Consider the following 144,179-nt stretch of genomic DNA (forward strand, 5'->3'; position numbering starts at 1 on the left):
GTCAGGGAAGCGTATGAAGGTTTTTTTCCCTGGGCAGGCTGCTCATGGTTTACACAGACTTTTTGTTCTGGACTGTCCATATGGGCATCTATCAAATTGCAGAGGATGTAAGGTTACAGTCTTTTTGAAAATGCCAATAGGAACCTGAATCTGTGGCATGCTTTGCTTTTCACTGCACTGCAAGCAGGTCTAAAAAGACAAATGTCATGTTTTACAGAGTCTGGAACAAAACCAGAGTTTGTGTGTATACTGTGTAAGATCCTGATTGGATTCACTGTGATTTGTGGCTTTAATCTCTCCTTCCTGCCGCCCTTTTGAAAGCAAAATGACATAAGACAAATAGAGAGAGGTATGGTTTTGTACTGAAACTGTGCACCTGCAGGAAAACACTCATCTAGGTCAGCTGCCATGTAAGATACAGAATACTGAATAATCCAGAAGTAACCTCTTCATCAATGCAAAGAAAACAGACACAAAGACAAATCTGAACTCTTCTTGTGTTCAAGCGTCTTTGACTCCTTGAAAAGCACTATGTAAGTCCCATGTATTAGTATTATTATTATTATTGTGTTCACTTGCTTGTGAGGCCAGTGGCGATGACGAACCTGTTCCTCCCCAACATAAGGACTCTGAGAGAACGTAGAGCTTCAATGCCGGTCATTTCAGAGATGTGATTGTCATAGAGGTCGAGGAAGACCAGGTGCCGCAGGTGGGACAGATGCTGGATCCTTGTGATTAAATTGTGCTGGAGGTTGAGAAGCTGCAGTTTATCCATACGTTTGCCCAGCTGGGGGCATTCCTCCAGACAGCACCTGTAAGATTAAAGACATTTTCACCATTTAGGGAAAATAACGACATATTTATTACAGTGAGTCTATGGAATTGAATGACAATTGCATTCTGCATTCAAGACATTAGTCAATTCATATACTAAATTATTGATTTAGTACTTAAATTGATCGATTTATTATTACTATAGAAATGGTAATGTGGTTCCGTTATCAACACACGCTGATCTTTTGAGACTATTTTATGGGGCTGTGCTGCTCCCTGGTGGCAATTTGTAGCACTTGACAGTTTAGTAGCATGCCCTTTTAAATTTGATTATATTATATAAACTGCATCACATGGGGGGGGGGGGGGGGGGGGCACAAGAACAGTGAAGTAAACATAACATACAAGTGGCATAATAATAATACGTCATATCGATCATAATGGCCAGTCTACAGTGTGAGCCATTAAAGGAGCCAGCTAAAACCACGTGTTCTGTACTACAGATAAAACTCTAGATATAACTGGTCTAGGATCGTTATGTGAACAGAAAGCAAGCAATACCTGTCCAGGTCCATTCGTTCACAGCTGGATTCAGGATCGTCACAAGAAAACAATGTGGTGGCCAATCCAGAAACTGGGCTGTCACTGACTCCTCCTCCTGACTCACCTGGTACAGACGTTACACACTGAACTCAGCATACACAAAATATCAACGTGTCATGTAAAAATCAATTTGCAGAGTACAAATTGGACATGTAAAGATCGTCATTAAAATTATGTGTTTCCAATTCCAAAGCATTATTAGACCATGTTCAGCCTAGGAGGCCAAATCTGATTTGTGAACTTTAGTGACCTATTAATGACTTTATCCAGATTGGTTTTATGAGTCTGGACCAGGGGCGGTTCTAGGCCTTTTTTGGGTGGGCTTTAGCCCACCCAAAAATAGTCTAAGCCCACCCAAAAAAATAAAAGCAATTTTTTTTTTTTTTTTCCCCCCCCCCTCCAAATCCATGGTGGTCATTAGTAGCAGTTTCGGACTACACTCAATGCGCTGTGTGCATGTTCCCCCCCTCCCCTCTATGTTCTTAGGGTGGGCTGAGACAAAAATTTAGGGGGGTTCAGCCCACCCGAAACATTTCTAGAACCGCGGCTGCGCAGGCGCTCCCTCCTCCATCTATCTGCCTAATCCAACATCACTTCACACTCCTCCACAGTCCACACAATCGTTCTCCCCACTCATGATCAATGAAACTGTGAAGTGAGCATTGAGCAGTCAGAGTTGTTAGTAGTTACTTAATTAGCGCATATTGATATGCAAATTAGCGCGTAACGTTGTTTCGTAGGCTAAACAAAAGAACTTGTCGCTGTGCCTGCCAGACAAACAGGTGGACTGGAGGAAGGTAGCTAGGCTACCATGGCACCAGCCAGCCATGTCATGCTAGCTCGCAGTAAAGCGGGTGTAAATGGATGCAATGTTTTTTGAGAAACATATGGGCATAAGTGACAAACATATTTTCAAATGGGTCCCTTGTTATCTGAATGAAATTAAGCCCTTCAGAATCGCAAGTGGCTGCTTTACACAGCCTGTCTGATGTGATGATGACGATAGCTTAAAGGGGGACTAACCCCCTAGATATGTATTAGAACAGTGATTTGAAAATACCTATGGAAAAAACCAAGAAATGACATATGCTCTTGTCTATACTGGACTCTTTGGCTGTGTTGAAGTCCAGATTTTTTTTCGGAAATCGACGCCATTACAGTTTGCCTATTGCCTCAAAAATAATTTATTTGAGAGGGGCCATATCTGTATAAATATCAACAATTAGCCAACGCTGGTGGCCTGTATGGAAAGAGCTTTGCTCAAAATGGTTGAAAGTTATATCAATTTGGTAATTCAGTGGCGAACTAGAAATTTAATTATTTTTCTGCATGTAACTCTATGGAAACTACTCAAACTACGTTACGAGAGCAAAGTGGCATGGGCTCGTTACAGCAGCACACCGCACAATACGACAAACCCCCCGTTCTGGGGTAACACAATGCGAGATTTCTCTACGTCATTCCCTCGTCCAAGTTGCCATATAGTCCCTTTTTCATTTTAGTTTGGGGGCTTTTCGTGATTCTTGTTAAAAGTTGTGCAAAAGTTTTTTCCTCTCAGCGCAGTGCAGGCTGCCTGCGCCTCCTCCCTCCTGCATGCATGGGGCGCTTGTAACCTCACGGAGCAACAAACAAACAGACAGAAATAGCTGGTGTGCGATTTAGAGAATACAGTCTGAGATTGGGTACAGGATTGAGGGAATCCCGCATCTGTTTGCGAAGGTGCGACTGGACAGGACGCTTTTCACAGACGGGCACAGTAGTCGGAGCGAGGCGAGTGTCTCTCAGGGCTACTCAGGGCAGAGCTGCAGATCTCTCCTTCTCCTCCGCGCATTCAGTCTGTCCAAAATCATTACCGATATAATCTCAGTAGGAGGGATGCAGGGAAATGATAGTAGCCGATGTGTTTAGAGAAGCTTTGTCACGTTGTCACGTCGTAGTATAGCGTTATATTTTACATGTGCGCTAAACTGCGACCATATTTGTTTGCGGAAATATCAGACTGCTCTCTCTACTCTCAGAGCACAGAGAGCTCTGCTCTGCTGCGCGCGCCCGCGGAGCTTGGAGCTAGTGCATGAGGTTTACAGTACGACTCTCTCCCGCATGCCTGGGCTGGAGAGAGCTGCTTCCAACTCGGACTGATAATATATACATCATCATTCGAGCTTATTCAGGTAAGATATAAATAAAGTAGTGACACATTCAGCGGGAAACTAACTATAATTAAGACATGTGCCAACTTTGACAACGTTTGGTTCAGTATTTTAAGAGCAAACTTCAATAAGAATAGGCTTGGAGTTCTGAGGAGCCGAAAGGGTACAGAGGGGGTAGGGGAGTAATTATCTTGAAATCCCATAGTCTTTGGGGACAACCTGACGTCAGGTTGTACCAAATCTCCCATTCATTTGAGAAAAGAAAAAAAAGCAGTCTTTGACCCTAAGAGGGCGCTTATGCAAGGTATGCTGCTGAAAAATGATACAAATGGTAAAATGGCAACAGTTTGGTGTCAAATGTGGAAATTCTGACCAGAATTCTTCACACATCACCCCCAAAGTCATATATATTGGTTAAAAGCTGAAAAAAAGTGTTTTGGAGGTTAGTTCTCCTTCAACATGCGTGCATGGCATGCTATTCCCTTTTCTTTATTTCTCCCCTGAAGTGATTTTGGTATTATTTATGCAAGCATAATTCTACCATATAGTAACCTGTATGCAGAATATATATAGTATATATAGGGAAACAATAATTTTTTCATCGCTGTAAAACCACAGAACGGTAAAGAAGATATTGATGTGTGTAGTTCTTCATAGATCTAGTCTCTTCATTTTGATCTCAAAGTGTGCCAGTTTGATCCATTTTGACTTGAAACTGTACAAAGTTTTCTTCCGGGGGGGCATGCCCCCGGACCCCCCTAGGGGTTCAGTGATCCATGACCTTTGGGTGGGCTGAGCCCACCCAAAGCTCTGATGCTAAAACCGCCCCTGGTCTGGACGCTCCAAGTCTGATTTGTGTCACTTGTCCCAAACCACATATGGAGGTAGTTTCCAATCTGCTTTCGACTGATGTGACTTCAGTGCAGACGCGCAAGATCCACCAAATCTGATTTGAACGTCACTCGCAACTCGTCATCAAATGCCTCTGCTCAGGAAAACCACGTCAGCAACGTACGTATTTACTGACGCCCACGTCGTTACCATAGCAACCCATGCAGATAGGCTGTTTAGGTCTGGACACACAGATCCGACTTGAAAATCTGATTTGTGGCAGTGCGGACACACTCCCAAATCAGATTTGGAAACCCAATCAAGATAATGATGATTAATGACTTTATCAGCCAATCAGATTTGCCTGTAATGTGAACATGGCCTTAGAAGGTGATGCTGCTGACACATATTTACCTGTTGGCTTGGCGAGGTTTAAGGTGTTGCGAGAACAAGTGGCCCCAGCGGCACTGTGGGTTGGTCTCCTAGGTTTGTGCCTGGCTTCTTGCTGTGCAACGTCTGAGACTGCAGACGACCCCATAGGGACCCGAGCACCAGCTACAAGTGGTACAAGACTATGTGCAAGAGAATCTCCAGAGTCACTGACAACAAGCCTTCGCCTGTTGTGTGCAGAGGACCTGCTGTCTAGAGAGGAATTAAGAGATGATCAACTGAAAATCCCCTAAAATAATTTGCGGAATTCATCATAAATAATAGACTTTATTTGTACAGTGCTTTGCACAGTGCAATGATATAAATTGGATTGATTGATTGGTTGGTTGGGTGGGTGAGTGAGTGATGGGAGTTTGGGTCAAACAGACAGTAGCCTACCTGACTTTGGAAGATTTGTTGTCAGGCTGCAGGTGTTCATATTTGTGTCTTTTGCAAGGTCTTTAACTGTGAGATCTGTCTGTCAAATGGGAAATGTAGCGTTATGTAATACAGTTAGACATTCAGTGCAAACAGAGAACAGTTACAGGCTAAAACAGAGCTGGTGGTCCTTAAGTTCAATGCATGCGTCATCATGACTCACCGGCCTCTTTAGTTTCTCTGGTACTAGAGAAGTCACTGATGCGCGCAACTTGCAACTGTTGACCTGCGGAGATGAGATGAGTAGCTACTTTAGTTGAGCTGCTAGGTCAGATTGTACACACATGACTTAATAACTGAATGAGTATTACTCTCCGCCTCCTGAACGTTTTGACAGTTAGTTCATTAGACTGTGCAGATGTGAGTGGAGAGTAATTCGCTCTGTACCTGTACCGTGGGGCTGAGAAACGTCCATCCAGTGTTGTGTTTTTGAGAATGCATTTTTTTTTCTTTCTTCAGTACCCTCGCCGACTGAGCAGCTAGCGAGCTAACGTTAAGAGCGACCTCAAACGTCAAGAAATATATATATATATATATATTTCAGTTTTGGCACAAAGTTCAAACGTCTCAATCCTACTTTGAAGAGATCTAGACACGCGAGCTATTCATTTGCTACAAGGAAATTTGGCTTTCTTCTCTTTTGCTTTTAGAAAACCTCATCTTGGCCACAGACCATGAACACTGAGGTTTGTTCAGTCACCACCACACACTTCTCCTCGGAAACGAGTATCGTTGCCATAGCAACAGTGGCACGCATGGTTACGCTTACTTCCCGGTGTCACTAAACAAAACCTCCGACGGGAAACTTGCGATCATTCGACATGTTCCTTTGCTTAAATAGATTCATGATTACATTAGTCTAAATGTAATGATGACTAAAGCACAATATAACAAAAATATACATAAAATAGAAGGGTGGTTGACCGTGTGACATGGCCTTTTTTTTGTCCCAAGCTCAAACACCAATAAATGAAAATTAGTCAAAAATGTATTTTACAGCATTCTGCTTTATGTGAACATACACACATTATGCAAACCTCATGTTTTTTTTTATATGATTTATTGGCCACACCGTCACACCAGATGATATGAAGTGCATTTTCTTACACAGAATATTATTTAATTTGAGCTAACAATTTATTCTTGAATTTTAGGATTTTATAACCAATAGCTAAGTTTAATGTATGTTTTGTCATTTTAACACTTTGTTCTGTATCACATGAAAATGTGTAGGCCTACCTACTCCACTCAGGGAAATTCATACTTACCTACTCCATTTGTCACACTTTGGAAAACCATTTTTTCCCAATTTTATATACAATATCTTTCATGTCACACCATATGAAAGTTTCAGGGACCAACCACCCATAAATAGATAAGGACAGCAATATAATAAGTTGTAGATTAATTCATAGTTCATAGATTTGAGCTTCTGAAATGTTTACATGTAGTTCACAAACGGGCACGTTTTTATAAATTTTGATTTGTGAATAAAGAATTTGCCGAACAGTAACATAACATTATCATTGATCAATGATAAAGTCTTGTCCTCTAAGGTCACACTGAAGACTGCATTGTCTCTGGGGTCAGTAGAAATGTTTTGAATTTCCAGAATCATTGGAGTAAATACATTAGAAAAACAACTGATCTGTTGTCATTACAGAAGAACATGTGATTTTTACGCTCAGTGTTGTTGTTCAGATGTTGCAGTTTACTGTTCACTTTTTGAGGAAGAATGGAACATGACTTAGGGGGAAGTTAGTGTGGCACCTTCTTCCTTGCCTGGTGACCAATGGGGCAAAAGTGTTGGTAAGCAGCTTTGACATGGGTGCAGTCCAGCCTCTCCACCCTTACTAGAAAAAACTACAGTAATCGGCAATACATTTTTAGAAAGATACTCTGGAGGATGATATAAATTCCACGCATAATTAAATCAAAGTGCTCTTAATTTATTACTTGCACCTGCAAACATGCAGATGATGACTACGACATTGATGCAAGTGCTGTAACACAGAAACATTTAGCAATGAAACCTGTAACAACTGTTTTTAACATGTGGAGTGTCAAGCTTATACGAGTTGGTATTAAACGATTGAGCAAATATACTCCTGTAAAATAATGTGTGAATGAAACGATGCCTGTCACTAGACAGAAACAAACTAATGACAGAAATGCATCAAAACGAATGTATTTATTTTTGCTGCCTGTCATAGCGGGCCCTCAGACGCCTCTTAGACCAGTCCACAGCTCGCTGCAGTGGCCCGTTATACAGCTTGTCGGCCATCAGTAGTAGGAAGCCGGGCAAGCCTATGTAGATGTCAGACAGGCAGCAAACTAAGATGAACACTGCCTTTACGAGGAGGAGGCTGTAGTAGAGGACTTGCTCTTTGTTGAACAGGAACCCCTGCCTTGGCTTCTCCTGCCTGACATCAGCCTAGGAAGAGAATAAAGAGAGAGTCAATTGGGATAAATGAGGTTATGTAGCAAAATGGTGATCTTATAATTAATCATAATACAGTATCCAATAGTAGGCCTAGGCCCTAGAGCAGGGGTGGGCAATTATTTTTCATGGGGGGCCACATGAGAAACCCAGATTGTTGCCGGGGGCCGAACAAATATTGTCATGCCGTAAGCCATGGATGGGTAACTTTGATGATAGAGAGGGCCACAAAAAATGTCCTCGCTACCAGGTTTTGCTGAGGGCCGAACGGCGCCAGCGTGAAAAATTTGGTGCATTTGAAGCCATGTTTAGAGGAATAACTCATTTTAAATTAACAGTTGTGATGTCATTATTCAGTCTTAACCACCAATATTTCATCCTTTTCTCACTCACTCCTATGTCACCACCTGCTCTCAGGGTTTGAAATTAACTTTTTTGACCACCTGCCAATATGGCTGCTAGATTTTAAAGTTACCAGCCAATTAGAATTTCCACTAGCCAAAATGTTTTTCTTGAAATAAATCAGAATATGAGCGGGTTAATTTAAGCATAAGTATCAGTAAGTGGCCCGGGATGATCAAAGCCTGTGTTGAGGGTCACACGAACAAAAATGCAGTCTTGAAGCTAAATAAATCCAAAACCAATGAGTTAATTATTTAAATTTCTAATTCAATGTAGCCTTTTAGTCATAAATATTATTGAAAGATATTCCATATTCCAGACTGAAATGCTATAACAGAAGTGGAGTATTGGCCAGAATGACATGAACATTTGGACACTTATTCAGCGGGTATCTTGCATGTTGCGTTCAGGTGCACTGTGTAAAAAAAAAAAAAATTTTTTTTTTTTTTTTTTTTTTGCAATTCCATGGCGGGCCACACAGGTGGCGCCCGCGGGCCGCATCCGGCCCGCGGGCCGTAGTTTGCCCATGTATGCCCTAGAGCTAGGCTATAGGACGAATCAGCGTGACGTCACTTGACACCCAGAAATGCGGAACCCCGCGGCAGTTAATAGTATGAGTTGTGCCAAACAAACATTAAAACCCCATTCAGCAACTTTTCCAAGTTTTGCTATTGGGGAAACTGTGCCCTCTGCGTGCAATAGTATCGATGTCGATATCGCCGTTCAAAGTCAACAAAACACAGCGGCAGAAAGCTCTATGTACATGTTGTGACATCGGGTACTCACCACGTGATGAAATAATAATCCATAGTTACGTGAAACGTCATTTTCGTAGCAAATCCACACCGAGTTACTTCCTTGTTTTCATGAAGACAGCGCTTCCGCTGTACAGCGCATGCGATGCGCGCATCTTGCCTCCGGGACGCTGGCACAAAAGTGCTTAGTCCCAGGAGAGGCCTTTGGAGGGCGGTGTGTGACCAATAGAGGTGACATTCTCCCTGTTACAAGTCACTGTACCATCTTCAATGACTAAAAAGCTGTTATATTAAGGTGAAAAAGTTACTGATTGGGGCTTTAATATCTCAGAAACTATACATCACATCGCTTATATTTTGACATTCTGAGTGAGAGCAGAATTAGCTCAAGAGTTTGATGTATAATACAAGCATGTCGTGTTAAAGTTGTGTGAACTGTCGCAGTTTTTAAAATGTAAACAGAATCAAGCCGGCTAGAGTCAGACACTCAAGCCTCGCGCCACTTGGGCTCCATAGGGTTCCATTGCCGTTGCCACCCCCAGTGACGCGGTTTGTTTGCCAAAATGCTGCTCGGCTGATCCCTCGTATATCTGTCTGTCTCCTCAACTGCACACCCACTGTTTCAGCTCTACCAGCAGTGTGTCCGGTTGCATAAATTACCTTAAGGTTCTTTTGCTTCTTCCTCCGTCCAATAGCCATCTCCATAGTGAGTGGTCAGTGAGCCTGCCCGGAGGAATGTTGTGGATTATTAGACCATGTCAACGGACTTTAAAATATTTGCTAACACTTTACTTGAGGGTGCATATGATGACTAACATGACCCTGTCATAACTATGACATGACACCTGTCATGAACATGAAGAAGGCATTAACTATGTATGAATGTTTATTAAAAATAATAATGAATAAAAACAGCTCGCATACTGCATGGGCTCCGTTTTCAGTGATTTATTTAGCACCAAGAAAGTGACGTTTCAGACAATGTCACTTTCTTTTCTTTTTTTTTAATCAAGGTTTATTTTCAATTTTCAAAGTAAAAGCATGGCATTACAAGAAAGAATGAACTGAAGATTGGGCTCGTAGCTCCAGTATCCCTCCCATTCATCTCCCTCCCTCCCACCCCACAAACCCATAAAAAAAAACAAGAAAGAAAATAAACAACTACAACATATTCCCACCCCACTTGGCAAGAGGCATCTCAAGAACATTTGCATTGAATTACTTTCCCACATACATACTCATTCATACACACACACACACACACACACACACACACACACACACACACACACACACACACACACACACACACACACACACACACACAACAATGGGGAGAGAGAGAGGAAGGGAGAAGAGGGGGGATAAAAGTCAATATAAAAATAAAAATAAATAAACAAACACAAGGAAACAAAATATTAGTCCATTCCGGCTAATAGCTGGGCATCTAAAGCCTCTACAAAATCAAGAAATGGCCTCCATGTTGAATAGAATTTGGAAGCTGATCCTCTCATGGTATATCTGACTTTTTCTAAATGTAATGACTGCATAACCTCCTTAATCCAACGTGCAAAAGTAGGCGGGGAAGCATCTTTCCATTTTGATAATATCAATCTCCTAGCTAGTAAAGTAGTGTAGGCTACTAGATTTAACTGAGCAGCGTTTAAATGTGCACCAGCTGGAACAACCCCGAAAATGGCACTCCAATGAGAAGGTTCTAAATGGTACTGCAAAATAGTGGCCAGGGCCTCAAAAATAAGCTGCCAGAACTGAACTAATTTCGGGCATGACCAGAACATATGACAAAGACTGGCGGTGGCTTGCTTGCATCTATCAATGTCACTTTCTTGGTAGAGTGGGGAATGCATCCGTTGGGGGCGGTTGCAACTTGCAACGAGGGTCAGGTTGGTTGGAAAATAAATTACATCTATTTAATTGAACTTTTTTGCAAGCAGGCCAAAGTGCTCAGCTAGAAAGAGAACAGCTTATTCTCCACTCATTTGGAGTCACTTTGAAATGCTGAAATGCGGAACCCCGCGGCAGTTAATAGTATGAGTTGTGTCAAACAAACGTTAATATCTCAAAAACTATACATCACAACGCTTATATTTTGACATTCTGAGTGAGAGCAGAAGCAGCTCAAGAGTGTGATGTATAATACATGGATGTCGTGTTAAAGTTGTGTGAACTGTCGCAGTTTTTAACAGTCAAGTGGCTAGAGCACACTCACGCCTCGCGCCACTTGGGCTCCATAGGGTTCCATTGCCGTTGCCGCCCAGTGACGCGGTTTGTTTACCAAAATGCTCCTCCTATTGTTTTTAATTTATTTTATGATATAAAGGGGTGATTGACAGCTGAGAAAGCCACTCTCAAACCTCCCTCAGACGGCGGGATAGTCTGGTACTACCGCAGCTAACGAGTGCGTTCAAGTGAGCCGTCGTTGGCGAGCTAACACTAGCTAGCAAGGCTGCCATAGCCCCGTTTCTGGCATAGCTAGAAAACAAACTTTTGAGATATTTATACCACCATCTCTATCTACCTGGTCGAATCTGCGGCTTGATATCTCCGGTGCTGAGTCCATGGATTTGGGAATTTCCTGGATGTGGGACGCAGGAGGCTGCAGGTGGACAGCCAAGCTGCTGAATGGGCGTTTCCAAGTTTGCTGCGTGAGTAACTGAGTCAAACTTTATGGTCAAACTTGATGTCAGATGGCGGCGTGGCGCCATCTAGTGGATGAAATGTATATCTGTTTTTTAATGGAGTTGAGTTGAGAAAATTGACCTGTGGAGAAATTCAAATGGAGATTGTAAAGGAGAAACCATATCACAGACCTGAGTCTCTATTTGTTATTATTTTGTTAAAAAGACATTGTAGACTAGTTTTTGTGTCAAAAGGTCTGTCACGACTTAATATTGTTGCGCATCAATCACAAAAATGAAGATGTCTCTGATTACTATGCTCGGGTCTCCAAGTTTGAACAGTGGTGTGAGTCCAGCTCATTGTTAATTCATGTCTGTCGTTTGAAAAGAAAGAGGTGCAGAAGAAGATCAGCTTATTTTCACGTTCACCGCAGGGTTTATTGTTCTGCAAATTTACTGTAAAACATAGGCATACGACTATTCAGCATGAATTCAATAAAGCTCTTTCCATATATGCCCCACAATATACAGTAGTGACAACAGACGTTTTGACACAAAACTAGTCTACAATGTTTTTTTTTTTTTTAACAAATAATCAATAACAAAATACACTCAGGTAGGCTACTGTGAAATGGTTTCTCCTCTAATGTCTATTTGAATTTCTCTACAGGTCCATTTTCTCTTACACTCTGTGACTGGGGTGACCTGGGAGTGGCTGATATACACTATTGGTTGACCTCAGTCATAGGTGAACATCTCTCTCTTGGTCTTCCTGTGATCTTCTTCACATGTGCTCCTGCACCTCTGTTTGATCCTGTTCAGGCCTTTCCTCCAGCTTCTTCTGACTCACTCTGCACCTCGGCTTTCCTCAGCCAATTCTGTGACAGGAGGGCAGAATTCACTGGCTGTTGGGGCGAAGCTTGGACCGATTCTGAGGAGTGTGCTGTATCAGTCTGTAGCATGGGGATTTTGCTCTGAACGATATGGTAAGTATACGCTTCCTCATCAGAGCTATCGGCATGGTGATGACTGGTGTCGTTTTCAGGTGACGTCTGTCTTGTCCGTCTTTTGTTTTGTTTTCTCTCTTCCCACGGGCAGGTCTTCCTCAAGAGGTAGGTCATTTGCTGGTAGGAGGAGGAGGTTCCTGTGAAGCACACGCAAGGATTTAGTGTTTTTCTCTGACTGCACTTTACACATCGGTCCATCTCCCACTCTCTCCATGATGCACGGCTTGCTGGAAGAACATGAGTCCAAATTCATGAAAGGAAGGAACATCCCACACGCTGCCACCACCCACTATTCATCTATTCACACACCCAGGCTGACACTTATTAAAGGGTGTGTTCGTCAACAGTGTGACAGGCACATAATGACATTCCATTCTTGTCAATTCCAGCTGTGTATTTGACTGCGTATTGCTGTCTATTTACAAGACTCTCCATCTTTCTCTCTCTCCCTTATTCCTTCTATACCTCTCTCTCCCTCGCTCTCTCGCATGTCACTGTCTGCATCAGTGGTTCTCAAAACCTTTTTGGCTTCAGTACCCCCTTTCCCTGATTTCTGAATCCAAGTAGGCTACCCCCTTTACCCTACAACATTTGTGCTTAGAAAACGGCAAGAGAAAACTATAGCATTACATATGATGCCATGAATGAATGATAACCCACCTTTTTGAAGACTAACATTACAAGTAAGAAATGGAGTGAAAGAGTTGCAATCGGTGCCTCCTGAGCAGATTTATTTGAACGTTTCATTTATTTTCGTGATTTATTCTGACTATTTTTTTTCCATTTCCCCCCTTTTCTCTCAAGCACCCACTGTAGTACCTCCGAGTACCCCTAGGGGTACGCGTACCCCAGTTTGGGAACCGCTGTAGTGTAGGGGGTGCTGTATGGCATGTGGTGCAGAGAATGAGTCAGACAGTCCACCAGCTGTGAGCCTGGCTTGCCAACAGGGAGGAGTAAAGCTATTTCATGCATGGATGATGGCAGCAGACAACAACACTGTTGTGGGTGATTTACAGGTTCACTAGAATGCAAGCCAACAAAATAGATAAACAGATCAACTGTCAAGTGAGGGTCCAAGCCTTTATGTCAGCTAGTTTTGAGGGCATAGAAGACTACAGTCAAAAGCCTTGCCAAGTTGCCACTAAAATATTTTGGACTCCTTGCCCTAAACATTACATCAGTCATTGACATATAGCCCATTTATTCCTTTAGCTTATTCCACGCTTCCTTCAGCACAAAAGCCGGGACTGGACCGACTGGACACCTGCCTGCAACTAAACGCCGAAAGCCTATTATCCAATTAGCGGGGTCAAAAGACAGGGCTCGTCCTTGGCACGGCAATTTCCCAATTAGAGGAAACACACGTGCATTTGGAGGTCAACTCCCCTATTTAGATGCATGTGAACGGCGCAGCCATGTCTTAAAAAAGAGAGAGAGAGAGAGGGGGGGGGAGACAACGCTCCATGTGTAACTACAACAAAACCCCCAATAGAGAAGTATGCACGCTTTAGTGAATGCGTTCATGCGCTGTGTCGCCTTTCTCTTGCCTCCCTCCTGGCTGTGTGTCAGCCTGTGCTTGTGGGTTGGGAATGAGTGCGAAGAGACGGTGCCGCGGCCCAATCCCAGAGCTCGTTTCAAAAGCAGAAAGCCTCTTACATATGAGGAAGTAGCACTAGCAGCAGCAGCAGCAGCACAGGGAGGCTCCAGCCCCTCGGTCTCCTCCTCGCCAGCTCCAGGCTGCCTCGGTCCCGCAAGCCCCGCAGCACCTCAGGGCCCTCCGCGGGGTCGGATCTGGGGTGTGTGGCGAGCCGTAGAGCGCGTCCTCGGCGCTCCCTGGGCCCTTGTCCGGCGCGCAAAGAAGCGTCGAGCAGGTTTACGCGCCCCGTATCCTGTCATCGGTGCCTTCGAGTCGAGCGAGATTACAAGCTTCCAGGGAGGCGCCGCCGCTACTGTTATCCCGGAGGAAGAAGGCAAGGGAGCGGGAGAGAGCACCTTGACCGACCCGGGCATCAACATGAGTGCGCCCGCGGGGATCCCCAGTCCCAGCCCGGCGGAGTGCGCGTCAGCGGAGCAGGGCATGGATGAGGTGATCACGGTGGACCAACACATGCAGGAGATGGGGACGGTGACGATAACAGTGGCCATCCAAGCGGCCGAAGACGAGGAACCCGAGGAAGTGTCATCCAATCATATCGATTTCCTCGGAGGCAGCTGTAGTGAAGACGAATTCGGAAGACATGACAAGTCAAGGTTGGGGCTTTTAGCCTACTAATAACCAGTGATGGTGGTAAATACAACGATGTGTAAACTGAACGTAATTTGTGATCAGCACAACGAATAGTAACATAGGGGAACTACTATGCTATATTCCCAGAAAAGCATGTCAATCCGTTTTATTCCCTTTAGCAGAATATCCTCACAATAACTTATGTCAATTTGATTGGTAGCCTACTACTTCCTATGATGCGCATGTTAATTCATGTCATGAATGTATGTCAGCCGGTGTAGGCTAAAGGTGCGTAAACGCACTGTGTACGGTAGTTGGGTTTCCTCTCCGCTCGGTTCCTAATGAATGAAACGTTTTCCTCTCGCTGTCAAGGTTATTGGAAGGCAGATTGTTAGTGTTAGCGGCAGTACCTTTAGTTGGTGGACAGCCAACGCATGATGTCTTTGGGCCAGCTTGGGCACTTGGTTTGTTTTTGTTTTCACTGAAAGAACTAGGCTATAGTAAAAAGGCCACTACTAAGTAGCAGAAATATAATCCTCCCATACAATAATATATAGTGACACCATAGGAGGAGGGGGGGGTAGTACTACAAGCTCGCTATAAACTCACTATTGGGTGCCACAGACACTGTACCGCAGTGATTCTCAACCTTGTTTACCACACAAGGACCCCTAATTTAATCCACATCAACCCCCTCGTCTCTTGGATGCAAATCTGAGAATATTTTTTGTGCGATATGATTTTGTCCAGAAGTCCATGACATGAGAGATAACGGTGAAAATATGATCAAAATAGTTCTTTCTTCTACATTTATCTAATAGTGTTAAATTCTTGTCTAATTAAACAATGGTGAAATTGGAACAATTAAATCAATTTGCAGTTGGGACCCCATGGAATCACCTCACGGAGCCTTGGTAGGTCCTCGGACCGCACATTGGGGAACCACACTGCTATTACGGACCACTTTACCGGTGATATTTCCTTCCAGTGGCTAGACGGGAGTGAAAGTCTGTAACCGAACCACCTGTAGGCAGCACACCAGACACCTGAACCACCTGTAGGCAGCACACCAGACACCTGAGCGATGAAGGATGGCACCCACTCATTACTCTAATCTAATTCCCTTGCGTCATCCCCTGCTATTTTTATCCTCTGGCTGTGGCCTACGAGTTCCCTGCTCTCTGGCTACAGGCCACAAAGCATCAGTCAGTGATGGAGAGGCCACAGATGCTACTAAATCACTCCTTTCTGTGCGTATTGTGTCCAAGAAGTCTTGGCTCTCCATAGTGAGCAAGCATTTGCAAAGAGAGATCATCTCAATAATCGATGCACTTTACAACGGCTTGTAAGTCGCACTTGAATTGGTGCGTATAGTCAATGCATTTCCTGCTCACCTTACAGTACCTGGTAGGATGCCTGTTGAAACTGATGAGACTGCAGACAGTCAGCTATCATTGTTAATTCAAGTGCAACAAAAAATCACCATAATGTTCCTACAGTATTCATATAGGGACTTGAATTGTCCGTCTATTTTTTTTTTTTTTTTTTTTTTTGGTACTCTGTAGTGAGCTTACAGTGAACTTAAAACAACCTACAAACGGTCTTTTATTATCGCGATGCCATGAGACATAACACATTCCTCTTAGTCTTATTGAGATATTTGCATCCAGCTGAAATTGGTTATATCGAATCACTTTGTGTTTTGGTTCAAACATGAATTGGCATCGTCTTCGTCATGCCTTTTGACTTGATCTGAAGTCAGTGGGTGAAGCAGCAGCAGCAGCAGTGGGTTTGTGCGCGCTGAGCGGTCAGCCCTGCTATCGACAGACAGGGTGTGGGAGGAGGGAGGAGGCTGCAGGTGATGACTCATCCAGAGGGTTTCATTCAGAGCCTCACTTCGATCTGCTGAGCGTGCTGTGTGCGTCTTTCACCCCCCCCCCCCCCCCCCCCCCCGCCTGCCCGCCCGCCCGCCCCAGTGCAGCTAGTCAGTGTTTGGACCGGGTTTGTAAATTGTGTACAGTGGGTTTGGGTGAGCAGCAGCAGCAGCCATGTTCTGCGTGGGAGGGAGAGCCTGTGGAGATCTGTGACTCTGCACCCCTCAGATGGAGAGGTCTTGGCAGTTTGGGGAGGGGGCGGTGGTTGGTGGGACACTCTGTGGTGTTGAGGTTCTGGGCACCGAAGCATGGGGACTACAGATGGAGACACAGCATGTCTCTGTCACAAGGTGCCTGGACCAGCTATCTGTCGCTTCACTCAAGCATGTTGTCTCTCTCACAAAGTGCCTGGACCACCTGCTCTGTCTCTTCACTCCAGCATGTTGTCTCTGTCACAAGGTGCCTGGTCCAGCTCGGTCTCTTCACTCCAGCATGTTGTCTCTGTCACAAGGAGCCTGGACCAGCTCTGTCTCTTCACTCAAGCATGCTGTCTCTCTCACCAAGTGCCTGGACCACCTCCTCTGTCTCTTCACTCCAGCATGTTGTCTCTGTCACAAGGTGCCTGGACCAGCTCTGTCTCTTCACATGTTGTCTCTGTCACAAGGTGCCTGGACCAGCTATCTGTCTCTTCACTCCAGCATGTTGTCTCTGTCACAAGGAGCCTGGACCAGCTATCTGTCTCTTCACTCCAGCATGTTGTCTCTGTCACAAGGAGCCTGGACCAGCTCTGTCTCTTCACTCCAGCATGTTGTCTCTGTCACAAGGTGCCTGGACCAGCTCTGTCTCTTCACTCCAGCATGTTGTCTCTGTCACAAGGTGCCTGGACCAGCTCTGTCTCTTAACTCCAGCATGTTGTCTCTGTCACAAGGTGCCTGGACCAGCTCTCTCTTCACTCCAGCATGTTGTCTCTGTCACAAGGTGCCTGGACCAGCTCTGTCTCTTCACTCCAGCATGTTGTCTCTGTCACAAGGTGCCTGGACCAGCTCTGTCTCTTCACTCCAGCATGTTGTCTCTGTCACAAGGTGCCTGGACCAGCTCTGTCTCTTCACTCCAGCATGTTGTCTCTGTCACAAGGAGCCTGGACCAGCTCTGTCTCTTCACTCCAGCATGTTGTCTCTGTCACAAGGAGCCTGGACCAGCTCTGTCTCTTCACTCAAGCATGCTGTCTCTCTCACCAAGTGCCTGGACCACCTCCTCTGTCTCTTCACTCCAGCATGTTGTCTCTGTCACAAGGTGCCTGGACCAGCTCTGTCTCTTCACATGTTGTCTCTGTCACAAGGTGCCTGGACCAGCTATCTGTCTCTTCACTCCAGCATGTTGTCTCTGTCACAAGGTGCCTGGACCAGCTCTGTCTCTTCACTCCAGCATGTTGTCTCTGTCACAAGGTGCCTGGACCAGCTCTGTCTCTTCACTCCAGCATGTTGTCTCTGTCACAAGGTGCCTGGACCAGCTCTGTCTCTTAACTCCAGCATGTTGTCTCTGTCACAAGGTGCCTGGACCAGCTCTGTCTCTTCACTCCAGCATGTTGTCTCTGTCACAAGGAGCCTGGACCAGCTCTGTCTCTTCACTCCAGCATGTTGTCTGTCACAAGGTGCCTGGACCAGCTCTGTCTCTTCACTCCAGCATGTTGTCTCTGTCACAAGGAGCCTGGACCAGCTCTGTCTCTTCACTCAAGCATGCTGTCTCTCTCACCAAGTGCCTGGACCACCTCCTCTGTCTCTTCACTCCAGCATGTTGTCTCTGTCACAAGGAGCCTGGACCAGCTCTGTCTCTTCACTCCAGCATGTTGTCTCTGTCACAAGGAGCCTGGACCAGCTCTGTCTCTTCACTCCAGCATGTTGTCTCTGTCACAAGGAGCCTGGACCAGCTCTGTCTGTAGAGCTGCTACATTATCGTAGTTGATTAATCCATTAGTTGATCAATAGAAAATGTATTGCCAACTATTTTTTAGAATGGATTAATCGTTGGACCAATAAAGAAAAAAATACAAAAATGATCTTGTTCCAGCTTCTTAAATGTGAATATCTTCTGGTTTCTTTAATCTTCTCTGACAGTAAACTGATTACCTGTGGGTTGTTGGACAAAAATAAGACATTTTAGGGTGTCATCTTGGGCTTTGGGGGAAAAGTGATAACATTTCCCCCCCATTATGTGACATTTTATAGACCAAACGACTAATCCATTAGTCACGAAAATAATCGACAAATCAATCAATAATGAAAAATAATTGTTAGCGGTTAGCCCCTACATGTTTGGAGCTGGAATGGTTGCCGATTTTGGAATTTCAAGCTTTTTTGTTTTGTTTTACCGTTTCAATGATGGTGGTGAACTGTTGGTGATTAGAGTCTCAGCTAAAGTGTGTAGTGTAATGCGACTTGTTTTCTCCCCCCACCCCCACCCAGTGGTGCCGGGACGAGTGGAGGGGAGCTGGAGGAGGACAGCTGGCAGCCCCCGGACCCGGACCTCATCCAGAAGCTGGTGGCTCAGATCGAGTACTACCTGTCAGACGACAACCTGGAGCACGACGCCTTCCTGCTCAAACACGTCCGACGCAACAAGCTGGGCTTCGTCAGCGTCAAGCTGCTGACCTCATTCAAAAAGGTGATTTCCTAAGTGTAGATGCGCACACACACACACACACACACACACACAGAGGAAATTAGTGTTTATTCCTCATCTTCACAAAGTTGGGATTTTGCAAACCCAGGACAAGACTGTAAAAATGTAAAGTCCCTACATGACCACACACCTCCCACTGTTGGCTCATATTCCGTTATGTCATTATATGGTGAACAGGCCAAGCTGATAGTCATAGTGTGGGAACGCCCACAAAAACCCCGCCCATATATCTCAATGGGCTGACTCACTCAAAGGAAGGCGCTGTGGCTCTAAACTACAGGTTTGGGGATTCTAGAGCAGAACACAAGACGTCTGTTCAGATGTGCGTTTTCTGCGGTGGTTAAATCCCCGGTCGTGTCTTGTCTGGGCTGGGGCTAGCGGCTAAATTCTAACTTTGCTGAATGGATAGAACGGGGGATTTACCCCACCCTGACCACGCCCGCAGCCAGGCTGAGCCAGCTAACCCGGCGTCTATGACGAGAGACATCGCCTCAACCTATAGTTGGAAGACCGGTCATAGTCCCAGCCACAACTAGCATACATCGTATTGGAACACTGACCAAAATCTACAAAATCCTAATTAAATTAAGGTCTGGGGGAAATGTGCGGTTTTAAAATGGAAAATGTGTAGGAATCCTGGATCAAGCTGCAAGGCCTCCCATTTGGCTGTGAGTTCCACATGCTGTGTAGGATCATGAGCATTGAGTGACTGTTTCTAGTGTCAATATCACTGGGATTTGGGGGGATGCAGTGAGATTCTCACATCGACTCTCAACAGCTGGTGCAAACTGTAGGCTCATGCATAAACATGGCTTGGTTATTTATTTATTTTTTCTGTTGACACCGGCAACTGCTTCCCTCACTCACGGCTTCAAATATGGTGTCGCAAATATAAGCGACGTGGCAACAGTGCACGTTGCAAACATGAGTGAATCATGAGTGATCTATACACTGATAAATCTCGAGTGACGCAATGAGGCCAGGATGTTGGATCAGAGATCATGAATCAGCTGTAACGACATCGGTGCAGTTGCTGATTCAGGAAGTCTGACAAAAGGAAAGGCAGGTTTTAGTGCAGAGGTTCTCAAAATTTTTTGACATCTTCATAAGGATTATAGTTTCAGTTTCTCCAGACATCATGAATGACGAATTCTGTATTTTAGTATCGTTTCTCATCACCTGAAATGTAACTGTGTTGCTCAGGCTGTCTGTAGTCACTTGGCTTGTGTATGTCTGTAGCACAGAGGTTCTCAAATGTTTTTTCAGCCAAGGAGCCCTTACAAGATAGAAAATAGACCGGGGACCCCCTCATTCTGATTTGTGATTTTGGGCTAAGCTTAATTGTTTCCACGGTAACGTGCTTGACTTTGAAATGGATAGGTTTCTTAGATTAGAATGTAATCATGAACCATTTTAGATTTAAAGCATACAATATTGTCGTTGAACTATGAAGCTGTTGCAAAAAAAAAAGTTTATTTTTATTTTCCTGAAAACTTTTTGCGGACACCCTGGCAAAGTGCCACGGACCCCTGGGGGTCCGCGGACCCCCATTTGAGAACCACTGCTCTAGTGAACCATGCAAGTTTCCCTACTGATGTCTTGAATCTTATCCATTTAGCGCAGAGCTCACAGTGGTCACATTTGTGACCTTTCGGTTACAAGACGGTCTCCTTAACCACTCGGCTACCAGTGTTGGGTTTAACGCATTACAAAGTAATGCATTACTGTCTGTAATCACATTACATCTGTCAGTAACACGTAGTGTAAGACATTACGTTTCCTAAATCCAATAATCACATTACAGTGAAATCAAACACTGTCATTACTTGCGTGACATTCAGTTTTTCAATTATCAGCAGGATCGCAATTGAATTTGCAGGATTATGGAAACATCAAACGTTACAGTGCTTTTTCATGCATTCTTGTGCGACATGACAACAGCTGACTGTAAAAGCCGTGAATTGCTAGAATGGATGGGCTGGAGGGGCGGGGAGGAGTGATTGGTTAGGTTTACGAGGAGTGACAATTGGTTGGTTCAGGCCAATCAGAGGCAGTCGTCTCTCTGGCCGATCCATTGTAGCACAACTTTCAAAGGAGTTTGGGGGGGGGGGGGGGGGGCGGGTGCTGGCTATGTTGCAGAGTAACACAAAAGTAATGTAACGAGTAGTCGTGTAACAAATTACTTTATCCAGGGAGTAATTAAGTAAAGTAAGACATGACTTTTTATTAAGTAGTGTAATATATTACTTTTTTGAGTAACGACCCCCTAGGCACCTTGCCTGCGTAACGTAAAATATGATCTCTTTTGCAGGTGAAACACTTGACTCGTGACTGGAGGACGACCGCTCACGCTCTGAGACACTCGACGATACTCGAGCTGAACGACGAGGGGCGCAAGGTGCGGCGCCGCTCCATGGTGCCCGTGTTCGCCAGCGAGTCGAGGCCCAGCCGCATGCTGCTGCTCAGCGACCTGCAGAGCTGGCCGGAGCTGGCCGCCCTGGAGCCGGGCGACGGGGAGAACGGAGGCAGCGAGGGAGGAGGAGGAGGGGCCACCCAGCAGGAGCAGCTGATGAAGCTGCTGCTGAAGGCATTCGGAACGTACGGCACCATCGCCTCGGTGCGCGTCCTGAAGCCCGGGAAGGACCTGCCGCCCGACCTGAAGAGGCTGAGCGGCCGCTACACCCAGCTGGGCACGGAGGAGTGCGCCATCGTGGAGTTCGAGGAGGTCGAGGTGGCGGTCAAGGCCAACGAGGCGGCGGGCAACGAGGAGGGCGGGGCCGGCCCGCTGGGGCTCAAGGTGGTCCTGATCGGCACCAAGCCGCCCAAGAAGAAGGTGCCCAAAGAGCGGCCGCGCGAGGAGGGAGGCAGCGGCGGCGGCGGCGGCATGCGCAAGAGCCGCTCACTCAACAGCCGCGTGCGCGAGCTCCAGTACCACGGCGACGACTCCTCCGCCTGCAGCTCCTCGGACACGGAGAGCAACCCCACGTCGCCCCGGCTGGCCCGCAAGTCCCGCTCCTGCAACAAGCTCAGCCCCACCGCGGCCGTCCAGAACAATCACCTGAGCCCGGCCGTGTCCCCGCGCAACAGCCCCTGGTCCAGTCCGCGCGCCAGCCCCTGTCCCCAGCGCAAGTCCCCCGGGTCGCAGAAGTCTCCCCTGGCCAGCGGCGAGGGCCGGCTGAGCCCCGAGGCCGGCCGCCGCTGGGCGGACTACTCGTCGGACAGCAGCCTGACCCCGTCGGGGAGCCCGTGGGTGCAGCGGCGCCGGCAGGTGGCCTCGCAGGAGAGCAGTCCGGTCGGCAGTCCCATGCTGGGTCGCAAGATGCAGGGCGCCGACGGCTTGCCGCCGGGCGTGACGAGGCTCCCGAGGGGCCCGGACGGCACCCGCGGGTTTCACTGTGTCGCTGTCGGCGAGAGGGCAAAGACTGCTGCTACTCAGACTTGATATGTGGAGAGCGCCCCCTGGTGCGCGTCCCTTATTCCCCCAGACCGCATCACTCAGCCCCCCACCCCGCATTGGAGAGACTGTAGATATTTTTTTGTTGTGTATTCGTTTTTGCCTCTTTGTTATTATATTTTTATATGACGTTTCATTTAACATGGTGACATCCTTTATTGATTTACTAATGGAAATTTTGAGTGAATGTAAATCGATATCGCTTCAAAAGGAAACTTCATAAATAGTTTACTGTTTCTCAGACACCGTGGCAATGGACCTTGTCCCCGCCATTGTGGTTTGAATTTGCTCTACGCGGGGTGGGGTGGAGAAGATTTTCTTTATTTTTTTATTTTATTTTATTGGAAAGTCCTCTGGAAGTATGCGTGTAAAAGCTCACAACATTGTCTGTGGAAATGTGTAAACGGTGTGTAAAGTGGCATAGGCACATGTGCTTGATATGGAGATATCACCATTATGCCTTTTCTGTATTTGTCTACTGTGAGTGTCATTGTTAACATGCTATATTTAAACTGAGGCCATAATCTCTCCCCTGCCATAAAGTCGGGCCAGTTAACTTCCACGAGCTATTTTTTTATTTTGCCTTTTTTATTTCTTTGTTTTCAGTACGCCTTGGCAGTCGATTTAACTTAAGCTTCCAAAAAAATTGGGGAAGGGTCTGCAAAATGTTTGCAGCAGGTAGCTTTTTTTATTTAATTTATTATTTTTGGCTTAAATCTGTTTTCTATCAGACTGATAAGCTGGTAGTGAGTGAGGTTTGAGGGATGTTCAGGTCAGAGTAAACGAATGCTCTTCTGTTCTTGCCTTTGTATCTGAGCTGGGGTATTGTACAGTGCATTTCCTATTGTACAAAATAAATCACTGAAATCGCAGTTGGCTTTGACTGATTTTTTTTTTTTTTTTTTTAGTTGGCATAAGTAATCACGACCCAGATGCTATCTTTATTTAAATATGCATACAAGATTTAGAGAGTTTGTAGCTGTGCCAACGCATGTGCTGAACTCATTCCAGACTTGGAGAGCAGAATTGGCTGTATTACACGTTGATATGCCACCACGTTTGCAATGGACTGCACAGATGGGCGGATAACAAGACGCTACATGTGTAGATTTAAACTATCAACTTTCTGAGTGGAAAGCGGATAGAAACGGTGAGACCAGTCGAATAGGACGCAGACAGGCAATTACTCGGATCGGTGACATCTCTGCATGGAATTTGTGCCCGTGTACATTGAACTTTATTGAACCCCTTAAGATGAATCATCTCATTTTCAAGGGTTTCCTCGCAACACAAATGCATCCGATACAACGGACCGAAAGAAAATGTCAAGTACAAATATGGCTCCCACACACTTATATCACCCAACCAATCCAACATCATCATGAATGGCACCAAGGCAATAACTGAATGACATTCGATGACATTTAGAAGCAAGTACAAGTTACTTTGAGATGAGTAAAAAAAATACTCAAAAGGTGGAGTGAAGAAAGGGATCGGAGGAAGTTACATGTAGGCAGGCTATTCCAATCAGATGGGGCTTTGAATTCAAATGCCCAGTGCCAATTTTGTTTTGAAATTTTGGGAACAATAATCAGGGAATATTGAGCATGTCTAAGCATCTGTATGGAACTGAAGTGGTTTAAAATGTTCCTTGGCAATCATCAAAGTCTTATCAAATACAAAGCAGCGCATGAGATGCTTGATATAGAGGGAATCTAAGTTACATTGGCTATATTTACATAATAAGCTATAAAGAAGATACACAGTTATTAGATATTAATGCACAATTGCACAAATAAAATCTGACAGACAGACACAGGCACACCAACTCCTGGCTCAATTATCTTGATCTAAAGTGGTTTTCCCTCCACTGTCTCATTTGAGATGTCATTATCTGCTATAGGAGTGACCATAATGGGACACTGTTCCATCCGCAGGACCTTGAGAACATGGCCATGGCCATGATGGGGCTTAAGTGGACTTGCCTGAGGATCATCTTTTGTTCTCGTCACTGTTCGCTCGCCATTAGCAATTCAAAGTGGTCATGGCGGCGTGGGTTAGCTCAGCTCACACAGGAAGTGGTGATGATGCTATCTGTGACCGTCATTTTGAGTCAATGGCTTGAGATGGATGTTCATTCTAAAGGTGGGAATAATGACTGTTTAGGTAACATCGACGTCAACATCACCCTTATTCTTGTTACTCTTCTCACAGTGAATTGGCGTATAATTATTACCATTATGGGTGGGTTTTATAGTAACAGCAGACAGGAATATTATAAAGGGAGATATTAGGAAAAACAAACACCATTCTGGTTATTATCTGTAATCGTGCAATGTTCATTATTACATGAATAAGAAGTTATTCAGTCCAGTAGTTTAGTCATTTACTCCCAGTGTCCTCTCTGTGTGATTGTCTATTTTAGAATGAGCTAAGAACTGACCACCTCAAACGAAAGAAACGGACTCTCCTTTTCAACTGGGAGTATTGCCAAACACTGACATCAGTCTGTGGGTGGGAGTGAGTTGCAGTGAGTGGGTGGTGTCAAATTTGAGGAACTCGAAATACAGTAGGGGGGGGGGGGTGAGTAAATTTACTACACTCTCCGCATAGCAGCCAAGGAAGCCAGGAAGGAAGTATTTCCCCCCTATTATATAACATGAACAGGGAGACGTCTCAAATCAACATATGGAGGTAAATAGTGCTGTCTGAATTCAAATATCTATGACAGTGGTTCTCAAAGTGGGGTTCGGGGGGACCCCACCAGGGGTCTTTGAAGAGGTTCCAGGTGGTCCCCAGCTAAAACTAAAATTTTACCCTGGGAAAAATCTTTATCAAATGGGGGTCTGTGGTCTAATTTCGGTTAGTTTATGTGAAAAAGTTTGAAAACCGATGTAGGAAATACTGAGTGAAAGTGTGAAACCACAACCACTTCTACCAACCACTCTCTTCTATTAGTGGATGCTGAGCAGGCCACACTGGAGCTATTGGCTCAAAGTGCCTTGCTCAAAAGCACCTCAGCACAGCAGAAAGACGCACACAGATTTTTCCACAGTCCGGGAATTCAAACTGGCAATATTCTGGTAAAAGCTTCCTTGTGACCTGTATGTAGCACTCGACGTGTGAAAAACACCCACCTGTGAAAATGGTCTCGGCTAAGAATAGAAGTTGTATGAAAAGGTATCAGGGTGGTGTGAAGTCTTAGGAGAGAGTCCTTCAGCCACAGACAGGCTCAAGCCCCAGTGAAAGAAAACATTATCTACTGTAACTGAAGTGTCCTTGAGCAAGACAACCCCACCAGCTCTGGGACTGGGGGGTCCCCTAGTGGTCGATATCTTGCCTTTGTACTGCTTTTACTCTGTTTCCTGTTATTATCCTTTGTGCTCATTGGATTTGACTATTTCTTATCTTCTTACTATGTTATTTTACTACTGCATTTTACTCTGTTTGCATTGTACTACTGCTATGTTACCTACTGAAAGTAAGTAGCACTAGAAGGCCAAGTCAATTCACTGTTGTTTAGAATTTTAGAATTTAAATATCTCCAATCAGCGTGACGTCACTTTCCACGCAGAAATGCGGAACCTCGCGGCAGTTAATAGTATGTGAAGTTGTGCCAAACAAATGTTAATATCTCAAAAAGTATACATCACATCGTTTATATTTTGACATTCTGAGTGAGAGCAGAATTAGCTCAAGAGTTTGATGTATAATATATGCATGCCGTGTTTAAAGTTGTGTGAACTGTCGCAGTTTTTAAAATGTAAACAGAGTCAGCCGGCTAGAGTCAGACACACAAGCCTCGCGCCACTTGGGCTCCATTGCCGTTGCCACCCAGTGACGCGGTTTGTTTACCAAAATGCTGCTCGAGACTTGCATCGAAAATCAGTCGGCAGGCTCCTAGTACGAAATGAAGTGAACGTGACCGGTGTGTTGTCAACACTTTACCATTTTCAGCGTATAGCAAGTTGCTACTTGCTACTAGCAACGAGCTAGAGTTGTTATTCATAGCGACGGACGGATTTGAGAGCGACACGTAGGGAGCGGAAATGCATTAAAGGAAAGAGCCGGTCGGTTGGAGCCAATGGCAGAGCTTGCAGGGAGCGGAAAGGGATTTTCTTCCGCTGCCAACCGCGCCCCTTGAGTTCCTGTTGCACCACATTGAAACGGGGCTGCTGCCCCCCAGAGGATCGCTTTTTGTTTGTTTAACCGATGGGTTCCCAGATTGGTACAAACCCGATAGACCCTTTTCACGGAGGCCCAAAGGCAGGATGAACACAGGTGTACCAAAACAAGCAGGGTTTCCAACTTCCAGTCCATTTTGGTGTTCCAGCGTGCTGGGGCCCTAATTAGTGAGTTGGTTGCACCTGTGTTTATCCTGCCTTTTAGACACCAAATGGCAGCTGTGAAAACGGTCTATTTAGTAAATCACACAGTCATAATTGTGTTTACCTTCTTCACTTGATTGGTCTTTTTTGTTCCTCAAATTCTCCCAAGACAACATTTGCTTTTTGGCAGCCATTGGCGGTGCGGTGATGAGTAAATTGGCAAGCCACCATGGTCGTCATCAGATGGGTTTATATATCTCGACTCACAATTTGTTAGCAGCACTGCGACGAACAATTACGTAATGGTTCTATGACATTTCAGTTTTATTTACAGTACATCCCTTTAAAAAAAAAAGACAAGTCAATTCATTTACAGTGTGTTCCAACAGGAAAAAACGTAAGACTTCAAAAATCATAATACACATTTACAGCAAGTGAGAGGAGAGCAAAACTGTGCTGCACATTCTCAAGCAAAGGCAACCTACAGCAATGTTAGTATTATGGGATTGAGCAGTGTGGAGAGGAATCGACATGAAGAATGATGTGAATTGGGAGAAAACGTTAGCATTTTTCTGTATCTCTCCTGCTCTGGCTAACGGCTTATAAAAAGAGAAAAAATAATTCAGACATAGAGCCAAGCTTTCGCAATTTCAAGTGTCTAAATTTGTATAGTTTACACCAGTGATACTCAACTTGCGGCCCCCGATGGAATTGTAAAAAAAAAAAATGTTTTACAGTGCAACATGCAAGATACCCGCTGTATAAGTGTCCAAATGTCATGTCATTCTGGCCAATCCTCCACTTCTGTTATAGCATTTCAGTCTAGAATATGGAATATCTTTCAATAATCTATGATTTAGCTGCTAAATTGTCAAATACTGCTGTCTGCTTGCTACCCAGGCACTTATGTATGTACTTAACCTAACTAACTTAACTAACTATCCGGTGTGCACAACATTGTCAGACTAAACTCTGGCTGACACCCCAAAAACCTACAATCCGCTACAGAAAAATTTATATTGTTTGTTTATTAAGTGGCCCCTGGCCTTCTATCATTTCACTAAAGTGGCCCCCGTACAAAGCAAGTTGAGTATCCCTGGACTAAATTAACCTTAATTTACCAATATTTGAGTCGGGCTTTTACCAAGGTCAGATTAGCATTTCTCTATCCGTGTGTGGGGGGCAATTTTCTTGTGGCCTGGACTGCTGAATGAATGTAGGAGAAACACTATCTATCAGCCACAGTAATAACAACCATCAGCTATAATTGCTACTGTGTCTATGCATACTACATTTACAACCGTCGAGTCTTTTCACAGGTTTGACTATTTGTTGCCTGCAAAGCACATAAACATATCCCCTCAAGTGTATTCATGCTTTCTTGGAGGACGGAAACGTTACCTTTTGGCCTACCGATCGTGTGTGCAGCGTTTCCATAAACGTTCTGTAGCCATGGTTACCGTTTGACCCCCCTCCCCCACCCGCGCAGCGAGGGAGGAGCACCACAGGGCGCTCCGAGGTGACAGGATGTCTACGCAAGTGCCGTTTCACAGGAAACCAAAGCGTTCTGTGGTTTCAGTAGGACCAAATCTAACCATCAGTCAGCGCAAACCACATTTCCCTGGCTGAATCGTAACAGGCGAATGAATGGGATGGATCTGATGGTCGTGTGTGGGGTACGGTCATCCCGGGTGTGAGGAGGAAAACACTTCTGCCTGTGAGCAGATGGCATGAGGGGGGGGGGGTGTTGCAGATGGAGCCTGGGTGGGCAGACGTGACACTAAAATTCCGTCTTGGATCGTCCCGTCTTTTGAGAGTCGAGCGGGTACGAAAGCGGAAGAGGGCACCGGAACATCCGGCCGTGCCTCCGGGAGCCTTCCGTCTCAAATGTAGAGCGAGCCGTCCGCGGGCCCCACGTAACCGACGCCTATGAGAAGCACGTCGATCAAAGTCCAGATGCCCAGGCCTCCGAAGCTGAACAGTTTGCCCAGACCCTCTCTCCACTGGCCCAGGTAGAAGCGGTCCGCCCCGAAACCACCAAGCGTAATGCTGCGGACGGGGGAAAGGAAATCATTGCGATCAGAGATGCTCTGGGAACAGAACACACGTTAGACTCGAGCGATATCTTCAATCTGATCATCGGGTAAAAGAGGAAGTTACCTGAGGGCCACTGCTGTCGACCATTTGTATCCGCCGGTCCAGTTGCAGAATAAACGTTTCTGAAAATCTCTTTTACCTACAAGGAACAACAGAGATTATGGGGAATGTGGTTCGGACACATTTTCATTGTCAATGTAGCTCCTGGTTGAGTACCACTGGTCTAGCCCTATTTGCTACTTACCAATGATGATGTTTGTTGATTTTTGATTAAATGTACTTTGTGTGACTGTGGATGAAATGTGATTGAGCCTCAGTCAGCTTGGACATACAGGAGCGTCACCCCGTTGACCTTGCATTTGTTTTCCCCCCAACTTTCCACAGCTACTATGAGGAACAGCATGGTGTGCGCTGAGAACGAACTCTACCAATCAACATCATCACTGGTAAAGAGCAAATAGGGCTAGAGAGACAAAAAATGGAACTATCCGTTTAAAGTGGATTGCTATCTACCTCTGTGTTCTATTTCACTGTTGTGCGCATTGTATGTGTATTACCTTGCTAATAGTAAGTCAAATTATTTTTTTGTATCATGTATCTTGATTGTTTAGACACTGGGATTTTCTTTTATTCCTGTATTTGATATGTACTGTGTGCGCACAGGACTCCGTGCGCCCAGGGACTACAGATGCAAATTAGCTTTTAGCTATTTCTGGTGCAATATATTTATTGTGTACTGTCCCTGCGCAAATAAACAATAAAGATAAAGGTATTCATAGTATTCCGATGGTGTCACAAGCCTATTTCCTACCAATATGGCGCTACAATACACACAGCTCATTGGCTGTAAGTGTCACTTGATTGTAATCACCTGTTGTTTTCCTACCAAAATGGCCGTGTGGTGATGTAACAGAATACTATCAATTGAGTACCGATACTTATAGCCCTACCCAGAGCCATGCTGGTTTTGATTTTAGCCAACTGATTTTAATGATGCAACTGAATAATTGAACTTAGTGCAACGTGTCATGGCGACTACCCATAACCATGTTTTCACTCTGGGCTTGCTTATGGAGGACTTTATCTCCGATCATGAATGCATTCTTTTTGATATCACTTTGTCAGAACTTCACCTCGCCTCCACCTCGGCAATCAGTGCAGCTAATTTATTTATGTTGTTGTCACGGAAGTGAGTCAAGACGTGCCTCCGCTTGTTCACGCCGACGACTTCAGAAATAGCTTTAATAATGCTGCTCGTCTATCAGCTGTTCCCCTGAAGACCAGATGACTCACTGCAGTCGAATCATCTCGGGTGCCAAAAATATGCTCTTGTGCTTTTTCTGATTTTCTGTTGTTGATTAGTTAGGTCTAGTTAGGCTCATTCTCTGGAGACATGCATGTGATAAAGGGCTGTATAAATAAACAAACCCGACTTGAAACTCCCTGGATAAAAGATGACATTGCACGAGCTGCATACTTTGCTGAGCTGATTAATATTAATAATAATTCATATTAATAATTCATATGAATTAATATTGGTTCCACACGGTTGATACCTTACTCGCAGCTGTCTCAGCACCCTCTGTTGAGAATTTGCAAACATTTTTTATCTTTCTTTGCCGATACAATCCATATGATTAGATCAAATATGAAATATTCTACCTCCCAGTTCCTACAGAGCTGCCCTATTCCTCCTGTTTTGTTGCATACATTTGCACCCATCTCTCTGCATCTCTGTTGGACAGAGCAGGGTCTTCACTTCAACTTCACCAAGAATGATGATGGTGTCTGACAAGAATCTATCTTTGCAGAGACAATATGTTGGTTAAGGATGGGGAGGGAACATTCCCATCCCCACCTCCTCCCTTCCCTATTCTCTCCTCCCCCCACATTCCATCCCCCCTTTCTCCCTTTCTCTCTGTCTCTCTCTGATTGTTCAATCTTGTTATTACTACTGTCATTGTTACTGTTGTGTCAGCTAGATTTAGTGAGACATTGTTTCTGTGACGCCCTCTGAAACATTCTTGTGAATTATGGCTATACAAATCAACTTGACTTGACTTGAATACATCTTTGCAGAGACAATAGAGAGCCGCAGGAATGAGTCCGGAAAACATCGATGCTAACACTCCCGGTTCTTCACTGTTTTCTGCCTAGGGGATTTTTGAATGGGTTTTTGGCGCGATGCTTCAAATAAGGTCTCTGGGCAACGCAAGCTTAATCAAACGCGAACCAGTGTTCAGCGGGATAATCTTCATACATGAGGACCACTTTTATGAGTTTTTAAGCTTTTACGTGCCGTTAAAAGGGCGGGTAGCTAGCAAACGGCTAAATTACCCTACACTGCTGAGTCGACGGGGATATTATACGTCAATAACGTCATCACTTCAAAGGACGAACACAGAAATTCTTTCCCTCACCTGGTTCAGCCCGGGGTAATCAGTGCACAGCAGCGCACACATCAACAACAGTCCAGGTTGAGTGGTGACGTGACGGGGAAGCCTATGCGACACTGTGTAGTTCTGGATTAGCTTAGCACGAACTTTTTACTTCTAGGGCTCAAATTTACGCTTCAAAACTCATGAAAGTGGTCCTCATGTGTGAAGATTATCCTGCTGAACACTGGTTCGCGATTGATTAAGCTTGCGTTGCCCAGAGACCTTAATTGAAGCATCGCGCCAAAAACCCATTCAAAAAATCCCATAGGCAGAAACAGTGAAGTCCGGGACTTCCGCGTTCCGACTCCAAAAATATGTCATCCCTGCGGCTCTCTATGTTGGTTAATGTTGGTTATTTGTGATTTCAACAAATATTATTCTGCCAAAACGAAAAGGCGCTGCACGAACGGTGCAAATCTGGTCCCGCCACAAACGTGCTGCTGTTTGTAAACACCGGTGCAAGTAAAACACTAATGAGGGTTTCCAACTTCCATGATTTTAAATTGGAAACCCTCATTACCATTTTTCTGGCACCTGTGTTTACCCTGCCTTCTCGCACACAAAATGGCCCCTGTGAAAAGGGTCTATTCAGGAGTCCAGAACCAGGCTAAGATGTTAGAGAAGAGGGCTTGAACCAGAAGCCAGGTTGACGCTTTGACCGTCACACTGGATACGAATATCTGGGCAGGGAACGTGAAAGAGTAAAACCATAGATCTTCTATTATTATGGATGGTTCACCACAGGCTCTGCCAATTCTAACAACTGGTAGCAGCAAGCAAACGGTCACGTGGTCACCTCACCCCAAGTCTCGTTACTCCCCCCCTCTGCCCCCACTTGTTTTCTTCGTCAAGCAGGCTTTAAGCGGGGTTAGTGCTGACCTAGCAAGCTAACTTGAAATAGAGATTGGGAGTTCCCAAACTCCACACAAACCACACATATAAACACAAAGCTGCACGTTGTTAGCTCAATACAGTTGAAACTAAGATATTCCATTCAAAAAAAAAAAAAAATCTAGCCACAGATTTAGCTACTACATCAACGAACTTCACATTTAAGCTTTAGCTAATCGCTCCCTGGCCGCTAACATACGTTCCCTGTTGCCAAATCTCACGAGAGTGTGTTGCTGAGACAGAGACAGGTCTTGGAACAAGTTTAAGGTTTGACCAGAGCATAACGTGTATCATACCTAAGCAATGTACATGGTCTAGCACTTTACAGGTGGCGTTGTAGCGTCTGCGCGGGCAGGACACGGTCATGCAGCTGGTGGAGTTGGAGCAGCGGTACTGGGACGGGTCCAGCTGCCAGCAGAACTGACACGTGACGGAGAGAGAGAAGTTGCCGTGCTGCTGCTGCCCCGACTCGCCCTGCAAAGAGAGCAAATGTGCGCAGTGATTCCTCAACTAAAAAACACAACAGTTGTTTCTGAATCAGAATCACTTTCGTCACCAAGTACAATAAATGTACAGGGATTTGTGTCCGGGTGAAATTTGTGAGGAGACCTAGAGAGACACGTGACACAAGTTTCACAGTACATGGATATACTGTACTGTGTCTCTTCACTTTTGTTTTATCACTGTGCAAGTACGTAAACTAAACTAACTAAAACATACAACAGACTGTGTGCAATATAAATATTGTTCAATGCTATCACTTGACCTAGTCGCCTACTTGGTGTCTATACAGATTAATTGCTCATCAAATATAACTCACTGTACAGTGGACCCCTCTCTTGGGTTTACAGGCGAAGGAGGCTGGCTTCCCATAACTGCAGTTGTGGTGATAGTTGCAGTTGATGCAGTCGGCTGGCAGTCGAGTACACAGACCCCCGCTAGGACATTTCGACGTGTAGCTCTCTTCATCTGCAGGAGACACTGCAAACACAGCAAACGTATAGAGCGACAACGTCACACCCTCTTCCGGGTTAGGAATACGAACCAAGGGATTTTTACGCCATTCATTTTTCCAAAGACGCTTCATAAAATGATGGGTCAAAACCAAGCGATTCAGTTATATTAGAATCACGAGAGAGACCATAGAGACACTGCATGAAATAGGCCACGCCCATCACGCGGGAAATCGCTCCGTTCACTCCCACACACCAGCGTCATTTTCCTTGAATTAAACATAGCTAAAAGCTGTTGTGTGGTGGGGCTACGCAGACAACAAATGTAAACAATTGCCAATTCAAATTTTTTTGTACTCCAAACTCGCAAAACAAGGAAGCCATTGAGCATTCGCGAGAAGAAAATGTGGATTTAGCTGTCAAGGAAGTAAGTTGGGAGTGTTCATCTTCCATATATATGATCTTTGTGTGCAACTACGTGACATAGGAGAACGCCAGCGCGTCTGATGCCATCTGTCTGACGTTACACCAGCGTTATTTTCATTCATTTAAACATGCCTAAAAGCTCATGTCATAGTATTTCACTTCAGGCCACTGTGTGGGATAGTTTATCCAGCGTTGTTTGGGCAATGAAAAGGGACACTGCTCCAGGCCAACTGAGTTCATTTTCTCGATGTACCTTTCCCTCTCCGTTGGAGGAAGTGTACTGAAATAATCTTTTGACATTATCTAAAAGAGGAAACTGTCCAAATCCCTGTAAAACCCCGCAAAACTATTTCTATCCGACGAGAGTTCCTCTGTTCGCCCCGGTTAGCCGCGGTTTGTTTTGCTAGCTGCAGTCGTCAGGCAGTGCTTCCTTGTATTTTCCCCCGTCTTGGGCGTGGCTTCTGAATGATGACGCGTTTTGCAGTGTCTCTATATTTATAACATCTCACCCTTTTTTGATGCAGGGGGAGGATGAGAGAGCAGGATGTGTGAATGGGGGGAGGGGAAGGGAGGGGAACGGGCACTGCACTAGTCTACTGATTCCAGCGCTGTCTGTCTGCGTGTGTCGCTGGGGACACGACGGAGTGCAGTGCCCAATCAACCAATCTTTTCCGCCATTGTAATCAGTTAGAATGGCGGTTACCCTTCAGAATAAAAGTCCACACACTCGCAACCCTTCAGAATAAAAGTCTGACACACTTCAGACAGCCCTTCACAATAAAGGAAAGGCACACTTCACATAAACCCTTCACAATAAAAGGCCAACACACACTTCAAACAGCCCTTCACAATAAAAGTCCAAAACACATTTCACACAGCCCCGAAGCAGCCTGTCTCTCTGAAGCAGCCTGCCAGTGTCTTAACTTGGTGGCTCTTGTTTGGTTGACACTCGGCTCTCCTCTGCTTGTCACATGTTTCTCCGTTATCTCCTCATCTCCTCAGCTTCCTGTGGTTTCTGTCTAATATCTGTCATAACAGGAGGCTGCTAGCAGAAAACAGCGGCTGCCTGTAGCTTCATGGAGTCTTAGCCAGGGGGCAGTGGTTCAACACTTTTCAAGAGGTGTGCAGACTGTGCACCAGACGTAGATATCTATACTACGGCTGCCTACTGCGAGACTAGGGCCTACCTGACCATCAGGTCCCGGGTTCGGGTCGGATATCAGCCCTCTAGTGTGTGTCTGTGTCTGTCTGCCTTCCAGCCTGGGACAGAGCAGCAGAGCTTTAGGAGGCATTAGGGTGTGTGTATTTGACTGCAGGGTTTCTCCTCTATGCTTTTCCCTCTGCTCCGATCCATTCTCTCTCTCTCTCTCTCTCTCTCTCTTTAAAAGGGGCTACGCTGCTCCTATAACATACAGTTCAAGCTCAGTTTTGTTACACTGGCGAAGTTTCTGTGTGAACATTTAATTTGTTAATTCCCCATTGTTTCAATTGATGTGTTTGTCATTGATACATTTAAACACACACAAGCTATATATATATATATATATATATATGGTGCAATTTGGACATGTGACATGTTCAATATTAATAAACTCTGAATGGGGCGGGTGAACAGCGCTCTGTGCAGCGGTGGTGTGAACAGGCACTGCACTAGTCAAGTCATTCCTCAATTTAACAGAACAGACTTGTTGAAGCCGAGTTTATTTTGTATTTGGGGGTTCATAGATTGGGGTGTCAGCAGCCTACAGGTTGACAGAAGGCTTGTGACAGAAGTGGACCAGTTTCAGTCTCTTCTCCAATTGGAAAATTCTGTATGAGGGAAGTGAATGACTAACACTTGCCCCTCAACAAAAAAAAGCCAAAAGCAATCAAGGTATCCTTGAGCAAAGCAATTAACTCCCAATTGCTCCATTAGAACTGCTTAGTGGCCAACAATAGAAAACGGTTGTTGACCTGTTGAACAGTCGTGTTCATAGAGTTCCTTTCCGAATGCTAAATATGGAAAATAATAAATACATACATGACCTGAAGGTCATCGGTCCACAACCTTGTTGTCATTCTGGACTCAACCCTGTCTTTCCAGTCACACATCAAATTCATCACCAAATCCACTTTCTACCACCACCTCAAACACATTTCCAGATTCCGGCCATCACTCTCAGACTCTGTGGCTGAGACCCTCATCCACGCCATAATCACCTCCCGCCTGGATTACTGCAACAGAGTCCTGTCCGGGGTAGCTAATAACAAAGCCCTGGACAGGCTACAGTATGTGCAGAACTCAGCTGCCAGGGTTCCCACCCACACAAAGCCCTGGCAGCACATCACCCCCACAGACTCCCAGTCAAGTCCCGCATCGCCTACAAAATCCTCCTCCTCACCTAGAAATCCTTCCCCGGCAGATTTCCACAACCCGCCATCTTTGGACACTTGTTGACACACCCACCTGTTCACCAAGGCTATGTATGGCCTCTAGTTAACTCTCTTATCGCCATCAACCATTGCTATTATTTTATGTTGTTTTATTTGTTTTGTCTGCCTGTGTAAAGCGTCCTTGTCTTGAAAGGTGCTAGTTGCTAATAGAATAGGATAGGATAATAGATGCTAATCAAAGTTATTGTGAAATAGAAATATTGGCATTTTGCTAAAATACCATTATTTTTCTTTATGTGTGCTACAATGTCACTCCTGTTATGCCAGTGCCAGTGACTGGAGAGTTTACCGGAGGCTGCAGCGGGGACCACTGGGCTGGTGATGACTGGGCCGTGCTGGGCGTCTCTGGTGTAGGGGGGCTCTGGACCAACGTGAGAGCTCAGGTACCCTGACAAACAACCACCGCACAATCAACACAGCATACGAGTCTACCTCACTGCTTCACACTTAGTTATGTTATAGGAGAACTTCATAGGAAAACAAAGCTGATTTATTTTGCACGTGATCTCCCACATACCCGAAAACGATCAACAGTTTTGCAGGCACTCATTTATAGTTTGACAGTATTGAGTTAAGTTGTGGGTATAACGGGTAGCACCGTTCATGACTGTTGAGTGACAACACAGTCGTGAAAGGGGACACAACGTTAACGTTATCAGGGGGTTAAAATAGAAGGAAGGGGCTGCTAAAGAAAGCCCCCAGCCAGAAACTATAGCGTTAGATAAAGACCCAAGCATGCCTGTTGACCTTCTTTGACAGATAACTATTCAATCAATGCGACTCATTGTTTCCACTGCTATCTGCCTAGTGACCGTTTTAGCTAATTAGCTAGCGTTAGCTGTGGGAGCAAACTGTGTGACAAACAGCAAATGGCTAACGTTAGCTAACACGTTAACATGTTAGCGTTCGCCTAGCCAAACTGGGATCACAAAGATCACTGCCCACATACACATACCGTTAACACATTGTGATAATAGGTCCACGAACAAAACTATCATGATTCCGTGGCTTTTCAAGCATCGTCCTCGGTCAGGTCTCCATGTCTCGCAGATAGTTGCCATTGTTGCTACGCACTGACTGCACTGCAGTGCAAGGCAAGCTAAAGCTGGCGCTGCATTGATGGAATATTGGACAATTGAGAGATCTATCTCAATGAGTCTGCAACAAACCAACCATTGCGATATCAACCATAAACAAAACAAAAACAAAACTAGAAAAGAATTGCCCTGCCACGAGATTATTTTGAAGAGTCGCAGTTACATCTGTACATGATCACTTATTTTGATATCCCCCCCCCCCCTTCCATATCGTCCATTCTGTAGGCTACACCTGACTGATTGACTTGGCTAGGTGGTGTCAGCTCAGAATTCAGGATGTCGAGAAATCGGCGTCAATCGCCAAAACCCAAGTTTTCAAGTAGTATGGCCTGAGAACTTGGGCGAACGGTTATTTCAAGAATGTTTTATACTAAAAGCGATCTTTCCCATGGTAACGTCGTTACTTGAACGCAGCACAAGCAACAGCACTTCCTGGTCCTCATTTGACCCACGCCCACCTCCAACACACAACCCAGTTAGCTGTCAATCCATGTCAAAAAATTAAATTTATTTTAACAATGTCTCCCAATGTCTTCCCATCAAACCATTACATTATAGATTTACTGTCCTGTTTGTATTGTACGTCTACTGCATAAAAATACATATTTTGTTTACTAAAATAAAAATTGTGGGAACTACAGTTGACATATTATGGTGTAGTTTTTCTTCTTAGTCTTTTGTCATTTTACGTGATAAGCAACCCAGTGGCATGATAGGCGGGCCAATAATGTTAAAAGGATGAATAACAAAGAGGAAAATGACTCACTGTATGTCTGATGTGATTTGTTGCAGGATGTATAGCTCAATGGGTAGAGCATAGCAACCAACAACACTACATGGCAACTAAAATCATCCAGTCAACACCATGTAGGAACTGACAACTCCAAGAATGGATCTTCCCTACGATACCTGACGATTTGTAGAACAAGTATTGTGAGCCAGGACAAATTCCTGGTAGTCTGTATGCAATTATACAAAATACTTATTATGCAAATGGCCTCAGTAAAAGCACTAATCGTGTTAAGTGTGCATGTGCAAGGACAAAAGGCTCGATTGAGGCAGAATTATTTTATTTATGGATATCACCATGGAGACATACCTTTGTGAAGTCAGTGCCACATTCACATACTGTACTTTCATTAGTAACAATGATTACAACCGTTTCCTCACATTATCCTTCTCAAATCGCCCTCCGTCCGATAAAGACTTAAATCACTTTAACTTTTATTGATACCAACACCACATTCAAAATCAGTGCTTCCAAATCCGCAAAAGTATCTCGTCGTTAGTTCACGAGCTGATCCTGTGGGCGAGTTATATCTGTATCATCTTCAACTTGGTTTGCCACCGTTCCATTTACGTACAGTGTCAATGCATCAGTTTCTCCCTTCTTATTCCGTTTCACATACGACACTTTCCCAGTACCGCTTCTGTGTGCCTTCATTTGTCCCTCTAGCTGTGACTGCGTTTCTATGGCGACGAGAAGACAGAGCCTGAGGTGTTTAAATAAAATAAATAATAATGTCTGAAAATAATGTCTGAAAGTCTGCTGCGCTCTTATTAGCCTGGGTTAAAACTCCTCTTCTGCGTTTCGACAGCGGGCCTGTTTGAGCAGGGTCAGGCGAGCCAGCACCTCGGCCACAGACAGCTCTCCGTGGACCTTGTTGTCCCTCGTGCGCACATTGACGCCGTTGGTCAGCTTCTCCTTCTCGCCGACCACTGCCAAGACACAAGCAGACAACAGTTTGACACGGGCCAAGACACAAGCAGACACAGTTTGACACGGGATGAAATTAGACTGTGCCAACTGAGCGTTTGCCATTATAAAAGGGGATATAGTGTGGTCATTGTCCTTACTAGGGATGTCACGATACTAGAATTTCTACTTCGATACCGATACCCAGGAAAATGTCGATACTCGATACCATTTTCGATACCATGCGGCGGGATGACAACAACACATCAAGAGGCATAAAAAATAAACAAAGACAGATGGACGGACAGATGCACACTTCTCCATAATCTAGGCCTGATAAAACTTAAAAACTTTGACCTTACACAGCAGATTACACCTGCTCTAGTCATCAGCCTATCAGAACACAGCAGATTACACTTGTTCTAGTCATCAGCCTATCAGAATACTTTGAATTCGTTGAAGCAAAAGATACCCACCAATGACAGGGAGGGAGAAATCAGTGGTAAGTTTGATTTTTCATTAAGAGAAAGCACTGCTGAATCTGATATTGATACAGTTGCAAATGAGTATTGTATCCGTTTCAAATTTGTAGTATTGATACTTATCGATACTATCGATACCTGTTGCAAATGAGTATTGTATCCGTTTACAAATTTTAGTATTGACTTTTATCGATACCTTTGACAATCCTAGTCCTTACCCAGGATGAAATTATACTGTGCCAACTGAGCGTTGCGGATTTTCTTGTTTAGAAGGCAGCTAGAGTCCAAATCCGCCTCTGCCATGAAGCCAGCCTCCACAAACTGCTTACAAACCTGACGGGCGGAAACAGCATTCATTAGTATACAGTGCGGAATAGCAGGTAGAGGGCAAAACACAACTACCAAGTACAATTCAACAGAAAGAAATACTTGTAAACCAAGGTCACCTCAGTCTCAAATGACATGTGAACTCAGAACTAATCATATACCCCGTTCAAGACAACTCGGACCGCCGGGAAAAATTGGTTCCGACCTGTAAAAAGTGAATTGAACGGTCGTTCAGGCCGGAAATTACAGCTCGGAAATTCGGGTATCATCCAGAGCTCCGGTTTCTCCGAGTTGACGTCACAGCCACATCAAAATGGCAACTTGCATCATTAATGATAATCACATAATTATTATAAATACGTTTGTTGACGTTTTAACACACAATTTGTGTGAGCGAGAGGTGCAGCATGAACGCAAATCTGTCCGGGCCGGAGGTTCCGTGTTGAAACTTACGGCGGTCCGAGTTGTCTTGAATGCGGTAACAGTTGCAGTATTGATCAAGCACTGGAAAAGGACATTAATTTAAATTTGGGAGACTGGTGCAGAGACAGAGGACTTACAAGACAGTTCACAGACAAATGATAGACATTAGAGACTAAGATAGAGACCATATATATGGAGCTTTACAAATGTACATACCACCTTTTTTATAACTGTGTGCCTTCAAATGACTATAAATAAACCTTTAATAACTGTGTGCCTTCAAATGACTATAAATAAACCTTTAATAACAGTGCATATTCAAATGACTATAAATAAATGTAGTCAAAAGGTGGGGAAGTGGAAGATTACCCTGTTGGCGTATTCCTCGCAGGAGGGGTTGACGGGCACAAACATCACCTGACGTGGAGAGAGCCACAGAGGCCTGGAGGACGGACAATAACGCAACAATCGTCACAAGTGCTTTACTGATGGAAAGATGAATGAATGGATGAATTCAAACCTTGCTGATTTTGAGGTCAAGTTTCAATTAACCACAAAAGCCAGACTTGATTTGGCAGGACGAGGCCCACGAAACGCAAGAGCTACCAGAAAAGCGGCTCACCATTTCCCCGCGTAGTTCTCTGTGAGGATGGCGATCATCCTCTCCACCGAACCCAAGATGGCGCGATGGATGATTACCGGTCGCGCTTTGTCATCCCCATCCTTCCTGCAGGACACAGGGTCAGCAAAACATAAAAAAAAATCTTAACACATTCAGTGCCAGCGACGCCATATGGCGTCATTAGAAATTTACCGTAGAGTGCCAGCGACGCCAAATGGCGTCAGTACCTCCAAATTGTTTTTTTGACGGGGGGGTGTCGATCTAAGCTTCTTACGTCGCCTCTAACAATATTGTAGCTATTGGAGGTCGATAACCTATTTTACAAACCCATTAGGTGGCGACAGCACTCTCCTGATCAGAGAAAAAGGAGCCAAACACACAGAAATAGTCACTGGGGAAAATGAGGAAATCGCATCGCATCCGTCCGTATGCATCGACGTGCCTCCATAAACGAGCACAACGCCAGCTGTGCCCCCAGCAGCAGCATCCGCTGTCACAACTGAGCACCTCCATGTACGCTGCAACAGCACATTCACATAATCAGCCTTATTATTCCGAACTGGAAGCATGCCAGCCCGTGACAAACACACGCGGAACCAAAAAGCTGAATGTCGCGCACCATTCACTGTGTGTGCGCAGCAAACTCAGCAGAGACTGAGAGCCACCAGACACATAAGACACACCCAGGAGGCGTGTGCAGTTGAGGGGGGGGGGGGGGGGGGAGCACGGAGAGCAGCAGAGCAGCATACACTTCACCCAGACAGACCCAGACATCAGAAAATTAGCTTCAGAGTCAGTGATGTGCTTGAAATGTTTAATTTCACAAAAGGCTCATTATCTCAGCTCGTAGAAAAAAAGGGATGTTTTTGCTTCAATCAAGCTATCTTCTCCGGCTCATAACTAAAGAACGGAAAATGGGATCAATAAACTTTTTTTTGCAGGTGATAGAAGAGAGTCTCATCGTTATTTGTGCGTGTTCAGTGTTTACATAGTAATTATTAAAAAAATTATATGACTGTTTTAAAATGCATTGCGGCCTATGTGGCACAGCAAGCAACCTTTTGCCCAAGGGCCGTGGCACTGAAAGTGTTAAGGTCCTTACACATCGGGAGCGTTTTTTTCGGGCGATTAATTTGCACGTCAATAATATTTTCCAAACCTATATCAGTCAATGCAAGTGTGCATACCAACGGCGAAGTTTGGCTGAGCGTATTTTTTCGAACCACGGTCGATTTTTCAGAAATTCGCTTCCGACGTGTACACATCTGTGGCTGTGATTGACAGGTGGGTCAAAACTCGCATTGCAATTGCGTGCCGTATATTCGCATCGCTCTTGATGTGTAAGGACCTTTACCGTGGAATGCAGCAATGTGTAAATCTGTTTCAATGCTGTAAAATCATTGTTTTGAGTTATGCAGTTATTATTTCCCGTTTTGTTTCCTATTATGCTGCCGACAACACGGCAATTGTGTCTGTTGGTATCCGTCTGTCTGCATCTACTTATGTACTGTATCCGATACAGTGTATCGCACCTACCATCCATCCATCACCACTGAGTACACTGAGCACTTCATTTTCTCCACTTTGCATGTGCATTACTGAGCTGACCAAACTGATGCATTAACTGGGAATATCATACACTTCTGAATGTGTTGTGCTTTGCAGAATGTTGTGTATGCTGGGCCCTATGTTTTCTATGCTAGCGTTGCAAAGTGAAGCTCCTTCGGGGTGATTAGATTAGATTAGATTCTTTAATGACCACACAGCCAGGCTAAATAGCATCAATCCTTCATCTACTCAATGAGTTCAAGTTTGCGTTCACAGAGACACTGCGGAGCACGCCATCATTCAGAAACCACGCCCAAAACGGGGGGAAACTAAAACTCCCCCCGCAATCCTGGCGTTCTCCTATGTCGCACACAAAGATCATATATACGGAAGATGAACACTCCAACTTACTTCCTTGACAGCAAGATCCACATTTTTCTCCTCGCCAATTCTCAATGGCTTCCTTGTTTTGCTCGGGAGAATGTGACTCAGTGGAGCGCAGTGTGGGACCAATCTTGTTCTCTATTTATGTGAACAACCTTTGTGAAAATTTGTCAAATGCGATGCATCATTTTTATGCTGATGATACTATCATTTATTGTTGTTCGTCATCAGTTGTACAGGCCTATGAATTACTGCAGACTGCATTTGACGTGGTACAGTCCCGCCTGCAGAAATTAAAGCTGGTGTTAAACACAGACAAAACAAAACTAATGATGTTTTCGAAAGCAGGTGAATTACCACTAAACCTCCCTACTATTTTGACTTCCCAGGGAAAGGAAATTGAATTAGTTCCTATTTATAAGTATTTGGGATTTCACATTGATCGTCAGTTGTCTTTTACGTTTCACATTAATAATCTGGTCTCTAAGCTCAAGCTGAAGTTAGGCTTTTATTTCAGAAACAAAGCCTGTTTCTCCTTTGGGGTTAGGAAAATCTTGTATCGTCAACCTTCCTGCCTCTGTTAGATTATGGTGATTTGTTGTACATGGGTGCTTCTGCCCAATGTTTAAAGTCACTAGACACTGTGTATCATAGTGCCTTGAGATTTGTCACTGGTTGTAAACGGCTTACCCACCATTGTACTTTGTACGAAAAAGTTGAATGGCCATCTCTGTATGTACGCAGGCGTACACACTGGCTGAGTTTTATTTATAAAACTCTCCTTGGGCTTGTCCCGTCTTATTTACGGACATATCTGTCCAGAAGCCACAGCCACTATGGCCTACGTTCACAGGATTATTTCCAGTTGACTGCTCCGCATCCTCGCACCAAGTGGGGAGAAAGAGCTTTTAAATACGCTGCCCCCTTAGCTTGGAATACCCTTCAGAAGGATTTAAAATTGCCAGAATTGGTCTCCCATGCTGAGTTTGGCGGGATCCTGAAGGACATGGAACGTGAGACCATTGGTCAATGTCTTTGCATTTAGAATTGTAGAATCACATTTTATATTATTGTATTGCTGTATTGTGTATGCTTCTATGTACTGTTGACATGTTGTGCTGCCTTCTTGGCCAGGTCACCTTTGTGAAAGAGATCATTGATCTCAATGGGTTTTTAACCTGGTTAAATAAAGGAGAAAAAAAAAAAAAAAAAAGCGTGCAAGCTGAGAGGTCTTATTCAAAGGGAGGGGCGGGGTCAATATGTCATCCTGGGTTCACTAATGGTAGACGGGCTCTGCAGTGAGTCAATGGTTTGATTAGGTGACTCACCCCACAAAGGTCAGGTTGAAGCGGATAGGCAGCTGGAAGTCCAGCTGAATGGTTGCACATTGATGGTAGCGGCCAATCGCATCTTTGATCTTAATGTCAATCTGAAACGGCACAGAAAAAAAGCACGAGTTGTCTCCAGAGTCAGACCTCGCTACATTAAATGGATCTTGTACTCGGCAATACATCTCAGAATACATACAAACCTTGGGGCCATAAAAAGCGCCGTCTCCCGGGTTGAGTTTCCACGGCTCTCCAAACTCATTCAGGCTGTTCTCCAGTTGCTGTCACACAGGAGGCATATATTAACATATTTAAAAATCGACACGGCCAAATGTAAACATTAACATATCATTTAAATCTAAACGACCAAATGTAATTACTGTGATGTAGCAAGAATCAAAAGTGGTATTTTCGCAGAGGCTTGAATTAAGATCGGAACACATAATCAAGTACAGGACCCGAGGATGTACGAGGACCAATGTGGAACAGCATCTCAAATTTGGAATAATTTCTACATTTACATTTTAAGTGTTTAGCTGACAACAATGGGTGCATAATGAAATCCTGCCAACAAAAGAGCAATGTCTTTTATTGACAGAGCGCCACGGAAGGAGAAACCGAAGACACTTTGATACCGGTGACTCACCGCAGTGTCAGGGCAAGGAACCAACGCTTTCATCTACAAGATTCAAGATTCACGTTTATCGAGTGTCCCAGAAGGGCAATTTGGTTTGCAGCGAGCGTTAAAGAACACAGAGACAATAGGCACACGTGATTAAAACAAAACATAAAAGCAAACACAAAGCAGCAGATTAAAAATGCACAACAATTCAAAGTGCAAGTAATGCCTACCCCACACTACAGGATTTTCAAATCCTTGAAGATTATAAAAATCTTGAGAGCCCACACACTACAGGACAGAGAGAGCCGATTTTTTAACATTTCAATCTTGGGACACACACACAATCGCGTCTGTTCAAACGCAACCCCACACACTAGAAGATTATGCCGAAGATTCACCTTGAAAGCAGGGCTCGACGTTAACTTTTAAAATGCCTATTCAGTGTGCGCTCCGGGTGTAGTAGTGTCATTTCGTTTTCTAAACAAATTTTATTTTTTGTTTTTATAATGCATTTGCACTGAAAGGATTTGTTTAACTAATATTTGCGCGGACAGCCGCGTCCATTCGGGGTGTAGGCCTACTGTGCACGGCCAGGCAAAAACCGTCTGCACAGGTGTCTTGTGGAGGGGCGTGTCTGCTGATTTGACTCACTTTTCCGTGCGGACACTTGCCGATGCGGGAAGCTGAGACCTAAGCGCTTGTTGTAGGCTACATGCTTTGCAGTATAGCATTTAGTTTTCCGTCCCGTTCAAAGACGCACGGGTATTTCACCTCGATGACAATTTCCTCGTTCTTTGTTTCTGTGCGGGGCTGCGGGCGGACGCGGACCAGATTATTTTGCGAAAAACTGTAATGGAAACGCAGCTACTACTGGCTCTCTGCTCAAGATGCAATCGCCTGTCGGGTTGTAAATATCTAACATGTTAGATATGCCCGATTCACAATCGGGAAGAGGCAGTCTTCCCGATTGTGAATCTTTGAACCCCACACACTACAGGATCATTTGGGAAGATTATCTGCCCGACGCGCTTCAAATCGGGAGCACCCCCGAGAAAATCGGGAGGGGGGAATCTTGGCCATAATCTTGCAAATTATCCTGTAGTGTGGGGTAGGCATAAGAGTAAACTAAAACGGATACAAAGTGCAACTAAACAGGTATAAATAGTTTAAGGTGCGCATCAGTGCAAGTAGATGCTACAGTGAGGCCAAGACAGTAGCAAGTCAATGTCAACAGGTCAGGTCACTAAACTAAAACATGATCTAAACCCACCGAAACAGTAGTCGGGTTTGCATCCACCTGTTTTTATGCGAAATTTCAATTTGCGCATAAGAAAACGGACTGGAAACGCTGCCTAATTCGCAAAAACCTCCAAATATCGCAAAAAAGTGTTCACGCTTGAGAGAGGCGGAAAAGTCGGGTGTATCGATAAAAAGAAAATGCGAAACGTGCGGTGGAAACAGATGAAGCGATATTCTGTTGTCTCTCCATTCAAAAACCAGGCAGTTTGCCTTGATCACTGCAAAACATGACATGCCGTGTAGCCTCCACACAATAGGGCTACACACGGTACATCATGGTAAATACGCAGCAAAATACCCGCCGTGGTAAACAAAAGAAGACTGGGATATTAACTTTAAGGCGACTCACTAGAATTGAATGAAATTGTATTCACTTACTATCTGCTCCGTGGATTATAACGTTACTGCCGATCGCACCTGGTAATCCAGAAATGGCATTATGGTACCTTTGCCTACTTGTAGATCATCAAGAAACTTTAAATGAATAACGTTAGATGTGTTTAATAGAGCTGTATATCGGGTCTAGCAGCTGATCAGCAGCTCAGACAGCCTCAAACACGAGGTGATTGACAGCTCTATAATTTGCAAAATAGCAGTGGATGGAAACGCGCATTATTTCGCATTTCCTTTTGCCGACTTTCTGAAAATTCGATTAAAAGCTTGGATGGAAACCCAGCTAGTGTGACCTTCAAAGTCAGACCTACAGCATATTTAACCGGCATCCAGACTATTACTAATGCAATTTACCTTCTCAGCCTGGTTCCACACAGCGATGTCGCCCAGGTACTTCTCTGGACGAGTGGAGAGGTGAAGTTGGAAGGAGAAGCCGAACACGTCGTAGACGCAGCGGAGGAAGTCCAGGCAGCCCTTCATCTCCGACTCGATCTGGGGAAAGAATTCAGAAACATATCACAAACATCACAAACATGATCCAGAACTAATGACAGCCTGAAACTAGGCCTTTTGAGAGGAAGGGAGAAATTAACCAGACAAATAGCTGCTGTGATCTATACATAAAACTAGAACGACCGCACCGCGGATATATGCCTCCGCCAACAAGTGAGCAGTCGACATCCATGTCTGTCCAGACTTTGACGTTTGAGCCAAATGTGAAGAAATTCCGTCAAGGTGTTACTGAGATATGGCGTTACCGAGCGTGAAAATGCCATTCGTGGGGTCACAGTGACCTTGACCTTTCACCGCCGAAATGTAATCAGTTCATCCTTGAGCCCAAGTGGACGTTTGAGGCAAATTAGATGAAACTCCGTCAAGGCGTTCCCGAGATATCACGTTAACGAGCATGAAACGAGCGGTGGTGATGTCACGGTAAAGAAAGAGAGAGAAAGAGAGAGAAATTGTTAAATAAATAAATAAATAAAAATAAAATCATTTTCTTGTCTGCAGTGTTGGGCAAGTTACTTTCAAAATGTAATATACTACATATTACTAGTTACGTTCATTTGAAAGTAATAAGTTACTTTACAATATTACTTTCTGTGTAGAGTAAATCGTTACTTATTACACTACTTTTGCATTACTTTTACCAAAACAACCGCAGCAGCAAAATGACATCACCGCCACGGAACCATCCCGAAAAACAATTTCAACCGCCTTGAAGTCAATGTAAACGATCCAAAATTCTAAATGTTATTATTTTCCTTTGTTATTGTCATCTATAGTGCTTATTTGCATAAAAGCACACAGTTTGACTAGGAAATGATTGTATCTTTTCTAAATATGTGCTTTGATTTAATAAAATGTACCGTAACTCAATTTGTAACTTGAGTTACTAGACAAAGTAACTGGTATAATATTACTGAAATCCTATAAGTAATAAGTTAGATTACTGAGTTACTGCTAAAAGTAATATATTACATGTAATATGTTACTTTTGTAATGAGTTACCCCCAACACTGCGTATCTGCACAGCAACCCTGGGAAATGTGGAAAGTTCCTCATGCGGTCGGTCACCTGTTCCATGGTGCAGAAGATGTGAGCGTCGTCCTGCTGGAAGCGCCTGACTCGGGTCAGGCCGCTGAGTGTCCCCGACAGCTCGTTCCTGTGCAGGACCCCGAAGTCTGCCAGCCTGAGGGGGAGCTCCCTCCACGACCTGGGCCTGTGGCCGAACATCAGGCTGTGGGACAGGACGGCCAGAGAGAGGGTTAGGTTACACGTCTGCCAGCCTCAGAGGGAGCTAACAAGCTTGAAAATGGCGTTGGAGAGGTCAGTGACCTTGACCTTTGATCAGCAAAATCTAAATCAGTTCATCCTTGCGTCCAAGTCGACGTTTGAGCCAAATAGGAAGAAATTCCATCGAGCTGTTCTTGAGATATTGCGTTAACGAACTTGGGAATGGCGTTCGTGAGGTCACAGTGAACTTTGACCACCAAAATCTAATCAGTTCATCCTTGAGTCTAAGTCGACCTTTGAGGCAAATTTGATGAAATTCCGTACGGACGGACAGCCCGAATCCATAATGCCTCCGGCCTGGCTATCGCCGGCGGAGGGATAAAAAATGCTATATGAACACACAGCCTAATTCAGTTGTAATTTCTTGCTGATCGCTATTCTGGGTCAAATTTTTCAAGAAAAGGATCTCTCTAATTCGTTTTTTATTAGTATCTGTTATTTGTTGTTCTGTAAAGCACATTGTAAAGCACTAAAAACAAGTTTTTGTTAGGGAATAGAATAGAACTTTAATTAAGGGGTGCATTTAAATACATTGGTCTTGATGTCTTCAATTGGTGTGATCAACTGTATTCCCTCTTAACCCATTGATACCTGATGCAGCATGCATGCGTGTATATCCCTCATTTGTGTGTGTATCCCTTTAAGACCGCGATCCGCGTCACACGGTCTTAAAGGGATACACACACAAATGCTGCATCAGGTATCAATGGGTTAATGAAGAGTGAGTGAGAATGAATGTACCAGTGTCCGGGGCAGTTCATAGGCTTGAGTGCAAAGATGTCGTCTTCCACGGGGAAGGAGAAGATGTTCTCGCTGTAGTGCTGCCAGTGGCCCGACGTCTCCCACAGTTTGCTGTTATAGATGTTGGGGGAGGCTACTTCCTGGAAGCCTCTTCGCCAGTACTCCTCCTACACAAGAAGAAGAAACATCAAATAAATGAACGAGCTAAACTTGCCTGCTGGACTGCGCCGGGGTTCTCCTGAACTGAGCTGAGCCGAGTCATGCGTTCTGGCCGTCAGTAGCTGTAACAACTGTAACTTGTGTATGAATTTAATGTCAAATAAGTTTGCCTAGTTTTTTTAGACAATTTATCGAATTTAGTTTGTGTCAGCATGTAAACTAGGCCTACTTGTGCCCTTTATACATCTGTATTTTAGTCGTCAAACTTTAGCTTAATAAATGGTGTATTTTGATGGTTATTTTAACTTGCTTAGTAAATTGTACCATTTTGATTTGATGTGGAAACTATGTTTGTATTTTTTCTACGTTTTATAGTTTTCACGGTGTCTTACCACACGGCGCCCGATAAGATCCGATAAACCGTGGAGCATCAGTTTGAGACTCTCTGCCTCCTGTTTACACAACCCAAGGGCCCCGTTACAAATATATTATAAAGACTGAACTGAATTATTCAGGTCACTGCCACACTGGGAGCTCCTCTGTGTGCTACTTGGTGACTGCATAGAGTTTGCAAAACAAAACATTCAACGGTCAATGAGCACTCTGCAATCAGCACAAGTACAACAGAGTCGTGAGTGAAAACTCCGTGAGGATGTTCTAAAAAGGTGTTTGGCACGGCGCCGCGACTCTCACCCTGATGAACTCGGTGAGGGTGTTGTAGACGTAGGCTCCACGAGGCAGGAAGAAGCAGCTGCCAGGGCTCAGATCGTGGAAGAAGAACAGTTCCTGATCCTGTGGAGCAGAGCGGGACAGAGAGCACGGGAAGACTTTTTATCCATGACTCCACGTGTCCTTGTTACAACACGACCACTAAAGAAGTTCTTCCATAAACCCAGATACAGTACTATCCAATCATCACACACCAACTCATCTGTGAATGGGTGACAGCCAAAGAAGGTGAAATGGAAATCTAGGTCAAGATAAACAGACGCAGATAGGATGCCCTGGTAGATAGGATTCCCTGGCGGCAAGATGGGGTTCATTCATACGGGTCGCCCCTCCAGTCTTTCTACCCTCTTTTCCTGTCACTCTTGACTGTGTAGTGTGCACCCTTAAAACACTGAAATTCCGATCAGGGTGTCTCTGCAGGTTCCGTCATCTGTAATGTAAAACTTCTACACGGAGTTCCATCACCAGCAGGAACCTTTAATAACAACATTGGCAGAAGTTGCCACCTCCTTTTTGGCTTGATAACAGAGCTTGTTGGCTTTCATAGCTGCAAATGTCTTGGGGATTTGGAGTACTTTTGAAATGCCAATGAGTGAGGAGTTTTGGTTCCAAAATAGAGTTAACGTGGAAGGCATAAATGTCAGCGCCGGAAGAGGTCATCTGTGAGTTATTGGTATTGATCAACAAGCTTGGAGAAATCAAGAAAACACAAGAGACTGAAAAGCAATCACCAACCTCTTCAAGAGACCGAAGAGACAGGCTGCTCACCGAGTGCCACTGATACAACAATTGACTTGTGTTATTGTGCAATAAAAATATATTTTATTTTATGCACATTTAAGTCTTGACTCCATCTTCAGATGTGTTCTCTTGATGCATGTCTTGATGGGTTTTAGTACGTAATAAGTAGAAAAAACATCTTTATGTGCACCTACCTACTATCTACATTAGGGCTGTGAATCTTCACTGGCCTCACGATTCGATATACGATTCATCGGTCAACGATTCGATTCCACGATGCATCTCGATACAACTCAAAAGTATCACAGCTCCACGTATCACATCCTCAATTTTCTATATTATTACTGAACAATGGCTACTTTTTCATCAATTAATACAAGCAGTGAGTCAGATAAATATCAACTCCCTTTTTTACTTAGAACGTGCTTTAAAATCTGAATGTCATGATAAATTTAAACATACGATTCAGCGATTAACTGTCAACGATTCGATTCGATCCACACGTCCGCGCATCGATTAAACTATTAATTTGGACACCCCTAATCTACATATTTACTGTATATTCATCCAGCTATCTCCAAATGAAGGAGGTCATCTTTGGCTCATGCCGCACAGAGCAGCATTTTTAAAAACAACATGGCGGTTTTGTCACCTCTCTCCCACTGGCTTGGTACAGCACAATGCTGACCCATCTCAGGCTTAATGAGCAGCTGTGCTGTAATCAGTGCTGAATGTGCTGCTGCTGCTGTCTGAGTCTCCCAAGGTGGGAGAGCAGCTGGGGCGCTCGGATGACTCACAGATGTGGTAATGGAAAGAAACAGTGCCCTCCACTGGTATAAACCAGCAACACAAGACACTTCAGCAAAAAACAACCATAGGTTCCATAGCCTTAAGCTGTTTGCACAAGCAAAACAAGTCAATATGCCACCCACTCTGCACCCTCTTCATGCAACTTGCTGCAAAAGCTGATCTACAGCTGAAGGAACTGCTTGATGTTGGCGAGGTGAAAGTGATAAAGGATGTTGAGGCAGACGTTGTGACTCAATAAGGAGCTGTCAGTCTCACAGCAGCCTTCTGGGTTCATATTGAATTCTACCTATTGGAGCACAGGAGGGAGACATTTAGACTTTGCTCTGTAAGTAACTTTGACTGTACATTCAAACATACATTGTTGTATTCACCTTATGTAGCGACGCCCATTTGACCCGGTTGTGTGGTCGTGTCACGACTTCCGGCAAAAAAAAAGAAAAAGAAAAAGGCCGGCTGCTCCAATATCATCTAAGTCTGAATTAACTAATCATTTAGCCAATTGTATGTAACATACCAAATAAAAGCAAACGGCAATGTCTAAGAATGCAACGCCATGTAACTGGCTCGTTAATTCTCGCATTCCAGGGAATTACGTTAACGTCTGCGGGTCTTATAGGCGTAAGTGGCTCGAGCACTCGGAGGAGAGAAAACTATCTGAAGCTTTCTTTGTTGGAGTCCAGGTATGTTTTACAAGGAAGTGCTCATCATTGTCGACGATAACGTTATCTGACCTGGCTAACAGTGGATACTCCGCTTGCTTGCTGTGTACCGAGCTCAAAGTAGTAGGCTACGTTCTTTGTTTTACCCCCTGCACTGTCCGCTACAACAGCAATTTTCTTCTTCGGACGTTCTTTTGTATTTCACGCCGTGACTAGTGGAAGTGTTAACACAACCCGGAAGAATTTGGCCCACATAACATGTATGAACATAAGGTGAATATGTCTGCCTGGGTCTATCTGGTTAAAACCCTTGTTGGTATATTTTGTGTAACTTTTTAAATTTTTGTATTATGCTAATGTGGCATCGTTGGCCCGAACGGTATGAAATTATGCCCAGGTGGGGTCTTTTGGGGGTGTTTTACAAAAGTACACTTAATGCCCTGTTAGGGCCATTTCCTGTCACCCTGTAGAAAAAATAGTTCCTAAAATAATTTGATTGTATCTCAAGATTCAAGATTTCTGGTAAAAAAAAAAAAAGTTTTTTGTTTAGCCCTTAACTCATTGAGTGCCAAGGACGTCGATCGACGTCAAAGTAAATAGTGACGTAGAGTGCCAAAGACGTCGATCGACTTCAAATGCGTTTTTTGACGGTGGACGTGGATCAAAGCCTCCTGCATCTCCTGTACAAATATTGTAGCTATTGAAGGTGTATAACCTATTTTACGGACTCATTAGGTGGCGACAGTGCTCTCCAGATTAGAGGAAGGTCAGGAAAACAGCAGGAAAAAGCCCCGTGATGAAAGAGAAACCGCTCATACTGCAGCCAGAGCCATATAGATTGCTCTGGCTGCAGCTGACGTTGGCTGCAAACAGCAGTCAATCCGCTCCCACAACTGAGCCCCTCTGCCTCTGTCTGTCTGTCTGCATAGTTTCTCCACACGATTAGCCGCCAGAAAAGCAGCACCCGACACTGAAAAGCCAAACCATTCTCAGCAGTCCAGTTTGGCTTTTCCGTGTCGCGCTGGGAGCCGGCGCACAAAAACGGAGCACTCCGAAAATAGACCTGGGTGCGTGAGGCTGTGTGTTAGTGTGGGGAGGAGTTTGCAGCTGAGGGGGGGGGGGGAGAGGGGTGGGGCACGCAGGGCACCACACAACTACACCATGTCACTACATCAGAAAATATTAGCTAGAGTCAGTGAATGTGCTTGAAATGCTTCAATTCACAAAAGGCTGAATAACTCAGCTTCTAATTTGAAACGCCTGAAAACGCTGAAAACAACCTATCTTCTCCGGCTCATAACTAAAGAACGGAAAATGGTATCAATAAACTTTTTTTTGCTGATGATACAATAGAGTCTCCTTGTTCTTTGTGCGTGTTCGGTGTTTACATAGTAATATCACACAATATTCTGTGGGCCTCGAGAAATCACTGAAAACGCTCTGAAACTCTGGCACTGGGAGCGTCCGTTCTCCAAAAGTGGCTGGCACTCAATGAGTTAATCACTGTTACAGTCTCAACGGGCTTCATCACAATGCTATCATTTTGTAAAGTGATGCATCACCAGGTTTCAGGTCACAGTTTTTATACCCGAACCAGCTTAGCGGGCTTGAACACACAGCTGGTGGTGAGCGGCAGAGACTCACCTTGCCAATCTTGCGATGGTCTCGGTTCTTGGCCTCCTCCTGGAAACGTTCCCACTCCTTCAGCATCTTGGAGTCGGGGAAGGAGATCCCGTAGATCCTCTGCAGCGTCTCCATGTCGGAGCGCCCCTCCCAGTAGGTGGAGGAGTTCTGACGACGGAGGGGGAGCGAAGAGAGACATGTTTTATATGGTAAATGGCCTGTATTTATATAGCGCTTTTATCCAAAGCGCTTTACAGTCAGTAGGTACATTCACCCATTGATGGCACACCATCAGGAGCAATTTGGGGTTCAGTGTCTTGCCCAAGGACACTTCGACATGCAGATTGGAGGAGCCGGGAATCGAACCACCGACCTCTTTTATCCAAAGCGATTAGTAGACGACCCGCTCTACCTCCTGAGCTACAGCCGCCCCCTTTTTTTTTACTCAAGTTACAGTACCTCAGTTACAATGTGGCTGTAGCTCAGGAGGTAGAGCGGGTCGTCCACTAATCGCTTTGGATAAAAGAGGTCGGTGGTTCGATTCCCGGCTCCTCCAGTCCGCATGTCGAAGTGTCCTTGGGCAAGATACTGAACCCCAAATTGCTCCTGATGGTGTGCCAGCACCCTGCGTGGCAGTGAATGGGTGAATGTACCTACAGACTGTAAAGCGCTTTGGATAAAAGCGCTATATAAATGCAGGCCATTTACCATTTACAATGTTTTTCAGGTCGGAGTAAGAGTACTTTTCTAGAAAGGTATTCAAATCAAAGGTCTCAAACCCTGTTAGTTGACGTCTTCCTGGTAGGCGTCGACTTGTGGTAGTAACGTTTATGCAACCCCTACTACAGACAGAAGTCTGTCTTCTTCACGTACCTTGTAGATCTTCATGGCTTTGATCTTGCCTGTGTGTCTGACATGGGGACCTCTGCACAGGTCGATCAGCGGCCCGCATCTGAACAAGTGAAGACGTACGAATTACACAATGATTAGCGTTAAAAAGGGAATGTGAATAAAGGCTATGGAAAAAGCGAGAATCAAAGAAAAGCAGGAGAATAATGATTGTGCCGTGTTAAAAAATACATTGACCTAAAACACAGACACACGCACTTGAAAGTAGATGATCCAATTCATATTTCTTTACCTATAGACTGTGGTAGTGGGGGTGGTAACTTTCTCGTTGAGAATACGGCACTTGAATTTGTTGTACTGTAAGACACAAATAACTTTGATTAGTTATGATGGTGGGTGGAAGGAGGATTCACTGCACACATGCACGCGCACGGCGATTACTGGGTAAGCCTACAAAATACTTCATTACTCCAAGCGATAGGTTACACGTAGATACGTATATCCTTCTGTCTCACCACTATGTGATAGGTGTCAGAGGCCTTGCTTTTTGGTTTTGCCCTTCACTATCAGGATTCTGGGCTAAAATATTTGACTGGTACTCTAAGGGGACATTCAGACCAAAAGCGTTTTTGGAGCTGCCAGCGTCTTTCTGCAATTCATTCTCTATGTAAGGACGCGCTAGACGTGCTCCTCTTTCAAGGAACGCACCTGGCGTCTCATCTTTTTGGCGGAGCGCTCTAGGCGTTTAAAAGCTGAAAAAGTTGAACATTTGGAGGAAAAGCGCGCTGCTCGTCTTTTTACTCCTCCTACATTTTCTCCTCTTAGAGGGATCCTCAACCTCGCTGCTGCCAGAATTGGCAATAATCTGGCTTTCATGTTGACAGCGAACAACATCAAACAGACAAAACCAGCTGGCTACCGTCCGTGTGGTCGTTGTGTGCTCAACTCTAGTGCGCGCGACTGCAGGGGAAAATAAAACGAAGCGCGAAAAAAACGCTCCGTGCGCTGTGTTTTGTGCACAATGGAAGCGCTCTCAACATGATTTTCATAGCGTTCTGACTGGAAAAAACACTTTTGGTGTGAATGTCCCCTAAGGCCTACAAAATAACCCTCCAACTGGAGGCGGAACTCGCCAACTTCGGCTGCTCGGAATCCTCTTTGCTCCTCCCGACGGCCGTGCAGCAATCTCTGACACAGGGGATGACCGTTGCCAAGAAACTAATTCTGAAGGAATGGAAGTCCTCCTCTCCACCTTCTTTTCAGCTGTGGCTGACAGACATGGTCTCAATTATACGTACGGAGAGACTCAGGTTCCAGAGGACCAATTCATTGAGGACATTTTTTATTACCTCTGACCCGTTCCGGATCTATTTTGATGAGGCTAAAAACGATAATTGACTTTCTTTTGGACCACTTGTAGTGGATCCCTTGCACAGTATTCTTTTTATGTTTTTTGTAAGCACATACGCATTTTACGTGACTGGTAGCACCACTTTGTAGCATTGTAATGTTGAATGTATGTATTATGTATTTTTTTTCTTCTTTTTTCCTGTTCATGTTCTTTTGTTTTATTTTATGTTCTGAAAACGTAAAATAAAATATTGGGGGGAAAAAAGCCTACAAAAATACATCATTCCTACAGTATCCAGACCAGCAGAGGAACCTGGTCTGGGTGAGGAGGGGAGTGGCCGCTCACCTTAAACATCTTCAACAGCGTCTCCTTGCTGATCTCCAGCCTCTCAAAGGGCTGCTTGTCCTTCACCACAGCCTTACACAGAGACTCCAGCTCCCCAAACTCAGTGCTGGACACCCCCCTGGAAGCAGCACACACGTCCACTTCAGCTCAAAACACATGGCACTAGCCCTATTTACACCTCCTGTGACTCACAAACCTAGTCTGACTCATAATGTGAGTCAAAGGTAGGTTTGACCAGGTGAGTCAGACTAGTTTGAGCAGGTAAAACAGCTGGCGTTTTGAACAGGAAGTCGTGATACAATGGGTCAAGTGGGCGGGGCTGCATAAGGTGAATAGAGAATGGAATAAAGTCATCTGGCACCAAAGATCAGCCAATAGCAGACTTAAATTTCTGTAGCGTGCTTTTTACCATCAGATGGCGGGTAGCTTTGATTCATTACATTAAATGCAATGACTGCGACTGAAACAAGCTGTATAGTTAGAGAATTTTAGCAAAATGCTTGGACCATCTGTGAAAAAATTTACTACCAATAGCTTTCTTCACCAATGTGTTCTTATAGGTGTCTAGAATCACCTCTCAATTAGTGCAAACCCAAATCCTCGTGGAAAATCCTGGAGAGCCAATCAAAGTTAAGGTGCCCCGAGGGCTTGGGCGAAAAATATGATAAACATTACAAGTCTAAAATGAACTTGTGGGGTGTCTAACTAGGGGTTTTCAGGGGTGCTGAATCCATTCCAAACATTATTTTTGAGTAAAAATGTCTCCCTGACCATATGATATTGGTATATTGGTTATTGTTATGTAAAGCACAGTGTACTGTATAATCAATCAGGATTTTCCACGAGGATTTGGGTTTGCACTAATTGAGAGGTGATTCTAGACCCCTATAAGAACACATTGGTGAAGAAAGCTATTGGTAGTAAATTTTTTCACAGATGGTCAAAGCATTTTGCTAAAATTCTCTAACTAGTAAGATAGATTTGCGGGGGAAATTGATGAAATTCCACGACTTGTCCCGTCTGGAATACAGGTCTCAGAATTACACTCCAGAATCCCGATGTACAGTAGAAAGCCTGGGGCTGAGCCGAGAAGACACTTGCTCACCTCTGTCCGTCTAGATACATGTCATAGTAGAAACCATTCTCTATCGGTGGTCCGTAACACAGACAACCTCCGTAGAAGTTCTCCATTGCCTCCCCCAGGATGTGAGCGCTGGAGTGCCAGTACACCTGAAACACAGGAGGGAAAATTACCACCACCTCACAAAAGAGTTAAGTTGGTCAAATCAGAGGGAAATACTTGTCCCGGCTAAATGAGAGAGAATAGTTGTCCCAGCAAATGTCTACTCTCGACACTGTGACCTGACCCCTTCCACTACTTGGTATAATTCCCTGGATAATAGCGTGTGCCCAATGCCTAAAATGCCAAACATAATGTAGCTGACCCAGAGGTAAGGCTGGACTATAGACCTTATTCGCTAACCCCGGACAGCGCCATATTGTTAACATACCGTCCTGCAGCTGACAACTATAGTAACGGCCTTATTGTCGTTTCTGTTCCATTACAAAATAGCGATGGTGATGACAGCAATAAAAAACCCAGAGTTGTTGTTTGTATGCTGCCGTTAATGCCTGTAATAATAAACAAAAGAAAAAATGAGGTGAACAGACTTTGCTGTGAGGAGCTGTCAGAAAGTTTCACCTGTCTCTCCCAACTATCCACACACCTCTCCTGTGCTGCTGACGTATGCTCAGTCTCGCTCCCTTCACGTCTGTGGACGGTAGAGATAGAAACAAACCACGGGGACTTTATTGCGGTCATTACTACAGCCATGCCTTACGCAGGTCACCATCCGAACACAATTGGAACGATACAGGTAACGCTAACGGCGGCTAGCTTCCTATAAGCGCTGCTCTCACATAGGTTGTCACTTAAAGAGCTGCAGCGCTATGTCGAGAACATGGCGGCGGTGGGCGTGCCCGTACGTGAGTGACGTCAATCGAATAAGGTCTATACACACTAGAAGCAGGGGGGGGAGGAGTAAAGAGCTTGCTGGATCCAGTTGTACGTGTGGACAAAGAACGGCTTTCATAAGGGGGGGAGATAATGTTTTGTTCAGAATTAATATCATACATTTAGTTAAGATACTCTTGCAATGCTGTTTGAGCTGAACTTTAAGCTGTCCATCACCATGGAAGTGAAGAGATTGCATAACAAGCCAAATGCATAACAGCGGTGTGGAAGCCACGCCCATGCCCTTATTAGACTCTGTGTCTTGTTTTTTTCATTCATTGATTCGTCAAACTCACAGCCTGAGCATCGTCGTTGTCGAAGCGCAGGATCTCCAGGGAGCAGTCCTTCTCCAGCGGTCGGTCCAGGTCCCACAGCTCTCCATTCACCCGAGAAATCACCGCGTTGTCGGCCAGACCCTGACTGGAAATCAAGCACAGACCCCACTTCACGATCTAGAGAGCAAACTGCTGGAACCCTCACCACATATTCAGCACATATTCAAATGTGTTCCTCAACCCAGAGATAGGCAGCTCTCTCTCTCTCGAAACGGTCTGTGTCTGAGATCATTTGGTGTCCTAGGTCTAATAATTTAAATTACACTATAAAGACCTTGATTACTTCACTGTTGGATCAATTTATCATGTTATTCTGGTGTCTTCATGTTATGAAGTATTGTAATTTACTTTCCATCCCTTCAGTTAGTGATTCCCTACATTTCACAGAATGACTTTCAGCAACCCAAAAAAAGGCATAAACTTGTTTCTTTCAATCACACGTGGGTGCCGGGGCAACAAAAAATAAAATAAAATAAAATAAAATAAAATAAAATAAAATAAAATAAAATAAAATAAAATAAATAAATAAATAAATAAATCAGTGGTGAACATTGGGGTGCGTATGAAAATAAAACTTGTCTTGTGGCTGCATTGCATTCTGGTCTATTGAGGCTACTGTCAGTGGAGAAGTGGGGTCTCTCACCTGTTCATATGATGGATTTCTCCCTGTGTGATGGTTGAACGTTGGTGCAAAATGGACTTGAAACAAGGGACTTAATGACTGAGGCTAAAAACGTCTTCGTCGTCTTTTACCGTCAATGTTTTGGATATCTGAAACATTTTCTGCATTTAAACATTGCAGCTGCGCTGGAAATATCTAAACGTGACGGCACGTTGTGTACATCTGACCAGTTATCCATGGGGAAAAAGAAAAATCCAGACAACAAAATGGAGCCAGGAATCTAAGGCACATGACATGTCAGTGTTCCACAGCGTTCTGCTGGTGACTAACCTGATGCCACAGGCCAGCTGGTAGGGGGTGGTGACCCAGGCATTGCCCTCCAGCTTGCGTCCGTCTGGCAGCTCCACGGCGATGGGCTTGCTGCCTGCAGCTCTCCTGGCCAGCAGGGCATCGCTCTCCTTCTTCAGCTGCTCATACAGGCTAAGGCGCTCTGCGATGTATGCAGGCGACGGCTTCGCCTACAGAGGAAGACAAGGCAAAAACATTGTGAGAAATGACATCCATGCTGGTGGGAGAACAGGGAAGCAGGAGGACTTCAGCTTCTGGTATCATCACCTGCTTCACACCTCCATTTCCCTGCGCCTTATCTTGCTTCTTCTCCTTCTTGTTCTTATCAGCTGGCTCGGCATCCGCAGCTGCCACCTGCAAGGAGCAGAAACAGAGGTGTGGGTGGGTGGGTGTGTGTGTGTGTGTGTGTGTGTTTTCTTGTACAGCTATCTGACCAGCTTGAGGACCAATTTGAAGTTTCATACCTTCGGTTATGGATGAGTTTACTCCCCTCCCCGATATGCGAAGCGCTTTGAGTATCTAGAAAGGCGCTATTTATAAATCCAATCAATCATTTCATATTATGAGGTTAGAGTACATGTGTGTATGTGTGTCATGTCATCAACCCTACCTGATGTAATATTGACAATATATACTGTAATCACCATTCCCTTCACAGCCATGTCATGAAGCTATTATTAATATCTTATTGGGAACCGGTCCAGAGTAGACCAGCTCTGTATTCAAACCGTGCACACACACACACACACAATGAGTGGGACAGCTATTTTTGGAAATAGGGGTACAGTGTCATTTTGCACAAGGGTGCAGAGGCCCGCTGCTACTGACGGTTACTGCCCTCTCCCGGCTCATAGTCATAACACCGTTACCGTTAAGTTAACCATATCGGAGCGTTTACTCGTCTCCTACCTTGTTGCCTGGTCGGTGTTCTTCGCTGTTGTTCCTCTCCGGAGCTTTGACGCGGTGGTTGACTGCTTGCTGTCCCTTGCCCTGCGCCTCCCCTGCCCGCAGAGCTCGGCGGAGGTGCACCAGGCGGTATCTGAGCTTGTCGTTCTCGGCCCGCAGGCTCTCCAGCTCCGGGGAGGCAGAGAGCAGAGCACCGCGGGCGGGCAGCTGCGGCGGAGCCCCGTTCAGTCCGTCTCGAAGGCCGGAGATTTCCCTGGTGAGGAGATGAATCTGCTCCTCCTGGGCGGCCAAACGTGCAGCCAAGCACTCCGCCATATTTAAAAGACCAAGCTAGCTTACAACTTCCGGTCAGTGGGGGAAGAGGAAAAAAACCCTGATGGAAACACTAGTCTGGGCACCTTTCACCCCGCTTTTTGTCATGCGGGCGTAAACCACGGAACCAGAATGAACACCGGAAAAAAGTGCACCAAAAAACGTATTTGTTGCCGTTAGCTTGACGTCTCTTTCCTCGATTAATTGTCTGATGCAAAGCTTCTGTATTGGCTTAAAAGATGTGAGATTGTGAATCCGCAATGTTTCTAAAATAACTTCTTCAAAAACTTCGTTCGGTACGTCCATCTTTTGTTTTGTTGTTTGCCGTTCAGATGCTTGTGTCAAATTGTCAAGTTAACGTAAAAGTTGACGAGCTAGAAACGCTGCCCTTCCTGTCTAGGGCGGGCTCTAGGCCGGAACCAGGTAGGGTGACAAAATTAATTGTGATCGGAAGCCAGGCTCTTTCTCGCCGAGAAGAGCCTGGTGACGCGAGGTTATGGAAACACTGAAATGTATAGCTACATATTTTAGGCGTGCTAAGCTATATAAAAAAACGTGCACATTCTTAAATGCTTTGTAACACTTTGTTTTAATTTAGTCCCATTTGTCAACAACACTCCCATCTGATCAATGAAACATATTTTGATGCTGCCATATTATCCTAATGAGTGTTGTAGCCTACTAAACAAAATCCAGTGCCTGATAGCCTGCATGGTTCATAAGTGTTTAGATAAATGAGGTTCTACTGTAATTATTTCCAGTCTTTTTCATCTATTTAACATTTTCAGTCATATCGTTTCTCATGGAAATACAGTGATAAAGCAGGAAGTTAAAAAGTTCAAAGATGCTCGGGAGAGACCATAGAACATTTCACTCGGACCAAAACATAACAAAGACTACATTGATTTTTTTTCTTCTTTAAATCCAGATTTTTTTTAACGTCTTGGTCCGAGCGAAAATGTTATGTGGTCTCTCCTGTTTCTATATATATCTGAACAGTTTGGTTTGAACAAGTACAACTGTTTTTATATGCATTTTACGAAATGTCTATGGGAAAATAAATTACGGAAGAAAATCTCTGGTACAGTGCTGAAGCAGGAAGTGACGTTCACTTTGCCTCTCGTCTGCTACTGGTTGAGTGTCTTTTTACTGCGCGTGCAAACGGTTCTGTGTGACAAACGGTTCGGATCGGTGTCGGTGTGTGTGTGTGTGTGCGTGCGTGTGCGTGTGTGTGTACTCCCAGGTTCAGCAAGGAGAACAAGGGGACTGTTGACCCCTACACACCTACCTGCCTTTCGGGGCAGGGCCCAGGAACTGTATTGGGATGCGATTTGCTCTGGTGATGATGAAACTGGCCTTGGTGGAGATCCTGCAGAGCTTCAGCTTCTCTGTCTGAGGAGACGGAGGTGAGTCCACAAATGTCCATACAAGAGTCATCATTGCTAGTTAGATGACATGTCAGAGGTATCAGGAGTTAATAATGGCCTTTTTGTCAATCCAAAGATCACCTGGTGACACACACGGCACTTTGAAAAACAATACAACTTGATCACAATGAATAGAGTAATATTATATAAAATATTATAAAAATAAATAATACATCTCTAATGGCTATCCACTCTTTTTGATACCGTTGCTACCTGCCAGATTCCCTTTGAGATGGACGTCCAGGACCTGCTGCTATCGCCACAACGTCCAATCAAAGTGAAGCTGGTGCCACGTTCTGAGCGTTCTGAGCCCTCAAGCTAGGAAACCAGCAAGAACAACACTTGCATCAGCTGTGCATGCATGACAGTGCACATGCACACGGTCCTCTAGCCTGGGTAAACCCATCCCCCACGTGACCTGCTCTCAGACCTGTTCTCAGTCACTAGGTTTATCACTCATTTATATTTATTCATATTTTTATTTTATTTTGTATGTGTACTTTGTATTATCACCATCACTGTATTGTTATTAACATGACCTAGTGAACTATCTATCCTTGGGAAGGGGTGGGGCTTCTCCTTTTTATTCTTCTTTGTACTATGACTTATACAGTATATGTAAGACCACATACATACATATACACACACACACACACGCACACACACACACACACACACACACACACACATTTAACTTGTGTGTGTGCCCCATTGTGACTGATGACATCAGTGTGTGCCCCTGACATCACTGACTTGTCACAATGCCTCCTTGAGTGTGTGTGTCTGTGTGCCCTTATGACATCACTTTTGACATTCCCACTTATGACATCACATCATTAGCCAATTAGCCTAATTTAAAAAATCCATCCCATCAGGTGCCCTTTACACACCCTGAAGGTTTCAGCCTGATCGCACCTAAAACAGCATAGCTGTGGCCGGACACAGAACTTGCAACAAACAGACATCATAATACATTTTATATATAGATAGATAATGAGCACACTAAATTGCTGTGTTGTATCAGCTGTGTCACAACAGCTGTCGGACCCCAAACTTCAGCTGGCTTGGTCAATGTCCTGTGTCATCAGATGAACAATATATCCAGCAGCTGGACCAACTCCCGCCAGCCGGAAAATGTTGCTGCCCGCAAGCACAGACATTTGCCATCATCACCCAAAACATTTCCTCTCCGTGTTTTAGAAAGTTGGGTTTCATCCCACCCAGCACAACTCTCCCACATGACACTTCACACATGCACAAGTAACCTCTGTGAACTGTCATAGGTACACTATGGAAATGATTGCTGTCAGAAAATCCTTTGTTGTTGGAGGGTTTGTTTATTTTATTCGTTTAAAATACATCATCCGACCTAAATAACCTACATTAGCATGAACAACAGTATTGATATGGAGAAAATCCTCATGATTATCATGATACTGCTTCAACCACATGGCCCATCTTAATTTCTGGTATTGCCCCCCTGGACAAAAATGCACCAGCCTCCCCTGGAGGTAAAAGTAAAAGTATCTCCAAAGTATTAAACCGTCAGTCAATTGAGCTAGAAAGACTGTCTGCGTTGCAAGTTATGCTAAACAAACAACATTGGTAGAATATGTAAGATCTGTTCAGGCACAATTATTCCCAACAACATAAGTGTCACAGCTTACATGTGGCATATATCCTAGCCCCGTTACTCCTCTTTCCGGGTATGACGTCATCGTCTACCCTACAAGAGTCCCGTCTGCGACCCGTACATAGACTTGCCTGCGACTCTGGCTGCCAAGCTGTCTAAATCAGTGATACGGACGTATTTACAAGTGTCACAGAAACATTTCAAAGCCACATACTTGAGAAGAAGGGTTCATAGCTTCTCGACGTTGGTGGTTAGAAATGTGCTGGTGATATAAAATAATGGTGAAAAAATCATATCACCAGCACAGACTTCAGATGAAAAGAGGCATTTATGAACAGCGTCGAGCTTTCTAAGCCCGACGTCGAGAAGCTATGAACCCTTCTTCTCAAGTATGTGTCTTTGAAATGTTTCTGTGACACTTGTAAATACGTGCGTATCACTGATTTAGACAGCTTGGGCACCAGAGTCGCAGGCAAGTCTATGTAGGTCGCAGACGGGACTCTTGTAGGGTAGACGATGACGTCATACCCGGAAAGAGGAGTTAAGGGGCTACATACGGTATATCCTTAACGCACAGTTCAAGTTAGACAGTCTCTTGTTTTCGTGACAGCAGGAAAAAATTCACTGGCCATCCGTGCAGCCCTACTGCCGATGTACTGGGAGTGTTGCTCATGTGAGTGTCCTTCAGTTGGACAGAGACAAACTTTTCCTCAAAGAAGCTGTTGCAATGGGGGGATAGTGTCCCCACGGTCTCCCACGTGTCCGTCTCGTCACAGTACCGCTCAATGGTGTGAACGGTATTATTGGCATTGCCCAGGGCCAGTACGTAGATCATTCCATCCACCACAGCAGCAGTATAAGCGATGTAATGTTCTTTCATAGGGGCACACATGGTCCACTGATTGGTCTTGGGGTTGTAACACTCCACCTCATTTATTAAGGTGTCCCACCGGCCAGTGCGGCCACCTATAACATAGATCTTTCCTTTGAGTGTACAGGCAGCTGCACCATGGCGAGCGATCTGCATAGGTGCCACCTCAGCCCATACATCGGTTTTAGGGTCATACACCTGGACTAGATCTGTTTCAATGGGTCCCATACTACCACCAGCACGATAGAGCAGTCCATCAAGGGACACCACAGAAGCCTGGCGGACGGCTATCTTGATATCATTTATAAATTGCCAGGAGTTGGTGATGGGGTTGTAGCACTCCACAGACTCCATTCCACCCCACCCGCCCACCGCAAACACGTAGCCGTTCAGCATCACCAGGTCGAACTCCGATCGAGCTACATTCATGGGGGCCAGCTCCAACCATGAGTCCAAGCAGAGGTCGTAGCGCCACATCTTCCTGCTGACTGAAAGATCGGGCAATTGTCCTCCAGCCAAATACAGTGTAGAGCCTGACGCCACCAGACCGTGAGTGGTTACATCGAGGGGCAGGCAGGTCAGGTGCTTCCATTGATTAGTCACAGGATCTAAGCAATCAACGGCGCTACCCTCGGGACCCTCGATCACTGTCAGGAACACAGTGGACCACGCACTGCGGCACGAGAGCTCTCCACGGCGGTCCTTCAGCAGCAGGTAGTCCCGGTACTCCTTCTCCACCTCCAGAGACTGCATCACGTCGTGGAGGTAGGAGGGGCTGATGAGAGGCAGACGGATATGCTCCAAGACCTTTCCAAAGCTCTGTTTGCGGGTAGAGCACTTGTTCAGCCATAACATGGCGGCCTCCAACACCATCTCCTCATTGGGCACGTTGACATCGTCACCAATGATCTCCGTCAGTTGGTCCACAGAGAGAGACAGGAACTCCTCCTGCTGGTAAACAGTGCTGAAGTGCTGGAGGATGTAGTCCATGCTGCGTTTCTCCAGCTCCTTAAAGGAGTGGGCTTTGGCAAAGAAGTGGATCCCCACACAGTTCATTACAGACATCTGATGCTCCATGAACCGACAGCAGGCCTCTCGAACCGCCATAAAGTCCAGCAGGTTAGCCGCTGCTAGCAGGGCCTGCACATTTGCTTTGGAGATGACCACCTGTGATGTGTACGCATAGCTCACCAGCAAGTCAATCATCTGAGGTTCAACTCCACTGATGGGAACACGTTCCTGTCTGGACTCTCTGAAGCCCGCGGAAAACATTCCCTGGAAGTAAGAGCTACATGTGGCCAGTACAGCGCGGTGGCAGGGGAACTCCTGCCCCCCACAGCACAGGGTGACATCACAGAGAGCGTTGTTGAGCCGCAGGCTGTTCAGGCCCTGTAATCACCAAGACAAAGCAGAAAGAAACAGGGGGTGGTTTTTACACGGCGCACTGCACATTTCGACAAGACTTTTCAAACTCACGAAAATTTAAAACTGACTTCACATCGTTCTAGAGGACAACTTGGCAGACAATTTCATGTGTTTACCTAAATGTTTCCTCAAAGTTTAATCGAGTAGCGAAGCGAATGAAGGGAAATTACGCGATTTAAGTCAGTATAACTCAAACCAATCACAAGGAAACATTCACCGTGTACACAGGGGTTGGCTATAATGTAAGTAAAGTGACAGACCAAAGGACAAATCAAAAAATCCAGTTGGGAATCCACTCTTAAATGCGAGTGACGATTTTTTGTGGGGGGTTTTTCAGGCGGGCTGAAACGCTGAATTTACTCCTCTAAATAGAGCTTGATTTAACTTATTATTTCGGTCTTTTTCAAAATTATTTTTTCATTTTGTAGTAGTAATGGTGCATATTTGTCGATACAAGCAGTGTTTTTATTCCAACATGACCCAATAGTATGTTTAATACTAGATTTACATGAGGCCACAATGCAGAAATCTCCCATTGTGATTACATTAGTTCGTCCTGCCTACCTGTAGCACGGCGTCGGCGTGGCTCGCAGTCACACACAGGTAGTCCTCGCTGCCTGGATGCCGAGAAGCTGGAGGAGCAGCGGTGTCGACTGGAATCATTTCAGCCATATCTCTCTCGTGTTTTCAAAGAAGATGCACGTGAGACAAACTGTGAACTATATCATCAACTCTGTGTCTGTAGCTAGGCTATAATAAGTGCTCAACAACAACAACCCGCCTCAGTCTCTTGAGTCTTCTTCTTCAAGGTTAATTGGCGGTTGGCAAACAACGAATCGGTGCATTACCGCCACCAACTGGTATGGAGTGTGGACCAGACTCTATTTCAATCATTAGGGGCGGAGCGTTGAGAGATCCACGGGGATTATCCACGGAGGACTTGTGGGTGCTGATTCGGTCTGCAGATATGGTGCAAAGCGACGCTTCGGAGGACGGCTTCAGGGAAGATGGACTGCCGTGAAGCTAGCTGCTGCTATGATTGGCCAGAGAGAGAGAGAGGTGACGTAGAACCCTTGCTATATATATGAGAATGAACTGACGTCATATCTGACGTCATTGCAGACGTCATACTTGGACTTTGACTGACCACATCATACTAGAACTTGACTGACCTCGCGGGGTGATCAGGTTATGCACGTGTGGCCTTCTGCTTGAAATTGGGTCTGGAGACCTCACTACTCTAGTAGGCCTATAAAAAAAAAAAATTAAAGACAAAACCCCCCAAATATATATACATATAGATACATACCTACATATCTATAGCCTATATATACACACACCTACAATAATATCCTCATATCCTCTCAATCAAATGTGTTGTTCTAAGATACTGAAATATGAGTCGATAACGGTTATCCCCTGAGCTCTTTTGCAAAATATCCACCAATTCAAACTGTACCTAACTTTTGACTGCTTGTATCTACACGGCGGGCAGAAAGCAGCACACCGACCGGATGTTGATTAACCGATACAACAGCAATGGCAGCGACCTTGTGCAGAGCATGGTTTTAGTAACAGGCTAGTTTGTGTCTAAAATGCTCTAATAGCAACTATACTATTATACTGCTGCTCATAACGTTACAACATGATCTCGTTAATCAAATCCGCTGTCGGCGGAGTGAGCGGCATCTGTAGGAGTCGGACCAACGCTCAGCTGACAGGTAACTAAACGAACTAGCGGTTAAGCGTTAGCCAACACACAAGCTTAGCTAGTAGGTTCTATATACACCCTCATTCTCACCATCATCATATATGGGGAAATATTTGGGTTGATGTTGGTGTTGGTACATTAACAACAGTTGGGGTAAATTAAAGCTACGTGCAATTCCAATTCCAACTACAGGAATTTAATAATGATTATGAATTTACCATTCATTCTCAATTCAGTTGATGAATGAAACCCAAACCCAGACATCTCGCCCCATCTTCCGTCGACATGTGCTGTCATACTAAGCACATTAAGTAATGCGTGTACTGCTGTTTGTTGCACAGGTGTTTTGCAGAACCACTTGAAGATCCTGGCTGCTGGAATGAAGACATGAAATCCCTCCAGATTTCAGTGGTAATCATACACATTAAGCAAGGAACCTTTTTCGACATGTGATGTAGTTGTGTGATTTTGACTGGAAAATCTCAGTTGTGTAAAACTTAGATCAATCAAGAACACCTTGATGATCCGACCACCACATCAGAATCAGAATCACTTGCCACAATATGTAAGATTACATGAGGAATTTATCTTAGTGTAAGTATGCAGCATAGTGGTCATATCAATATTCAGAGATTTAAAAAAAGATATATAAAAGACAAATCACAACATTGCAAGTGCAGTCCAATATATATACACGGATAAGAGGAGTGTTACGTAAGCATTATGAATTTCCAGTCCAAGTTCAAGTGAATCTTCAACAGTGTGAAACCGCTCTGTGCCCACCCCAGAGGTCTGATGTTAGTTGGAGGGTACCTGATGTTTATGTACTGTGGCTGATTCAACCTATAGTCCTCCTCACCTCTTTTTTCTTTTCTTTTGTAACCTCTGAAGATGTGGTGCTGCCAGACAGGCCCAAGCTAAAGTTCATGAACAAGGTGCCCAACTTTAAGAAGCCCAAGAAAGAGATGAAGAAACTGCGGGATATCCAGGGCACGGCAAAGGCAGCAAACGCCTTCACCACTGGACAGTATGCCGATGTGGTGAGTGCATTTTTCAGTAAACACTGCTATCCAGTGAGCTGATATTTGACAACTGTTCTGGCCTGGGGGCATTGAATGAAGATGATTTTTTAAAAATCTAGTTAATGCTGTGTTTTTAAGATGCAGCAGTCAGGAATCATATATTACCAGACTAATAATGACTTGTGGAACATTATCCAAAGTCTAGTTGAAGTCTAAAGGATATTTTAAAAATGCAAATATTAGAATAAAAAATGTATGGAACTACACTGCTTTATGCTTATTATTCCAAAGCATAGTTACTGCAAATTTGTAATGGGAGACTACTCGCACTATAAGCATCCTATTTCATGCTATCCCATTTCATATAGCTAAAACATGGCATCCAGTCTTCTGTCAGGAATGGTCGTCCATTTTACAGACACTACAATATTGACTATTTTGAAAGCGTTACGGTACATGCTCACACACACACCTCTTCCTGCCCCCGTGGAAGGAATAGACTTTTAGTGGCCCATCTATGAAAGTGCATCCCGGACGGTTGTTGTCAAAATATATTATACAAATATCAAATCTCCTGATCAAATATATCTTTATTGTGGAGTACACAAGTATTAACACATTCAGTGCCACAGCGCTTCAGTAAAATTGTCTGGAGCCTGTGCCAGATTCACTTCCATTCAGTTGAAAACAGCTATAGAATTTTTTCTATTATGGCTATATTAACAGGGCTGGACTTTAATGAAACATTGAACACTCCTGCTTCTTCCAAAGAAGAAATTTTGTTTCTAGACAGTTCCATTATGAAATTACAGCCTCTCAAAAAAGTGCACTTTCAAGGGTTTTCTGTCGTTTTTTTTTACTTTCCAAGATATGGCCCCTTTTATGAATACCTTTTGCACTCTAATTTCGAGCACATTCACTGACTCTGGCTGGTGTTTTCTGATGTGGTGGCGTGTGGTGTGGTTTCTGTGAAGCCTGTGTGCCACACACCCCTCTCCCCCCCCCCCCCCCCCCCCTCCCCCCTCTCCCCTCTCCACCTCTGAGCTGCGGGCTCCTCCCACACGCACAGAGTTTGTTTTCTCGTTTTTGCCCCGGACAGATCCCAGCGCCCATCAAGAAGGAAATGATGCGCGCTGGCAAACGCGACTGAACGAAAAGGCTTGGCCGTTCGGCTTCGGATGCTGGCTTTCTAGGAAATCGTGTGGAGATAGATAGAAGCATAAGAGCTCAGTTGTGAGCGCGGATGCAGCCGAGCCCACTGTCCGCTGTAGACAGAGCAATATATACGGCTCTCGGGCTCTGGCAGAAAGCATGCATCGGTTTCCACTTTCTCCGCTGTCTCCTGTACAAAGTAAAGGATCTGAGGTGGGTGGAGCAGCTCCTGTGACGATGTTTAAGGTGGCGCCGTGTGATCCCTTGAAGGGATTCATGCTCACTGGCTAGGTACGACCTTAAACAGCAGAATTATGGAATAATATGAATTATGATTTTAGGACGTCCACAGACGTCCTTGGCACTCCTCGTTACTTTTTTTTAGGACGTCCACAGACGTCCTTGGCACTGAATGTGTTATTGCCTCATACAGTGAGTATATTATATATATATATATATATATATATATATATATATTGTGTTTTATACTGCTAAATGAATGTGATAACCTTGAAAGTACAAAGTGGTTTGTGAGAGAATAACATTTCAGAGTGCTTCCCCTGTCTGTCTGCTCCTCAGGCCCTGGGAGGGGGCTACCTGCACTGGGGTCACATAGAGATGATCCGTCTGACGATCAACCGCAAGATGGACCCCAAGACCACATTCGCCCGCTGCCCATTACAAGCCCATCACCCGTAAAGGCCTGGGCCAGCGCATGGGTGGGGGCAAGGGAGCCATTGACCACTATGTGACGCCCATCCGGTACGGGCGCTTTATTGTGGAGGTGGGAGGAAAGGTGGAGCTGGGGGAGGTGCAGCACATCCTGCACGGAAGTGGCAAAGAAGCTGCCGTTCCCTGCCAAGGTGAGGCGACAGATACACTGTATCCTCTCTCCACGGTGGAGGGGGGGGCGGGATTAGAATTGTGTCCCATATCTGTTGCTGATATCTCTGATAATAAAGTGAGCGGTTTAGACAGCATCACTGCCGAGCATCTCAAGTATGCTAGTTTGAGAACAGCTCCTCTCCTTGCCCTGTCTTTTACTGGTTTCATGTTCCATGGCTTGTTGCCAGACTCCATGCTTTCTGTCTGACTTGTCCCAGTGATCAAGGGCAAAGCTGGTAAGGTCAGTAGCCTGGACAACTACAGACCTATAGCTTTAGCCAGTATACTGTCTAAAGACAACTACAGACCTATAGCTTTAGCCAGCATACTGTCTAAAGACAACTACAGACCTATAGCTTTAGCCAGCATACTGTCTAAAGACAACTACAGACCTATAGCTTTAGCCAGCATACTGTCTAAAGTCCTGGAGATAATTCTGCTGGATAGAATAAATAATCAGTTCATTCACTCCACTGATAATCAGTTTGGCTTCAAAGCCAAGCATGGCACTGACCTGTGTATATATGGTTGAAAGGAAATTGTAGGCAAGTATAGAAGACACAACTCTACTGTCTTTATGTGTTTTATTGATGCTTCTAAAGCTTTTGATTGTGTAAATCACAGTAAACTGTTCGCCAAGTTGAGTGAAAGAGGGGTCCCAAGTTACATTGTGAGACTGTTAGCCTACTGGTATGCAAAACAGAAAATGCAAGTAAAATGGGGCAATAGCGTCTCGGCTCCATTTGGATTAAGCAATGGCGTGAAACGGGGGGGATTTTGTCTCCTGTGCTCTCTCCAACTTCCACTTCACACCTAGACCAGTAAGTTGTGTCGGAGAATGTTGACCAAAAGTAATGGGCAACAGATTTTCTCTGTAAAGAATATAGGCCTTCACACTGAGAGAAAAAGTAGATGGGTCCCATGATTCCTGGAATAAATTGAAATTCAAAATCTAGTTTCCAGTTACAGAACACACATTAGAATATGAGCAAAATATATTAAAAAAAAAAACATTTTGAATAATAAGTCACCAGAAATAGTTATTTAAAAAAAATCTCATCTTGTTGGAGCGTAACGCTGGATCTACCACGTAAATGATTTCCCTAATTTGATATCTGGCTAGAAATTGTATTGCAAAGCTTTGAGACTTATAACTTTATAACACTGGAACATTTTTTCCACTGCCGTTTCATGGAAATGCTGAAACTCTTGACATTGATTCTATCCCTGAGAATTTTGATCAAATGTCCTGAACAAATCATGGAAAATGATCTTCTAAAAACGGTGGCAAGCCGCTGCACTTACTGAAAGGCTAAACGTATGCTGTGCCTCTGTCCACAGCCTGCCCCTGAGGTGAAAGTGGTGTCTAACTTGCCTTCTGTTACCATGGAGGAGGTCGCTCCAGTCAGCGCTAGCGATGGTACCCTGCTGGCACCAGAGGAAGTCAAGGTTTGTCTTCTTTCATCATGATGCAAACATTGATTTGATGTGGCTGCATGTGAAGTGTCGTGTCTGATACTGTCCTCCTCTAACCAAAGGAGAAGAACAATGTGCTGGGTGATTCTGAGAAGAAACGTGAGAGACGCAAGAAGAAGATGGTGAAGCGCCTCAAGATCAAGGAGAAAGAGAAGAGAGAGAAACGTCAAGAGGCCAGTAGAGCTGGACAGAACAAAAAGCTATCCAAGGCTGAAGTGGCAGAAAACCTGAAGAAGCTCACGAAAGGAGGCAAAGCTACGATAATCAAGGTCGGTATCGTTTTGCTGTGTTGATCATGTTTCTGGATGATGTTATTATGTGGCACTTTTCCACAGCTGGCTCAGATATGGCTTGTTGGGCCAATTCAAAAATATTCACATCACCAGTGATTTACTATTTGAAATTGTGGCGGTGTTCATAAATCTATGTCCTCAAGTTTTTTTGTTATAATAAAATGAGGGAGGACCACCGCTCAACCCGGCACCGTCTTGGTTAAGGTGCTGGAAAAAACAACTGCAGAATCCACAATGAAAGAAGGGCTTTCCGCACACTTGAATTTGCACTAAAAATCACATTTATTGTAAGCTTCCGGTCAGCAAGACCTCTATAGGTCTTGCTGACCGAAAAGTTACAATAAATGACGATTTTTAGTGCAAATTTAAGTGTGTGGAAAGCCCTTCTTTCATTGTTATAATAAAATAAAATGGAAAAAGAAAAATCATGGACATGTTTTTAGGAGGAAATTGGGGTGTCATAATTAATAACTGTGACTGACTATGCTGTCAACAGCCAAAATGAAACAAATCCCTCAATAGAAACTTTTTATCTCACTACTATAAGGCGAAGGGGAATTTCTTAACTGTGCATGGCGGGGCTAGGAATGAGCATGTGATATTTCTAGTTGGCATAATGAAGATGATATGAAGTAACGTTCCGCTCCTCTGTTTCAGGACGAGGCTCTGCGCTCCTCCCATGCCTTCTTCTCTCAGCTGCAGGACCATGTCAAAAGTCAGATCAAAGGTGCCAAGGACCAGTCTTCCAAGAAGAAAAAGCACAAAGACACTATAGAAGATATAGAATCTATAAAAATATAAACACACACACAGATATATACTTCTACTAATACTATCGGTTTCATTCTGCCCCCCCCCCATTGTTATACATTTAGTGTTTAGAGTTAATCAAAATGGAATTAAGAATTACTAGGCATCTCGCGCGCAAGCTCGGCTGCTGCGTGGCCTCACCTGCCCTATTGGCGTGTGTGTTGCTCACTAAATGTTATTGCATCAGTGATGTCACAATGCCTCCTTGTGTGTGTGTGTGCGCGCCCCATTATATCACTGATGACATCATCAGTGTGTGTGTCTGTGTGCCCCCGACATCACTGATCAGTCTTGTGTTTGTGTGTGTGTGTGTGTGTGTGTGTGTGTGTGTGTGTGTGTGTGTGTGTGTGTGTGTGTGTGTGTGTGTGTGTGTGTGTGTGTGTGTGTGTGTGTGTGTTCCATTATGACATCACTTTTGACATGATCACTAATGACATCACATCATTAGCCAATTAGCCTAATTTTAAAAATCCATCTCATCAGGTCACCCGCACGGGTGCCCTTTACACACCCTGAAGGTTTCAGCCCGATCGCACCTAAAACAGCATAGCTGTGGCCGGACACAGAACTTGCAACAAACAGACATCACCCACATACTCAGTTTTATATACTGTATATAGATAGATAATGAGCACACCAAATTGCTATGTTGTATCAGCTGTGTCACAACAGCTGTCGGACCCCAAACTTCAGCTGGCTTGATCAATGTCCTGTGTCATCAGATGAACAATATATCCAGCAGCTGGACCAACTCCCGCCAGCCGGAAAATGTTGCTGCCCGCAAGCAGACATTTGCCATCATCACCCAAAACATTTCCTCTCCGTGTTTTAGAAAGTTGGGTTTCATCCCACACAGCACAACTCTCCAACATGACACTTCACACACATGCACAAGTAACCTCTGTAAACTGTCATAGGTACACTATGGAAATGATTGCTGTCAGAAAATCCTTTGTTGTTGGAGGGTTTGTTTATTTTATTTGTTTAAAATACATCATCTGACCTAAATAACCTACATTAGCATGAACAACAGTATTGATATGGAGAAAAATCCTCATGATTATCATGATACTGCTTCAACCACATGGCCCATCTTAATTTCTGGTGTTGCCCCCCTGGACAAAAATGCACCAGCCTCCCCTGGAGGTAAAAGTAAAAGTATCTCCAAAGTATTAAACCGTCAAGTCAATTGAGCTAGAAAGACTGTCTGCGTTGCAAGTTATGCTAAACAAACAACATTGGTAGAATATGCAAGATCTGTTCAGGCACAATTATTCCCAACAACATAAGTGTCACAGCTTACATGTAGCATATATCCTAGCCCCGTTACTCCTCTTTCCGGGTATGACGTCATCGTCTACCCTACAAGAGTCCCTGTCTCCGTACATAGATTTGCCTGCGACTCTGACCCCCAAGCTGTCTAAATCAGCGATACGGACGTATTTACAAGTGTCACAGAGACATTTCAAAGCCACATACTTGAGAAGAAGAAGGGTTCATAGCTTCTCGACGTCGGGGTTAGAAATGTGCTGGTGATATAAAAAATCATATCACCAGCACAGACTTCAGATGAAAAGAGGCATTTATGAGCAGCGTCGAGCTTTCTAACCCCGACGTGGAGAAGCTATGAACCCTTCTTCTCAAGTATGTGGCTTTGAAATGTCTCTGTGACACTTGTAAATACGTCCGTATCGCTGATTTAGACAGCTTGGCAGCCAGAGTCTCAGGCAAGTCTATGTACGGAGACAGGGACTCTTGTAGGGTAGACGATGACGTCATACCCGGAAAGAGGAGTAACGGGGCTACATATATCCTTAATGCACAGTTCAAGTTAGACAGTCTCTTGTTTTCGCGACGGCAGGAGAAAATTCACACTGGCCATCCGCGCATCTCCCCCCCCCCCTCCTCTCTCATGCAAATAACCCTTCTCTGCTCATGTGAGTGTCCTTCAGTTGGACAGAGACACACTTTACCAATACCATGTTGCGATCGGGGGATAGTGTCCCCATGGTCTCCCACGTGTCCGTCTCGTCACAGTACCGCTCAATGGTGTCAACGAAAGGCTCTGCCGAGTACATATTGCCCAGTACGTAGATCATTCCATCCACCACAGCAGCAGTATTAGCGAAGTAATGTTCTTTCATAGGGGCACACATGGTCCACTGATTGGTCTTGGGGTTGTAACACTCCACCTCATTTATGAAGGTGTCCCGCTCGCCAGTGCGGCCACCTATAACATAGATCTTTCCTTTGCGTGTACAGGCAGCTGCACCATGGCGAGCGATCTGCATAGGTGCCACCATAGCCCATACATCGGTTTTAGGGTTGTACACCTGGACTAGATCTGTGTCGGGTAGCTTTAGCATATTATCACCACCAGCATGATAGAGCAGTCCATCAAGGGACACCACAGAAGCATAGCAGGAGACTATCGTGATATTATTTATAAATTGCCAGGAGTTGGTGATGGGGTTGTAGCACTCCGTTTCATGCAACCCGCCCACCGCAAACACGTAGCCGTTCAGCATCACCAGGTCGAACTCGAAGCGAGCTTCATTCATGGGGGCCAGCTCCAACCATGAGTCCAAGCAGAGGTCGTAGCGCCACATCTTCCTGCTGACTGAACCATCGGGCAATTGTCCTCCAGCCAAATACAGAGTAGAGCCTGACGCCACCAGACCGTGACTGGTTACATCGAGGGGCAGGCAGGTCAGGTGCTTCCATTGATTAGTCACAGGATCGAAGCTATCCACGCTACGCTGGTGATGCCCGCTCACTGTCAGGATCACAGTGGACCACGCCCTGCGGCACGAGAGCTCTCCACTGCGGTCCTTCAGCAGCAGGTAGTCCCGGTACTCCTTCTCCACCTCCAGAGACTGCATCACGTCATGGAGGTAGGAGGGGCTGATGAGAGGCAGACGGATATGCTCCAAGACCTTTCCAAAGCTCTGTTTGCGGGTAGAGCATGTGTTCAACCATAACATGGCGGCCTCTAACACCATCTCCTCATTGGGCACGTTGACATCTTCACCAATGATCTCCGTCAGTTGGTCCACAGAGAGAGACAGGAACTCCTCCTGCTGGTAAACAGTGCTGAAGTGCTGGAGGATGTAGTCCATGCTGCGTTTCTCCAGCTCCTTACAGGAGTGGGCCTTGGCAAAGAAGTGGACCCCCACACAGTTCATTACAGACATCTGATGCTCCATGAACCGACAGCAGGCCTCTCGAACCGCCAGAAAGTCCAGCAGGTTAGCTGCTGCTAGCAGGGCCTGCACATTTGCTTTGGAGATGACCACCTGTGATGTGTACGCATAGCTCACCAGCAAGTCAATCATCTGAGGTTCAACTCCACTGATGGGAACCCGTTCCTGTCTGGACTCTCTGAAGCCCGCCGAAAACATTGCCTGGAAGTAAGAGCTACATGATGAGGCCAGTACAGCGCGGTGGCAGGGGAACTCCTGCCCCCCACAGCACAGGGTGACATCACAGAGTGCGTTGTTGAGCCGCAGGCTGTTCAGGCCCTGTAATCACCAAGACAAAGCAGAAAGAAACAGGGGGTGGTTTTTACACGGCGCACTGCACATTTCGACAAGACTTTTCAAACTCACGAAAACTTACAGCTGACTTCACATCGTTCTAGAGGACAAGTTGGCGGACAATTTCATGTGTTTACCTAAATGTTTCTTCAAAGTTGAATCGAGTAGCCAAGCGAATGAAGGGAAATTACGCTATTTTCATCAGCATAACTCAAACCAATCAAAAGGAAACATTCACCATGACGTGTACACAGGGGTTGGCTATAATTTAAGTGACAGACCAAAGGACAAATCAAAAAATCCAGTTGGGAATCCACTCTTAAAGGCGAGGAGGAGTGACGATTTTTTGTTGTGCCGTTTTTTTTCAGGCGGGCTGAAACGCTGAATTTGCTCCTCTAAACAGAGCTTGATTTCACTTATTATTTCAGTCTTTTTCAAAATCATTTTTTCATTTTGTAGTAGTAATGGTGCATATTTGTCGATACAAGCAGTGTTTTTATTCCAACATGACCCAATAGTATGTTTAATACTAGATTTACATGAGGCCAGAATGCAGAAATCTCCCATTGTGATTACATTAGTTGGTCCTGCCTACCTGTAGCACGGCGTTGGCGTGGCTCGCATTCACACACAGGTAGTCCTCGCTGCCTGGATGCCGAGAAGCTGGATGAGCAGCGGTGTCGACTGGAATCATTTCAGCCATATCTCTCTCCTATTTTCAAAGAAGATGCACTTGAGACAAACTGTGAACTATATCATCAACTCTATTAGCGTAGCAACTCCGTGTCTGTAGCTAGGCTATAATAAAAGTGCTCAACAACAACCATAGACATATATGACAACAACAACCCGCCTCTTCTTCTTCTTTTATAGATTTAATTGGCGGTTGGCATCCTTAAATGGTGCATTACCGCCACCTACTGGACTTTGATGTCTTCTTCATAGTTAGGTTAAGTTAATAAGTTGTCCTTTATTTATCCCATGGGGAAATTCACCATAGTGCAATCTATTTACAGTGTTCATCATGTATCCTCCTCCCATAATGCTCCCATATGCCCATAACAACCCGCCTCAGTCTCGTGAGTCGTTCCTATTGGCTATATTCCACATGGGTGTGCGCGTCTACAAAGATATGTGCAGAGCCGGATATGTGGAGTGGAAAGGTAACCGCCCACCAAAAAATTCCCCACGACGTCACGAATGATCATCACGGAAGTGAACCGAGAGAAACGCAGGCAGCAACCCAAATAAGTTGGTGTTTACTCGGAGTCTTGGACTGGTAATTACAGGTAACGTTACTGTCACTTGTCGAATGTTCATTAAATGCTAACCGTTTTGAACTTAACTCTCGTCAAATCGCACTTTTGTCAATTTGTTTAGGTACATTAACGTTCGCTAACATCGCCTGAAGAGGATTGCTAACAAAGGCTAACGTTAGCTAGCGTTCATTGGGGTAGCACCACCGCAGGCTCTGAATGTTTTCGCTACGTATCGGTAGAAAGCCATGATCAATCAATAAACTGAAAGAGAATATATATAGATTTGGGGATAGCAACGTTATTGGTATATTCAAGAAAGGGTTCGTTGACGGCTAACAGTTACCAACTGTTTCTGTATGACAGCAAGCTAACTTCTGTGTGTCTGTGTGTGAGAGAGAATGTTTGACTTTGTTTAGTCGGAGTCATTGGTGTGGTCATGCTCACATGATTAACATGACTCACTTGAGCAGAGGTGCGACAGGGAGAGAGAGGTTGCCCAGCCACATATGTAACGTTAATTAATTTGACAACACTGTCATTCGTATGGTTTCTTCTGGACTGTCTATGCTCATCTCTCTCCTGTCCACAGGGGAGCAGTCATCATGTTGGGAGGAGGCTTCAAAGCAGAGAGGCTCAGAGTCAACCTCAGGCTGGTCATCAACCGACTCAAGCTCATGGAGAAAAAGAAAAGTGAGTCCTGCACTAATGGAAAAACTGGTGTACTCTCTCATAATTGATTTCTAGACTCTAATCAAATTGCCCTGCTTACTTGCAACGTGAAGACCAGTGGGTTTCCTTTTTGTCTGTTCTTCCCTGCAATGACAGTTGACTCCCCCCCCCACTCCCACCCCACTTTATTCATATGTAGCCGAGCTTGCCCAGAAAGCAAGGAAGGAGATAGCTGATTACCTGTCATCGGGGAAGGATGAACGGGCGCGGATCCGTGTGGAGCACATCATCAGAGAGGACTACCTGGTGGAGGCCATGGAGATCCTGGAGCTTTACTGCGACCTACTGCTCGCACGCTTTGGCCTCATTCAGTCTATGAAGTGAGTGATTTGGCCATGGCCCAGTCCAAGATGCGCTGATCACAACTTATTAAAAGTACTGATGTACAGCACACATGTATACATCTATATTAGTGATACTCAACCCGGGGCTCTATAGCCACATGCGGCTCCTTTATGGGTAGTTGTGGCTCTTTTAAGTCCTACTTGAAATAAATAAACATCTAAGAATAAATAATGGGAGGAAAGGGAGTTTTTGGATTGCGGCTCTTGCAAAGATTTTTTTGGGTCAATGTGGCTCTTGAGGACTGTTCACCTTATTCTTTGCCCATACAAGGACGCTTCTGCATGACGTCATTTTGTAATCGTCTTTCCGTTTTAGACACAGAAGTAGATGACGCCTACCGTAGTCATTTTTAGACTTGCCAAAAAGCTGTTTTCAAGCAAAAAAAAAACCCACTGTTATAAAGTTCTAATATTTTTTCAGATGAGAACATTCCAAATATGTGACCAGTTCATCAGAATAACGCCTATTTGGAAGTATTTAACGAGCAGCGAGGATTGGGAGCGCTGGCTGTGCTGACCGGTCGGACTAGCTGACGCTAGTATCTGTCAAACCCTACTGTAAGCTACTGGCAGTGAGAAAACCCTGTCGACGTGCTTTTGTAACTAACGTTAAATGCCGACCGGGTACAGCCATCGGCTCCTCGCAGCAGTAACGCTATGAACATGTAACTGAAGTTGGCCGCAGTGTAGCTTCTGAATGTTGCCAAACATCATTCATAGTGACGTTTTGTTTTGAAATTGGCCGCCAACCAGCGCTGAACCGGAAGAACAAATACAAATGCGGGTAACGCGGAAGAGAGAAAAAGTGGGCGTGGTGAATAGGGAAAAGGTTGAGTACCACTGATCTATATGATAAAACTGAGGAACACTGGGTAGTATACACATTCACTTACACCTTTTCATCTTTGTCATTCACTTTGCGTCTGGGTGTCACTGCCCTCCTCTTCATGAACCGTTTTCTTTCTCCTCCTTCACTCCTTTCTCTGTCTCCAATCAGGGAGCTGGATCCAGGCTTACAGGAGGCCGTGTCCACCCTCATCTGGGCAGCTCCTCGTCTCCAGGCCGAAGTGTCAGAACTCAAAATAGTAAGTAGTTTACTCGGTGTATTGTGGCAGACAATCCTGAACAAATACCGTCCGGCTTTTGAAACCTGTCTTAGTTCACTATGTCAGAGGCATCAGGAGGTGGCAGCGTCTTGACAACGTCATCTCCGCTCACTTTTTCTTTCAGGTGTGTGACCAGCTGTGCGCAAAATACAGTAAGGAGTATGGCAAGCTGTGCAGGACAAACCAGATTGGCACCGTCAATGACAGGGTAGGCATTTTCCCCCCACTGCCTCTCTCTCCGAGTGTGTTCACATATCTAGTCTAGACTTATAGAGGCTTCCTATCTGCGCCTAACCGCGTGTCTGATCTGTATTGTTAAGCTGATGCACAAACTGAGCGTGGAGGCCCCTCCCAAGATCTTGGTGGAGCGCTACCTGATCGAGATAGCCAAGAACTATAACGTGCCATATGAGCCTGACGCCATGGTCCGGGTGAGTATTCCAGATCAGATACCAGTGGTTCACATCTCTCGCTCGATAGAAAATGAGGAATCCATAAATAATGTATATTCCATTGCTTTCCTACCTTCCATTCGTCTCATAAATGTCAGCAGTCATAACTTAAGTGCCTCCACTGACTGTACATGTGTTCTCCCCGCCCCCTGACAGCCAGAGGCGTGTCCTGGTGAGGAGGCCGACCTGATTGATGTGGACATTGACAATAAGAGGGGTGGAGGAGGAGGAGGTGGAGGAGGAGGAGGAGGAGGAGGAGGAGGAGGTGGAGGAGGTTTCACTGTTCCTGCTGGTGCCATGCCTATGCCCATGCATATGCCCATGCCCATGCATATGCCATCAGCATTCAACTATCCAGCTCCAAAAGGAGGAGTAAGACATGTTTTACAGACGTTCTACTTATTCCTGTTCATAGTTTATAGTTAGAACTAGAGAGGCAAAGTGACCGCCTACTTCCTGCTTCAGCACTGTACCAGAGATTTTCATCCGCCATTGATTTTCCCATACACATTTCGTAAAATGCTTATAAAAATAGTTTTACTTCGTCAAAACCAAACGGTTCAGCTATATTTAGAATCGGGAGAGACCATAGAACGTTTCACTCCGACCAAAACCTAAAAAACTCCACGAAAAAATATTATAAATGTTATGTGGTCTCTCCTGTTTCTAAATATATCTGAACCATTTGGTTTGAACTAGTAAAATTATTTTTACAAGCATTTTACGAAATGTCTATGGCAAAATAAATGGCGGATGAAAGTCTCTGGTACAGCGCTGAAGCAGGAAGTAGGCGGTCACTTTGCCTCTCTATAGTCAACTGCTTTGCTCAGACTTGTACCTGACTTTTTTTTCTCCTCTTTCTCCAGGACCCATTCGGTGCCCCTGTTGGGACCTACAACAGCATGAACAACTTCCCGCCTGGCATGGGAGGAGGGCTGCCCCCTCAGCTGCCCAGTTGCCCCCCAACATACGAGTCTGTAAGTGACTGAAACCTTCTGTTCCTGCCCCACAGACAGCTGGACAGACGGAGAAGGCAGGGCAGCACTCAGGGAAGAGCAGTTCATTTTAGCTTGCTTGCAGTCTCGCCTTTCCTCTGAAGCTCAACTCTATTTGATGGAGTCGGGGATAGGGTTGCCACGGGCCTGGAAATTGCTTGAATTAAAAAAAAAAAGTACTAAAAGTGCTTGGATTTATAAAGAGGTCCTTAAAAGTGCTTGAATTTCGTCTACCGGAATCTCTGAGTTTGACCGTCTTGTCATCTCCAAATTGCTGGGCAAAGCTTGACACGCTTTCTTCCCGTCTAACAGTACTGTATCACTCTCCGTGCTGCATGCTGTCATTGCTGGTCAAGATTTGTTTTACGTTAATCTTAAAGGAACAGCTCACCCTAAAATCCAAAATACATATATTCCCTCTCACCTGTAGTGCTATTTATCCATCTATATAGTTTTGTGTTAGTTGCCTGAGTTTTGGAGATATCGGCCGCAGAGTTTCTGCCTTCTCTCCAATACAATGAAACTGGATGGCACTCGGCTTGTGGTGCACAAAGTGCCAAAGAAATACATTTGAAAAACTCAACAGCAATGTCTCTTTCCAGAAATCATGACCCCGTTACTCAAGATAATCCACACACCTTGTTATGAGCAGTTTCATGGAGGAACTATTTTCTTTTGATCAAACTACACCCGCTAGCTGCTAGCTAGTTCCTACATGAGACTGCAAAAGAAAATAGTTCCGACATGAAACTGCTCACAACAAAGTCTGTGCATTATCTTGAGTAACCGGGTCATGATTTCTGGGCAGAGACAATGCTGTTGAGTTTTTCAAATTCATTTTTTCGGTGCTGCGAGCACTACAAGCCGAGTGCCATTCAGTTCCATTGTATTGGAGAGAAGGCAGAAACTCTGAGACCGATATCTCCAAAACTCAGGCAACTCTCCCAAAACGATATAGATGGATAAATAGCACTACAGGTGAGAGGAAAAATATGTATTTTGGATTTTAGGGTGAGCTGTCCCTTAAGAGTTAATGACTCATTACGATGTGTAAGCAGGACTGGAAACAAATAGACCCTTCTCACGGGGGCCATTTTGTGTCGAAAAGGCAGGGTAAACACAGGTGCAAGCAAAAAACACTAATGACGGTTTCCAACTTCCATGATTGGATCTCTGTGGATTATTGGCTTGTTTTGAAATAATTTGTTCTCGAAAAGTGCTTGAAATCTCTCATTACAAGAGTGGCAACCCTGCAGGGAGTTGGTGTGCTTAAGATTCTGCTTCAAATGCACGGGCGTGGTTTGTATGAACTGCTTATCACCGCTAACCAAATGCTCGGAGTGGGTTTCTATTGAGCACGTCAAGAGTGCATGCATTTATGTATCAGAGGAGGAATCATGTCCCGCAGAAGCTATAGCAAGTCAGAACTTATAGTTTAGCTTCATCTATTTTTGTGGCAGGCAAACCTGAGGTGCAAACTAACCTTGAAAGGTGGCGGATGGTTTTCTCAGAAATGCAGTAGCTTTCGCAATCATTACCAGAACTGAATGATTCTGTCTTTCTCAATACTAATATCATTAATAGTATTTCTTATTTATGTGAGGGTGAGATGACCCCCAAACACACTATTATTATCTATTTCATACATTTATCTATTTTTCAGATTGATGACCTAAAACCCTCTGTTCCTTCGCAGGCAATAGGTGAGTTCTGCTAGTCACCAATAATATCCTTATACTTGGACTTTTCCATGTAAATTGGGAAGAGTCCAGTGTTTGTGTTATTTAATCCGTCTATTGAGTGGTTGTACTGCCTAATGTGCCATTGTGCGCTGCATGTATTTTTGTCAGACCACACACACTATTATTCTATTAAATATTAAAAAAAATATATATTATAACTATAAATGTATAGTTGAGTATATCATGTTGAATGTGGTGTTTTACTCTCCAGCCTCTGGGCCTTCATCTCAGTTCTACGACAACAACGCTCTCCCGGAGCTCCCCTCTGTTCCTGACACGCTCCCCTCATCCTCGTTCGGCAGACACACCACCACCACCTCAGATGACATCGACTTCGACGACTTGTCGCGGCGGTTTGAGGAGCTGAAGAAGAAGACCTAAATGGCAATGGGCCCGGTCTACACACACACACACACACACACACACACACACACACACACACACAGAGGACCCTGTGTATCACCTCTGCTACCCACACCAGGAAATGGGAAATGCTAAAAGGCTCAGAATCAGATATGGATGGTTCCTTCCACAGTGACTTAATCTTAAGTAGATGCTAAACGTAACTTTGCCTCATTCAGACAAAATGTGTCTAGCTCACAAGTTAGGGTGCTTTACTCAACGATGTAATCACGGTTCTGTTGACACAAAGTACCAGTTGCCACTACATTTTATACTGCTCGTCATATTATAGTCATGTACATATCATATTGTCATGTAGTCCTTTCTACAAATGCTTTGGATCGAGGTCTCTGTGACTAAGTCCACTCTGCTTTCAACTGTTCCCATTTGGCTGGGTGATATACTGTATGGGTCTTGCATTTAAGCAAATGTATAACAGATTTTATTTACTTTTTCCAGGGTTTGGGATAAGATGAAGATATATATATATATATATGGCGTGATTCTACTTTGGCACATGTTGTATTGCTCTGGTCTTTAGTGCTAGGTCACTGAATAGTGGCCCAAACCAGTCTGACCGCCTTTACCGGTTTTGTTGGGAAGTTGGCGTTCACACTTGCTTTCGATTGTTTCCGAGGCGAGGCTCGAATACCCATTTGCTACAGCAGGACTAGAGCAGTCCAGATAGTTTAGGTGTGGACCACAGCAAGACTAAGAGAAGTCCAGATAGTTTAGGTGCAGACCACAGCAAGACTAAGATAAGTACAGATAGTTTAGGTGCAGACCACAGCAAGTCCAGATAGTTTAGGTGCAGTCTCTTACACAGGCATGCAGCTTTGTAACTGTAGAATGTAGAATGGACATTTTGAAACACTCCTTACTCACTGAAGCTCTCAAACTCCAAGGAGCACCAGACTAATAGCACTGTCACAAACCCCAAGTGGCACATGTAGAAAATATTAACCTTCTTTATGGCCTAATATATTTAAGGTATATGGAGCCCTCCTGGAAAAGCTCAAGGTGACGCATGTCGAACCTGTTGTATGACATCTGTTCATCTGTTACAGGGGTGGAGGGGCACAAATAGCAACTGAGAAAATGGTCTGTGGAACTGTGGAATATATACAGTATAAAGATGATAAATAGACAATGATATAGATAAACCCATTTACAGGAATGATAGTTTTGATTGTACAGAAAGATGATTTTGGTAGTAGGAAGGTGTTCAATTATTGAATAATCTGTTTTATATACATATCTCCAAATAAAGTTCTGTGCCCTTTTGAATGTCCGTTTTACCAAATACTTGCACTTTCTGTACGTTTGATTGAAATAATTCAATTTGAATGCAAGACATAGCTGCAGACACAAGAGTCTTACTGGGGCTCACACACAATAACCTATTTTGAATGATTTGATGTAAATATCGCCCCCAAATGTAATACTATTTTATCCGTATAGTGCGTCATGCGTGATCACATATGCATGTGTTATTTATAGTGTGCGCTGCACGTCACTGCTTCCGCCCTTCGTTTCTAATCAGAGGCCTTGCCAATCTGCAGCCGGATCACGTCTACATGTGACCTGCATACCGGTGTCATGCCGAGTTTTGCACCCCCGCCGAGAAATGCACCCCCACCATATTTTGGGGCTGTTTTAACTTAAAAGCAGGGATGCAAATCTCGGCAGGTACAAACCGCCGAGATTTGCACCCCCCTCCATAAAGCCAGGAGAGATCCCCAGGTCTCGAGGTCATCTGTACCCGGATTTTAAGTACCAAAGTCGGTCTCCATGAGCCAGGACAGACCCCCTGGCTTGGGGATCACGTCGAAGGACAATTATATCATTTTTAAACAGTTGAGTTCCCGTATAAATCATTACAATATGCTCCCGGAAGGTGGGGATGCAATTCTCGGTGGGGGTGCAAAACTCGGCATGACACCGGATCACTTCTACATGTGACCTGCATATAACCTCACTTGATTCAGTTCCATTTGTTAAATTGCCCCCCCCCCCCCCCCCCCACACATTTTTTTAATGACCTGTTCAATTAAAAATTCTGCATCGGAGGGAAACTGGACTGGATCATCTGTGGAGAAATGGGGGAATGTTAAGGGTTTTGTTGTGTAGGAAAAGACATTGCTGCTGCCTCACCCAACCCTGTTTGCATGACGAATGGTTGGTGGCCTTATTATCATTAATGACATGACAGCATGTGCAATCTCTGCAAAGCAAGTGGTGCATCTAAAAGGTTTCTCACCGGTCGATCGACACCGACAGTGCATCAATAAGTCAGTGAGAGAGCGGGAAGAAGAATTAATTTGAGGTTTCTAGGAAAGGCCTAGTAGAGAGTAACACTACTGAACTGTGATCTGCTCACTGTTTTATTTCTATGCTATTCTCTTTCACTGTTTGAGGAATCTTTCATGCTAAACTTGAACAGACACTTATTGCAAAAAAACATACATTAGATTTTCTTTCTTTGTTTACTACAATTCTGATTTAATAAATGACTGTTTGGCATTGGAATACTGGAATGGTCTCTGCTGTATTTTATTCAATTTAATTTAATTAATTCAGAGCACCCCAAATCCCTCCAGTGACCCCCACTTCTAAATAATGGTTGGTCCCTAACATAGCACAGCTATGTCTAGCATTATCCAGTAGGGGGCATTAGTGTCCCACAGCTATACTGGGATAGGTTCACCGAGCCCATAAAGATGTAAGTAGCCAGGGTTTCTACCATTGTCCGAGCTATTGTTTCCTTCGTTCCTTCTTATTTCTGTGACACCAGAAGTAAATCATCACTATTTTAACATGAAACTGATAATTTTATATTTTTGTTATCCAATAAGTCATATTAGTTAAGGGTTGTTGTAACAGTGGCTCCAAAATCATTGATCAGCTCCCCGATTCTTCACAGTACACCTGTGGAGGAAATGAGTCATGCCATTCTTATCAAACAGGAAGTGGAAGTTGCACCAACTGCTTTAACTTGACAGCTATGTCTGCACTTCATTCAGTTTAAAATAAAGAATTTATTAGATTAATTTATTACACTAAACGTTTTTTTTTAATGTAATTCACCATAGACAGGCAGCACTGCTAGCTAGATCATAACAGTTTATTCAAGTTCACACATGCAACACATACAAGAGGAATCAATGAAAAATCAATCTGTTCATGATTAAATGTCAAAGTAAAAGCGCAGATCACGAACATGTTTGCACACCTGCTTCTTGTACGTCATAAGCAAGAGTGTGAACCTATATGTAGTTGGGTCTACTCATAAATCATTTGAAGGCAGTACAGGCTGAGTCACATAGAAATAGACATGCAGGATGAAGATGAGTTATGATGACAGGCACATGTGTGCTGCACGGTGGCAGAGAGCTGAACTGCAGAAAGTGCTCAATTAATAATCTGGTCCCATATGTGCAATTGCATAATTTGCTTTGCCCGTCTGTCTCTACATCTGTCCATCCGTCTAAAGTCTAACGTGAATGTCTATGTTGAAGGTTTGGCCCTCGCAGTGTGTCAATGTTTTAGATTTAAGCTGCAGCTGATGTCCAATATTTCTTCTGATATTCAATATCTTTAAATTTGACAAGGATTCAGTTTTTAGCCTGACCAGTTTATGCTTGGTAGGCTATGGTGGAAAAGCCTCTGAAACTGCTTTTAGACCATCATGGGACCCAATTATTTTGGGGTTTGCCAGACTATTCAGTGGTGAACTCTTAGTTATGTTCTAGCTAACTCTGATTGTTGTTCTTTTGTCAGAGCAGTCTGAAAGCATCAAACTTCAAAACTTCATCAAACAGGGTCAAACAAGGATTGAACATGTCGAATCTGACCAAACATTCAAAACAAGGACAGCCATGGCAGACCAAACAAACATCCAGGTTTGTTGGGGAATATTTGGTTGGTGTGCCATGAGCTTAAAGACTTAGCTGTGACTTCCAACTGCTGTCATATTGGCAGTGGATGACAGCTGAGCAACTGGCCAATATCGAATGTCAATAACTCTAATCATCATAATCAATAAAAGGCCAGCAGAGCTAGTATCCCACTACTGCTTGTGTTTATGGATGGCCTGAAGACAGTTTTTTCACTCTAATATTGATAGAAAGAGCTCATGTTAGAACTTCTGGACTAGAACCTCTGGACTACTACTGCTAATTAACAAGCTTTAAAGGGACAGCTCACCCTAAAATCCAAAATACATATTTTTCCTCTCACCTGTAGTGCTATTTATCCATCTATATCGTTTTGTGTTAGTTGCCCGAGTTTTGAAGATATTGGCTGCCTTCTCTCCAATACAATGGAACTGGATGGCACTCGGCTTGTGGTACTCAAAGAAACAAAAAAATACATTTGAAAAACTCAACAGCAATGTCTTTCCAGAAATCACGACCCCGTTACTCAAGATAATCCACAGATTTTGTTGTGAGCAGTTTCATGTAGGACTTTTGTAAGGAATTTGATAGCAGCTAGTGGGTGTAGTTCGGTCAAAAGAAAATAGTTCCTAAGCCAGAAACTCTGCTGCCGATATCTCCAAAACCCAGGCAAATAACAAAGAACGATATAGAGGGATAAATAGCGCTGCAGGTGAGTGTTTAAACTGAGCAACATGACCATAAGACATTTCTTGTATATACACAAACATCATAGATAATAAATGATTCCAACGAGCAACATCTTGCAAAATGCAACAGCCACAGTCAATTAAATTGTAATCCATCTATACTGGGAAATCACGAGTGCAGCACACTCTGTCAGGCGTTGGGAATTTCATACATAACAAAACATTTGAATGTGTTCTGCCATTTTATATTTAGAAAATAAATCTCCCACATCATGTGTTAAGTGCAGAAGAGTGTATAGGAAGCCGAGGCGCCCCCCGTCTCTCCCGACAGCTTCCCTCACTGCGTGTCCCTGCCGGCGTGCGCACGACACTTGTCTTGCTGCTCTGTGGAGAGGAGACAGTGCTGTGAGACGCATGCTACTTTAAGCTACTTCTCCCCCGCTGGGGGACGGATGAACTGCACTAAGAGCAGAGCATCGTTGTTGTCAAAGCAAATATTTCAATCTGGTCAAAAAACAGTTTCACTTTTTCGCATGCGTAATTATACATGAGAGCTCTGGAGCCATCGGCCCAGAGAAGGCCAGAAGGAAAATAAAACACAAACATACTTAAATAATGTGTGCAGCAATGTGCATGGAGAACACGCGTGCTAAGCGCAGGACCTTGGCCTACCTGTGTTGGTAAGTGCAGTACCTTGGCCTACCTGTGTTGGTAAGCACAGTACCTTGGCCTACCTGTGTTGGTAAGCGCAGTACCTTGGCCTACCTGTGTTGGTAAAACTCACAGACTAATTAGTTACACTGAAGGCAACGCAATGTTTCATCTTTGTCTTACCTAACAGCACTTGCTCAATTTCTTCGGTCTCCTCCACTGCCACCGGCTTCAGCAGCAGAGCGAAAAACACAGCAACGCCTATCACCTTTGGACAAAAACAAAATAATTTTTTTTATGCTGTTGTATGATGATGAATTTTAGTAAATGTATTAAACCACAAATTGGGTTAAATTTACGCTCCTCAACTGGTAAATACAGTCAGATGCTCATGTCGTCACCATGAGTGATGCAGGCACAACTGGTACCAAAATGCATCCTCCCTCCAAGTCTCATCTTTTAAAAACAGGTGATGGACAAGCCCAATCAAAATTGGACTGGTGGTATGGCAAATATTTTATATTATATTATAATATGTAATATTCAAAAGTTTGAAATTTTGACTTCTAATTAGTGCCCAAATTAGGCCAACTAGCACGCTGCACTGCACGTTTCACGCACCTGTGCTCCTGCCCAACCTTATTCCCTCAGATGATTCAAGAAGATGAAATTCACACTGGAAACTCATCTCACAAAAATGGCAGATTCGTTTGCTTGTTTTAGTCAAAAAAGAAATCTGATCTCAACCCTAATCCCCAACTCTTAACAATCAATTCTAAATGAACTGATTTGTTAACGAGTTGTGCAGTGCATGTTTTCCCATCTTCACCTACCTTGAGCGGCTGCAGGATAAAGATGCTCTGGAAGAGGGAGAGGCCCAGAGACATGACCCATTTGATGGACTTCTGCTTGCCGTACTGGAAGCCGTAGAGCAGGGTGAAGTAAGTGGACACTCCGCTGATGGACAGCAGCAGGAACCAGCCGATGAACACACACCACCAGGGCAGCCAGCAGCCCGCAGACTTCCTCTTCTTGCTGACGGGACGCGGGCTGGAGCGAGGGAAGAGGAACATGAGGAAAGATGACGACTGAGGAATAGGGAAGGGACGATATGCTGACCTCACCATATGATTCCATAATATATGCAATATGGGGGTCATAATTTGATACAACCACAATAAAATAAAAGCTGAATGACAACAAAGTCTGACTGTGTAAGATCATGTTTATTTCTGAGACACAAATCTTTCGAGCAATTGGCTTCCTAGAATGTAAACAACAATTAAAAAAATGACATTAAAAGTGCAATAATATAATTTGGATGGAGAGGTTGTGAAATTGTGACCGACAAGCCGTCTTATTTGAGACTACTACATCAGAATAAAATGTAGCTATGTTTTGTCACATTTTTGTATTGTGTAATATAGAATTTCAATATATCATTATCATATATCATTCCTACTACTATTCAGAAAATAAGTAGATATCAGATGTTCCAAATGAAAAGATAAGTGACATTATTTTTGATATTTCTTTAAAGAATGTTTGTGTGTGTGTGTGTGTGTGTGTGTGTGTGTGTGTGTGTGTGTGTGTGTGTGTGTGTGTGTGTGTGTGTGTGTGTGTGTGTGTGTGTGTGTGTGTGCGCGTGTATGTGTTGTCGACAGCACTCACCAGTAGGCCATGTGGCTGGAGAAGACCATCTCAGCCTTGCGAAGCAGCAGGTTGGTGACGTTGAGCGCATGCTGGTACTCGTCTGGACTGGGGAAGCTCTTTGCGTCCAGCCTCTCCAGACACAGCAGCAGGTGGGAGAGGCAGGACCGGATGAACTTGCTGCAGTGCACCCAGTGGGGGTCGCTCTCACTCTCCCCTGGGACACAGACACACAGACAGGCCAGCAAGGGGGTTCAGGGTGAATGTTAGAGATAGAGGCTCTGAGGAACTGAACCTGACCCTTACCAATTGCCATTTACTATATAGTCCATACTGCATATTATCAGAATCAGAATCAGAATCACTTTTATTGCCACAGTATGCAAGTTACATACAAGGAATTTGTCTTAGCAGCGTAGCGGTCACATCAATATACAGAGATAAGAAGTAGGAAGATAACTAAAGACAATCACAACGTTGCAAGTGCAATCAAATTGAGTAAATATATACAATATGTACATGAGTGGTGAAGTGTTCTGTGGATAATATGAATTTACATTGAATTTACATGAGATTTACAGACTGAGTTAAATAGGCATTAAATGTGCAGTGGATTTACATGAATTTACAGTCCCAGTTAAACAGGCATTCAATTAGATATGAGTTACAGTTTTATGGGGGGGGGGGGGGGGGGTTCAGTTGAGTTTAGGAGGAGGTAGTGCGTTTGTGTGTGTGTGTGTGTGGTGGTGGTGGGGGGGGGGGGGGGGTGGTGAGGTCCTTGGTGGAAGGGGTTTCCGGGCCTTGTTGGTGAGGCTGATGGCGGTTGGGAAGAAGCTGGTCTTGTGGCGGGTGGTTCTGGTCTTGGTAGACCTCAGTTTCTTGCCGTGGGGGAGTGTCTCAAAGAGTTTGTGGCCAGGGTGGGAGGGGTCGGCCATGATCTTATTATAAACAACTGTCACTCTATATAAGTGTCCTGTTTATGTTGCATCTTTACCCATTATATTTATTATTTAAAGGTATCATTTGATGCTATTCTTAGCTGTTTAAAACATGGCTCATGGCTCTTTAGAACAAGACCCCGCCCCTCAAATCCAGCCTTTGTGGGACGTCTCTATCTGCTCTGTCTCCCCCCTAATTAACTATGCGCTGAGAGGGGGCGGGACCTCTGATAAGATGGTCTGTTAGAATAGAGCCATTCATCTTTGTTTTCTGGACATTTTTTATTTATATTTATATAGTGCTTTTGCAAGTCTGACAACTGCTCAAAGTGCTTAACAGTATGTCTATGCTCACAATCACACAGCGACAGCGTCTGCTGCCATGCAAGGTGCTAACTGCTCATCTGGTGAGGCCCTAACTGCCCTCGTACCGCTAACTGCTCCAGGTGAGCAGTTAGCCCCTAACTGTTAGGGGCTAACTGCTCCAGGTGAGCAGTTAGGGGCTAACTGCTCATCTGGAGCAGTTAGGAGTACAAGCTGCTCATCTGAAGCAGTTAGATGCTAACTGCTCATCTGGAGCAGTTGAATTGGGGTATGAGCTGCTCATCTGAAGCAGTTGAATTGGGGTATGAGCTGCTCATCTGAAGCAGTTAGGGCTTCAGTGTCTTGCTCTTTGACACACAGCCCCAGAGGAGCGAGCCTCAAACAGGAAACCTTCTGATTCCCAGACGACCCCTCTACCTCCTGAGCTAACTGTCCGCCCCATAAGTAGGTGTTGCTTTTAATGTGACATTTTCATCTCAAGTTTACTATTCTATACCAAATTCTGTGCTAGACCCAATTCCTTGATTTAAAGAATCGTATTTAAAGGTACTGTGATGCGCGTGTCTTTCTTGTGCTAAACAGGACGCTCGGTACCTTGCATAAGCTGGATGAGTTCATGAACCGTGTCCAGAGCGGGGCCGAGGTCAGAGGCCGACTCCAGCCTGCCCACCTCTGACAGCTTGTTCCTCGGACTCCTGCTCAGCAAGTAGACCAGCTCCTCCGTCTCCTACACAGCACGCACAACAAACACACACTGTGTGGGTACAGCATACTCTTTACTACAAACACACTGTGGGAATACTTCCACTGACCTTCCACTAGGGATGTCACAATATATCGTCCCACGATATATCGCGATATCAAAACGTGACAATATGTATCGTTGAGATTAAATCTCATATCGCGAGAAAAAGAAGCTGAACATGGTGGCACTGATCTGCATCTGATTGCATGCTCGCTCTCATTTTCATTGCTTTGTTTGAACTGACGAGGGACGTTACAGACACGGAGGATGAAAATGGCGAAATTACTCAAATTAGCGTGGAGGATGCCCCCTCAACTTACAAATCGATCGCAAAAAAATATTGTTAAAATATCGTATCGTATCATTATCGTGAACCCAATATTGTGTATCGTGAACTGAGTGTATCGTGACACCCCTACCTTCCACTGAATCATGTCTTCAGTAAAAGGTCAGTGGAAAAGCACATAGGCCATGTTGTGGACTTGCAGGGTCAGCAATGAAGCAAATACAGTCCACTCAGGCACACGCACACACACATACAGACAGACACAGACACACACACACACACACACACACACACACACACACACACACACACACACACACACACACACACACACACAGAGACACACACACATACACACACACACACACACACACACACACAGACACACACACACAGACACACACACACACACACACAAGCGATGGGAGACGGTAAAGACACCTTCAGAATGGCTGGCATGGAAGGTGCGAGGGCTTTCGGGGCGTGCACAGGACTGTTCTTCTGGGCCTGTGACGTGAGGCGAGGTCTGATGCTCCGGAAGATGGTGATGATGAGGATGTTGATGGGGAACATGAGGAGGCCACTCTCCACCCCCACCATGATCTCCTGCCAGCTGATCTCCAGTGAGCCTGGCCACATACACAAAAGAGGATTTTATTTCCACACAGTGAACGCAGAGTGAATGCTAGACAACACGAGGTACTTTAAGTGCAGCTACGTCCCCCACCCACGTTTTATATTCATGTCACAAGGCTTTACTCACTCTTCCATTGGTCCCACTACTCAATGGCTAAACCAATGAGAGAACTACACCTATGTGGTAGTGTCTCATTTCCTATTGCTTCCTAAGTCTTCCTTCCTTCTAATTGAGGGTTAGATTCATCATTGACACCCACCCCAAAAAAGAAGAAAAGCCTACAAAGAGGAAACAAGAAGAAGCTGAAAAGCGACTGACCTAAGGAGAAGAGGACTGGTGACTGCTGGTCAGTAGGAATGTTCCAGAAGGCGATGTTGATGGCCATGGTGCAGAGGAGCAGGCTCATGCAGCAGGAGACCCTCTGGGCTCGCGTGAATGGACTGCGCCAGGGCGGGTCCACGATGGACACCCAGATGTGTTCGTCCCTGAAGCCGGTCGACGTCCTGCTCTGGAAAATATTCCTGACGGAGAGGAGCGCAAACCCGTCGTTACGATACTGAGCATCCTCCTCCTTTCAAACACACGAGAGTGGAGTTGGTTTGTTCCAGTGGTGTGAAGCAGTCCCGACTCTCACCTGAAGCTGGCGATCTCGTTTTTCTTCGCGGCGTTGAAGTTCTTCTTGGTCAAGCCCTCTCCCCGCTCGGCGCTCAGCCAGCAGTCACACAGGAAGTGCCAAACCTGTCGTGTCTGGAGGTCCTGTATGGTCACCTTGTTTATATACCTAACAACAAGAGCACATCATACTGCATCACATGGTACATTTATAGCCAGGGCTGGAGTGGGACAAAAAATTGGCCCTGGCATTTTGGCCCCCAGACCAGCCCACCACAATCGACCACACACAACAGCACCCATCTTTGTGCTCCCCTTAATATATACCAACAGTGCCACTATGTAAAAAAAACACAAAATCTGCCTGTTTTATGGGCCGGTGACATTGTGAAGTGTCAGTGTGAACAAGTCAGCAAGCTATCCTGCAGAGAGTGTAAACAGCTCTCACAACCCCTTTAAACTGACACCCCTCAATACTCCACATGCTCAGAGTGAAGCGCTATTACTCGCAGCAGAAAACAACACATCAGAGTAAGGGTTTGTTATTCAGAGATATACCATAATAGAATCATCATTATTTAGCGTTTTGGTCAAAACGCTGGCAATGTGCTATAATATGAATTTGACTACTGAGGCGAGCGTTGGCTGTAGTACCAGGAGGGATGCCCTCCAGAGTTGTCGTGTTGTAGCCGGACGCTTCGCAGCTCTCCCAGGGGGAAGGGCGTGGCCAGCAGGAACATGTCGACGCCCCCTCTCTCAAAGACGGGCTTGTCGGGATCTGTGAGGGTGTGGATCTCACTCTCTCCCTCAGAGCCAATCAGCTTCAGCGTGACCTACGGGAGAGCACAGCATTTCCTGATTTAGTGGCACTGGGTTCACACACAGCAGTGTCGTTGGCCCTGTACACGCTGTACTTACATTGGCAGAGGTGGCGGAGTTCTTGCGATGGCCAGTTTGGACACTGAGCAGGTAGTTGTACTGGGCACATGGGTGGCTGTCCTCCAGCAGGGTCATCTTCCTCTGATAGTTCACCATAAAACATTGTCGTGCATAAATAAGCATGCTTGTGTTGGGAGAAATTGTCGCTTTTGTGTGAAGGACAGAATATGTTTAGTCGTGATTTAAACCTGCAATAAGTGATGTAAACAATCCGGAGCCTAATGTGTGCTATGTGAAGATTTCATTGAGACATAATGATATAAACCAGCTAATATCCACACAGCAGGCCAGTTCAGTTGCTGTTTTCACCTCTTTTCTAAAGCTTGTTGTCAAATTCTGCTCCAGAATGAACCCCTCCCAGTATTTTCATATGAATTATATTTTTTTTTACTAGCTTGGCTCCTCCCTCACTGTTTAAAAGTAAACCCCTCCCCCCCTTCCCATTCATGAAAAAATGACTAAACCTTAAACCGACCTCTTTGATTGTCATTGTGGGACATGGGTCAACTTTAGCGGGAGAAAGTTCCGGCAAAGTGAGAATGGGTAAAGGTCGACACTTATACGTACATTTAAGCTTGGCTATTAGCCTTTTTGCTTTGCTAGGTTTGTCCAGTTAAAACCCAACGTAGCGCAGTAGCTTTAGAAATGTCCATGCTAGATTGGATCGGCTGGAGGGACATGAGGAGTGATGATTGGTTTGGTTTATGGGTTGGGTTTAGGCCACCTTTGCTGTGCTTTTTTATGCCTCCGCCGGCGATAGCCAGGCCGGAGGCATTATGGATCCGGGTCCGTATGGCCGTCCGTCCGTCCGTCCGTCCGTCTGATGTTCGTTAACGCGATATCTGAGGAACGCCTTGACGGAATTTCATCAAATTTGCCTCAAACATCGACTTAGACTCAAGGATGAACTGATTAGATTTTGATGGTTAAAGGTCAAAGTTCAAGGTCACTGTGACCTCACACACCCAATTTCCAAGCTCTGTAACGCAACATCTCAGGAGTGCCTTGACGGAATTTCTTCGAATTTGCCTCAAATGGCGATTTGGACTCAAGAATGAACTAATGGCGGAGGCATAAATCCGCGGTGCGGTCGTTCTAGTTTACAAATGTGTTGTGGTTTCTGTCGCCCTCTAGCGATCGGAAATAAATACCTTATTGCAGCTTCAATGTGAAAAACGCATATAAAACACCAATTTCCTGAAAAAACATGAGACATTAAACTGCAGGCGGGTGTGGAAACACTCACCCTGACGAGCGCCCTGCGGTCGGCGTAGCAGGCCCACAGCAGGGTGATCAGGTAGAGGCCGAAGAAAGCGCACAGCAACACCAGCACCACAAAGTTGGTAGACACGGTGGCGAACAACTCGGCCGTGCGAGACACGTCCACGTAGTTGGGCATCACAAAGAAGGAACTTCCAAAGAGCGTGAGGTGGTTGCACAGACACTGCGTACGGGCTGGAGTGGTTAGTTCCCCCACCTGAGACGATCAGAGCACAACCACAGTGTGACGTGTAAACACTGCTGAGTCAAGGAACATAGACACAGTTTAAAAATGCATTATTGTTCTTTTCTTTTGCAGAATTGACCTTCTTCTGAAGACTTACCTGGCAGCCATCTGTGCTCCATAACTCCCTTTCTGTGTCCCAGTACATGCACTTGCTGCTGTATGAAGTGAACTCCAGGGTCAGCAGGCCGGTGGAGTTGAAGGGAACCGTGTCGATGTACCAAACTCCAGTGGTCTGCTGCAGCATCTCAGGGGTCACAATCCAACGATAGCCCACTGTTGCAAAAAGTAACTGACAAATGAATCTGTAATCCAAGGACTCATCGTGAAAACAAAAATATATATATATATATAAATACAACTTTGGGTGTTTGATATATATTGCAAATTGGGAGAATTATATGGATTTTGTTCAAAAGAAAATACATGTAAGTACCTGCATAGTTTAAGTATTCTAGTACATTGGATATTATGTTATTGTAGGTTTTCTTTAGGATCATCTTCACCCACAAGGTGGCATCATAACAAAAAAAATGAGCAGGTTACCTGTTTCCTCTGCAAAGGCGTTGGTAGGGTTAATTAATTTGGTTGGTAGGTTATGATTCAGAAATTGAAAATGTCTAACTTTAATCTCAGAAAGATTCTTCCTCTGAAAATTACCCCCCTACAACGGCCCTAATTCCTATATTCCTGTGTGAAGGACTCGTAAAAGTTGGATTGGAACATTGTCTTTTGATTGATAAAAGTGATTTTGGAGGATAGTTATGTGTATTATAATGCTTCATTTTTGCAGGCGTATCTTCAGCCCAGCACCTAAGAAGATGTGCGTATGCCTAAATGAGCTCCATGTTGTTGTTGTTGTTGTGCGTACCTGTTGCTACAGTGCTCACATGCAGTCGCTCATATAGATGCAAACTGGGGGACAGGGTGGTTACGGTTACCTGTGCGGTTGAGGATGGTGCTGCTGCTGTAGTAGGTTTTGTTGGGCGGTGAGCCGGGAGCCAGGCGGAGCAGCAGCGACACGTTAGCGCTGGGCTCCACGCTGAAGAAGACGGTCACATACGGGTCAGAGATGTTGAAGGTGGTCAGTGCGTTGCTGCTCTCCTTCAACTCCACAGTACTATTCATGACTGTGGAAGCGTTCGCACGAGGCAGGAAGATCTGCGGAGACCAGAGGAAGCAAAGCATGCAGAGTTAGCATCAAGAATATAACGCTCTCATTTGGGCTAGCTGATATGCTTGGAATCGATATCAAGATGACCATAAGGTCATTTTTCGATATCGATATGTACGATACAACTCATGTATGCAACATTATGTTCAATAATCGAATGATGTTGAACCAAACGGCAATGTTAGGTGTGTTGATGTCAAACAAAACTGACATTTTCAAATAATATTCCTATACGAGGGATCAGCCGAGCAGCATTTTGGTAAACAAACCGCGTCACTGGGTGGCAACGGCAATGGAACCCTATGGAGCCCAAGTGGCGCGAGGCTTTTGTGTCTTGACTCTAGCCAGCTAACTCTGTTTACATTTTAAAAACTGCGACTGTTCACACAACTTTATAACTGACCTATGGTCAGTTATAAAATAAAATTAGCTTGTTATCAGTTTAGACTATGGTTTAGACAGCAGACTCACCATATTGTTAAGATGTGATTCCACTGAATGAAATGATAATATCGAATTATTTCTCACCCCTAAATCCAATACTGGAATGCTAGCTTTGTGTGTGTGCTGGTGATGGCCTGTTTTGCCCCGCCCTCTCCACCCAGTGGCACAGAACTCAAACGCTTTGAAGATCCCATCTTCTTCTCGTACAATACCCACTGGCCACGATGTTCCCCGCCTTAATGAACCTGTTAACCTTGATTTAATTGCGCTCCTGTACCTCTATCATCTCTGTCAGGTTGGTCAGGTGGATGTCAGAGCCTCCGACTCCACTGCTGAGTAAAAGACTGGAAACAGTTCCTGAGATGCTGTCATTAGATGGGTGGGGATTCGTTGAGAATGTAGCCACCTAAGAATAAGAAAACATCTTGTGAAAATACTGTGGAATACGCAGACACAGACACACACACACACACACACACGCATACAATGATACACACACACACACACACACACACACACACACACACACACACACACACACACACACACACACACACACAAAATACCTGAGCGGTGATTGTCTTGTATTCTCCCAGCTGAGCCTGGAGTGCTGAATATTGGGGGAGTTTGATGTATACTCCCTCTTTCTCTGAACCCAATTTTGCATTGTCCAGGCCTGCCGGTGTGTGGCTGGGAGGGGGGAGAAAAATACATTTTTGGGATATTAAATCTAGTTTAACCATACTCTTTTACCTGGGTAAAATGCAATGCTACATTTGGATTAAAGAGTGTGGTGCATTTTTTTTTTTTTGTATGAATTTACATTTTGGGCTCATGATTAGTACGGAAATACGCTAAAAAACAACGCTCTCCTTTTACCGGCCACCAGGGCAGAAATGTGGAGAAAAAGGTGGCATTCTAAATGGGCGTTCTCCTCTTGTGACATCACTGGACGTTCTGCTGGTGCTGACATCACAGAAGGCACTTCCGTTTGAGGAACAGTGTCCAGCTGCGTCACAAAATCCAGTCTAGATGATGCAGCTATGTGTGATAACCCCTCCCCCCCAAAGAAAAATAAATAAATAAATAAATAAATAATGCCATACCCCTCCCACATCACATATGAATGCAATGTGGTCTCCAATCTGCACCGCGCTCTTTAAGAATATCAAGTGAGGGATATTACTGAAGAAAATACCGACCTGCTCTGATAGATGGTGACTGATTGGTGTTTAATGACAATTGGCATGTTGGTCGCACTCCCCAACAGTATACTCATGGAGCGATAGATTTCAAAGGTCTGTTCAAACAAAGACTGGAGGGAAACAAACAACACAACAAAACATCAACCAACTCTCAGAGCCGTGACGCTTTAGTGTCTCTGCATGGTTCAACTTACGGCAGGCCAACCGACGCTCAGGTGAACTTACTGTACCTTGGAGTTTGGGTTGCTCAGGACGTCACATTTCTTCAATGAGAGGAGGAGGATGGCGTTGCTACAGCCGAAAATATGACTGACAGTTTGATTGTTGTCTAAAACATAATCTGGAGTCAGGTTGTTTGTGCCTTCCAACAGATATTTAATGAAGTTGTCCTGTGAGAGGGGAAAGTATTGAGGGTTAAAAGTGACATGCTCTTATGTTGATATTTTTAGCCATTTTTTTTTTTTTTTTTTTTAGCTTTTGGATCCATCCAATAGGAGGGCAGACATCAGTCTGAGTGGCACATTGTGTATATGCTATCAGTATCTGTAGTGAATATACAAATTAACAGGTCTTGTCTTATAATGACAGGCTACAGCAATAGAGACAGTCCGCATGTCTGGGAACGCCCACAAAATGTTAAACGGCTGGCGCGCGAGTGGGGTAAAACCGCCCATATATCTCATGGGCTGACTCACCAAAAGACGGTGCTGTGGCTCTAAACTACAGGTTTGGGGGTTCTAGAGCAGAACACACAAGATGTCTGCTCAGATGTGCGTTTACTGCGGTGGTTAAATCCCCGATTGTGTCTGCCTGGGCTGGGCTATCAGCTAAATTCTAACTTTGCTGAATGGATAGAACGGGGGTTTTTACCCCACCCTGACCACGCCCCCAGCCAGGCTGAGCCAGCTAAACCAGCGTCTATGACGAGACGTGGCCTCAACCTATGGTTCCCAAAGTGGGGTCCATGGACCGAACCATGTCCAGGGAGTCCGCGAAATTATTTTGAAGAAAATAAAGAAGTAATAATAAAAGAATAAGAATAAAAATAATAATGATATTAATAATAATAATAATATATATTTTTAAGTGCTGTATCCCTTGGGGATTTTACCAGGTGTATATAGAAACGGCCACGCCCATCCGCGGCTGACATTACTGTCTTTCAGAGGCTGTACTGGACTAATTTTTAAAGTAAGAAGATACTGGTACCATATGAAACTATCATGCTAGCTTGTCGGGACGGCGAATAAATAACGCTCAAAATTTAGGCTCAATTTTGGCGAGGGGAAAAACTGGCATGGCCATTTTCAAAGGGGTCTCTTGACCTTTCACCTCAAGATATCTGAATGAGAATGGGTTTTATGGGTACCCACGAGTCTCCCCTTTACAGACATGCCCACTTTATGCTAATCCCATGCAGTTATTTTAAATGTGGTGCCTAATTACTATAAGACTATTATGATAACTTGTTATGATTTGTTCAGAGCTTTCTGATGATGATTTGAATAAGGAGCAATACGTTCATTATTTTAACGTTGAAGCAATGACTGAAAGTTAACTTTAGACTTGTCATTTATTTTAAATGTCTTTTTATTAGGACTGTGCCAGTCTTGCTACTGATGATTATCTGAAAGCTTTTAAGATCAATTACTTCAAAAGTAGGCTACAAATGCTGTCAAGTTGAGTCTAAATGCAATTGGAATAAATGACCCTCTTGTTGTGTGGTGATAACATGATTCATATTGAAATGTGTTTCTGTTTATCGCTATGAAACAGGTCTGAAGTATTTAGGTTATAAAGGTTTAGAATACAAATAATGTCTTGGACTATTTTCAATAATGAAGACTACTTAGCAGCTAACGCCCAGTTCAGGTCATATCACAGTGCACGCCCCCTTTCTTTGAGGTTGTATAATCCATTCATAGTTAGGCTCGCCCCTTTTCATTGATGCTGTCTCCTCATCCATTCACAGTTTACCACGCTGCATGTGGCAATAACCAATCAGCCCAAGCTATTCCTTTCCAGCTGATCCCAATCACCTAATCCGCGTAGTATATCAGAGTCCACGATGTTTTACTCTGTTTGCTATGTGCCGTGTATGTGACGTGTCATTCTCAGTTGCTGATCATCATCGCTGAAGCAGTTGTTTTCGCCCCACCTCCTCCCCTGACCACCACCATCGTCATGACTCCTGAAGAATTCCCTATGGGGGATTTCCTATCCTATTCTTCACTGATGACGCCCTCTCATCATCTCAGGAGAGCGTCATCATATCATGGAGTCATACACCAAAATTAATTTGTTGTATCATTAAAGATCGTTAAACTTTCTACTAGACTCTCATGATTGAAATGGTTTTTGACTTCAAGGCATTCTTCTTCTCACTGTTCTTTTCAGGTTTCACAAGGAATGAAACCCACCCTGTTCTCATCTGTGGGCTCCTTTTCATCCATTTCCATACGCTCCAATTCTTTATCTGCTATCTGTCTCAAACAAACAAACAAACAAACAAAACAAAAACAACAAACGTTGGTATACAAACCCTGAAGTATAATCTTTACGGTCTATTGGGTATAATACACTGTGGGCTATAGTAATAAAAAGGACATACTGGTAGTGACCACAAGCTTTTTGCCAATTACTTCAACAATGCTTTTTATTTTTTTCCCTAATTTTTGTATCCTCCGTTAGTGCTAATTTTTTATTTATTTATCCTGGTTGCTGCTCCACCCTCTGCCAATCTGGGGAGAGCCGAAACTGGCTCCATGCTTCCTACCAGACATGGGCAGTTAGTGCTAGGACATAGCACGTGGGAGGATCACGCTATTCCAACGAGTTCCCCTCCCTCCGAACAGGCGCCCCTAACGACCAGAGGAGGCACCACATCAGCGACCAGGATATTGTATGTTTTGGTGAAGGGGTTCCTATAGGAAGGAAATCCCCAGGGGGGCACGGGGAGAACATGCAAACTCCACACAGAAAGGCCCTTTTGACGACCCCACCCGGGCGGCGGGCACTCGAGGACATGCGGACGGGCACGCACTCCTTCAGCGCTCACAGCGTCCCAGGTGGGAATCGAACCCAGGACCTTCTAGCTGTGAGGCGACAGCGCTTACCACTGCACCACCATGCCCCCAACTACTTCAACAATGCTTAACCAAAATTGAAGCTAGTCTGTTCACATTGAATTACACACAGTTTATCTGCACACAATGACTACTGTACATGCAAGGTGTGACACACTGTTCAACATTCAATGGTCTTCATTCATGTGAGCAGAGAATAGCCTGTGTGTGAAATATTAATAACATATCGTTGACCTGAAGCAGTTGTTCGATGTTTGCGACATAGTCTCTCATCCTCATCTCATTCTCCGTTGTAGATCCCCCTGTTGCAGAACCCGCCCGGCGAACCCTTACAAACCCTGAGAAACAAAGGTGTGTGAGACAGTGGGAGAGAGAAAGACAGCGACAGAAACAATCATTACTACTGTCATGTCTTTCACCTCCATGGTTGCTTGTTGAAACATTGAGACACATGGAGCTGGATCTGACTTACGAGATCTTGTTGCATCACTAGACTCTTCGGTGTACTGTGAACAAAACGAGAGAGAGAGAAAAAGCTCTGCTGTGAATTCTGTGCAAATCTTTTGTCTGGACGGTTTCTTGGACATTTACGCAAAATGATTTGTACAGGCCCACTTTTTGGACTTCATGTCTGTTTTATACCGTGTATTTTATGTCTATTTATTCCACTTCTTGCATTTATTGTAAGTCATTCTTGATTGCCTATTAAATATCTAAATGGCTGGCTGCTCTAAACCAACAAATATGATCATAATCCAGGGTAGCATGGCTTCAATGCATTACTTTGAATAGGATTTCAAATGTGTATCTCTTACCGTTGCCTGTGGTGAAAATTGAAAATCTGTAAAACAGGAAGACTACTTTATAAACTGTCAATGGAATATCAGGCCAGGTCAAAACAGCGTGTAATAAACGTCACACAGGTGTTGTGAATGAGTCAGTTATGATAGTGTTGAAGGAGGAAGGCTGTTGCGAGACGCTTCGTACCCCGGGTGCAGAGGAAGCCCCGACTTTGGCTGCACTCTGACGTGGAAACCAGCTGAAGGGGAGCCAGCTTCATGTAGGTGCAGGCGGATGGAGAGGTGTCCTTGGGAACATCGTCATTTTCTGTTGTGGAATCAAAGAAATGTGTGTACATCCACATTCACGCACACACGCACACACACAAAGATGAACACAATTTCAAATCATTTGTTTACAAGCCTTTGAACAATCACATACACATGCACACCTACACAGACACAACACACGATACACTCACAGACACATGCACATGCACACGCACACGGACACAAATTCAATGTTTATGCTTTTTGGATATCGCAACATAACTGGTAGGGCTGGGCAATATAATCGACACGGCAATATATCGCGATATTTTATTTCCCGATACTGTATCGATATTTGGACGCCAAGTATCGATGTTTGGACGCCAAGTATCGATATTTAAAAAATAAATAAATAAAAATGTGCAGGCCATGTGTGTGCCAGGCCACTGCATCTGGTGATTCCCACCCCTAATCGATACTGTATCGATATTTCCCATATCGATGTTTTTGCACAGCCGTGCGGTCAGTGACACAATAAGAATACTTTTTATGTGAGTGCGTTCAGTAACACACTCAACACTCAGTAGTTTTGACTACATTTTTCCACTAAGTTATCAGTATAAAGTGATGTACATATTATTACACTACCTGGGTGGTACACAGTGTGTTGTATCTTTAGCTCTATTATTTAATTTTGAGTAAATTGTCTAGAGTATTGCAATATATCGCAATATGTATTGTATCGCAATGTATCGTGATACAATCGTATCGCGACCCATGTATCGTGATACGTATTGTATCGTGAGGTCCTTGCCAATACCCAGCCCTAATAACTGGTGTGAACACTTTAAACCAGGAACAAGTAGGAATTCAATGCACACCAGGAGTGTGAAATTGTTTTTTCTTTTGACATAAAATTGGGTAAACGACGTGTTTTGCATCGTTGCTTCTTCAGGTTCGCTCTTCCTGCTCTAGCTGCACCCTGGATTAGTAGCGTGGCTGTGCACAGGGCACCCAGCACCCTGGATTAGTAGCGTGGCTGTGCACAGGGCACCCGTATACTCTCATGCTTTAAACCGGGCTTTGAAAGAACTAAAGTCTGCCTTTAACGGCTGAATGCTTTACTGACATAAATGACAACTAAGCATGAAAGACAAAGACCAAATGAAAGACTGAAAACCAATTAAGCTTAAAGAAATGTTTTTCAGACATGGTTGTCGGTCACATTCGAGACACATTTGCTGTCATCAAAGTTTGTCCCAAACAGCCGCAGCTAATTCCGCAGCTCACTGAGAGCTCAAGTATAATTGCAACAGAATTCTAACCGATGAAAAGAGAACTGAAGCCTTGGATCCATTATGCTCAGTGAGTTGATGACAGAATAGCCAACCGACATGCAAATCATAACAATATGGGTGAGGCTGTTGTTCTAACAACAAATAAACTCATTTCTATTTTGGAAAACATTTTCATAATCACTCTTTTGACTCAGTGAAGACATTTTACAATTAGACAAATATTAGCGACGGCTCAATTATTTATTTTGCTTCTCAGCAGAAAGGTATTTGTCCCCCACACCCAGCCCTTTGCTCCTTGTGTATTTAGCCACAGCCAATTCTGATCAATAAACCGGCTTGACAGGATGTTAGAAGAACATGCTGGTGTGTTTCACTCACCCATGATGGGCTCCTGGTACTCCCCTAAAACCCCCTCCCCCAGCCACCAGGTGAGGTTCTTCATGTTCCTCTCTCTTGTGATGGTCTTGAGGAACCCTTTGACCGAGCCGTTGGCCAGCTTCAGGAGCTCCCCTCCTCGCTCTTCACAGGTACTCCGGGCTTGGGACCAGCTCTCCGGCCCTTCAAAAAACTCATAGCAGACATTTCTGAAAACATACTTGCACGGTGCAGTGGCGTTATTACATCTGGTCTTCTCTCTGCTGTCTGTCCAGGGTTCAGACCTGTTGGCCATACATAGAAATCCAACGGAAAGCCACAAAAAGAAACGGGTTTGAAGTAACAGGTCCATAGTTATTATAATGTCAGATGTCAGAGCTGCCTGAAGCGCATAGCGCTGCAGGAACTGTGGCTGAGCAAGGTACCTTCTGTCTGTCTCATGGAAATGAGCAAAGCTTTCTCCAGGAAAGTGTGCATATGTTCTTAATACATTAGGAAAATCACTGCGGACACTCAAACAAGATGCAAAGTGAAGAAGGGACTTGGCCTCAAGTAACAAAGGTCAGAAAAGCTGAACGCACCTACCTACTCCTACTCTTCAGTGTCGGCTGCTGTCTCAGCCTGTTGGTGGCTGTTTTAATGAGAAACACATGATGTGCTATTAGGCATGTAGACCTACAGCAAGTTCCATTAAGCAAAGGCTAATACATTGATTAGGACATAGCGTATGCACAGTCAGTATGGCAGGAGTATGCGATCAATGAAACTGAAAGACATAGCCTATAATATACAAAGACATGTTGGTGCTGGCCTGGGAGGAAGAGGGCTGCAAACGAAGGGAAGAAAATGTCACAATTGATCTGAAAATGGGTCATACAGGTCTCAACTCTTATAGACGGTTTTCACCAGAGCGCAACCCCACAGCACTTCCTTTTTCTCAGCATTCGGCAAACTGCAGAAATATTCACTCGACATCGTTACTTTTGTTTTCGCCGCTCAGCATATAGACGGTTTTCACGGAATGGTCAGTCCTGCACTTGAATGTTTTTTTTTCTTTTATGTCCATAGCAAACACTGCAACAGGAAGTGGGCAGGGGTTCAATTTAGAATGTTTTTTTTTGTCAAGTTAAAACCGTCTATAGGCTACATTCATAGACTGTATAATAAAGGCTACATTACATACAATAGACAAGCACACAATGTGCACACCATAGCCAACCAGAAACAGTTGAACATGTACTACTTCATTGTGTAGACAGGGGTTCTCAAAGTTTTGATGACTGAGGGCCAATTTAGGACCAAATATAATAATAAAAAAAAAACTTTTTTTTAATTTAATGAACATTCAAACGTCATGTCATGACTCATGTCATGAATTGGGAGAAATGTATGTTGTTTTCTAGACGAGAAAGAACACACACACACACACACACACACACACACACACACACACACACACACACACACACACACACACACACATGAGGATTGACTGAGTGAGGACCCCTTCGACAATGTGTTTTTTTTTCCTGGCCAAAATTTTGCCCAACTTTCGAGCGTTTAGCTCCCTTCCCAAAAGCTAGCATGACATGCTTCATTGGATGCTGTCGTTAATTTGACTTCTATTTCTACGAGAAACGTCACTGGCTTTCAAACTGAGCCCGCTATACAGCCTCTGAAAGACAGTAAGAATCGGACCAAATAACGTTACTGTTGTTATTGTTAGCATGTTGTTGTTAGCTACTTGTTAGCATGATCATGTCTCACCTTCTTCAGTGACTTGACTTTTCATTGTCTCTCGGGGAAAACAGCAGGCAAGTTATTGTGAGATTCACGTTTTTATTCTCTTGTCTTGTACATGGTCTTGTCCCACACTCCAGTCCAGTTGGTGGCGGTGATGCTGCACCTCTAAAAGCTGGTTTACCAACCGCACTGAAGAAGAAGAAGAAGAAGAAGAAGAAGAAGAAGAAGAAGAAGAAGAAGAAGAAGAAGAAGAAGAAGAAGAAGAAGAAGAAGAAGAAGAAGAAGAAGAAGAAGAAGAAGAAGTCGACGACTTGCAGCAATCTGGAAACTGTTCAGCATGTGTTGCTGGAATGTGAGAGTTATGAAGAAGAGAGTAGAAGAAGACTGTACTGAAATCAGCTTTACAGAAAGCTAAGCTAAACTTCACTGTAGGGACATTACTAGGAAAAGCAGTAAGAGGAATATACAATCACTTAATAACGTATTTGAAAGAAACTGGGTTAGTCGATAAGATTTAAATTGAGTTATTTTCTTTTATTTTCTTTTTATATTTTCTGTCAATCTGACGTTCCACACTCCAGTCCGGTAGTTGGCGGTAATGCTGGTTGCCAACCAATCAAATCTAAAGAAGACGAAGAAGAAGAAGAGTGACGTCACTGGACTTGGTTCCAGTGTCATGGCGGGACGAGTGAAGGCAAGTCCAGTGATAACGTCCTCGTGTGTTTGTGAGACTCTTATTCGTAAATTCGTGAATGTAACGTTTGCTACGAGTGACAGTTGTTTGACCTTCTGCTAGCTCGGCTGCTCCGCCAGGCGCTTGCAGTGTGTTTGCTACAGAGGAAGGTCATGCTAGTTTAGCGTTAGTCAGGCAGCTCGTTAATAACTTTGTCATAATATGGCCCAAACCTCTCTCTGTCCAACTCCTCTCAGCTTCAGCTTCTTCTGAAATGCCATGGACTATTGAGCTTTCTGACCATACTGTCTCTGACTCACACAGCTTGCTAGCAAAGTTAATACAGTAACTTTTGCTAGCTGTTTGTCTAGCTCATTTATTTAGGTTCTGATGTGTTCTTGTGTATTCACATTGACAAACCACATAAGTCCAGATATGTATTTTCCCAAGGTTTCATAATATTCACAACCACAAGTTAACCTCTTGAGCAGCTCAGGTGGCCAACAGCACATGGGAACTGCTGCTTCATTCACATAGGAGCTTATTGTTGCCAAGCAACATTTGAATACATTTTTGACCTTTTTCACACAATAGTGTACATGCATACATACATACATGTACGTAGGTTTGTGTTGAGGTAGAACAGAGGTTTTCAAAGTGGGTGGCGGGCCTCCTCAGGGGGCTCCACTCCACGCAGTTGCAGGGGAGGCTCAGTGAATGGAAGTGGAAAAAATATGACATTCGTTATCAAAAGGAGATCACATAAAATAGCCTAATGTGTGTGATTTGGCCGTTTTTCCCACTTTTCCAGAGTCAGAAACAAATAAATTCATTCAGACTGACCTTTTTCATGCATTTGGTGTAGTCTTAGGTATGTCAAACAGCAATATCAGGCTATCTTGGCTCAGTGTCTATGGGATTATTAAATAATAACATAATCATCATGATCCCATAGGCATAGGCATCTAAGAATTGACTGAGGGGGGGTGTCTGGGGGAACACACAGTCTCAGACTTTGAAAACCACTGAGGTAGAAGGTTGTCAAGGCAAAAAAAAGAAACAAACAAAGCAGTCGGTTAATATGATTAACATTATTCTTAATCATTGCCAAATAATCAAACCTATGTCCATTCTCATAATAAGTATTGTTTATTATTCCAAGGCTGATATACACATCACATATACATATATATTTGTTAAGAGAACAATGTTGACATCGGACATGTCATTTTCTGGTCCGTCTACAGAAGCAGCTAAAGGAGGCGGTGAAGATCCTCGGCTCAGGTGGCCTGCTGTTTGCCTCCTACCTCACTGTGGTTGGAGATGAGCGTTTCTACTCCAACCAGCTGATGCCCCTGCTGCAGAAGGTTGTGGGGGCGGAGACGGCCCATGTGATGGCAGTGAAGGTGATGGGTCTGGGTCTGGTTCCTCTGAACCGCTACCGCGACCCTGCGTCTTTGGTAAGTATGGAGGTGTCAGACAGTGTTTTCTCATAGGCCGCTTTCTAATGTTAAATAGAGAGGCAAAGTGACCGCCTACTTCCTGCTTCAGCACTGTACCAGAGATTTTCATCCGTCATTTATTTTCCCATAGACATTTCGTAAAATGCTTACAAAAAATAGTTTTGCTTCGTCAAGCCAAATGGTTCAGGTATATTTAGAATCGGGAGAGACCATAGAACATTTCACTCGGACCAAAACTTTAAAAAACTACATCGAAAAAATATTTTCTTTAAATCCGCAATTCTTTTACGTTCTGGTCCGGATTAAATGTTCTATGGTCTCTCCTGTTTCTAAATATATCTGAACCGTTTGGTTTGAACAAGTACAACTATTTTTTATAAGCATTTTACAAAATGTCTATGGGACAATAAATGGCGCATGGAAATCTCTGGTACGGTGCTGAAGCAGGAAGTAGGCGCTCACTTTGCCTCTCTATGGTAGACTAGGCTAGAGTGGAGTGAGCCAGACACTTTCCACCTACTGTGCATCAGAGCCATCTCAGACACTGCTCACTGACCTTGTCGTTACGTCGTCTACAGGAAGTGAATCTCCTGGGATGCAAGTTCAAAAACCCCATTGGGATTGCAGCGGGCTTTGACAAGCATGGAGAGGCCATAGACGGACTCTACAAAGTGGGTTTTGGCTTTGTTGAAGTGGGGAGCATCACTCCTAAAGCTCAGGATGGGAACCCCAAACCGCGCGTGTTCCGACTCACGAGAGACCAAGCAGTCATTAACAGGCAAGTGTTGAATCGTCTTTGTAATGGGCAATGTTTGTCAATTGAATAGAATGTGATTTAAAAAGGGTACAGTCAAATTAACGGATACAACTGATATATAGCCCCGCCCCACTGAAGGATTCTAGTGATCTTGGTGAATTCAGCCATTTTACTGGTTGGTTGACTTGATCTGATCACTGATAACACAACAGGTCTGAAGTATTGTGCGCCTCTCTCCTATCTGTGTCTTCTAGCATAAATCTCCCTAGCAACAAAGCTATATCTCCCTACTATAATAAGGCGAGGATTTACCACCCACAGTGGAGCGGGCGTGGCCACCTGCGAGGGCGTGGCCACCTGCGAGGGCCAGCACGTCGCGTCACGACCTCGAGGGCACCTTGAGCGGGCACAGCAAGGGATGCTAGAAAGGAGCGTGCAAGATTTCTACTAGTATATATACAGTATATTAGAGGTGTCAAAATTAATCGTATAATCGATGCATCGCGATGCGGACGTGTGAATCGAATCGAATCGAAGACAGATGAATTGTTGAATCGTTTATGTTTAAATTTCTGTTGACATTCAGATTTTAAAGCACTTTCTAAGTAAAAAAAGGGACTTGATATTTATCCGACTGCTTGTATTAATTGATGAAAAAGTAGCCATGTGCAGTAATAATACAGAAAATTGAGGATTTGATACTTGGAGCTGCAATACTTTGAGCTGTATCGAGATGCATCGTGGAATCGAATCGAATCGTTGACAGATGAATCGTAATGGAATCGTGAGGCCAGTGAAGATTCACAGCCCTACAGTATATAATATATGAACTGATTTGCATTGCCTGAGACAGAGACCACAGGAATACTAATAACAGCAGTTATGAAAGCTCAAGAAATTGTTGAAATAAGTGCTGTTTGGTGGCTCGTACGGGTGCTTAATTTACTAGTGGAACCTAATGACCTGGACAAGGTCTTGTGTCATGTTCTGTGAGGGAATATATGTTAATTTTCATAGTATGGATTAATTATCATATTTCTTATATCAGAACTTGGAGTTAAAAAGTTCCTCACCTCATGGAGAAAAGTATCACAGTGCAAGAATGTATTATATAACCTATGCAATGTAGTTCAAAGCCCCTATTTATGTTGCAGTAATCAGATTAGTCGTAGTTTACCGCTATGTTAAAATCCTAAAGACAGAAAGCGAGAGTGGAAGACGGATAATATTCTCTTTCACCGTGTTCAAAGGAAACACGCCGCCCACAGCACACGCTGCATCGTAGATGTAAACACGCCGCCCACAGCACACGCTGCATCGTAGATGTAAACCACTGGGAAGAAGCAGGAAGTAGGAGGCTCACGCGTTTTTCTCGTATCTCATTTCCTTTTTCTGTGTCAATTGGTGGTAGCACAGGTTCACAGAGTTCTCTTCCTTTACCGCCTCTTCCCATCTGTCTGCTCTCTCTTTATGCCCGAGGAAAACGCGACTCATGGATACACGTGAATATTCATGAGTTTGCTATAAGAAAGAATTTATCTTCCAAGTTCTAAACTCTAGCAATGGTGTGGATAGGATGAACAGATGTTTAGAATCGGCTATTCTGTTTGTAGGGTGCTAGAGAAGAGCATATAGAGTGAATAATTAAAGAATTTGCCCGTCCTGCTGCTGCTCGGTGTACAATCAAACAGCCTTGTCAAGCGTGTAAATGTAATGAGGGGAAATTGAAAGCATTTCATACCAGTGTTCTTTCATCTATGCCAAGAGGGCATGAAAACAAAATCTGTAGATATAGACGGTTTTCACCAGAGCGCAACCCCACAGCACTTCCTTTTTCTCAGCATTCAGCAAACTGCAGAAATATTCACTCGACATTGTTATTTTTGTTTTCGCTGCTCAGATGTATAGACGGTTTTCACGGAATGGTCAGTCCTGCACTTGAATGTTTTTTTTTCTTTTATGTCCATAGCAAACACTGCAACAGGACGTGAGCGGGGGTTCAATTTAGAATGTTTTTGTTGTCAAGTTAAAACCGTCTATACAAATTAAAAGCCTCTTCAGCCTACGTATATGTTTACTTGGCTTCTACTTCTTTTTAAGTACGACGCACGAGTAGCCTTGAGTATTATGCTTTTAATAAGTTGTACTTGTGTATGCTTTTAATAAGTTGTACTTTGTGTGTGTGTGTGTGTGTGTGTGTGTGTGTGTGTGTGTGTGTGTGTGTGTGTGTGTAGATATGGATTCAACAGCTATGGTCTGGCAGAAGCACAGGAGAGGCTGAAGGCCAGGGAAGGAACCCAACTGGAGCTGACAAAAGGTTGGCAAGACTGCCGGAAGTGTCTGGACATCCAGTACTCACTTTTCTGCCCAGCCTCTTAGGCCATGTTCAGGCCAAATCTGATTTGTGAACTTTAGTGACCTATTAATGACTTTATCCGGATTGGTTTTATGAGTCTGGACGCTCCAAGTCTGATTTGTGTCACTTGTCCCAAACCACATATGGAGGTAGTTTCCAATCTGCTTTCGACTGATGTGACGTTCAGTGCGGACGCGCAGATCCACCAAATCTGATTTGAACGTCACTCGCAACTCGTCATCAAATGCTTCTGCGCAGGAAAACCACATCACCAGCGTACGTATTTACTGACGCCCACGTCGTTACCATAGCAACCCATGCAGATAGGCTGTTTAGGTCTGGACACACAGATCCGACTTGAGAATCAGATTTTTGGCAGTGCGGACACACTCCCAAATCAGATTTGGAAACCCAATCAAGATAATGATTATCTTACCTTACCTTATTTCAAGGCTGAATTGAATGTTTCTTCTCTTCTCTTTTCTGTTCTATTTCATTCTGATTATCCTGACCTGTCCTTGTGACATGTTTTTCTTTTGCATTCAGAACGTTCTGTCTGATCTACTCCTACATACAGACTATTTACCACAGGGTAAGCAGGCTCCCAATGACTCATATTTCTGATGCAACGTGTGTGTGTGTGTGTGTGTGTGTGTGTGTGTGTGTGTGTGTGTGTGTGTGTGTGTGTGTGTGTGTGTGTGTCTCTTTGCATCATGCGTCACATGTGCTTATAGCTGGCTTTCCCCTGGGCATCAACCTGGGGAAGAACAAGCTATCTGAGGACGCGGGGGCAGATTACCTGGAGGGCGTGCGGGTGCTGGGCCCTCTGGCCGACTACCTGGTGGTGAACGTCAGCAGTCCCAACACGCCGGGTCTGCGGGACCTGCAGGGAAAGACTGAGCTCAGGCAGCTCCTGCATCGGGTGCGACCATGTCTAAAAGAGATTGTCCATCACTTTCATTTCTACTCACTTAGCTGGAGTGGCCTCCACAACTGGAAAACAGTTAGAAAAACTTAAAGTCCCTGGAAACCAAAATCCACAAAAACCTTCTAACTATTAAATTTAGGGTCTTATGTGAGTAATTGTGTGGTTCAGAAAGTGGTTGACATTACTTTCAACCCTAACCCCATAAATCGACACTTTTCTACAAGGTCTGGATTTCCATTTCCTCATTGAAGAGAGCGAACACACACACACACTCCATCTCTCTTTCCTTCTCTCTCTCTATCCTTCTCTCTCTCTCTCCCCGTTTCCCTCTCTCTCTCTCTCTCTCTCTCTCTCTCTCTCTCTCTCTCTCTCTCTCGGAGGAGACCGGAGACCTGCTGCAGACGGGACACGCCCACACAGTCCGCGGGAGAAAATACACTCTAAAATCGAATTGATTCTCATTACTTTTGCCATGACTGTCAAACCTAAATTTATATACTTTGCGACGTTCATCATCGTTCAAATTTGGCTGGTGGCTTATTAGCATAGGTTCCTGCGATGTGATGAACTCAAAATGCTAAATAATAAAGAAATATTTCTGGTTTCCAGGGACTTTAAATACTGTGTAAATTCATCATCTGGCCTTATTGCTTCCAACATCTATAAAACCTTTGACAAGAAACACAGCATAATGATAATTATCCAGGGTCTGTATAGTATCCAGGTGTTCTGAATGTTTAGGGTTAATCCAGGATTAGCATTGAAATGATCAATACCTCGGTTCTAAGGACCTGTGGGCAGGATGAAATCAATTAGCAGTAGAGTTACATTTGAAAGATTTCAAAGTGGTTTTGGATAAACCAGGGACTAAAATAGCATAGCTTAAGGCCTATGTCCACCAGCTGCGGTATGGCTCCGTGCAGCTGCCTGAACAGACACACACCCATGTCCAACCACTGGGCACTGTAGTATATTGTAGCCTAGAATAACTTTTCCCTGTAGGGTCTGTGTTTCTCATGTCTGTGTCGACCTCTGACCCCTCACCCGCCTGACACGCTCACTGGTTAAATCCCCCCAGGTGCTGAAGGAGCGAGATGCCCTGCAGGGAGAGCGCAAACCTCCAGTCCTGGTGAAGATTTCTCCTGACCTCACTGCCCGGGACAAGCAGGACATTGCAGATGTTGTCACTGAGGTGGGTGGGTACCTACAGAGACCTTTAATAAGAGAGAGACACTTCACTGCAGGCTTCGCCGATAATAAGAAATGGTACCCTTGCGGTCTCCTAAATGGGCGTGGTCACCAGCTTGTGATTGGCTGTCTGTCAGTGGCGTGAAACTTCATTGGCTGACCAGTCTTCCTAAGTGGCCGTGGCACAGATACAGGAAGTGACTGTCACTGGAAGTTGGGGTGTCTTGCTTTGATATCCCGTCTTTGGTCCCTATTTGTGATGGTTGTTGATTTTCCATGCATTGGTTTGATGTGACTCTGTAGCTTGACACATGTTCTGATTCACCTTAATCTATGATCAGAACAAAGTACAGTATGTCAGAGGTAGGGCTGCACAATATATCGTTTCAGCATCGTCATCGCAATGTGCACATGTGCAATAGTCACATCGCAGAGCGTGCAATGTCAAGTAAGGCAAATTAACTCATAACATACAGTAATGCATGCCCTCTTGGTGACGTTCTAAGCTCTTTTCCTACTAACTATAGTACTTTTACCCACTTAGGATCCTGCAACTCACCCTGTCTGTGGCTAAAAACACACTAACTTCCTACTACGTCAACCGCGCACGTTACCCACTAGGCCACCTTCTTAAATGAGCAAGGCTTGATAGACCTATTCAAGACTTTTGGTGAAAATTCCTGTATTTTTTCATATCGCAATATATATCGCAGAATAAAAAAATATTGCAATGTCAGTTTTTTCCAATATCATGCACCCCTAGTCAGAGGTGTCTTCTGTAGTACTGTAGGTGTCTTCTGTAGTACTGTAGGTCCTTCTTGCAGGGCTTGGAGTGCTGTGTGATGCCATAAGCCACGAGTGACTGAAGAGCTACTTGTGGTTTGCCGCTCGATCTCCTCGCCCTGCTCTTCTCACCACTCTGCTCCCTCTCATAGTCTAGTAGCTATTTCAGAGCATCAGTGTTTTAGCGCCAGCTCTCCGCAGCACACCTCCTGCTCCACGCAGCTCTCAGCAGCACACCTGCTGCTCCACGCAGCTATTTAAACACCTGCTCCACGCAGCTATTTAAACACCTGCTCCACGCAGCTCTTTCAACAGGCCTCATCCTCTGCTCTCCTCTGCTCTCCTAGCCTTGTTGTCGCTACTTCTCTGCGCTCACTGGAGTGAGAAAGAGGCCATATTTAACGGAAGCGACGCTTAAGGAGGAAAAAGAAATGAAACATTTGAACAGCGGGGGGTCACACCGTAGGTCACACGCTGCCCCGAGTCAGATGGTTTTTTCCTCACAGCCAATCACACGCACCAATTATCTTTCTGCAGGCTCACTCCATCTCCCTTCCTGTGTGTGTGTGTGTGTGTGTGTGTGTGTGTGTGTGTGTGTGTGTGTGTGTGTGTGTGTGTGTGTGTGTGTGTATGTGTGTAGCTGGGAGTGGACGGCCTCATGGTGTGTAACACCACAGTGTCCAGACCGGAGACACTGCAGGACCCTCAGAGCTGCGAGGTGGGGGGGCTGAGTGGCCAGCCTCTCAAAGACCTCTCCACACACGCCGTCAGAGACATGTACAGCCTCACCAAAGGTACTTTAGTTATTTACTCACCAACATTTAGCAAAATACACATGTTCCTGATCCTGGTCCTGATCCTGATCCTGATCCTGATCCTGATCCTGATCCTGATCCTTGAGCCTGATCCTGATCCTGATCCTGATCCTTGATCCTGATCCTGATCCACACTGTTCTGCGTTTCGTCTTAGGTAAAGTACCGATTGTGGGAATTGGCGGTGTGGCCAGCGGGCAGGACGCCATGGAGAAGATCCGCGCCGGCGCCTCATTGGTTCAGCTTTACACAGCTCTCACCTATCAGGGCCCGCCCATTGTGACAAAGATCAAGCGGGAACTGGAACAACTTCTCAAGTGAGTGTGAATGGCTTGTAGGGAATCTCTTCTCCTACCACAAATCTGGAGTACATGCGGGGTTGGCAGGCAAGTTTCACGATTTATTGATTTATTTTATTTTTTATATAATTTGATTGATTTAAGAGAAAATGCACACCCAGAACTTGAGGTCCTCACATGGTCAGACCCAATTTAGCATTTCCAGGTTTTGCCGCAAGAAAAGTTGGGGCAAGGCTCTGATTGGCTGGGCTGTAACGGAAGTCCGGGCTGTCTGCGCGCATTAGTTCATCCATCGTTCAAAATGCACCACCCCACCAGTTGTGTCACGCAAATAAGGAGGTCCGTGGTTGGTCAATTCATATGTCTGTCACACATTGTGTTTTGGTCGGTCCTTAACCACTTTTCAAGAGTCGGTGCACCAGACGTAGATATCACTCTATGGCTGGCTACTGTGAGACTATGCTTAGACTTACACCATATATACAGTAGTATGTTAGTAGAGTAGACGTACACCATATATACAGTAGTATGTTAGTAGAGTAGACGTACACCATATATACAGTAGTATGTTAGTAGAGTAGACTTACACCATATATACAGTAGTATGTTAGTAGAGTAGACTTACACCATATATACCACAGTAGTATGTTAGTAGAGTAGACTTACACCATATATACAGTAGTATGTTAGTAGAGTAGACTTACACCATATATACAGTAGTATGTTAGTAGAGTAGACTTACACCATATATACCACAGTAGTATGTTAGTAGAGTAGACTTACACCATATATACAGTAGTATGTTAGTAGAGTAGACTTACACCATATATACAGTAGTATGTTAGTAGAGTAGACTTACACCATATATACAGTAGTATGTTAGTAGAGTAGGGCCGGCTGTGGCTCAGGAGGTAGAGTGGGTCGTCCACTAATCAGAAGGTCGGTGGTTCGATCCCCGGCTCCTCCAGTCCGCATGTTCGAAGTGTCCTTGGGCAAGACACTCAACCCTGAATTGCTCCCGTTTGCTGTGCCAGCACCCTGCGTGGCAGCTGGCCGCCCTCGGTGGGTGAATGGGTGAATGTAGGCACATTGTAAAGCACTTTGGATAAAAGCGCTGTATAAATGCAGTCCATTTAGCATTTTACCATTCAAACGCAGTTCATATTGTCAGTTAAACAAACTGCTTCAGCAGCTTCTGGTGGCGGTTCGTATTAAACAGCAGTTCAATGTGAAACCATGGCGTCTTTGAACTCCAACTGCTCCTTCATACTTTAACCCAGACACTCCATTTCAACTTTCAACGAGTCACACCACATTCAGTACTCTATTCAATTCAATCAGCTTTCATTTATCTTTTGTACTGTTTGAGAAATCGCAGTTCATGTTTGATGCTTTCTTCAGCCTTTATAAAGGGACCAACCTTGACTCTCTCACACTGTAGCAGGCTGTACTAACTAAATCCACACAAACTGCGACAGTTCAGTTCACACAACTTTAACAGTACATATATTATACAACAACAAACCCTTGAGCTACTTCTGCTCTCACTCAAAGTCAAAATATAAGCAATGCGATGTGTATGTATATATATATATATATATATATATATATATACCGTATATATATATATATATAACCAAAATATTATTTTTCTTTTTGTTTATTGCCACCCTTTGAAAAGATGGTATTTTCTTTGAAATTAGCAAGTCAATTACAGTGTATTTCCATCTGATAACTGTAACTACGATGGTCTCATTAGTACGTTTGACCACAGCACTTTGATGTTGACACCTGGTCAATGGTTAATGAGCTCGAACCAGCAAGTGGTTAGAAACTGTTTTGTCACAGTATGGCTGAACTGAGCTAGCCAATATGATCTGGGGTTTCTTCTTGCAAGCCATTATACAAAAATGGATATAAAAAAAAGTCTGAATTTTTATATAAATGAATATAAACCGATGTTCTTCTCAACGTGAATGATTGTCGTCCTCTACCACGTGTCTCTTGACAGAGAGCAGGGTTTCAGCAGCGTGTCCGAGGCGGTGGGAGCAGACCACAGGGGAGCAGACCACAGGGAGCAGACCCATCAGCAGAGCCGACATGGAGAGCCGGTAAACGTTAACGCAGACTCTGGCAGCAGAGCAGCCCCGCCCCCTGTGGCTGTGGCAGCCGGCTCCTCCGGCTAGCAAACATGATCCTGAACTGATTGTGCCGATGGTTGTTTGCTCTGCCATCAACCCCTCCGCCTCGTCTGCACCGGTTGCCAAGGCGTGAGATGCGCTCTGAACTTGTTGCATAAACCATGCGTTTATATGTCGAGGTGCAGACGATGGGTTGGTGAACGGGATTCAGTTGAACACACCAAAACTCCACTTCCAACCTTTACTTGAAAACGATCACGTACATTATTTATGACTGTGACATTACATCAACCGTATTTGACAGCTGCTCTCTGTTTATAGGTTTTTATTTCTGAGGTTTATTGTTTGTTATACAGCAGTTATAGTAGTACTCACATGCATACTGACACCAAAGTGCTTGTACTATGCAAACCACAAGCCTCAAAAACCTGTTAATACAAATTCATACAATGTTTTTTTGTTTATAAATAAAATAATCTGTCATATGATTGTTGTATGGATAGGGCAATATGATCAGTTTTTACGAATTTTTCACTGTAGTTGTTCAAACATGTAAATGGTAAATGGTAAATGGTAAATGGTCTGCATTTATATAGCGCTTTTATCCAAAGCGCTTTACAATGAGTAGATAGTCTACATTCACCCATTCATACACCAATGGCGGCAGGCTGCCGCGCAGGGTGCCTACACACCATCGGGAGCAAGGAGGGTTAAGTGTCTTGCCCAAGGACACAGCGACGGCAGCTGGGAGGGAGCGGGGATCGAACCGCCAACCCTTGCGTCATTGGCCGACCCGCTCTACCTCCTGAGCTAAAGCCGCCCCATACATGTACATCAAATGTCATAATAATTCCATCATTTCTTAATTATTTTGTATTCTTTGCTCATCTAAAAATAGATCCATCATTCAGAAAATCACTGTCGACAAAACGATCCCACAATAACCGTTGACCTTTTTAACAAATGTTCTACTCAAGATGGTAACGCATGGGGCATATAATAAGATTTTCGAAGCGTAAATGCATGTGTTTCTTTTGAAATAAAACGTGATTTTTCAGAAAATGCTTCAAAAGTCATAAAAGTGGCCCTCATTTGTGAAGAGGATCTTGCTGAACACAAACGTCGCTGTTTCATAAACCTTTGTTAACCACAGACCAATTCCCATACAAAAATCCCATTGACTTTTACCAGGAGTGAAGGACCTCTGGGTAAGCCTACAAACATACTGTACGTCATCCCTACGGTACTCTTATTACAATAAATAAAAATGTATAATAATCCTCAATTCTTCCAAAGAGTAAGTGAATCTGTCTGTCTGGGTCAACTTCATTCCTAATGATCTATTAGCAGCCACAGTGGAGTTCAGTTGATATGAAGGAGATGTTCAGGTGCAGAAGAACAGTGGACTAGATGAGTTTGCTGTGTTCCAGGCAGCAGCAGAGAAACCCCCTCCAGCCCTCTGTCCTTCCCTTAGCTGACCTCCACTCCCCTCTCCTCCTGTTAGCTGACCTCCACTCCCCTCTCCTCCTGTTAGCTGACCACCACTCCCCTCTCCTCCTGTTAGCTGACCTCCACTCCTCTCTCCTCCTGTTAGCTGACCTCCACTCCCGTCTCCTCCTGTTAGCTGACCTTCACTCCCCTCTCCTCCTGTTAGCTGACCTCCACTCCCGTCTCCTCCTGTTAGCTGACCTCCACTCCCCTCTCCTCCTGTTAGCTGACCACCACTCCCCTCTCCTCCTGTTAGCTGACCTCCACTCCCGTCTCCTCCTGTTAGCTGACCTCCACTCCCCTCTCCTCCTGTTAGCTGACCACCACTCCCCTCTCCTCCTGTTAGCTGACCTCCACTCCCGTCTCCTCCTGTTAGCTGACCTCCACTCCCCTCTCCTCCTGTTAGCTGACCACCACTCCCCTCTCCTCCTGTTAGCTGACCTCCACTCCCCTCTCCTCCTGTTAGCTGATCTCCACTCCCCTCTCCTCCTGTTAGCTGACCTCCACTCCCCTCTCCTCCTGTTAGCTGACCTCCACTCCCCTCTCCTCCTGTTAGCTGACCTCCACTCCCCTCTCCTCCTGTTAGCTGACCACCACTCCCCTCTCCTCCTGTTAGCTGATCTCCACTCCACTCCCCTCTCCTCCTGTTAGCTGACCTCCACTCCCGTCTCCTCCTGTTAGCTGACCTCCACTCCTCTCTCCTCCTGTTAGCTGACCTCCACTCCTCTCTCCTCCTGTTAGCTGACCACCACTCCCCTCTCCTCCTGTTAGCTGACCACCACTCCCCTCTCCTCCTGTTAGCTGACCTCCACTCCCCTCTCCTCCTGTTAGCTGACCACCACTCCCCTCTCCTCCTGTTAGCTGATCTCCACTCCCCTCTCCTCCTGTTAGCTAATATATATATATATATATATATATATATATATATATATATATATATATATATATATATACATATATATACAACACGCTGAAGAAGGCCGTTAGGCTGAAACGTTCATGCTGTACCTGATGAAAACTGGAATAAATATAACGAAAGGACATTTTGTGTGCTGGCTCTCCTTCTCCTACAAAGTATTCTCCTGTGCCGTGCACCGAAACTTTAAAAACACCGGTGAGTGTGCTCGCTACTGGCTGATTGCCAGTTTGTTCGAACGAGTCCAAATGATGTCCGAGTGACCGGGAGGATCAGCTGTGAACTGCTGAGCGTTTCCTTCAACCTCTCCTGAGGCCACGTCCACACTGGCTTTTATCACACTTAATGCAGCCTTGTTGGGGGTGTCGAGGAGGAGTGGCCTGGCTCACAGACAAACACATCTCCCAACTGATGGCCACTTACATCATGTGCTTTCCTCATATCCAATCGATCATAGCCAGGAGGCAGCAGTTATCTGTCTCTGAGACACTATCTGTGCCACGCTTTATGCAGGGTCAAGACCGCCACACCTCAACTTGAATACACTAGTATTTCACATCAGCAAGCTAAATTAGAGAGATGTATTATGAAGGCTGTAGAGTTTAAGGACTGCTTTTTTTTTTCTCTTTTTTTTTTACCATACAGTGTGATTGAGCAATGCAGATAATAAAACAAGATCTGTAGAAATGTCTTGTTATGTCTCGTTTTAAATCGTTTAAAAATCGTTTAATCGTTTGTTAATACTCCCAACAGCCAGTGGAAGAGGAGAGGGCGTTCCTCCTTGCTTGACTGCAGAGAGAACGAGAGAAAAGCAGCAGACAAGAGAATGAACATAGCACACGAGTCCTCCCTGTATGCAAAGCCTGTAAACAAAACCATGCTAATGCAGAAGATGCCATGACTGTCTGGCTAAATGAGTCAATAAGATACACCAGACAATAGATGCAATAACTTGATTTCAGAAAAGTCTACTCTCTGACATTACCACGTTCACTGCCAATGACGTATTAATACGTCAAAAATAATCCAACGGTTGACTGCCAATGACGTATTAATACGTCAAAAAAATGATTTTTTTTTTTTTGACCGTGGGATGTGCATCTAACCCTTTTACATCTCTTATATAATTATTGGAGCCACCGAACGTTTACAACCCATTCCACCGACCCACTAAGTGGCGACAGTGCTCTCCTGACTAGAGGAAGGCAAGCAAAAAGCAGCCATTCTCATGAAAATGGATGGGGGAAAACGCTTTCGTTTTCGCGCTGATTGCTGGCGATGCGGGATTGCAAATTTGCATAATAGATTACAGGTGGAACACACTTTGAAACACGCAGCATAAATATGACCAGAATCGCAAAAGCTTCTCTCAACCAAAACTCCAAGAAGTGAGCGAGTCCATCCAGACTTCCTCAAACAGCGGCCGCGCAGACAGGCAGCAGCAGCAGCAAAGCAGTGAGACTGGTGACAAGCTTGTGACGGCCGCTGCAGCCAAGAAGAACGCCCACGGAGGGAGGAGTTGGAAGCAGAGGGGGGTTTCCTGCTGTTATGGAGGAAATTACTGTTCAAAACTATTGTTTAGATGTCTGACTCTTACTGATGCCAAAAATGAATGGTTAAAGTGACTGTTCTATCGAATTTCACAAAAAGCCGTTTATCTCTGAATAATTTTTCTGACGCTGAAACCATGCTGTATTCAACTGCTAATGCTTACATAACTACTAACTCTACAAACTAACTCTTTTAGACAGAGAAAGCACACATTCTATTAGTTCTTTTGAGATATTGTGTGTTCACAAAATCTTAGCAGAAAAGAATCCTCGGGTCTTGAAAGATGAGCCAGAATCCTCAAAAAACCCCTCTGGCAGAAGCTAACTACAGTAAAAAAAAACGTCTGGCAGTGAATGTGTTAAGACAATATTTTCGATATTTAAAAATGTAAACACATTATCCTCAAATGTGTTAGTCTCGGCTCCCAGACGTTTGGTGAGCTGCGCCACCAAACGTCTGGGAATTTCACTGTCAGAAACTGTGTCTCCGAGCCCGGCGAGAACCGCCGGCAGCAGACACGCCTACATTTATTATTAGAATTTTATTTGGTAGCGGCAATGCCATTTATCATAGTCCTAACACAGAGCATGAAGCTGATATGCTCCAAACAAAATTTATAGCTGTGGTTTATTTTACAATAATTTTTCCTATCCTGAAGTGGTCCGCTTGCTACTGTGAGTCATCAGCAGGCTCTGTAACGTTAGCCTCGGGAGTCTGGTTTATCGCTGGGGGAAAGACCTCTAGCCGCCGGGGCCGGATGAAACACGTCCTATTAACAGGTTATGTTTGTTTCTAAGTGATTAATATGTTTCTCCACAAATGCGACGATGTTTTGCGAGACACCGGTTCTGCATGAGAACTGCCCCCAGAAAGCAGGCCTGCCCACAACACTCATGATTGGTTCTCCGATGCAAGGCTTCCAACAGCGCCACCTAACGTTATGCAAAGATTTAAATAGTAATATTCTCAGTCTTACAGGAGTGAAACGGATTAAGACTGAGGGCTGAGACTACAAATGTGTTGTTCCAATAGATGCTTTTTCAGACTTAAATACCACACAAAATTAAAGAACTGCGCACAAAAAAACAAAGCTCACTTTTTTTCCCCGCATGATCTCACACGTATCCGAAAACTGTAAACAGTTTTGCAGGCATTCATTTAGGTTGACAGTTATTGAGAGTTGATTTGAGTTAATTTGTGGATAAGTGATGTCATTTGCGCATGCATGACATCACTGGTCCACAACTTCACTCAAATCAACTCCCAATAACTGTCAAACGTAACGAATGCCTGCTAAACTGTTAACAGTTTTTGGATATGTGTGACTCTCCATAGCCTTGTAACATGTGCCAACTTCAAGAACACAATATAAAACTCAACCTAAAAGAAATATGAAAACATCTCAAATGTATCACCGTTTATGGTTTGAAAAACCTGCATAGGAATGTATTGTTGGACCCTGTGAAATCATTATTTACCAAATCAGACCTATAATAAACGTAATTCTGCATGCTTTTATTTCGTTATCCTTCGTCAGTCTTTGACAAAGCAAGAGTACATGCAGTTCCTTAGTTCAACCACCTTGACATTTTTGTCACACAATATCTAATAATATCCCTTACAGAAAAAACACATGAACTTCACATGTGATGTGCAATTTCACATGTGAAACCATGTTAAACGTCACATGTGAAACATGTGCTTTGCCCATGGCAAGCGTGTGGTTTTGGAACATTTTCACATGTGAAATGTGTGAAACCCATGTAAATTCCCATGTGATTACATGTGAAACCTATGTGATTACATGTGAAACCCATGTAAATGTTGTTTTCCACATAATGCTCCACATGTGGAAAACATGTTGCTATACAACATGTGGCAAAACATGTTATCACATGTTATAACATGTGAAAATGTTCCATAACCACAGGCCTCCCATGGGTTTCACATGTGTTCCACATGTGGTGAAACATGTGAAATTTCACATGTGTCCACATGTTTCACCACGACGTGAACCTCCTGTTTTTCCTGTAAGGGATCAAAGTGGCATATTTTTCATTTGTAAATGAATACAAAACGAGCACTGAGATGTTTTGAATCAGTACATATCGCCTCCCTTTGCAGGAAGTAACACTCAAATTCCATGACATGTCCTTGAGCTTGTTCAGAATGAAACACATTGGAGAAAGTGCCACAGACGGCAGCAGCGCGCCGCACGTCAAAGCCGGAGACGCATTTGTGGAGTGGTGTAGATCTGGATCTTGGATAAAAGCGCTATATAAATGCAGGCCGTTTACCATTTTACCATTCACGTGGAGCTTCTAGGCTCTGGCTTCTTTGTTTGATCTGTAACATCCAAGACTTTCCTATTTCCTTTCCTCCTTACAAAATACGAGCATGAAGGATAAACCAATTTTGCTGTGAGCGAGAGGAATAGTGCATTGATCTAAAAGCCTCCTGCGTCCCCTAGAGATGGGACACGCTTCCAGCGTGCCAATACTGCTGTGTACACGCTGAAGACGACCAAAGCCCTGCAAGCAAAGACATCTTTTCTGTCATTCGGTTGCGTAACGAAGTCGATCTTAGCTTCGCTAGCTTGAGTGCTGCACGTTTCCAATGCTGAGTGATTGATGTACACAGCCCAGTGTCCTTCCTGTGGAAGCCGGTGAAGCCTCTGGCTACTGGCAGTCACAGGTGTGACAGAGGCGCCCGAGCCGAGCCATCCAGTCAACAAACCATGCTGCCCAAAGCTATTACTGCTGATAGGATGCACGTATACATTCACATACTGCAAACACAGAAGGGCCAAAATACATCCACATATAAGATTGAAGTCATACTCATTTAAGTACATTTATTTTTACACTTTCACACTGTTTTCGCATTTATTTTTCACACTTTCACTTCACAGAGACGGCATTGGCAAATCAATTACTAAAAGTAATCACACTTTCATGTCCAATTTCCATGGCAGTAAAGGAAGAACATTTCATTGCTAAAATTAGTAACGGCCAGTTACTAGGCTACCGACAGTTATGAACGACTTCAAAACAAGAATGCCGGCAAACAGAGCAGTAATTGACTGTGCAGAAGTTGAGAATAAGGTCACACATTTATTTCAAAAGAGGCCAACTTTTCCTCAAGGACCAATTATCCCTCTAGTGGTTCAGTGAAGAGCTGACCTGCAGCCTACCTCCAGACTTGAAACACGAAATAGGACAGACAACACTACATAACCTTGCTAAGGCTCCAAAGTGCTCTGACCTGTAGGACATTCATTCATTCTTGTCCGTGGAGCAGGATGCCAGCAAAGCACACTTGGTCCAAACACGTGAAAACATTCAAATGATTCAAGTCATTCTGACTAACAAATGACCAAGGAGGGCCCTGATTTTTGTTTACTTGCAAATTAGTCTTTTTGTCTCTGTCTCTAACCCTAACCCTTATTTATAAAGACGTCAACAGAATTTGTATTTTCTGTGTTGAATTGTCACTGCACAGAACTTTTTCTTTGTAAGACAAGAATCTTTTCACTTGCTGGTGCTTGCTGGTGCTTGCTTGGTGGTTCAGTGGTTAGTAGTACTGTTGCCTCACAGGTGGGTTCGAATCTCTACTCCAATCCTCTCTGTGTGGAGTTTGCATGTTTACCCCGTACTTACTGTATGTGGGTTCCCTCCCACAGTCGTCCAAAGACATGCTGTGTTTGTGTAGTATCGTGTTGTAGTATAATGCATCTAGCAAAATACACACAAACAAACTAGACTAGACTTAGAAGCTGTTATGCATTACGTTACAATAATCATACAATTTTACTCAAATGTGGACATTTTAGAAATCAAAAATCTTGTGTAAATATTTTGTGAAAGCACCACCAATAGTCACCCCTACAGTATTGTTGCAATATCGATATCAAGATATTTGGTCAAAAATATTGTGAAATTTAATTTTGTTCATATCGCCCGGCCCTAATTTCCTGTCCCAAATGTGGATCTGGTGACCCTAACCCACAGCATTATTATCATCATGCAAATCAATATTCCTAGATCAAACTAAGGAAAATGACATTTAGACACAATTCCTTATATGGTAACTATAATGGCTGTCTTAAAATGTGAACGGTGCTATTGTAACCGAATGACTGAGTCGTCGTGTGGTAGCGAGTAGTACGTTGGTTAAAGTCACTCCCCAGTATAGAGGCCTATTAAGCAGCTCTGCCAAGGGAGCTTAGCTCTCCTGGGCAATTAAGATGTGTAGCTGCCAGTGCTGTCAACACAACACAGGTTACATCTCAGCCAAATGAACCCCCACAGACTCATTAGCAGATAAAGGAACACTGACTGACACATCACTTTATACAGCATGCAGAGCCAGGTGCATGAAAGCACTTTATACAACATGCAGAGCCAGATGCATGAAAGCACTTTATACAGCATGTAGAGCTAGGTGCATGAAAGCACTTTATACAACATGTAGAGCTAGGTGCATGAAAGCACTTTATACAACATGTAGAGCTAGGTGCATGAAAGCACTTTATACAGCATGCAGAGCCAGGTGCATGAAAGCACTTTATACAGCATGTAGAGCTAGGTGCATGAAAGCACTTTATACAACATGTAGAGCTAGGTGCATGAAAGCACTTTATACAGCATGCAGAGCCAGGTGCATGAAAGCACTTTATACAACATGCAGAGCCAGGTGCATGAAAGCACTTTATACAACATGCAGAGCCAGGTGCATGAAAGCACTTTATACAGCATGTAGAGCCAGGTGCATGAAAGCACTTTATACAACATGTAGAGCCAGGTGCATGAAAGCACTTTATACAGCATGTAGAGCCAGATGCATGAAAGCACTTTATACAGCATGCAGAGCCAGGTGCATGAAAGCACTTTATACAGCATGTAGAGCCAGGTGCATGAAAGCACTTTATACAGCATGTAGAGCCAGGTGCATGAAAGCACTTTATACAACATGCAGAGCCAGGTGCATGAAAGCACTTTATACAGCATGTAGAGCCAGGTGCATGAAAGCACTTTATACAACATGCAGAGCCAGGTGCATGAAAGCACTTTATACAGCATGTAGAGCCAGGTGCATGAAAGCACTTTATACAACATGCAGAGCCAGGTGCATGAAAGCACTTTATACAGCATGTAGAGCCAGGTGTATGAAAGCACTTTATACAGCATGTAGAGCCAGGTGCATGAAAGCACTTTATACAGCATGTAGAGCCAGGTGCATGAAAGCACTTTATACAGCATGCAGAGCCAGGTGCATGAAAGCACTTTATACAGCATGCAGAGCCAGGTGCATGAAAGCACTTTATACAACATGCAGAGCCAGGTGCATGAAAGCACTTTATACAGCATGTAGAGCCAGGTGCATGAAAGCACTTTATACAGCATGTAGAGCCAGGTGCATGAAAGCACTTTATACAGCATGTAGAGCCAGGTGCATGAAAGCACTTTATACAGCATGTAGAGCCAGGTGTATGAAAGCACTTTATACAGCATGTAGAGCCAGGTGCATGAAAGCACTTTATACAGCATGTAGAGCCACGTGCATGAAAGCACTTTATACAGCATGCAGAGCCACGTGCATGAAAGCACTTTATACAGCATGCAGAGCCAGGTGCATGAAAGCACTTTATACAGCATGTAGAGCCAGGTGCATGAAAGCACTTTATACAACATGCAGAGCCAGGTGCATGAAAGCACTTTATACAACATGCAGAGCCAGGTGCATGAAAGCACTTTATACAGCATGTAGAGCCATGTGCATGAAAGCACTTTATACAGCCTGCAGAGCCAGGTGCATTAAAGCACTTTATACAGCATGCAGAGCCAGGTGCATTAAAGCACTTTATACACCATGCAGAGACAGGTGCATGAAAGCACTTTATACAGCATGCAGAGCCAGGTGCATGAAAGCACTTTATACAGCATGTAGAGCCAGGTGCATGAAAGCACTTTATACAGCATGCAGAACCAGGTGCATGAAAGCACTTTATACAGCATGCAGAGCCAGGTGCATGAAAGCACTTTATACAGCATGCAGAGCCAGGTGCATGAAAGCACTTTATACAGCATGCAGAGCCAGGTGCATGAAAGCACTTTATACAGCATGCAGAGCCATGTGCATGAAAGCACTTTATACAACATGCAGAGCCATGTGCATGAAAGCATGGATTCTCATCCTGCATCGCAAATGCTAATCAGGCTATTCAGCTACATTTCCAGTGGAATAATTAGTGGACCTCTTGGATGATTTCTGAATGACTCATCATAGGCGTATAGAGAGCCAAAGCTTCAGCACTGTACCAGAGATTTTCATCTGTCATTTAAATGCTTATAAAAATAGTTTTACTTGTTCAAACCAAACGGTTCCGATATATTTAGAAACAGGAAAGATCGCATAACATTTCACTCAGACCAAAATGTAAAAAAAAAAACAGAAATGTTTTTTTCTTTAAATCCGTGATTTTTTTATGTGTTTTGTCCGAGTGAAATGTTATGTGGTCTCTCCTGTTTCTAAATATATCTGAACCGTTTGGTTTGAACAAGTAAAACTATTTTTATAAGCATTTTATGAAATGTCTATGGGAAAATAAATTGTGGATGAAAATCTCTGGTACAGTGCTGAACCAGGAAGTAGGCGGTCACCTTGCCTCTCTATAGGACATGTAAATCACGGATCCATATAGGCTTTGGAACCCCCATCTTTCTCCCTCCCTCTCTCTCTGTCATCCTCTCATGTCTCTCCTCCCTTCTTCAGTCCAGTGTTCCTCAGTCTTGGAGCGGGTCACAAGTTCAGGCAAGTGTCAGTTATGTCATGGTGGCACTGGAAGGGGAATATGCTTTTATCACATCGCTGCTGACATGATAGCTTCAGCCTCTCCATCACCTCTTCTTCCATCCGGCTCTCAAATGCCTTCGCAAATTGCAAGCTGGCCTTCAACTGGAGGGATTGTGAGATTCTGACTCATCTCCTCCAAACACACACACACAATCAAAAACCCTCAAATTACAATTTAGGCTGTTTTGATCTATTATTATGTTTCAAAGCCCTAGTGCAGCGGTGTCAAACATACAGCCTCGCCAAAGGGTCCAATCCGGCCCGCAGGATGTCTTTGAAAAGTGTGAAGATTGCACTGAGAAATCCTTCAATCCAATTTTTCAAGCTCAGGATTTCAAAGAAAATAACTCCCGCACACTATCTCCAGACGCACATTTTTTTATATAACAGAAAGAATAACGTTTCGGTCCTAAGACCTTCTTCAGATTCTTCTGAAGAAGAATCTGAAGAATTCTGAAGAAGGTCTTAAGACGGAAACGTTATTCTTTCTGTTTAAATAAAACATTTTGCATTTGGAGACAGTGTGGAGAGCGGGAGTTATTTTCTTTTGATTCAGTCGGGTTTTCCCCTCCTCCGACGCACCTGTCATTTTTACAGTAGGTGTGTAGAAGCGTTGCTCCTTCAAGCTCAGGATTTGACACCTAAAATTGATGCACGTGTGAAGAGGTTCCAGGAGCAAGTTACCATATGAAGGTACCGGCAGCCTGTTCATGTAACCCAGGGATACTCAACTTGCTTTGCCCGGGGGCCACTTTCGTGAAATGATAGAAGGCCAGGGGCCAGTTAATAAACAAACAATATACATTTTTCTGTAGCGGATTGTAGGTTTTTGGGGTGTCAGCCGGAGTTTAGTCTGACAATGTTGTGCACACCGGATAGTTAGTTAGCTTAAGTACATACAGAAGTGCCTGGGTAGTGAGCAGACGGCGGTATTTGACAATTTAGCAGCTAAATTATAGATTATTGAAAGATAATCCATATTCCAGACTGAAATGCTATAACAGAAGTGGAGTATTGGCCAGAATGACATGAACATTTGGACACTTATTCAGCGTGTATCTTGCATGTTGCGTTCCGGTGCACTGTAAAAAAAGGGGGGGGGGGAATTGCAATTCCATCGCAAGCCACACAGGGGGCGCCCACGGGCCGCATGTGGCCCGCGGGCCGCAAGTTGGGTATCACTGATGTAGCCTGTTCTGTTACACTAAAAGAAACAGGAAAAGTCTCAGGTGTTGTTATTTGTAGGTTATTATGCATTCATTTTCTTTGTCTGGCCCACTCCAGACCAAATTGGGTCCCATGTGTCCAGTGAACTAACATGCGTTTGACACCTGTTAGATACACGTAGTGTGTCTTTAAGCTCGAGCACAATAGAGAGCCGCAGTAACGAGTCCGGAAATCATCCATGCTAACAGCCCTGGTTCTTCACAGTTTTCGCCTATGGGAGTTTTGAATGGGTTTTTGGCGCGATGCTTCTAATAATCTCTCTGGGCAACGCTGGCTTAATCAAACGCGAACCAGTGTTTAGTAACATCATCTTCACACACGAGGACCACTTTTACGAGTTTTGAAGCTTTTACTTGTCGTTACAAGGACGGCTAGCTAGCAAACGGCTAAATGAGACTACACTGTTGAGTCGATGGGGATATTTACGTCAATAACGTCACCACTTCAAAGGGCGAACACGGAAATTCTCTTTCCCTCACCTGGTTCAGCCCCGTTCAGCCCGCCGTAATCAGTGCACACATCAACAACAGTCCAGGTTGAGTGCTGACGTGACGTGGAAGCCTATGCGACAGTGTGTAGTTCTGGATTAGCTTAGCTCGAGCATTTTACTTCTAGGGCTCGCATTTACGCTTCAAAACTCATGAAAGTGGTCCTCATGTGTGAAGATTATCCGACGGAACTCTGGTTCGCGTTTGATTAATCTTGCGTTGCCCAGAGACCGTATTTGAAGCATCGCGGCAAAAACCCCTTCAAAAATCCCATAGACAGAAACAGTGTAGAACCAGGAAGTCCGGGACTTCCGCGTTCTGACTACAAAAATACGTCATCCCTGCGGCTCTCTATGTGAGAACAAAATAAGAAAGCACAGTATAGATGTCACTCTGGATTCTTACCTGGAGCAAAAAACAAGCCTTATATTGGATTTCCATGTTATCCACTGGTGTGACTAGCTGGCAAATGAGCTCGTTAACTGCCACTTCACGTAACATGACAAATTGGATCCTAAGTAATAGGAGTCAAAAGAGGAACATTGTGGAGAAACGCTGGAGTGGTTTTCAGCAGCTTGTGTAACTGCTGAGGCTGGGAATTTTACAGCAGAGAGCCAAGCAGCATCTGAAGCTGCCTGCATGCATCACCGTCACGTACAATATGTCAACCCCAATAAACTCACAAACATGTTCCAAAGACATTTATTATCACCAAATCTGATGTCATCACCAATATGAATGATGTAATACTGATACAACTCTGTACAGTGTTTCAATATCAGCACAATAATAATCACTTATTTTTGTATACATGTTGATTAGGCTGGCCTTTTGTGACACAGCTTCTTTTTTCTTCTTTTTTTTTACTAGAAAAATAATATTTTTTTGTTGAAACATAGAATGAGTTTGTACATTTTATTATTGAAGACACTCCATGGATGTTTTCTGACCATTTGATTCCCTGATGTTTGTCGTGTCAACATAGTACAGCACCCTTTCATATCTACATTATGCCTACTTGCATGTACCGGATTCTGTATTAGTTGCATTTAATGGGCACTTCATGGTAAATAAGACAAACAATATTTACAATTGTCTCTCACCATTTTACGATCACATCAGTGGAACTTCAGACAATTAATGGCGAGGCGAGCATCCTCTTGATTGTTGTGTGTGTTTTACGTTTATTCAGTTTATGGGTTGTTACCATAGACTGTATAGAAATATGGACGTAGCCACCGTGATATCCCCCATTGCTTTGTCGACTCCTGTTTTGAAGCCTCGAGTTTGGCATTTTGACTGTTGCCATCTTGTTTTTTTTTAAGCCAGAAGCAGCTAGCATGAGTCCAGGGGTTTCCACAGAGCCGCCTGCTATTGGTCCGTGATCAGCGAGCTGCAGGATCGCTGGATAGTCGACCTGTCAATCATCCCCCAAAGCATAGTCTGATTTATCGTCTATTTTACTCGAAATGGGAGCATAATTTACTAAATTAATATCATGCTGTAATGAAGAAGACTTTAAACTAGTAATTGAGAGTATAAACTCATTAGGAAAGTTCTTACTGAGGTAATAAATTAAGTGAGTGGGGTCATTTTCCCATTGACAGTACAATCGGACTTCTTTTTGCAGCCAGTGGAGTCGCCCCTGCTGGCCATTAGAAAGAATGCAGGTTTAAGGCACTTCCGCATTGCCTTCATTTTTCAGCGTGGAGGTTGCCCCTTGGTTGTTACATAGTGGATACCTGTCAAAAAAAAGAAAATGCATATATTTTCTCAAGAATGAAAATATCGCCATTTTCTTGCTATGAAATGCTCTATACCTCATTTGAAGATTAATTAACATTTTCAAATTGTACACTCTAAACAATACATAATTCATTGTCGATAATTCACAAGGGGCATGTCATTATTATTATAACGCTGTTTACAGTACATTTCTGTGTGTGGCACCCCATTCATTTAGTCTATATACAATACATTTCCAAAATAAACAGATCGCTCTTTATTTTCACATTTGCTTAGACAAAAGAAAATAAGCAATCATTACATTATTATAAAATGATAAAATATTATGTAGCAAAAACAAAACTCTAAGAAACCATAAACTCTGTGCCAAAGCAACATTATTTAACAAAAGTAGCCCATTATGTCTGACACGTAACACAATGCAGATGACTCAGATTGATAATGATCATTGATAAAGTGCATTTCAGATTGTTGAAGCAGATTCACATGACCATAGAATTCAATTAGATGCTGAATGTAATGATGATGATAGCATAGAGATCAAATCTATTGTCAGGCGCCTTACCCTAAATATGTCTTCTCTGCCTTATTCTGACTTAATGGCAGATATCTAAACACATCAACAACACCCCTTGTATACGTCAAAACCCACAACTGTTACAGTATAAAAAAATAATTGTTCCTGTGTTTTGGTTCCTGAAATCAGTGAAAGGCCCGTCAAGTCCTCTGATATAAAACCTCCTTCCAGAAGTTTGACTATACAGTCACACTGGTTTGAAGGTGATGTTTGTTGGTTGGGAGGTGATGTTTGAGGTTGACCAGTGAGGTGGATGTGGATTTCTGAGGCAGAAGCAGGAGCTACAAGAGCCTGCAATTATGCAGATAATGGCTTCCTTGCTCAAGAGCGTGATCAAAGTGTTACGTGTATGCCAAGTTGTCTGTTCCATAGGCAGGTGTGGGTGGGAGGTCAAATGTTTAAATTCCGGCTATAGGTTTGAACTCCATTTACAGTTTTATTTCACTCACACTTTAAACAGAATAAAAAAAGATCTGTTGGAAATATGATGTTTTTATATTAGAATGTTAATTGTTTGAGTGAATATCAAGATCTGCTCAAGTTCTCCAGCCCTAACAAGTGCAAATTCACAATAGCTGCGACCACATATGCAAATTTCTGAAATCCATGATGGCAGGGATAGGCCCACCCTATACTCTGCCTCTGCTAACCTGCATTTCGAAATCCCCCCACCAGCCCCCTTTTAGTCAGTTGGCATGAAAACAAACACACACTTGACCTCCATGCTAAATTTCAGCCTCCTAGCGCCAAAACTGTGCCCACTAAAGGGTGGTGAACTTTTTGTTGACCAAGCGACCGACCAACCAACAGAGTGTAGAGTTGCTGCTCGCAGCAAAAAAAAGTGAGTTGGTATCCCTCAGGACTTCTCACCATGTGCGTGGGACTGGTGGTCTCTCTGAAACAACAGGTCCCTCAGGTCTTCTCACCATGTGCAGGGGACTGGTGGTCTCTCTGAAACAACAGGTCCCTCAGGACTTCTCACCATGTGCAGGGGACTGGTGGTCTCTCTGAAACAACAGGTCCCTCAGGACTTCTCACCATGTGCAGGAGACTGGTGGTCTCTCTGAAACAACAGGTCCCTCAGGTCTTCTCACCATGTGCGGGGGACTGGTGGTCTCTCTGAAACAACAGGTCCCTCAGGTCTTCTCACCATGTGCGGGGGACTGCTGGTCTCTCTGAAACAACAGGTCCCTCAGGTCTTCTCACCATGTGCAGGGGACTGGTGGTCTCTCTGAAACAACAGGTCCCTCAGGACTTCTCACCATGTGCGGGAGACTGGTGGTCTCTCTGAAACAACAGGTCCCTCAGGACTTCTCACCATGTGCAGGAGACTGCTGGTCTCTCTGAAACAACAGGTCCCTCAGGACTTCTCACCATGTGCGGGGGACTGCTGGTCTCTCTGAAACAACAGGTCCCTCAGGTCTTCTCACCATGTGCAGGAGACTGCTGGTCTCTCTGAAACAACAGGGTAACACCCTTCCTGAAGCGATGGTCCCTGACACTGTAGATGATGACGTTACAGCAGCTGTTCCCCGTCAGGATCCAGAAGGCCACGAAGGAGAAGTTACACCAGGTGTATCCCACCACGTTGCCCAGCACGCACACCGCGATGGGAGAGAAGGAGGCCGTGAAGGCAAACGTCAGGATGCCGATTGTCTTGGCGGCTTTGATGTCGGAAAAGGAAGGCCTGTGAGGAAGCCCTCCTCCTCCTCCTCCTCCTCCATCTCCCACACTGCCCTCTGAGAGCAGTTTGCGTTTGCGGGAATACCGGCAGATGCTCGTGAAAGACAGGATGTTCACTACCAACGTGCCGCCGAGCAGCGTGAAGTCAAACGCCGGGAACAGCAACAGGATGTTGGCGTCGGGCGGCGGTTGACCTCCGTACCACAAGGGGAGGTAGTTGCACATGCGGCTGCACTCGTTGTACTCCAGGGTAAAGTTGCTGCTGAAGATGAGGGGCGCGAGAGCCAGCAGGAAGCAGGCGGCCCAGGAGAGCAGGATGAGGAGCAGGGTTCTCCTCCGGGTCACCAGGGCGTCCTTGTGGAGCGGCCGGAGGATGGCCACACTTCGCTCCACCGTCATGAGGAAGATGGTGCTGATGGAGACGAAGGTGCATCCGGCGAACACGGGGCCAATCAGCATGCAGGGCTGCCAGGGGCCCATTAAGCCACCCGGGGAGGAGGAGGAGGAGGAGGAGGAGGCAGTGGGAGGAGAACTGCCCTGGTACCAAATGGGAGGCGAGCTGGTTATCATCAGAGAGATTTCAGTGTAGACAGAGAAAGGGACCACAAGAACACCCACCATCATGTCTGCTATGGCCAGAGATACTGTCAGAGAGGGAGAGAGAGAGGGAGGGGCTGGTGAACATGTTCAGCTCTCAACAGACCCACATTCATTCCATTCAATTACAGTTTCAGTATGGTGCAGAAAAGTGCAGACGGTTTTGTGAATATTTTTTAAGCATTGACGAAAATCAATGAATGAAGTCCTTTTCCCTGAAACAGACAGACAGATCAATTCAGAGCATCATAAAGCAAATGGAGCAACTGCCTTTTGCTGTTAATGGTTAGTGATTTTTAAAATTGAAACGATGTCTTTGTAAACTGTGTTCCAAGGTTATTAGCTTACAGTTGGGGAAGCCAATGACTTCCAGGTTGACGGCTCAAAACGGTGATAGGAACATGTTGATATTATATGTCATTTATTAGAGCAAACCTATACAAACTTGACATGTAGATGATGTCTTAGAACAGGCTGGTTAGCTCACAGAAACAGGATGGTCAGAGACGGGAGAGATTACCAAATTTGGATAAAAGAACAAGGCTAATGTATAGGAACACTCCGCCCATTTTCAACCAGCTTTGTATCATTAGAACATCAGTAGTATATCAGAAAACTGTAAACTGTTTTGAAGTCTGTCATTTAATTTGAAAGTTATTGAGTGTTAAAGTGTGGACCAGTGACATCACTGGTCCACACTAACTCAAATTAATAACTCATTAACTCAAATCAACTCTCAATAACTGTCAAACTAGATGACGGTTTTGAAGTCATTCATCTAGTTTGACAGTTATTGAGAGTTGATTTGAGTTAATGAGTTATTAATTTGAGTTAGTGTGGACCAGTGATGTCACTGGTCCACACTTTAACACTCAATAACTTTCAAATTAAATGACAGACTTCAAAACAGTTTACAGTTTTCTGATATACTACTGATGTTCTAATGATACAAAGCTGGTTGAAAATGGGCAGTGTTCCTTTAAGTGGTCTACGTCATTTAACTTATATATTAGCTGGAGATCCTTTGTGAAGTCAGAGCGAGCGCACCCTGATCTGACCAATGCCACTCTCCATGAAAACTGCAGTTCATGTCTGATACCATACGCTTGTTCAAACTAAAATAAACATATGTCTGAATAAGCTTTGGTCTCTGTGGAATCTTTTCACCATCATCTCATCATCTTGGGAGGAGAATATACTTCAACTGTAAGCAAGCAATGCATTAAAAAAACACCAGTCTTATCCTTTAAGGAGTATAAAGTAGTACATCTGTGTGACTCGTCAAGTGAGACCATTTCTGCTGCCAACAAGTTGTAGGGCAGGGGGTTTCAAAGTCTGAGACTGTGGGCCTCCCCTCACTCAGACAAAGCTTGGACACCCCCTCTTTATTTTATTTGATTTGATCCCATTGCCACCCAACAAATTGAGCCTGATATTGCTGTTGACATGCTTCAAACTACACCAAATACATCAAAAGGTCTGTCTGAAGGCATTTATTTGTTTCACAGTAAACTTCCCCAAAACGACTGTATCTCTGAAGTCTTTAACCAAATCACATACATTTATGCTATTCGATGTGATCTCCTTTTTAATAACTAATGTCATATTTTTCATTCACTGAGCCCTCCCCTGAATCTGTTTGGAGCCCCCCTGGGGAAGCCCAACGCCCACCTTGAAACCCCCTGTTCTGTGGTTTAATAGCGTTACCTTTCAGGTATCCCTGTGGTGTTCTAGGGGGGTAAAGAGTTTCATAGCGTTACCTTTCAGGTATCCCTGTGGTGTTCTAGGGGGTAAAGAGTTTCATAGCGTTACCTTTCAGGTATCCCTGTGGTGTTCTAGGGGGGTAAAGAGTTTCATAGCGTTACCTTTCAGGTATCCCTGTGGTGTTCTAGGGGGGTAAAGAGTTTCATAGCGTTACCTTTCAGGTATCCCTGTGGTGTTCTAGGGGGGTAAAGAGTTTCATAGCGTTACCTTTCAGGTATCCCTGTGGTGTTCTAGGGGGGTAAAGAGTTTCATAGCGTTACCTTTCAGGTATCCCTGTGGTGTTCTAGGGGGGTAAAGAGTTTCATAGCGTTACCTTTCAGGTATCCCTGTGGTGTTCTAGGGGGGTAAAGAGTTTCATAGCGTTACCTTTCAGGTATCCCTGTGGTGTTCTAGGGGGGTAAAGAGTTTCATAGCGTTACCTTTCAGGTATCCCTGTGGTGTGCGGGACTGCCTGGTTTGCATGAACACGGTGAGGGTGACCACATTTCCAAACACGATGGCAAAGGCCAGGCTGATCATGAAGACCACTGCCAAGGCGCGGTTGACGAGGCCACAGCAGCAGAGGGTGCAGAGAGGCGCCAGTGACCCCGGCTCTCCTGACTGGGCGGCTGCAGTCAGGTTGAACGGGCAGTCTGTAGTCGCCAGCAGAGGCGCTGTACTCCCAGGAACACTGACGTTGGCAAGCAGGGCAGTCATGACCCAGGATATTTGTTTATCCCTTTTGTGTGGGAGGTATAGGCCCGCTTAGGAAACCATGTCCTGGCCTGAGAGATGATCCTGTTGAAAAATGAAAGACATTTGGAGGCAGTTAAATCATCTCCGGCAGGGGTGTCCAAATTTTTTTCAATGGGGGCCAGATTAGATCACGTGAAATTACCGGGGGGCCGGCCAGCTGCTTCTCGCATCATATGGGTTATAACAATAACAATAAATCACAAACAATACAATTGTACTCTAAGGATTTTGTTTACCATCTGAAAAACATTAGTTCTGCCTGTGTTGTTCCTACTCCTGCTTGTCTACAAACTGTATGATAGTGCTCTTATCGTTAGGTGAACGTGAAAAAATATATTTATTATTTATTTATTTATATATACGTGCATACATTGCCCATCCCTCTAAGAATGGGTTTAGATTAGTAAGTACATTTTTATTTATAGCACTTTGCAAAATCAAGTTTACAAAGAGCTCCACAAAACAAAAAGTGCAATCAAAGCAGAAAAAAAAATTAAAGAACAGAAACAAAAATAAACCCCTAATATGAAGCATAATCTAGACAATAGCAAAAAAAACGACGTTTTGTTTACACCGAGTGAATACACTCACTGAGCACTTTATTAGGAGGAGCACCATATTAATACTGGGTAGGTATCAGCTTTCAGCTCAATGTCTACCGGTCAGAGAAGGGGACTTGGACTTGAGACTTGGACTTGAGTCACACTTAAGTCACACATACAGTGACTTGAGACTCGTCCTCAAAGACTTGAGACTTGACTTGGACTTGAAGGTTTGGGACTTGTGAACAATCTTTATGATGGAACGCTGATGGAACACTCATCCATAGGGACTTGAGACTTGACTTGGACTTGCCCCTCAAAGACTTGAGACTTGACTTGGACTTGTGACCAAAGACTTGAGACTTGGACTTGCAAAAAATGACTTGTGAGCATCTCTGCTACCGGCTACCAAAGAGACATCCACCTCCGGGGTGGACGTGTTGCATTCTGACATGCCTTTCTGTTCACCACAGTTCTAAAGAGGTTATCTGACTTAGTGGAGCCTTTCTCTCAGCTCCAAACAGTCTGGCCATTCTCCCCTGACCTCTGCCATCAACAAGGTGTTTCTATCCACAGAACTGCTGCTCACTGGAGGTCCCCCCCCCCCCCCAACATTCTGTGTCCAGTCTAGACTCGAGACTGTTGTGTGTGAAAATCCCAGGAGATCAGCAGCTTCAGAAATACTCAAAGCAGCCCGTCTGGCACCAACAGCCATGCCACGGTCATGTCACTGAGATCACCTTTGATGATTGATGTGAACATGATCTGAAGATGCTCACCTGTATCTGCATGCTCTTATGCATTAACACTGCTGATACATCTTTATCTTTATTGAAGCAGGGACAGTACACAATAAATATATTGCACCAGAGATAGCTAAAAGCTAATTTGCATCTGTAGTCCCTGGGCACACAGAGTCCTGTGCGCACACAGTACATATCAAATACAGCAATTAAAGGAAAATCCTAATGTCTAAACAATCAAGATACATGACAAAAAATTATAATTACTATTAGCAAGATACAACATATAGAATGCGCATAACAGTAAAAATAGAACACATAGAGGTAGATAGCAATCCACTAAAATCACACATTGGCAAATGGTAAAAAATGATTGGCTGAATGGAAATTTGCATGAATAAGCAGGTGTCCAGGTGTTCCTAATAAAGTGCTCGGTGTTCCAACCATTATTGGAGGACTTCTCAGTGCAATTTTCACACTTTGCAACAAAGTCATCCTGATTGGGGCCGGATTGGACCCTTTGGCGGGACGGTTCTAGCCCCCGGGCCGGAGGTTTGACACCCCTGATTTCAATGGTGTGTGCATACAGCTTGTTGGCTTTCAATGAAGTGAATGTCAATGTTATACCTGCAAATGAAATTCAACGTTGCTGAGAGTAAAACACCTTGGGCATTGTCAGTACCGAGAGACAGGATCATATTAATATGTAAGAGGGGGAATCTACATAAATGCTACTTGATAAACCCTCCTCACCCCTACATCATATTTCTCACTCACTCAGTGATTATGTAAATAGCTTTCTAAGCATACAGTAGCTAGGTAATGAGCCCCCAAGAGACCATGCAGTTGTCAAACTAACAGTCTGGTGTATCACGCACCTATAAGCCCTGGAATAATCTTTAGGACTACATGCAAGGGCGTAGGTTTGATTATGAAAAGAATGGTGGAGACATTTGGCAGGGGGTCCACATCCCCCCCTCCCCTGCTCCCTCCCCACCTCTCCCCCTTCTCTGCTCTCTCCTCGTTCAACAGTCACGTGACGTTCCGTGACGTCTCCCGGTCCGGAAGAGAAATTTCGAAAAAGTTTTAAGCTGAATCGTGAGTGACCATAAAACATTTCACTTGGAGCAAAAACAAAAATGCAGGGGCTGCTTACACGAGAGACAGTCGTGAATGCCCCTATGATCAACCAATCAGAGTGTGCAACCCTTGGGCAGGTATACGCATGCTATACCATTTTCATTTTCAACCCACATTTAAATAGCATCAGTTTATGTGCAGAAACGCTATTTTCATTCATGTTTAAAATGCCTTCGAGTCCCAAACTGCTAGTAATTTTTTTTTATGCATTTATGAAAATGAAATAACCGCTTTCATGTTGACCATATATCTACATAAACAGAGGAAAATTTGAATTCCTGCCTACAGGTGGTAAATCACTGTTGTTCATTGTCGTGGAATAACTCACCAACAACATGTTTGCAGATTGTTTATTTTGTTGATACATGCAAGCAATTTCCCTTGACAGAGATGTTTGCTTGAGGGAGGTCAGGCATGATGTGTGCGTGTGTGTAGGTGTGTGTGCGTGTAGGTGTCTGTGTGTGCGTGTAGGTGTGTGTGTGTAGGTGTGTGCTTGCATGCGTGTGTGTACAGTTTGTGAGGGCCATGTGCTGTGATAACGGACAGGCTGGCTCAGTGTGGCCTGAAGCCCGGCTCGGTCACAGAACGATGACTGTCCCTTCACAGGCCTGTCATTCTGTCTGTTTGTTCCCCTCATCTTTGTCACAGACATGCACAAGACACACACATCCTGTGTCAGCCTATCTACAGTCGGCTACATTAACAGCAGGTTCTTTCTTATTATTATTATTCTAGTTTTCTCTTGTAGCCTACTTCCCATTCCTCCAAACCATATTTTCACCTACACTTTTTTCTCACTCTCCATGTCCATCTATTTGAATTTGAGCCAGTATCTGATGGACGCTGTAAATTATGAAAAATTATACACGCGCCGCGCTCCCACAGTCCTGTCACTGAGTCCCTACTCTCACTTACCAGACTCTCTCCCTAGAGAGAGTGTGTGTGTGTGTGTGTGTGTGTGTGTGTGTGTGTGTGTGTGTGTGTGTGTGTGTGTGTGTGTGTGTGTGTGTGTGTGTGTGTGTGTGTGTGTGTGTGTGTGTGTGTGTGTGTGTGTGTGTAAGTGTGTGTGTTTGTGTTTGTGTGTGTGCGCGCATGTGTACGAAGAGCAAATAAATTTGATCAGCTATCCCAGCACTCAACACAATGTTGTAGAGAATGACAGTTTTGCTGTTAGAAATCTTGGTATATTTTATGTTTCCATTGTCTTCTAATTTGTACATATAGGAAGAGTGACTCATTATCAATCAATTATTTAAAATATTTCCATGACTTACAGTGCTGTAGTGTGCATGCATACATCAGATTACTTGGAGATTTAAATATTTTTGATTTCATATAATGACGTGATGATCTACCATAGAATAAATATAATTGTCTTAATTGGTGTAATTCAGAAGAACTCATCTTAACGAGTTTTTTGCACAAACTAATAATTCTGCGTGATGCAGCACACATCTGGCAAATGCATTATTCATGTTTAGATAGTGTTCCAATGAATAGAAGTGGGATATTGCAAAAAATAAAGGGGAAAAAACATTCCCCCCCCACTCTTTAATTATTATAAATGGGTAATAACACCACAAAATATATGAATACCAGACAACAAAAATCAGACATGATAATCTTACCGGCATTTTCACTGGTCAAGATGAAACAGCTGTACAGAGAGAGGTAGAAACAATCCAGTACCAAAGCGCTGCCTTTGTGGGAGTAAAATCCAGTTAGAAACCAGTAGTCCTGCATCGTTCATCCTCCTGAGATGTGCACACACAGCAAGAGAGGCAGCACCAGCCCATGCTCAAGCCTATCACACTCACTTGAGTTATCTGTGACTCAGCCTCTCCTCTCTCCCTCCTCTGACTCCCTCCCCCCCCCCCCCCCCCCCCACACAGCCTACACTTTCCCCTCCCCCCCCCCCCCCACCCCCCCACACACACACACACTTGACAGCCTACACTTTCCCCTCCCTCCCCCTTTATCCTCGGCGGTGAGTCCTTATCACACGCACACACTCTTTCCCTATTCACCTTATTCTTTGTCCATACAAGGACGCTTCTGCATGACGTCATTTTGTAATCGTCTTTCCGGTTTTAGACACGGAAGTACAATAGATGACGCCTACTATAGTAATTTTTAGACTTGCCAAAAAGCTGTTTTCAAGCAACAACAAAAAACAATTTTAAAGTTTTAATATTTTTCGCGTGAGAACGTAACATATATGTGACCAGTTTATCAGAATAACGCCTATTTGGAAATCTTTAACGAGCAGCGAGGACCGGGAGCGCTGGCTGTGCTGACACCGGTCGGACGAGCTATCTGTCAAACCCTACTGTAGGCTACTGGCAGTGAGAAAACACTGTCGACGTGCTTTTGTGACTAACGTTAAATGCCGACCGGGTGCAGCCATCGACTCCTCGCAGCAGTAACGCTATGAACATGTAACTGAAGTTGGCCGCATTATAGCTTAATTCTGAATGTTGCCAAACTACATTCATTATTATAGTGATGTTTTGTTTTGAAATTGGCCGCCAACTAGCGCTGAACCGGAAGAACAAATACAATTGTCCACACAGCAGCTCTTTCCCTATAGAGCTTCACAGTAAAGTCCACACAGCAGCTCTTTCTCTATAGAGCTTCACAGTAAAGTCCACACAGCAGCTCTTTCTCTATAGAGCTTCACAGTAAAGTCCACACAGCAGCTCTTTCTCTATAGAGCTTCACAGTAAAGTCCACACAGCAGCTCCTTCTCTATAGAGCTTCACAGTAAAGTCCACACAGCAGCTATTTCTCTATAGAGCTTCACAGTAAAGTCCACACAGCAGCTCTTTCTCTATAGAGCTTCACAGTAAAGTCCACACAGCAGCTCTTTCTCTATAGAGCTTCACAGTAAAGTCCACACAGCAGCTCTTTCTCTATAGAGCTTCACAGTAAAGTCCACACAGCAGCTCTTTCTCTATAGAGCTTCACAGTAAAGTCCACACAGCAGCTCTTTCTCTACAGAGCTTCACAGTAAAGTCCACACAGCAGCTCTTTCTCTACAGAGCTTCACAGTAAAGTCCACACAGCAGCTCTTTCTCTATAGAGCTTCACAGTAAAGTCCACACAGCAGCTCTTTCTCTATAGAGCTTCACAGTAAAGTCCACACAGCAGCTCTTTCTCTATAGAGCTTCACAGTAAAGTCCACAGCAGCTCTTTCCCTATAGAGCTTCACAGTAAAGTCCACACAGCAGCTCTTTCTCTATAGAGCTTCACAGTAAAGTCCACACAGCAGCGCTTTCTCTATAGAGCTTCACAGTAAAGTCCACACAGCAGCTCTTTCTCTACAGAGCTTCACAGTAAAGTCCACACAGCAGCTCTTTCTCTACAGAGCTTCACAGTAAA

General features: G+C 44.3%; 9 protein-coding genes, 1 long non-coding RNA gene and 1 pseudogene across 11 annotated transcripts in view; 4 read left to right on the forward strand and 7 right to left on the reverse strand.

Moving 5' to 3' along the window:
* lrrc49 (leucine rich repeat containing 49) overlaps positions 1 to 1,349 on the reverse strand; it is a gene marked incomplete at its 5' end in the record, with an annotated part of 63,125 nt that extends 61,776 nt beyond the window's left edge. Inside the window, 2 exons of the mRNA XM_083662469.1 lie at positions 606 to 812; positions 1,336 to 1,349. Coding sequence (XP_083518595.1) covers positions 606 to 812; positions 1,336 to 1,349 — 221 coding nt within the window. The remainder of the gene's footprint in view (positions 1 to 605; positions 813 to 1,335) is intronic.
* Positions 1,350 to 13,966: 12,617 nt separating this feature from the next.
* larp6a (La ribonucleoprotein 6, translational regulator a) lies at positions 13,967 to 23,519 on the forward strand (the record flags this gene model as incomplete). Its single annotated transcript, XM_083662230.1, has 3 exons — positions 13,967 to 14,718; positions 19,032 to 19,230; positions 21,560 to 23,519. 3 exons carry the CDS (start codon positions 13,967 to 13,969, stop codon positions 22,688 to 22,690), a joined length of 2,082 nt encoding a protein of 693 aa, XP_083518356.1. The 3' UTR covers positions 22,691 to 23,519.
* Positions 23,520 to 27,376: 3,857 nt separating this feature from the next.
* tm2d3 (TM2 domain containing 3) lies at positions 27,377 to 37,336 on the reverse strand. The gene is made up of 6 exons (XM_083662351.1): positions 37,224 to 37,336; positions 36,558 to 36,656; positions 33,277 to 33,437; positions 32,753 to 32,930; positions 29,191 to 29,266; positions 27,377 to 29,079 (listed from the first exon to the last, which is right to left on the reverse strand). Exons 1-6 carry the CDS (start codon positions 37,327 to 37,329, stop codon positions 28,914 to 28,916), a joined length of 786 nt encoding a protein of 261 aa, XP_083518477.1. The 5' UTR covers positions 37,330 to 37,336; the 3' UTR covers positions 27,377 to 28,913.
* A 1,120-nt stretch (positions 37,337 to 38,456) lies between these two features.
* tars3 (threonyl-tRNA synthetase 3) lies at positions 38,457 to 60,842 on the reverse strand. Its single transcript, XM_083662379.1, has 19 exons — positions 60,522 to 60,842; positions 59,880 to 59,966; positions 59,595 to 59,782; positions 58,604 to 58,727; positions 57,399 to 57,523; positions 56,294 to 56,411; positions 54,890 to 54,954; positions 54,622 to 54,700; positions 53,770 to 53,916; positions 49,880 to 49,978; positions 49,028 to 49,194; positions 48,068 to 48,230; positions 46,844 to 46,981; positions 44,379 to 44,456; positions 44,176 to 44,276; positions 40,916 to 41,020; positions 40,663 to 40,735; positions 39,762 to 39,876; positions 38,457 to 39,084 (listed from the first exon to the last, which is right to left on the reverse strand). Exons 1-19 carry the CDS (start codon positions 60,831 to 60,833, stop codon positions 38,936 to 38,938), a joined length of 2,433 nt encoding a protein of 810 aa, XP_083518505.1. The 5' UTR covers positions 60,834 to 60,842; the 3' UTR covers positions 38,457 to 38,935.
* A 1,272-nt stretch (positions 60,843 to 62,114) lies between these two features.
* On the reverse strand, positions 62,115 to 66,849 carry LOC310799870 (kelch-like protein 24; the record flags this gene model as incomplete). Its single annotated transcript, XM_083662471.1, has 3 exons — positions 62,115 to 62,222; positions 64,537 to 66,150; positions 66,751 to 66,849. 3 exons carry the CDS (start codon positions 66,847 to 66,849, stop codon positions 62,115 to 62,117), a joined length of 1,821 nt encoding a protein of 606 aa, XP_083518597.1.
* A 982-nt stretch (positions 66,850 to 67,831) lies between these two features.
* On the forward strand, positions 67,832 to 73,526 carry LOC310799871 (annotated as a pseudogene). The gene is made up of 7 exons: positions 67,832 to 67,907; positions 68,239 to 68,308; positions 68,789 to 68,937; positions 70,651 to 70,934; positions 72,298 to 72,405; positions 72,495 to 72,701; positions 73,383 to 73,526. The product of its transcript is annotated as an uncharacterized misc_RNA (transcript).
* Positions 73,527 to 75,445: 1,919 nt separating this feature from the next.
* LOC310799872 (kelch-like protein 24) lies at positions 75,446 to 77,765 on the reverse strand (the record flags this gene model as incomplete). The annotated part of the gene is made up of 2 exons (XM_083662472.1): positions 75,446 to 77,056; positions 77,667 to 77,765. 2 exons carry the CDS (start codon positions 77,763 to 77,765, stop codon positions 75,446 to 75,448), a joined length of 1,710 nt encoding a protein of 569 aa, XP_083518598.1.
* A 461-nt stretch (positions 77,766 to 78,226) lies between these two features.
* ist1 (IST1 factor associated with ESCRT-III) lies at positions 78,227 to 86,625 on the forward strand. Its single transcript, XM_083662413.1, has 10 exons — positions 78,227 to 78,360; positions 78,920 to 79,020; positions 79,199 to 79,379; positions 80,401 to 80,488; positions 80,634 to 80,717; positions 80,830 to 80,940; positions 81,118 to 81,333; positions 81,828 to 81,938; positions 83,620 to 83,659; positions 83,910 to 86,625. Exons 2-10 carry the CDS (start codon positions 78,933 to 78,935, stop codon positions 84,077 to 84,079), a joined length of 1,089 nt encoding a protein of 362 aa, XP_083518539.1. The 5' UTR covers positions 78,227 to 78,360; positions 78,920 to 78,932; the 3' UTR covers positions 84,080 to 86,625.
* A 4,515-nt stretch (positions 86,626 to 91,140) lies between these two features.
* LOC310799715 lies at positions 91,141 to 93,834 on the reverse strand. Its single transcript, XR_014553826.1, has 3 exons — positions 93,721 to 93,834; positions 92,843 to 92,975; positions 91,141 to 91,203 (listed from the first exon to the last, which is right to left on the reverse strand). It is a non-coding gene; the product is annotated as an uncharacterized lncRNA (long non-coding RNA).
* Positions 93,835 to 109,259: 15,425 nt separating this feature from the next.
* dhodh (dihydroorotate dehydrogenase) lies at positions 109,260 to 119,286 on the forward strand (the record flags this gene model as incomplete). Its single annotated transcript, XM_083662473.1, has 8 exons — positions 109,260 to 109,478; positions 110,060 to 110,259; positions 112,473 to 112,555; positions 113,329 to 113,516; positions 114,601 to 114,714; positions 116,134 to 116,287; positions 116,464 to 116,623; positions 118,617 to 119,286. Coding segments are annotated over 8 exons (1,293 nt in total), but the record flags the coding sequence as incomplete, so codon positions are not given.
* A 15,724-nt stretch (positions 119,287 to 135,010) lies between these two features.
* On the reverse strand, positions 135,011 to 138,334 carry LOC310799675 (adenosine receptor A3; the record flags this gene model as incomplete). Its single annotated transcript, XM_083662267.1, has 2 exons — positions 135,011 to 135,921; positions 138,058 to 138,334. The coding sequence occupies 2 exons, from the start codon at positions 138,332 to 138,334 to the stop codon at positions 135,011 to 135,013; spliced, it is 1,188 nt and encodes a 395-aa protein (XP_083518393.1).
* Positions 138,335 to 144,179: the final 5,845 nt, after the last annotated feature.

Source organism: Poromitra crassiceps (assembly GCF_964638095.1).
Source record: "Poromitra crassiceps genome assembly, chromosome: 28".
NCBI lineage: Eukaryota > Metazoa > Chordata > Actinopteri > Beryciformes > Melamphaidae > Poromitra > Poromitra crassiceps.

Excerpts from the sequence above, each read along its gene's own strand:
- tm2d3 (XM_083662351.1), bottom strand. The coding sequence starts at position 37,329 with ATGGCAACTATCTGCGAGACATGGAGACCTGACCGAGGACGATGCTTG. Across the intron at positions 33,438-36,557 it reads GGTCCCCGCTGCAGCCTCCG|TGTCTCCTGCAGATGAAGAG; the intron begins GTAAACTCTCCA and ends CTGTGTTTGCAG. Across the intron at positions 29,080-29,190 it reads TCGACAGCAGTGGCCCTCAG|CATTACGCTTGGTGGTTTCG; the intron begins GTAACTTCCTCT and ends CCCCGTCCGCAG.
- tars3 (XM_083662379.1), bottom strand. The coding sequence starts at position 60,833 with ATGGCGGAGTGCTTGGCTGCACGTTTGGCCGCCCAGGAGGAGCAGATT. Across the intron at positions 58,728-59,594 it reads CAGCTGGCCTGTGGCATCAG|TCAGGGTCTGGCCGACAACG; the intron begins GTTAGTCACCAG and ends CTTGATTTCCAG. Across the intron at positions 49,979-53,769 it reads ACCATCGCAAGATTGGCAAG|GATCAGGAACTGTTCTTCTT; the intron begins GTGAGTCTCTGC and ends TCTGCTCCACAG.
- ist1 (XM_083662413.1), top strand. The coding sequence starts at position 78,933 with ATGTTGGGAGGAGGCTTCAAAGCAGAGAGGCTCAGAGTCAACCTCAGG. Across the intron at positions 81,334-81,827 it reads ATCCAGCTCCAAAAGGAGGA|GACCCATTCGGTGCCCCTGT; the intron begins GTAAGACATGTT and ends CTCTTTCTCCAG. Across the intron at positions 83,660-83,909 it reads TGTTCCTTCGCAGGCAATAG|CCTCTGGGCCTTCATCTCAG; the intron begins GTGAGTTCTGCT and ends TTTACTCTCCAG.